This window comes from Aricia agestis, chromosome 3, assembly GCF_905147365.1.
Source record: "Aricia agestis chromosome 3, ilAriAges1.1, whole genome shotgun sequence".
NCBI classification, from domain to species: Eukaryota; Metazoa; Arthropoda; class Insecta; order Lepidoptera; family Lycaenidae; genus Aricia; species Aricia agestis.
This window is the reverse complement of record NC_056408.1, coordinates 21,834,931-21,953,769: the sequence shown is the minus strand read 5'-3', so window position 1 is coordinate 21,953,769 and position 118,839 is coordinate 21,834,931. Positions and strand designations below refer to the sequence as shown.

At 38.5% G+C, this 118,839-nt stretch overlaps 9 protein-coding genes across 12 annotated transcripts in view; 3 read left to right on the top strand and 6 right to left on the bottom strand.

Moving 5' to 3' along the window:
- The first annotated feature begins 4,211 nt into the window (after window positions 1-4,211).
- LOC121740504 (ADP,ATP carrier protein) lies at window positions 4,212-5,696 on the top strand. The gene is made up of 2 exons (XM_042133220.1): window positions 4,212-5,346; window positions 5,615-5,696. The coding sequence occupies exon 1, from the start codon at window positions 4,437-4,439 to the stop codon at window positions 5,337-5,339; it is 903 nt and encodes a 300-aa protein (XP_041989154.1). The 5' UTR covers window positions 4,212-4,436; the 3' UTR covers window positions 5,340-5,346; window positions 5,615-5,696.
- A 14,727-nt stretch (window positions 5,697-20,423) lies between these two features.
- LOC121740539 (V-type proton ATPase subunit e 2-like) lies at window positions 20,424-22,263 on the bottom strand. The gene is made up of 4 exons (XM_042133278.1): window positions 22,076-22,263; window positions 21,944-21,991; window positions 21,445-21,532; window positions 20,424-20,480 (listed from the first exon to the last, which is right to left on the bottom strand). Exons 1-4 carry the CDS (start codon window positions 22,171-22,173, stop codon window positions 20,460-20,462), a joined length of 255 nt encoding a protein of 84 aa, XP_041989212.1. The 5' UTR covers window positions 22,174-22,263; the 3' UTR covers window positions 20,424-20,459.
- A 2,746-nt stretch (window positions 22,264-25,009) lies between these two features.
- LOC121740362 lies at window positions 25,010-38,289 on the top strand. Of its 2 annotated transcripts, none has more exons than XM_042133033.1 (7): window positions 25,010-25,187; window positions 27,780-27,917; window positions 28,495-34,722; window positions 35,085-35,239; window positions 36,623-36,837; window positions 37,265-37,470; window positions 38,159-38,289. In XM_042133033.1, exons 1-7 carry the CDS (start codon window positions 25,060-25,062, stop codon window positions 38,214-38,216), a joined length of 7,128 nt encoding a protein of 2,375 aa, XP_041988967.1. In that variant the 5' UTR covers window positions 25,010-25,059; the 3' UTR covers window positions 38,217-38,289. The 2 variants fall into 2 exon arrangements, with proteins under 2 accessions (XP_041988967.1, XP_041988968.1); XM_042133034.1 differs by lacking the exon at window positions 25,010-25,187 and adding an exon at window positions 26,177-26,305.
- Window positions 38,285-44,318, bottom strand: LOC121740363 (ubiquitin-associated domain-containing protein 1). Its single transcript, XM_042133035.1, has 5 exons — window positions 43,166-44,318; window positions 42,527-42,661; window positions 41,780-41,886; window positions 38,588-38,739; window positions 38,285-38,488 (listed from the first exon to the last, which is right to left on the bottom strand). Exons 1-5 carry the CDS (start codon window positions 44,286-44,288, stop codon window positions 38,464-38,466), a joined length of 1,542 nt encoding a protein of 513 aa, XP_041988969.1. The 5' UTR covers window positions 44,289-44,318; the 3' UTR covers window positions 38,285-38,463.
- A 4,237-nt stretch (window positions 44,319-48,555) lies between these two features.
- On the bottom strand, window positions 48,556-75,234 carry LOC121725706 (kinesin-like protein KIF3A). The gene is made up of 14 exons (XM_042112766.1): window positions 75,060-75,234; window positions 74,557-74,769; window positions 57,813-58,018; window positions 57,008-57,138; window positions 56,606-56,805; window positions 56,056-56,253; window positions 55,603-55,733; window positions 55,298-55,350; window positions 53,325-53,458; window positions 52,752-52,828; window positions 52,105-52,285; window positions 51,154-51,390; window positions 50,558-50,677; window positions 48,556-49,331 (listed from the first exon to the last, which is right to left on the bottom strand). The coding sequence occupies exons 1-14, from the start codon at window positions 75,063-75,065 to the stop codon at window positions 49,197-49,199; spliced, it is 2,022 nt and encodes a 673-aa protein (XP_041968700.1). The 5' UTR covers window positions 75,066-75,234; the 3' UTR covers window positions 48,556-49,196.
- Window positions 75,235-75,414: 180 nt separating this feature from the next.
- On the top strand, window positions 75,415-91,447 carry LOC121725704 (coiled-coil domain-containing protein 186). Of its 2 annotated transcripts, XM_042112764.1 has the most exons (15): window positions 75,415-76,686; window positions 76,999-77,211; window positions 78,261-78,380; window positions 79,196-79,304; window positions 79,781-79,935; window positions 81,294-81,403; window positions 81,622-81,781; window positions 82,406-82,543; window positions 84,892-84,993; window positions 85,924-86,017; window positions 87,737-87,813; window positions 88,427-88,633; window positions 89,208-89,228; window positions 89,416-89,562; window positions 90,234-91,447. In XM_042112764.1, exons 1-15 carry the CDS (start codon window positions 75,547-75,549, stop codon window positions 90,303-90,305), a joined length of 2,865 nt encoding a protein of 954 aa, XP_041968698.1. In that variant the 5' UTR covers window positions 75,415-75,546; the 3' UTR covers window positions 90,306-91,447. The 2 variants fall into 2 exon arrangements, with proteins under 2 accessions (XP_041968698.1, XP_041968699.1); XM_042112765.1 differs by lacking the exon at window positions 89,208-89,228.
- Window positions 91,448-92,998: 1,551 nt separating this feature from the next.
- LOC121725491 (UDP-glucosyltransferase 2-like) lies at window positions 92,999-99,482 on the bottom strand. Its single transcript, XM_042112495.1, has 11 exons — window positions 99,436-99,482; window positions 98,856-99,009; window positions 98,330-98,417; window positions 97,866-98,031; window positions 97,320-97,511; window positions 96,770-96,989; window positions 96,279-96,498; window positions 95,358-95,577; window positions 94,971-95,074; window positions 93,587-93,760; window positions 92,999-93,012 (listed from the first exon to the last, which is right to left on the bottom strand). The coding sequence occupies exons 1-10, from the start codon at window positions 99,480-99,482 to the stop codon at window positions 93,591-93,593; spliced, it is 1,581 nt and encodes a 526-aa protein (XP_041968429.1). The 3' UTR covers window positions 92,999-93,012; window positions 93,587-93,590.
- Window positions 99,483-100,968: 1,486 nt separating this feature from the next.
- LOC121725708 (UDP-glucosyltransferase 2-like) lies at window positions 100,969-106,071 on the bottom strand. Its single transcript, XM_042112770.1, has 10 exons — window positions 105,989-106,071; window positions 105,434-105,737; window positions 104,845-104,932; window positions 104,266-104,431; window positions 103,883-104,077; window positions 103,432-103,651; window positions 103,053-103,272; window positions 102,674-102,893; window positions 101,731-101,834; window positions 100,969-101,191 (listed from the first exon to the last, which is right to left on the bottom strand). Exons 2-10 carry the CDS (start codon window positions 105,575-105,577, stop codon window positions 101,019-101,021), a joined length of 1,530 nt encoding a protein of 509 aa, XP_041968704.1. The 5' UTR covers window positions 105,578-105,737; window positions 105,989-106,071; the 3' UTR covers window positions 100,969-101,018.
- An 8,398-nt stretch (window positions 106,072-114,469) lies between these two features.
- Window positions 114,470-118,839, bottom strand: part of LOC121725707 (UDP-glucosyltransferase 2-like) — a 5,006-nt gene continuing 636 nt past the window's right edge. Inside the window, exons 2-9 of one of the 2 annotated variants that reach the window (XM_042112767.1) lie at window positions 118,168-118,255; window positions 117,755-117,920; window positions 117,354-117,548; window positions 116,903-117,122; window positions 116,468-116,687; window positions 116,061-116,280; window positions 115,583-115,686; window positions 114,470-114,684 (exon numbers count right to left, since the gene is read on the bottom strand). In XM_042112767.1, the coding sequence (XP_041968701.1) occupies window positions 114,512-114,684; window positions 115,583-115,686; window positions 116,061-116,280; window positions 116,468-116,687; window positions 116,903-117,122; window positions 117,354-117,548; window positions 117,755-117,920; window positions 118,168-118,255 (1,386 nt within the window). In that variant the 3' untranslated portion in view covers window positions 114,470-114,511. Of the gene's footprint in view, window positions 114,685-115,582; window positions 115,687-116,060; window positions 116,281-116,467; window positions 116,688-116,902; window positions 117,123-117,353; window positions 117,549-117,754; window positions 117,921-118,036; window positions 118,125-118,167; window positions 118,256-118,839 lie in introns of those variants that run through there. The other variant, XM_042112768.1, reaches the window with a different exon arrangement.

The window sequence follows — 118,839 nt, the reverse complement described above, 5'->3', positions numbered from 1 at the left end:
AATAAATAAATAAATTATTTATTGAAAAATTGTTAAACACGCCTCACGGTCCTCCAAACCACGGAGCTAATCAACAAAAATCTTTCAAGTATGAGTTTGACATCGAAATGGCACTGTTACACACAATGTTTTGGAGATCGTGACGTCACACTCTGTGATGGCTGTTTGAGATCACGTGACATTACGGATTAAAATATATTTACTTTTTATGATATTAAAATAAGTACAAATATTTCATTTTTGGTAATTCTACAATACAAACTAAAAAACACAATAATTTTGGATTGTATTTCGTTTACTGTCTACACCCCTATTATTGTATCACTGTATTATACGTGGGAGAGCCATGCTTTGGCATGAATGGGCCGGCTCGACCGTAGAAATACCACGTTCTCACAGAAAACCGGCGTGAAACAGCGCTTGCGCTGTGTTTCGCCGAGTGAGTGAGTTTACCGGAGGCCCAATCCCCTACCCTATTCCCTTCCCTACCCTCCCCTATTCCCTTCCCATACCTACCCTCCCCTATTACCCTATTCCCTCTTAAAGGCCGGCAACGCACCTGCAGCTCTTCTTATGCTGCGAGTGTCCATGGGCGACGGAAGTTGCTTTCCATCAGGTGACCCGTTTGCTCGTTTGCACCCTTATTTCATTAAAAAAAAAACTCAATTCAAGTTTTCACGTCACGTCACGACACGTCACGTCACGTCACGACATGACACGATACGACACAACGACGCTCACTGAGCCTTTATTGATACCCATAATATTATTGTAGAAGTGCTTCAAAAATAACTATTCCCCTATCTTGGATGAGCGTCCATTTTGTATGTAGAATGACATTACATTCGTTTCCGAGTTACTATCAATGAGCCCTTTCATTTGATACTCATATTGCAGAAGTGCATTAAAAATAACTATGTATTCCCGTGTCTTGGATGACCCGCCATATTGCATTTAGAATGACAGTACATTCGTTTTCATGATACTCTCAATGAGCTCTTTCATTTGATACCCATATTACAGTAGTGCATTAAAAAACCGGTGCTAGGCATCTGTGTAGCCCCGACGTTCAGAGAATATTTGAAAAAATTTATTCTGAATACAAAAATTTGAGTTTGAGTTTGAGTTTTAATAACTATTCCCCTATCTTGGATGCGTCGCCATTTTGGATGTAGAATGACATTAAATTCGTTTTCGAGTTACTCTCAAAAAACCTTTTCATTTAATATCCATATTGTAAGACTGCATAGAAAATAACTATTTCGCCATCATGGATGGTTGGCCATATTGGATTTAGAGTGATGTCACATACCACATCGTGCGTGGTCATCCAAACTAAACGTGTATGCAAAATTTCAGCTCAATCGGTTAAATATATCTGCTTCAAAATTGAGTTCCAAAATTGCACCGTAACATACATACTTACATATCTTTACTTTTACAGATTTACTGATTTTTACCAAATTTTATATGCATATTCAGTAGGTCTGAGAATCGGCTACTGGGTACTTTTTAGGGTTCCGTAGTCAACAAAGAACCCTTATAGTTTCGGTCTATCCCTCCGTCTGTCTGTCTGTCTGTCTGTCCGTCTGTCTGCTTGTCCGCGGTTTTGCTCAGAGACTATAGGACTTACAAAGCTGTCATTTGGCATGAATGCACGTCATATTAATGATGCCAACAAAATTATACAATATGAAATCTTAAAAAAATATATTTTTTTATATTACCTTCCTTACACATCAAACGGGGATGATTTTTTTTCGCATCTACCCCATCGTGTGGGGTGTCGTTGGATAGGTTTTTAAAAGCTTTTATTTAACTTGCTCTGTATGCATGTAAGTATGTATGTTACGGTGGAATTTTGGAACTCAATTTTAAGGTAGATATATTTAACAGATTGAGCTGAAATTTTGCATACGCGTTTAGTTTGGATGACCATGCACGTGGTATGTGACATCACTCTAAATTCAATATGGCCGACTATCCAAGATGGCAAAATAATTATTTTCTATGCAGTCCTACAATATGGATATTAAAATATGAAAGGACTTTTTGAGAGTAACTCGAAAACGAATGTAATTTCATTCTACATCCAGTATGACGGCTCACCCAAGATTATTTTTAATGCACTTCCGCAATATGGGTATTAAATGAAAGGACTTACTGAGAATAACTCGGAAACGAATGTAATGGCATTCTACATATATCCAAATTCCAATATGGCAACTTAGCCGAAATAGGGGAATAGTTATTTTAAAGCACTTTTGCTGTAGGGGTATCAAATAAAAGGGCTCATTGAGAGTAAAATATTGAAAAATAATATTCAAGTCGTGTCGTGTCGTGTCGTGCGTATCATATCGTGTCTTGTCATGACGTGACGTGATGTGACTTGACGTGTCGTGTCGTGACGTGACGTGACATGACGTGACGTGACTGACAGCCGGGTTTCATAAAATGCCCGGTAAAATCCGATCACTTTTGTTAAATGAAATTTAACATGCAGAAATCTAGCCAGAGATAACTAAAAAATAAATTATAAACAAAAAACTTTTTGAAAAAAGCTTTTATTTAAATAGTCTCAAAAAAATAATAATTCTCCTTCAAAATTTTAGCCATTGAGTTATAATCCTTAATATATTATACAATTTGTATGATAATAAAAGCTTGTCGCGAGACTTAATAATCTATCAGTACTTGATAAATGTATTAAAATAAAAATATAATATCAATTTACTCAGTTATATAGTTATAATATATAAATTGGTACTAGTTTATTTACAAATCGCGCGACAAGTTTTTATTATCATGCAAATTGTATAATAATATATTGAGGATTATAACTTAATAGTTAAAATTTTGAAGGAGAAATTTAATTTCTTCTTTTTAGACTATTTAAATAATTTAAGCTTTTTTTTCAAAAAAATTTTTGTCTATATTTAAAAATATTATGAGTATTCTTAGATCATTTTCCGATTTAGAGATCCATTTGTGAAATATTAAGTTTTAAAGTGGAAAAAATCGTTAGAGTCCAGTGTCCCCTCCTTCTACCAGCTAAACGGTTGCTTCTGGAAATATGAAAAAATGCACGGGAATAGGAAATATGCTGAATTTAAAAGGAAAACTACGGCTAAGAAGACTTTCATCATTTATTGAGTAAAGCAAAGTATAAAGGAACTTTTCGTTGAAATTCCTTTGAAAGTAACTGAGATGATGTTGTTAGTAAAACACGTTATAAATGAACATTTATTGACTATACAAAAATTAAAAAAAACTAGCGGTACTACGGAACCCTATATTGCGCGTGTCCACACGCACTTAGCCGGTTTTTTATATTGACAAGTGCATTTGTTGAATAAATCATAGTAAATTATTACAACTCGAGACTGACGGCGACCATTGTTAATGGTGCGACGGGATAGCGATGGACGTTGCTATGGTGCCATACTTATTTATTCACATCAAGAAAATAATATGGACGATATACTTTACATGACAAAACAACATTTGCAGGGACATCCAGGATTAGTATAGAACAGGGGTCACCAAATGGCGGACCGCGGTCCGTATCCGGACCGCCGCGCCGACCCATTGTGTCCAGGATTTAATGTCAATATCTATAGCTTGCACCAATATTTCACTCCAAAATTCAGAGAGATAATTAGCTACAAAAAATGGTTACTTTTCTCATTGGTATCTAAAAAATACTTTTGTAATTTCCGTAATTACCTGTTTATTATTTTTTTTATGTAAAATGTGTGGACTGCGAAGGTTATTTCATGTCTTAAAACGAACCCCGAGCAAAACTAATTGGTGACCCCTGGTAAAGAATATAGGTAATAAAGATGATAAGTTTGTTTGCTTACGTCGAATAGGTTCTGAAATTATTTGGTAAATTTTGACTTAGCACAGACATTAAATTAACCACGGGTTACGGGTTAAAATATAGACTACTTTCTACCGAATGAAAATGTACAGTTTTTGCGGGATATTCTTTGAAACGCGTAAAGTCACAAGACTAAGTACTTAATTAAAATGATAACAACAAATATTGTAATAAGTTAATACCCAATTTAAGTACATTTTTAAACTATAAATTTTATGATTCAGAAGAAACAAAAATGTTGCTAATTAAAAAAAACAATTATTGTAGATTTGGATTTTCAGTTGGCCACACTGACCTCGTGGTCATTATTGCTATGTTGGCAACATCTATCCCTTCCTTCCTTCTTTTGCGCTGCTCCGCCAGACAGAACTGTGAGCTAACGTGATCGATCGAATTTCAAAAAAGGCACACACCCACCCCTGTGCTCCCGAGATCACGATTATACTCTATATCTCCTGGTACAACAATCAGGAGTACGTGTGTCGTGATTTTCCATCCCGCGTGTGAACTCACAGTTTTCGTACTCTGCACCCCGAGGCCCACCTAACACAAAATGTCTAACCTCGCCGATCCAGTCGCGTTCGCGAAAGATTTCATCGCCGGTGGAGTGTCAGCCGCCGTATCAAAGACCGCGGTGGCTCCCATCGAGCGCGTCAAACTGCTCCTCCAGGTGCAGCACGTCAGCAAGCAAATCACCGAAGATCAGCGCTACAAAGGTATCATCGACGCCTTCGTCCGCATTCCCAGGGAACAGGGTTTCCTGTCGTTCTGGCGCGGTAACCTCGCCAACGTCATCAGGTACTTCCCCACCCAGGCCCTGAACTTCGCCTTCAAAGACAAGTACAAGCAGGTGTTCCTCGGCGGCGTCGACAAGAACACACAGTTCTGGCGTTACTTCGCCGGAAACCTCGCGTCCGGCGGTGCCGCCGGCGCCACATCGCTGTGCTTCGTGTACCCGCTCGACTTCGCCCGTACCCGTCTCGCCGCCGACGTCGGCAAAGGCGAAGGCCAACGTGAGTTCTCCGGCCTCGGAAACTGCATCAGCAAGATCTTCAAGTCCGATGGCCTGATCGGTCTGTACAGAGGATTCGGTGTGTCCGTGCAAGGTATCATCATCTACCGCGCGTCGTACTTCGGCTTCTACGACACGGCCCGCGGTATGCTGCCCGACCCCAAGAACACCCCCATCGTCATCAGCTGGGCCATCGCCCAGACCGTCACCACCGTGGCCGGTATCATGTCGTATCCCTTCGACACGGTCCGTAGGCGCATGATGATGCAGTCCGGCCGCGCCAAGAGCGACATGCTGTACAAGAACACCATCCACTGCTGGGCCACCATCGCCAAGACTGAGGGATCCTCCGCCTTCTTCAAGGGTGCATTCTCCAACGTGCTCAGAGGCACCGGTGGTGCTTTCGTGCTCGTCTTATATGATGAAATCAAGAAGCTCCTGTAAATTTAATGTAAGCATACTGTTACCATACTTTAATGATTCTAAATCATTTGCCACTCTTGAAATCATGTATTATTAGACGTGAAAACATCCTAGTAACTTATTTTAGTTAAATAAAATGTTAAAGTGATGATTCCAGCGATAACTTTGTTTTATTAACATTCATTCAGCGTAGTTACATAACTGACAAAACTCACTCCCATCATTGCATACTCGTATAATTTTTATTCATTAAAAACTGAGTGTTATAAACTAATATTGAAATTGTTCTTTTCCAGAATATTAGTGAGCTGACAGTTATGTAACAACCTACTTCCAATTAGGTCAAGGTTTTATAATAATAAACCAATTTAAAATCTTGCTACGATGTAATTATTACTTAGATAATTTACTTTAATCTTGTTGAATATTGTTAAAACTTAATTTATAAATGGGAGTGTGAAAATTATTCTAACCTAAAAATTATGTAACACAGTTTTAGTGAAAATCATGTGATAACAGCAGCTATTATGTAATTTGGATGCTTTGTGCTATTTCAGTGTGAGTGCTACAATAGTGAAAAACAGTGATACTATGTCCAAGCTAATGATGTAGGTAACACTCGGTGTATTTCAAGTGTTATTGGAGCCGAAGTAAAGTTTGGGACTGAATTTTCTCCTCGGTGTGAGTTTTTTGTGAAGAAAACTTCATGCAACACGAGTGATTAAAATATAGACTTGTTAAGAAACTTGTTCTTTTATTTCTGACTGTTACCTACACACTGACTTAGCCGAGTTCTTTCATCATCAGCTTGCAGTACCTTGGGTTTTAAAATCATCATCAAAATCACATAATGTTGCTGTTATCTGGTACACTAGTTTGCTAAACCAAGAAGACATCCTCCAAAATTGAAAAAAATATTATAATAAGTACTTAAAATAAAAATATTCACAACTCCCATGTTATTCTTAAAACTTGAGCTTGGTCATGTGACTATGAAAATGGTTAATAACTGATTGACGGCCGTTCCCAATATTTGATCTATTTCTGGTTTTGCCCTACTAGAGATAGGAAAAGCTCAAATTAGACATGATACATATTTTATGTCAACTCAATGCTAGCTGCGATCAGTCGTATGTCAGACCAGAGATAGATTGAATATTGGGAACGGTGGTTAGAGACTGGCTGATATATTATTCACTACTTAAATTCATCTTTTACTTTGCGATATGTAGCTGCGCGTGCAATGACCAGGAGAGGGACCCCGTGCTCTGCTTGTTGACCGGTCGTTGTAGCCTATGGCTGCCCCGTTCAAGCCAGACGCGAGTTGGACTTCATAAAATTTGTTCTTCACATGCAGCAGTTGGTGCCACAAGTAACCGGTTTACAATGACTCATGAACTTTGGTAAGGCGCATAACTTAGGTTATGCTACAATGTAGGTGTATGCTTTTGGTTATAAGTATTGTATTCTATTATTTCCTATTAGCTTTAATTGGTAAGTATATGATTATTACTGAACTATCTGATAAAAGCCTAGCTCTATCTCAGGTATAAGTATTTATAAAATTTGAGTGTAGGACTTTGTTAGAATAGGTAGGTACCGTACTTACTTGTAGGAACCAAATTTCGATATAACAAAATAGACAAAAGAAATTTCTTATTTCAATGTTTACTGCCTAAAGCAATGAATTATAACGTAGTATTTTTTCATTATTTAAAATACTACAATTCATCCAAAAATTTCAACAAAAATACATTTTTATTACATATTAATTGATAATGAGTTATTGTCATTTCTGTCAAAATCAATGTGGTTTGTATTCTAACTACCTACTTAAATACTTTTTTGTTAAAAAATATAAAAACCGGCCAAGTGCTAGTTGGCCTCGCCCATGAAGGGTTCCGCAGCAGCATTAAGGTTTATTTTTATGAAATTAAAAGGTTTTTGATCTTATTTTTATATTTCAGTTGAGAAAGTTAAATGTTTACCATTTATGACGTACGCGTAAGTATAAAAACTACTTGCTAGATCTCGTTCAAACCAATTTTCGTTGGTAGTTTTTATAGTAATGTACATCATATATTTTTTTAGACTTGTCATGCCCCTACTAGACATATTATCATGCCCCTACTTTAGAAGTTAGAGGGGGGACACAAATTTTACCACTTTGGATTTTGGAAGTCTTTTTTGCTATTTGGCTACGGAACCCTATGGATAAAACAAAAGGTTTTTCCATCTTTCATCCTAGGGTAGGGTAGCCTCAAGGAAGTCAAGGTAGCCTGTACCAAACCTAAAAAGTCTTGTGAGTTGAAGGTAGCATCAAAGAGCCCCTGGCCAATAAGCAAATAAATATTATTGAATGTGGCTATGAGCCAAGACCTAGAACTTTATTCAGTTGGACAGTGGACTAGTGATTGGTTTTGTCAATCAGATCTAAGGTCATCGAACTAGTCCAGTGTTTTTCAAACTTTTTCGTGACGTGACCCCTTTATAGTGTACAATCATAAAATATATTATATTTTAATTGTAATTTTTTTTATTCGTCAATTATTTTGAGCATACTTTCTTTATTATAATCAATTTGGGGAAAAAAAATATTAATGGGGAAAATTGTAGCAACATCTCAATGAGGTACTATAGCAAAAAACTATATATTTTTATTTAGATCAACTGATGGAATGAGGGCCGCTAGTGGAGATATAAGTGCGTTCCCAGAATTAAAGGTTGCCGTGGGTTGCCATCACCAACGAGCCTCGGGTGGCGGTAAACTGATCACAGATTTTTACTAGATAGGTATACATTGAGATATAAGTACTTATATCTCAATGGATAGGTAGGTATTATTCAATTCAGCTCGAATATTATTTCATATTCGTAAAGTTTATATAGGCATAGGCGAATGTACTTATCTATATTGTAGTACTCAGTCTAGCCTTGAAACTAGTACCCAATTACTAGTAAGTAAGTACTTAAAGCAAATATTTAAAATAATATTGTCAACTGATTATGATAAAGTAATCGTGTTGTCAGGCCACTGCGGTAGTGTTATATAAAAATCACGAACTTGCTAAATGTAGCAGTGCTGTGACATCACAGTGTAGGTACGTAACAATCGAGCCGTGGCGCTCGTGGCTACCGTGAATCGCTCGAGTCACTCACCCTGACGTCAGCAGGATGTTCATTTTATACGTAAGCCTACGGAAATTCCGTGTCATAAGCTTTCCTCTTCTGTAGCTCTTAGGGTTTTTTTTTTGGTTACGTGTATAATTGGTCCGTGGTACCACATATAGTAACGTTTTTTCTTCCTAGAAAATACGGACCACGGACCAATTATACAAGTTCAAACTTTATGGGCTATAGCCTTGCGAACAGCAGGGTTTGGTTACTGGTGTCGCTTCGTGCCATTAGGAGACCCGTCTGCGTTGCTGATGTTTTTAAAATTTAAATACATACCAATTGTATAAAAATTATAAGGTTGTATGTAATTTTTTAAACGCAATGCAGTACTCGTAGCGCTTGGAGATTAGAGAATATCCTTACTTCCTTATGCCGCGGCCGCATATGCGTAGTGTATCGCGCTAAAAACGATACTATTGGACGATCTGCGTGTATCGTCCAATAGTATTGTCTCATAGCACGAAGCTTCGGAGTTCATCTAGTTATTAAATATCTTCACAACCAATAAGTAAGTTGTAACTAAGTCGTGATTGGTAGCGAGAAAGTATTTCAGTCCGGACCAACGCCTACAACTCTACAAGGCGCAGGATCGGCCTCATATGGAATACTGTTCTCATCTCTTGGCAGGGGCGCCAATATATTATTAAGTACCTTTTTTTCTATAAAATAAGAAGGCAAACGCGTAAACGGGTCACCTGATGGAAAGCAACTACGGATGGTAACGGACGGGACGTACGTGGTAGTACTAAGGACGGTAGTTGCTTTCCATCAGGTGACCTGTTTGCGCGTTTGTCTTCTTATTTTATAGAAAAAAAGGTAATAAATACTTAATAATTTATTGAAAAATCATAATAAAAGTACGGATTACTGGTAAGCATTGGTGGAGACTGGAGTTGAGTTGTTCATGCTGAGGCGGATCATACTAGATTTGATTTGGGCGATGACAGGATCCTTGCTTGGTTTGCGTACTCTGAAGCTATATTATATATGTACTTGATTTCTGAAACATTTAATTATACTTTGTTCGACTATACTATAATAGTTATCTGAATATTTTTTTACTTATTAATTATTACTGCTATTAAATATTGTAGTAGATATATTAATTAAGTATGTCGTAGTACTATAGATGCTCGGGGTCGCGACCTGCTAGAAGTAACAATCGTAGCCAAGTGATGCCAGCCGGCGCCGCTATGTCTAAATATAACTTCCTTTTCAAATTTTTACATTTCTTTTTTCTTTTGATATCTAAAAATATAACTAAATATATGAAACTCCTCCTATAATCAATAATTAATGTCCTAACTCCTAAGGTCCTCTTAAAAATGGTGGTAGTAGTATATGTAGCCTGACAAATGTAAAGGAAGGTTCTAAAGACCAAAGTATCCTCTATTATTATTTATTACACAAAGCTTCAGCTATTTTAAGCATGTTGGTTTGTTTTAATTGCTTTTGTAGTAAGTAAGACATTGTCGTAGCAACCCAGTGTCAGCATCGATTGAGCGGCCCTGCCAAGACTCCATCCGCATTGTACTTACGTAACCCCTCGACAACTGATTTAATATTGTTTTGGTTTAAGACTACAATAGTACACCTATATCGAAGTGGTTCTCAATTACAATATGCAAAATCGAAACGACATTCACCGGTAGTAACTACTGGTTATATCAGCTTAATCCTTTGAACTAAAGACCTTCCAAAGCCGAGGAGAGGTCAGATATCAACCTAATCCAGTAGAGGTTTAAAGACATAGCATAGCTATTATTATCGTTTATTTAATTATTAGGTAAGTATCTACTTTTAGAATTGGCTATCCTGTAGTAAAGGTACAATGAACATTGTGTAAGTATCTACATTCTGAAATACATACGTAAATTACTCTCCCATGCATTTAATATTGAACCATTTCCGGTTTCCCAAATATTTTATATCCAACATTGTCATTCAAAAATATTGGCGCTCGGATCGGTCACGAGCTGCGGTTATATAACCTAACGCACGCGCAGTACGTACAGACTTACAAGGCCGATGACTAGCTCCAACCAACACGAGTATGAACTATGAAAGAAAAAAGATAATAAAAAGTAGGCGCCATCATCATTATCATCGGACTTTGCACTCTCTCCAGCCAAAGTATGGCCTTAGATTTCTCCTTTTTAGTCCAGACTCCAGAGTCCTTGCTCCTAAGTCCTAACACGTCAATGACGTTAAATGGTTAATAGTTGGTTATATAAGGCTTCTATACTTCTTTAAGCCTTTTGATAATTAATCACTAATCAGTATTTTTGGTGCATTAGAAATGCGCGTAAAAAATTAAATAAGTACTACTTAGGAAAAGGTAAACGTTTGCCTTGCAGTTTGCATCTGTTGCAATTTGTCGCGTTTACTTATAATTTTACTACGTGAGGTTATCTCGCAACCTAGACGCAGATAAAATCAATGACCTTTATAAATTATAATATGACGCATATTTGGACTATTTAGGTCCTTTAGCCAAAAATTACAAATAAGTATTGATAACGCCAATATTTTCCGTATTTCTGACAACAGTAAAGACCCAGGTTCACGACGGACATATTTTGGACTAGCTAGGCAAATTAACCCATTCAGGGTTAATTTGCCTAGCTAGTCCAAAATATCATAGTTTAGCTCAAATCTACTTTAGTAGTTGAGAAGATGATGATAATGCTATGACTGATGTGACACACATTTTTAACTGAATGAAGAGTCCAGACTGTGCGGCAGACGGAGCAAATAAACATAAATTTAATGTCCTTTACTTTGACGTTTCAGCTTATAGAACTCAGTTATTTTAATTTATATACCTAGTCATTTGATGCTTCCAAAATTCCATTATAAAATCCTGATATCAAGTTCATAGTAATCTGTGATAAGATATTATCACAATCTCGTCCGTAACACACGTAAGTCGTAAGTATCTCAACAGGTACGCGATATTGATTCAACCTTGACTCGTTATTACTTATTTATAACGTGAAGCAGTTAGTGACTTAAATTGGAACAATTTAGTTTAAATACCCACTTAATAATTACTTTGTTAAAAATTATATTTTACTTAAGTACTAATGATTTCCACTTACTAAGAATGAACACATACTTTTTGTATGTGATTGTTGCTTGTTTGCTTTATTGCGTCTAGTATTAACGAAAAATGTAATCGAATCATTTTAAATTAAATTTTAATTAGTAATTACACAACGACTTTATTTGAATACCACTTGGAGCTAACCTTGGCTGCCACAGTGCGTAGAATCCTGGCGTACGGCCAAATCATCCGTACGCGTGAAGGCAGAATTTGACTTTGTCCTTACATAACACGTGGTTGTACTTGACATGATGTTATTTTGGTATTAAGAACAATGTATTGTCTATTTAATGAAATATACACGCTTCTGCAACCTTGTAATCTAAAATAAAAATATTGGATAAAGATAAAGTATTTAAAATAGGAGAAATACTTCATTAATAGATATGCATTTATTTTTATTTCAATATTTAAAACGCTTGTTTCCCACAAAATGAGTATGAGTTCATTAATTACTTACTATACAATTTCCAAAGCATTTTTCCACGTTCTACACTGGGTACCCCCAAAAGGGGTCAAAAGCACCAATGATATATTCAAGTAACAGTTTCATATTCGCTGGCAGAAATGAGAAAATCTTTAGGGCCGAAGTTGTAGGCCCGACCCGAATGGCCAATGTCCTCCATTTTAATTGAATTTTCCGTGTGATTTTCCATGACCCGTCCTTGACCTTACTATAGGATACTATAAATAAATTCGGCATTGGAATGTGCACATATTTGCGACCGAATAGACATACTTACTAATATTATAAATGCGAAAGTGTGTCTGTCTGTCCGTTACCTCTTCAAGCTCAAACCACTCAACCGATTTTGCTGAAATTTGGCATGGAGATACTTTGAGTCCCGGGAAAGGACATAGGATACTTTTTATCCCGGAAAATGTACGGTTACCGCGCAATAAACGAGTTTTGGCGCAATGGAGTGTCAGTCATCATCTAATATAAAAGTTTTCCTCGTAATTGAGTGTTTGTATTATCTATAACCTTCGAGTATGGATCAATGTTTTACTTACCTCGAGTCTAAAAATACACTAAACTCTATCGGTGGTAGAAATTGATCGCTTGTACGTAAAGATGCGCACCTATTATTGATTTACCTGAAGTCTGAACTAAGTAGGTTAATACTTCTAGTCCTAGATAGTCATACTTGTGACATTGTCGGCAGAAGTGGTAGCCAGAAGCCCTTCAAATAATACCTAATCATACAAAAAGAGCTAAAAGTAGTGAAGCGTTAAACTTGACCAAGCGCAGGCGAATTGTGTTAGTTTTTACTTTTAATTCCTTCTTGATTTTCTCAGTAGTTGCCATTTGGCTATTGCTATGAAAATTTGAACTTTTACATCCAAAGCCACTATACCTACATTTAAATCAAAAGTATGCTTTAAAAATAATTTTGAGACCTGACCTTGTACTACACTATGTTTATTGCATGTTTATTGTGATACAATATTTTATAAAAATTAATGTAAACAAAAAATAAATATTGTAACAGGATTCAATTGGAATTTATAGTAACGGCATTTAAGTATAATATTTTGAACTCTATCGTATTATCATTCATCGTAGAACTTTTATCGATCTAAACATTAGAAAAATGTGTAGACTAAGGGCCCTTTTTCTGTCTGTCTGTCTGTCTGAAAGTGTGTCCGTCTGTCTGTTTATCTGTCTGTCTGTTACCTCTTTACGCCCAAACCTCTGAATAGATTTTGCTGAAATTTGGTATGGAGATACTTTTGAGTCCCGGGAAAAGACATAGGATACTTTTTATTCTGAAAAAATGTAGGGACGGTTCCCGCGCGATACACGAATTTGTCGCAACGGAATTACGGGCGTCATCTAGTAGGTACAGAAATAAACTTTATACTTACTTTTTTTACATAAACTTTTACTTTTAATTACAAACTTAAAAATGAAATTATATTATTATGTAAATTATAATAACTTAGGATATATAAGTATAGATTTAGTGAGATTTTTAGGGGTCACCACAAAAGTAGATCGTATTTTTATAACCGCGTATCTGTATTACTATTATTAAATTTGTAAACAAGGAAATTAATATTATATGATATTTATAAAATGCGTTTTTTTGCAATACTTACCGAATTAAATGGACCCGTGCCCGTCACTCGTAACTGGCTTAAGTACTAAGTACCTTAAGAGGAGTCCACACCGCCCTTTTTTCCATACAAATGCTGTCCCCTGTTTCCTCCCTGGATAATGCTAGTAGAGTTATAATTTTTTTCCTGAATATCTACGGCCACTAATACAATGTCCCTATGTTTTCTCTTTTTTCATAATTTAATTATTAAATAAGATATGAACGTTCAAAAACCCAAAAAAATGGCCAGATTTGCCGCTGTGTTCAAACATTCAGAAAACAGATTTGGCTAGGTTTTACAAAAAAAAAAAAAACAGGAACACAGCTCAAGCCTTTCCTTAATCTTTAATGAAAAAAGTACTTAAATCGGTTAAGTTTTGGAGAAGGAATCAGGGGACAACGAATCGTTGATTTTCTGTAGTCTGTCTCTATCGCGTTCTGCGGTACAGGCTTGAGGTAAGGGCTCGACAGCTATAGATATTACATGTACTTTTTTTTCATTTCTCTGGCCCCTGGTGTATCCTCTTAAGTAGTAAGTATTATTATAGTTTACTAGATGTCCCGCGCGGCTTCGCCCGCGTATATTAGGAATTTTACGGAAACCGTACATATTCCCTAAAAATAGCTTATGTCCCTACTCCCTTCACTTGGTCTACTATTTTCTGTGCCAAATATTGCCATAAAATTGCTCCAGCAGTTCGTAATTTCTAATATTTCCCCTGTTTTTCTCACATTTTCCTGAGTTTCTTCGGTCGTATTAGTTTTAGCGTGTTAATATACAGCCTATAGTCTTCCTACTAATATTATAAAGGCGAAAGTTTGTTTGGATGTATGGATGTATGGATGTGTGGATGTATCACGGAGATCATACAAAGATGTATGGATGTTTGTTACTCTTTCGCGCAAAAACTACTAAACGGATTTTAATGAAACTTTACAATAATATAGCTTATACATCAGAATAACACATAGGCTACAATTTTAACCGACTTTCAAAATGGGGGAGGTGTTATGTTCGTTTTTTTATGTTTACGATTACTCCGCCGTTTGTTAACCGATTTTCAAAATTTTTCTTTTGGCATATGGAGTATCATCCCAATTTGGTATGATATTCACAAAAGTGGTGATCTGATGAAGGATCCATAAGTAATCGAGGGAACTCCTCAAAATTTATAGGGAAACATGTGGTGACTTCGGTTTCGTGAGAAGTATTCTAAGCATATGCTACCAATAAGGAAGATTTTGCACCGAAATATACCTGGTATACCGTGGTTCGGAAGGTGCTGAGAGAACTCCAGATTCTTTATAGATACAAGTTTGGGAGTTTCGGCGTTGTTTTAAGAATGGAAAGCATATGCTACTATGCAAATTACATTTATCATCATCATCATCACTACCATATACCATGCATCGTCCCATGATTATGAGCCTATTATGGCCCTGTTATTGTTACATTTCATAGTCTTTTAGATCGAGACTTGAGTTTGTCAAGTGATAATTTAACTAACAAAAAAATCTACACTTAATATTATAAACCTGAAGAGTACCTATGTTTGCTTGAACGCGTTAATCTCAGGAACTAAAGGTCCGATTTTAAAACTTATTTCAGTGTTAGATAGCTCATTTATCGAGTAAGGCTATATATTAGCACGCTAAGACTATACGACCGAAGAAACTCAGGAAAATGTTGTAAAAACGGGGGAAATACACACACTGGCAAAATTAGCGAAACATAGGTAAAAAGGGCCAAAACTTGAACTCAAGTGGGTCGGGCTGTCTGAAAGCCTTTTTTATAGCTTCTAAGCTTCTAAGCTCATTCAAGAAATAAAATATTGAACAAAACTGGCAAGTTGACAGGTTTTTATAGCAATTATGCCCTAATAAGTGTTTTTCGATTATTGACGTTGTAAGTGTTCCTGATAAGAATGGCGTTTTAGCGGGGTGCAAGGTATGCTCAGCTCATTTGATTGTTTGGTTTTTGGAAGAATACATTGCTTAGATACAAAATTAGTGATTTCCCAGCATCTGCGACAGCTAGAGCTGTAACCACGATAGAGAAAGGTCACACCTACCGTTCGGTCAGTCAGGCCTTAGGTGTGTCGGCTTCCGTGGTTCATCGTAACTTTCAACGCTTCAGAGAGACTGGATCTTACGTTCGGAGACGAGAACAAGGCAGATATCGGGTAACAATGGTTCAGGATGACCATTTTGTAAAAAAACAAAACTTAAGAAATCGACCTCAAACTGCTATGCAGATACGAAACCTGTCTGAACAGGTCCAAGATGAACGTGTAAGTGATTGTACAGTAAGAAGAAGATTCAAAGAAGTTCAATTAAACTCAAAAGTGCCAGCAAGGGCACCAAAACTTGAGACAGGACACCGAAGAGCCAGGCTAAGATTTGCGCATGAACATCAAAATTAGGCAAGTGAGTGAAATCTTGTACTGTACAGTGATGGGAGCAAATTCTGTGTACATTGTATTGACAGGCGATAAAGAATGTGGATAAATCATAAGGAAAGCTACAGGCCATCAAACTTACCGGAAACAGTGGCCTATGATGCAGGCTTCGTAATGGTTTGGAGTTGCATATGATTAGGAGCCCGCATGGAGCTGATGATTATAGATGATGGTACTTTGACAGTACAGGGCTATAGCACCGACATCCTGGAACTGCATGGTGTGCCTTTTACACAGTTTTAGGTAGTAATTTCAATTTTATGTGCGTCCATAGAATTGAGATCCATAGAAGGCATTACACGCTTTTAACATGGCATTTATTTAATAAAAATGGAGAATTTATCTTAAAAACTTACTACTGAAATTTCAAAGATTTTCTTAATTTTTTGATTTTTGCTGATTTTTTCTATTTTTCACGTTTTTATGCCCTAAATTTATATAAAATTTATTTTTTAATAATCAATTAGTAAGTAAATAAATAAATACTTATATAAAAATCAGTGAACAATTTAAAAAAAATTGAAAATGTTGTTGTGTTCCTTTAATTTTGCCGGTGTGTTTATTAGACAGGGTTTATCTCACGAACTACTGGAGCAATTTTTATGGCAATATTTGGCACAGATATAGAGTAGACCACGTGAAGGAAGTAAAGCTATTTTTAATGGGAAAATGTACCGTTTCCGTTTAATTCGTAATTTACGCGGGCTAAGCCACGCGGGACTTCTAGTAGGTACTCGATAAATGAGCTATGTAACACTGAAATAAGTTTTTAAATCGGTGACCTGTAGTTCCTGAGATTAACGCGTTCAAGCAAACATACTCTTCAGGTTTATAATATTAGGTAGGTACTTATAGATTTTTTTAAATTATCGCTTTACAAACTCGAGTCTCGGTCTAAAAGACTGAAAAGTACCAATAACAGGGTCATTACAGGCTCATAAGTCATAACCATGGGACGATGCATGGTATAATATGGTAGTGATGATGATGATGAATGTAATTTGCATAGAAGCATATGCTTTCCGTTCTTAAAACAACGCCGAAACTCCCAAACTCGTATCTATAAAGAATCAGGAGTCCAAACCAGGGTATACCAGGTATACCTCGGTGCAAAATCTTACTTGTTGGTAGCATATGCTTAGAATACTTCTCACGAAATCGAAGTCACCTCATGTTTCCCTATAAATTTTGAGGAGTTCCCTCGATTACTTATGGATCCTTCATCAGATCACCACTTTTGTGAATATAATACCAAATTGGGATGAAATGAAATGAAATGAAAAATATTTATTTCTAAGTAGGTTAACAAAGTTAACACTAATTATAGAACGTCGTGTCTACATGAGGCCTATGTAGACACCGGTTCGGGAACTACCCCGCCCAGAAGAACCGGCGTAAGAAACTCCCAGGATGATACCTGTCCTGCCTAGGTATCGAACTGTAAGTACCCCTTTAAAGGGGCAGATCACAAGGGACTCACAGTCACAAGCGAGCGGTGACGCGCGCGCGCGCGCAAGATTTTTTCGTCGCATATATCTACGTACTGATTTAACCGCTGTGACAGAATCGTTATTAATCTAATAAATATGAACAATTGAAAAAAGTCAAAGAAATATTTCAATAAAGTAATTTAAGACTTTAAAATAACTACAAAAAAAGATAAAAAAAAAATACACAAACATAGCAAATAAACCAATTTGTTACAAACAAACCGCATACTACACATAAATAAACACAAGTTACTATGTTTAAGTAATAAAAAATTCCTGACACTATAATCGAATATAAAACTAATAAAAATATACGTTGGGTTACTCAAATTTGATTATTACTATAAAAAAGTTTACTATTAGTAGCTATTATTTTATTTTGTAAAAGGTGACAATCTTGATTTCGTCAGAAAGGGTACCTCTTACGCGATAGAAAGAGAGCGCACATGTAGGCAAATATAATTGTAGACACCTAGCACTGCGCGGTCGTAATTTGAACTTTATAGTATCGTAGCATTAAGTCGTTATTTTTTTAAACGGGTTTCACGAGTGGGAATTCTGTTGGTAGTTGGTACCTACTACTAATATATATTCTGTGGCGAGGGGGCTCCGTGAAAAAAGTTGGGAAGCTGAGCTGCATTGTACGAAAAATATTTTAATTAAATCAAGATTTTTTAATTTTTTTTTATTGTGAGCAGTATGTACAATAAGGGCCAACACACACGTACCACAACCACATCCACACCACGTAGTCGGGCGTATATTTCGTACTGTCATGGAGTAAATATATTTCGTTTATGGTATTGTTAATGAACTGGACCATTCACATGTAGGTACCACATTTTGCAGTCATTTACGACTACTTGTGTGATACCGACCACATCGCAACCACAACGTTGCGTCGATGCAACGACAGTGCGCGCACGCCGTCCGCGCTCTTCCCCGCCTCCGTTTCATGGACTTTCGTATGCTGTTCGTACGTAACCACATCGCAACCACTGGCGACAACGCAACCACGTCGGCATTTTGTCAGTACCACAACCCAACTACAAAAAGCTGCAGTGACACCATTCACACGTAACCACTGCTCGACGACATTTTGTCGTTGCAATGTCGTGTGGTTGTGGTACGTGTAGGTTGGGCCTAAATATATTTTCTTTTTTAGATTCACCACGCAGCGCCGGACACAAAAACATCGTATGAATTTCTACAACTGGCGCCATCTTTTGCCGAAAGGCAAAGTATATTAAGTATAGGTAATTTCAAGTATTCAGAAGAGTTTGTAAAATAAATAGACAGAGAAAGATATAGAATATGGGATCTTTATAAGGTAAAACATTATTATCAGGGTTCAATGGCCAGTGGGTACGGGCAGTAGTTGGGACTTCAGATAACACAAATTAAAGAATTTATTAGAAAAACATTTGTGTCAAATTATGCCAAGACGAGAGTACTGGCTAGCACTTCCATAAATTTATTAAATCATAAACTTAGCTAAGGTCTACACAACCTATCTTTACAGGGCCAAACTACACAAACTCTACTCATCTACAGTCTACACAAAAAAGGCCACGTAAAATCACAATTATATTTTATAGACTTGGTGGTTTTTGATACTTAGGTTTTACTTATGCTACTAGCTGTATAATTGGTCTATGCTGCCACGAATAATAAAAATATGACTGCATAAATCTTTACAAAGCTGTATTATTGCCGCCCTCAGAGACATTTAATGATGATTAAACTTCGAAGTCCGAAACGAAGAGTTTGACAAAAAATGTATGGGGCTTTTGTCAAAATCCTCATTAATTATATTAAGTAAGTACCTCGTCTCTTTGCGCGGCAGGTAAGGGTCAGCGCAGACAGAACGTAGCATACACAGAATACAAATTACGTAGCATAGCAGAGGATTTTATTTACACACTTGAAAATAAACTTTAAAATTATTAAGAGGGCAAATAAAGGTAAAAATCAAACATCGTCCTCTCTTCACCTTTACGCCCATCTTTCATAAGCCAGGTGAAAAAGAAGGACGCGGAAATTAGCGTCAAGTTAGTTTTTTCTTCATTATTACTTGATTAGTACTCGATAAATATACATTTTAAAAATCCGCTAGTATCCTCAATAATAGTTTTATAATATTGACTTAGTTGAATGCACCATTTTGAAAAGAAATGAAATAATCATGTAGACTAATCTTAGTGATTTTTTTCTGTCGACAAAATTGAAAATTTTAAGATATCGTGTTTTTGCTAGAACAGATCCTTGCAAATATATTATGTAGTACCTATGCTTAAAAAATGAAACATTTCTTATCTTTTTATCGAGTAAGTACAAAAATGAATTAAGTATAACAACATCTGTTTTGGTTTAGTTACCCCCTTAAACTAAAGTGCATAAATCCTTGAACCTTACAAGAAATGCCCGTCCACGATTCCCGCGTATCCAACATGGTAAACCCTTATTGCACTATACAACACTAATCTGAAATTGTCTAGTCCAAGCCATATTGTTGAGAAAAATAAAGATTGAGTATTGAAGTAATAGGATTTAATTAAATAAATATCTACAATTTAATACATGTTTTAAATACTTAAAAGCACTTGCACATTTGGAATGATAGTAAACTTTTGATACTTACAGAAAGGTCTTGCTTGTATTTTTAATTTTTATAGAAACATGTTATCGATAAGATAGTACTCACATTTGACATGCTGTTAACATTATTTAAACAATTTAACATTAAGTAACATTAAAACATAATTTTTATATTAACTATTTGAACATAGTTGAATTTTTTCAGATGTTCACTTGGTGTAGGAATTGCCCTGGAATAAAAAAAAACATGTTTAGTAAAAGTTAATCACAAAAAAGTGGCTACACAATATAATTGAGGTGATGCTCAGTTTTGACAGAGCCCACAGACATCATTTCAGATGTATGTTTTGTTTATCACAGAAACTTTGATAGTGATATGCAGGATTGTGGCGCTAGTTGTCCTGCTATAAGTTAATCCATAAAGCTCGACAAGGCTTTAAATGAACATGGGTGACATTGACAGGAGCGCTGCTGGTAAAGGAGAACTGTCAAACACATGTCAAAAATGACGTTTTTGTATGATAGAAGCATTTAGTTCTTTTTCTCGCCATATTCATATATTAAAGCCTTGTCGAATAATTATTGTACTTTAAAACCAATATTAAAATTACAACAGCTGTGATTCTGTGCTTTTGTGTTTGTGACCTAAGTCCCTTGGAACAACATAGGATAGTTTTTATCATAGTAAAATATATTGTTCACATTAGCACAATTATTGTCTATCATAATTTATATCTATAAGAACATTAATTAAAAATCCAATCTGGAATGAATGGGACAGGCCAACTAGAGATATTTGGGCCATACAAAAACCAGTTTGGTTTAAAAAAAAGCTTGCTTATTGTGTAACCTAAGCTTAATACTAATAATTGTATGTCTTACATGTGTACAGCAGCATTGCTTATATTGTGCAGATCTACTAGTCTTGGCATGTGCACTACCATGCACCCAGATTAGTATTATTTTAATACCTAATCCCAATGGATTTTTGTTACTTTTTTATGTTACTGTTTACTTTTTAACTCATGAAAAAAGCATACACATTACACAGACGTATTTACTATTTAGCATAGGTTCTATTTCCACACACTAAAAAGTGTGTCACGGATAGTCTGTTGTCTGCGCTGCGCCTTAGGATGCTTTCTTTGCGTTGCAGAGAACTTTTTATTCATAATTGTTAAAGAATGATCTTACCCAAGTGCGAGCGATCCAAATGAGAGTCTCGTTGTTAAGTCTGGGCCCAATGAGGGGGTTCATTTGTGCCATGTACGCGCACAACCAGCTGGAATAATATAAAAAAATGTTAGTTATTACAAATTGAAATATTAATGTCAATTAGCTAAAAAATATAAGTACACAGCTGACAGGACGCAGACAGTGTGGCTGCGCAGTTTGTCTAGAAGAACATTATTATCATGATTACTTGTAACTATTATAAAATAAACTATATAGTAAGAAGTAAAATATGAGTCACATAGAATTTCAAAGAGGAAAATTCCAAGCTGTTATATATAAAACAGGATAAATTTGCTTGTTAAATGACAATATATGTGAACATAATAAACTGTTTATGTACATATTTCTTTTACTTGATGTTATTTGCAAAGCTAGGTACGAATAATCAAAACTAGCATCATCCATCGAGTATTTATTACACATACAGGCAAATAAAAATTACAAAAATAATACTTACAAAAGCCAACAGGTGGCTGCTGTTAACATCAAAACCACTTGAATAATTCTGAAATTATAAATTTATCTCATTTACTATTGATAAACACCCCTAAAACAATATTTCAACCAAAATAAGGAAGACATGTCTTACCCTCTGTTAGGTCCTTTGGGAGCAAAGAATGGGCACACGATTCCTATAACACCCCAGAAAACCGTAAAAACGGCAATGGGAAGAAAAGAAGCACCCATTTTGAGGTGGTTTGGGGGATATTTTATAAAAATTCCCAATCAAACAAATATCAGCTGCCTCAAAATGGCAGATATTTTCTACGGTTGGCACCATTGAATGTCGTCAGTCATATGACATTTGCGTTCGAATAGCTATGCAAGTGAACAATAATTTAGCATTGATGCGCAAAATTTAAATAACGTAAGTTCAGTGGAAGTAAAAAAACATGACGTGTTTGTAAATAGAACCTAACATCATCTAAAGCTGGCCTCACACAGCCGGAATGTCATAATCGGAAATTCATATTCTTACAGATCGATCTATGAAATTCATAATCTGAAAAAATCAGAATGTGTGTGGAGCGCACTGATAAATTCCGGCTGTGTGAGGCCAGCCTTAGAGCTTAGTAGTCTGTGCCTACCATCACGGATGTAAAGAATTTATGTCCGTGCCTACCATAGAGTATACATTTAGCTTGCTAATGTATACTCTAAGGTGCCTACCATGTAAAATTTGTGTTTTATTTTACATAAGTTTCGAATTTTAGTCTTAGCGAATATTCATGCAAAGTAAATAATTAGAATAATGTATCAAAGAGGGCCTAGTTAAAATTAAGTACCTAGTGCTAAATGAATCCGTTTGGTTCAAAAATTACAAAGTCGATAAGTTCGGAGAGCTGTCAAAGCAATAATTGTAGAGATGAACAAATCAACTGTGATGAAGTTTCCATAGTTTCGAAGAATTCTGTTATTATTAATAGCAGTGTAAGTAAAATTTTGCATTCTCAGTCTTTCTGTGTGGAGTGAGCGGGCGGGAGGGCTTGTGCAAAGTAATGTAGGCTACATCTTATCAGAAGTTTATTTAATCAGAAGTTATGATTTTTTAACAGGTGAACATAACAATAGATAGTTCTGAACAGGGACTGTATTCTGAAACAGAACTATGGAGAGTTTTTCCGCGGGATTCTCGCGAGATCCACAAAGCTCGGCTACGAAGACCTGCCAATAAGATTACCGAGAAGTGCTGCAATAGGTGCAAAAAAAGAAAATTAATTGGAAAAATCAACTCCAAGACGCGTAGAAAAAGGAAAACCAGAAGCAGATCTAGATGTGTAAGAAGGTCTAAATCAAGATCTAGAAGAAACATGAAAAGAAAAAAATTGCATAAAGGAAGCACGTCTTCAAATAGCTATTAAAATCTATTGGTCGATATTGTAGATTAATACTCAATGGTCAATGCCTGTTTAAGTATATTTACTTAATTATTATTAGTCTATTTATTTTAATATAAATATTATGTAATAAACATTTTATTTCACAGTCTATATTTGTCGAAAGAATTTGCTCCCGCAGTCGACTTCGCAGGCCTATTGTCTATTCCCACACACGTTCCGGTCTACCTGCGCAGATATACCTTTCCGGCTATGCTTTCCGGTAATAAACCGTAGCGTGCAATGATATTCTATGTTACTAATTGGTAGCGTGTATGGCGTACATTACTCGCCCATCGATCACCCGCTTCAGAATACTATTATTTTTCTTTCTCTCTTTATGCACACATGCAGCATGACATGCGTTACGTGCTGTCATGCACGCAATATCGTTTACATATTTATATATTTTGATGCAATTTTGTCCTGCAATATTATGTACATGATATGCACGCATGATCGTTTCCCGATCGGCATGTCATGCAACAACTAATACTGTCAAATGTCAATATGGCATGCTGAATTACCGTTTAGGGCGGATTCGACTAAACTGGAGTAAAATTTTACTCGAGTATAACTGACTCCTAATCTAAGAGTAAGCTGGTTTTGCGTTTTTCCAACTTCTAATCCAAGAATGAGGTAATTACACGGGAGTAAATATTTACACGGGCTATTTTGGTGGAGTAAATATTAAACTGAGAATAGTTGCACAACAGGGTGTCAACTGTCACGGTCGGTGTCATTGTAAACTATAATTGACATTTTATTTCATACTCTTTGAGTAACTTGGTAAAATGCAAACGATAATACCCTAGAGTAAATTAAAGGAGTAAAATTATTATTCTCATGATAGTTATACTCGTGTAACTTCAAGTTTGGTCGAATCGGGCCTTAGGGAGCGTATTATTAGCAGAATAGACAGAACTAAAGTGCGACAAGGCTTTAAACGAACGTGGGTGGGAGCGCCGCTGGTACAGAAGAAGTTCCAAAAATAGCGTTTTTGTAATGAGATGTTGCGTCGACGCAGCGCTGCAGTTGCGTTGTTTTACATACAAATAACACGGTGCGCTGCGTCGCATTGCCGTATAAGCGTACCTTAAATTGCTCAGTTCCAGTCAATTCTCGTCAACTATGACGTCACGACTACATCAAGCAATTTGCGGCAACAACTAGAAATAATTTTCGCCACGTTCGTTTAACGCCTTGTCGAGCTCTAGTTCTGACTATTGTGTTAGCCAGCCCCTAGACGATCAATTGTATTGTACAATATCAAGCTTCAATTTTATTGAACAGTTTATTTGACAATTACATTGAAGGCGCGCGATGTTACAAAATAATATCCTAGACGGTATATTACATAGACATAATATATACTGTCGTATATTATGTCTATGGTATATTATAATGTTATGCCACACATATTGCTATACTGTGGTTATGCTATACGTGATTACTTGTCTTTGCATAGCAGGAAAACAATCGAGGCAACAATCAAGATGACATTATGCAATTTCAAAATATTATTTCATTTTTTGCATTTAAATCAATAAATTTTGTGTTTAAAGTGTTTAAAACATTATCAAAATTTTAGTTTTTTAACAAAATTACAAGCACATTACAAAAATGTAATTGGTAGTCGAAAAATACCGATTTTTAAGCAAGCAATCATTGAAAAATCTTACCGACATAATATTCAATGCTGTTTATAAAGGATTTTTACTTTAGTGAAAACGAGTGTAAGCTTGCAAATCACGTAAGCTTTTCTTTGTATACAGTTGGACTATTTCTCATCGCATTCGGTGGATTCTTCGCCCTCATAATATTGTAAGTTACAAAAATACTTATATATGGAAATTATAGCTTGCTTACATACTATGTAAGCAAGCTATAATTTAAATGTAATACATAGTGCATTGTATTATTTGTATGGATAAATACCACGGAGCTAATACAAAGCTTTGTATGCAATTATATGCATGCAACATTTTTGATTTTTCACTAATGCTTTGCTCCGGCAGGACTGCACGGCAGTCCTGCAGTGAATGGACCTCACTGATTGGTGTGAACCAGTGAATGGGCCTCACTGATTGGTGTGAACCAGTGAATGGGCCTCACTGATTGGTTCACACTCGGTGTTCCCGGCCGACAACACCGAGTGTAAACCAATCGGTGAGGCCCATTCAATGCAGGACTCCGTGCAGTCCTACCGACTGCACGGAGTCCTACATTGAAAAGTCAAAAAAGTCCTGCACACTCGGTGTTGAATGGGCCCTTTCAAGCTGTGTCAAGGGAGTGACAGACGTGCGAGTAAGTACGCGGACTTATGGCTCGACGATCTTAATCGCCTGTGTAGTGTGTATTAGCAAAGAGCCGCGAGCTGTGAGCCTGGGGGTATGCTGCATGGTAATCCAGTGTGAGCGATTCTTGTGTGTCACCGACGCGAGCCGAGTAAGTTCGCGAACTTAAAACCCGCGTACTTTAAGTTCGTACGTCTATCAGGCACTATAGGCAAATGGATTATCTAACAAAAAGCCTGTCCGTGAGATCAGTATCAGACTCAAGTATGACGACGATTCCTACAAGACAATTTTGAAACTTACCTTTGGCCGTATCGCCATAAAAAGTAGGTACTAGTCAGCTGTCTATGGATGTCAAGCAAATGTCAAGTTTTTAGACGATTTGATGGCTGTATGGGCAACGCTCCCTTTGCCTGTCGCGACCGGGGCGAATTAAAAAAAAATGACGATTTGTCAGTTGTCAATTCAAAAATTTGTCAAAAATAACCGTCGTGTTTTGAAATACAATTTTGTTTGTTTTTATTCAATTTATAGTATTTCAGCGAGTAAAAAACGTTTTTTGTAATTAATAAAAACGGAATCGGATAAAAAAATGGAATCGGAGGATACACAAGCTTCTTCGAAAGCTGATGCGGCAACTGTAAAGTATGTTTAATGAATGTGTTCCTAATTGTTTGTGATTGTTATTCTAAAATGATAAATCATTTCATAATTATTGAATTATGTAACATTCTGCGTCCCACAAAATAACTGGGACATAATAATAATAATATCTATGGACGCTTCACACCACGTCAGTCTGGCCCCGTGCTAAGTACCTAAAGGACTTGTGTTACGGGTACCCGACAACGGAAATATATTTAATACTTTTATACTATACATATATTTAAGATTTTTATTATATCATACACATATTTAACCTTTAAGTACACGCGTTGTTTTGGGTAACGTTCCGTCACGCGCAGGGTCTGGAAGTACCCCAATATAAATATACATATATATTCAGATTTGTTTACTAAATTTTAAAACCCGTTTTCTATTATAAGAAAATATATTATTTTATTTATGAAAAGCGCTTATAAATAATAAACTAACCATTATTTAGACAGTAAAGAACATTTTTGTGAACTAACCAATTTCGTGCAAGGTGTTTTTCGGGCACATGTTTAATGTACTAAAATTCAACAAAAATGTATACTTCTAACTAACTTATTATTTTTTCTAATAAAATAAGACTTTGAAATAAGTAATCAAAAGAAAAAAAACATACTCAACATTACAGACAAAAAAAAATTACAAACCTTGAAAAGTACTACCCTAAACTAAAATTATTTCATGAGTAGGCAAGGTAAATTATTTTACTGAATAAGGCTTGCAAATAGTTTTACAGCAAGGGTTAGGTACGGACAATAATAATTAGTTCTGGGGCAATAATAGCATCTTCGCTTCATTTTTGATGCACTAGGTCTAGCTACCTCTAACTCTTCCAAAATGTTTTCAAAAACTTTTAGAGTCATTAAAATTGTATATAATGATTTGTGCAATTTGATTTTCTTTTAGTCGGCAATGAATTTTTCCATTTATACAAAGTGAATTAAAAAAAACAAACAAATAAACACATAACCAATGTGAAAAAAGTATATACGTTAAATCACGGGTGGGGTCTGCAGGTATCCCCACATAAGTAAACATGTAACTTCTCTTAGCAGAGGAGCGGAGGACTTTTACTGAAAGACGTCGCGTTGCATTGAGATTAGCCGAAATCGTGCGATCGTAACTTGCCAATTTAAAAAAATACTGTCAAAAAACAGCGCATGGGGTCTACGTAGACCCTGCCCGTGACGTTAAAGGTTAATGCACATCCAGACCCGGGAACATTGAAATCTTTTTATTCCGTCGGCGGGATTCGAACCCGCGACCCCAGCTTGAGCTACCAATGTGCTCACCACTGAGCCACGGAGGTTGTCATACTTTGAGAACTCTTACCTAAATATAATATATATTATGTAAATCATAATTGCCAGCATATTTTATCTATTATACTTTAATAAAAAGTTTTAGGTTCTCAACATTTTAAAGTAACATTACATCTATATTGTTACTATTTTTTTAATCTTAGACGAAAAAGGAGATCATCGATACTGAAAAATCAACGAACATCGCGCACCCCTTTCTCTGAGGTAGAGTTTAATGTTGCCACACCGCCAGACACCACCAAGAGTCGTAGAGTCAGTTTCTCAAGGCGGACCGGAGTTGCGTAAGTAGCTTAATAAGTTGACAATGTGAATTTTGCAAATCATAATTTTTTCTCTTTTGAAGACCTGGCAATCTGTGTTAGGCTAAGGTTTACAAACCTACCCCAAATTTTTTTGGTGGTCACATGAGTTGAGGAAGGCTGTTTTCTTATCTATATCTATACTAATATTATAAAACGGAACAGTTTGTTTGTATGCGCTAATCTCAGGAACTACTGGTCCAATTTGAAAAATTATTTTAGTGTTAGATAGCCCATTTATTGAGGAAGGCTAAAGGCTATATTTTATCACGCTAAGACTAATAGGAGCAAATAAATAAGGGAAAATGTAAAAAAAAGGGGGGAAATTATTTGAAATTGCTTATTATCTTAAGAAAACTACTGGAGCAATTTTTATGTTATTTGGCACACATGAAGAATAAACCACGTGAAGGGACATAGGCTATTTTTTGTAGAAAAATGTATGGTTTCCGTGAAATTCCTAAATTACGCAGGCGAAGCTGCGCGGAACATCTAGTTCTCAATATGTTAAGAGTTGTGATATCTGTTTGATTTGATAAATGATTCTTTACTGTTTCAGTGAATTTGTTACCAATGAAGCAACTACAACATGGAGAAACTTTTATGAGGAACACAACAAGTCATTAGAATCGTCAGGAAATGAAAACAATTTAGTAGAGAATGCTCCGAGACAAACCATTGAACATATTGGAAAAAGAATATTTGATCAGCAGTTTGAAGAGGTAGAAGCGGTTGACTTCGGAGGGACTATACACGCTAACCCCCAACAGTTTCAGGCATCATTCAACAAAATAAACTTGACACAGGAATTAGCATCGCTTGAATGTATGACAGATGATTTAAAGTTTGTACCGTCCCAGTCCAAGTTTGAACAAAGCGCTTTAACTGAATTGAGCAAGCCCTTCGGTAATGATATCCAGTGTCCAGTACTGGAGGATATGACCAACCCCATCAGTATGAACTTCTCCATTATGCGACCCATGAGTTCCAGTAAATGTGATGATTTAGATGAGATCCAAAATGATTTAGAGAGATCTAAGCCCAGCTCCATGTGTCCTGGACCTATGAATCCAGGAAAGGACTTTTCTGGGTACATTGAAGTAGCGGATTTGGATGTAACGCATGGTGTAGTACACAATGATGGATCAGAAATGTCAATCACTGACACAATAGAAATCCCAGAAGTACAGGATGCTGTTAAAAATTCTACACAACAAAGTAAACACAAAGTAGATGATGACTGGACTAACGATAAGGAGAATATGGTATTTAATCCATATGTAGCACCAAAAGAATCATTAACATTTGCTGTTAACAAAGTCTCTGAAGAAGTATTAGTGTTTGATGGAAAGAGACTGACAACTCAATCAATTACTAGTAATATTTCTGAAAATAAAGAGAATTTCCAGCACACCTTACTACCGAATGCACCAAAAAGAAAAACTATAATACTGGATGTTAATGATGACTTGCCTAACTTTATTGACAACAACACTTCAAAGTCTAATTTTAATTTGTATGCATCTATGCATTCCACAGATAAAGTGGCCAATAATACTTTTGATATTTGTGATACAAGTCATATGCTATCTTTTACACAAGTTATTTCATCAAATATAAAGGCAGCAAAGGGAGAATCACTACATGCAAAACATTGCCACAGTATGATTCAAGATATATCTATAACTCAACCAGTACCTAATAACATAATACATAACGAGGGTAACAAGTTACAGGGTGACAACACTGATAAACGAAAAACTATAATATTTGCAGGTGAATCTTGCGATATATCTGTGACTCAAGCTCTGCAGTCTAATATAAATTTTAATAATGAAAAAATATTACCTAAAAATGGAAATACAATAATATTTGACAATGACGCTCTTGATATTTCAATGACACAGGCTTTGCCTACTAATATAAATGTAAATATAGTCATGAATGATCAAACTGACGTAAAAAACAAAATTGAAAAAGAGGGCACTATCCAAAAACGAAAAACAATTGTATTTGATGACGATTCTTGTAATATATCACTTACAAAAGCTGTTCCAGTTAATATTATTGGCATTGAAAATGAATGTTGTAATGGTCTGACGGGCGGTAAGAGTTCGGATATTGAAAAACGAAGAACTATTATATTTGACCAAGAATCCTGTGACATATCCATAACACAAGCTCTGCCGACAAATCTAAATCTTAACAAAGAAAATGTAGACATAAAGTATGTTAATGAATTTGATAATAAGCTTACGAGTAACAAAAAATCTGAAAAACGTAGCACTATTATATTTGATAAAGAATCGTGTGACGTATCTTTGACTCAAGCTTTGCCTTCAAACGTTAACTTTATAGAAAACATAGAAAATAATAATTTTAGTAATAATCAGATTGCAGATAATAAGAGCTCAGGAAAACGTAGAACAATAATATTTGATAACGATTCTTGTGACATATCTATGACTCAAGCGTTACCCACAAATATTAATATAATAGAAAACTTGGAAAGAGGCAATGAAAATGATAACGAAAATAAAGAAAAACGTAGAACAATACTATTTGATAAAGATTCTTGTGACATATCTATGACTCAAGTGTTACCCACAAATATACTAATAGAAAACTTGGAAAGAGACAGAGAAAATGATAAAAAGAGTGCTAGCAACGAAAATGAAGAAAAACGTAGAACAATAATATTTGATAAAGATTCTTGTGACATATCTATGACTCAAGCGTTACCCACAAATATTAATCTAGAAAATTTGGAAAGAGCCAATGAAAATGATGGAAAAAGTGCTAGCAATGAAAATAAAGAAAAACGTAAAACAATACTATTTGATAAAGATTCTTGTGACATATCTATGACTCAAGCGTTACCCACAAATATTAATCTAGAAAACTTGGAAAGAGCCAATGAAAATGATGGAAAAAGTGCTAGCAATGAAAATAAAGAAAAACGTAAAACAATACTATTTGATAAAGATTCTTGTGACATATCTATGACTCAAGCGTTACCCACAAACATTAATCTAGAAAACTTGGAAAAATGCATCGAAGAATGTAGTGTTGAGCCTATTCAAAATTTAGAAAAACGTAAGACGATAAAATTCGATAATGAATTTTGTGATATGTCTATAACTCAAGCTTTACCTACAAATGTAAACTTGATAGAAAACTTAGACGTAGTAAATGAAATTAATAAATTGGGTAGGACTAATGAAAATTCTGAAAAACGTAGGACAATAATTTATGATAAAGATTCTTGTGATATATCTGTCACTCAAGCTTTACCTACTAATATTGAAATCAAACAAAATATAGATAACCAAACCAAAGACTTGAATAAAATTTCCGAAAAATGTAAAACTGTAATTTTTGACAAAACTTCTTGTGATGTATCTATGACACAAGCTTTACCCACAGACATTTATTTTGATGAAGAAAATATAAAACCACAGTTTGTATTCCAAGACAACATTTCAAATGAGGTATCAACAAAACGAAATACGATTCTATTCGACGATAAAGCGTGTGATAAATCGGTGACACCAGCTTTGCCAACTAATATTAGTGTCTATAATGAAAGCTTGTGTAAAGACTATAGAGGCGATATAAAATTTGGATTAGAAAATAGTTCAATTATAACTTGTGATAAAACTTCAAATGAAATATCAAAAGCTGACGTTTCACGTAATACTGAAATAAAAGAAAATATTAATAAAAGTCAGCTTGCAAGTACTGAAAATCGGGAAACGACTTTGATGTTTGATGTCAATTACAAGTCTTCTGATCGTATTCAAATTAAAACCGATGAAACCCATAATGATGACATGGAAGTTACAGATTTCTTTTTACACAAATCATCAATCCAACTAAACACGTTTCCGCAAGAAGATACAGCATTAAAACCAAATAATACTTTATCAAATTCTGTATGTGATAAAAATCTAGATGCTAATAAAACAAGTTATTCACAAGTAAATGTATCGAAAACGGAAATTGAAGCCCATTTAAATGAAAAAAAAGTTAATAAGAATTTAGATAATATAGACATTAAAAAAGAATTACATGGACATTTAAACAAAGAAAACAACGATAGGAACTTTAATAAATACGATCAAAGTTCGAATTATTTAACTTGTGAATCTGAATTTAAAACAAACGTTTCTCTATATCAAGTGATCACGAACAAGCAAATAGATGAAACTAGCGGAGATAGCTGTAACGATGAATTAGTTGCAAGAATGGAAGTAGACAAACCCATTACCCGCGTTAATGACAAAACCAATAATGTACACAACATCCATAAACAACGACCAAAAAAATCTATGCTTGATGAACTTCTTAGTATGTCATCAGATTCTGTTGAATATGATTTATCCAAAGTTGATGAGAAGGAAGATATAAATAACAGAACTAAGACAGAAGATTTAGTTTTAATGTCAAATGAAGATAATTGCAAAGAAAGCATAGTTGAAAGTAAAACCATCCAGAATATTGAAAATAAACTTGAAGTTAAAATGAAAAATAACGATTCGGTTATATTTATGGAAAATCAAATTAATGAAAATCATATAATGAATGAATGCAGTTATAAAGAATCTCGGGAACAATTTAAAAGTAACGTAGAAGAGGTATTCGAATTTAAAGAAGACAAATCTAATTTTAACATGGATTTAGACGAAAGTATCAAGATAGTTTCTGAATCAAATTCTCCCAAAACTTTTAAGTCTGTTAAAGAAGCAGACAATACAAAAGATTTGTTGAAAATGCTTACCGACTTTACTGATGGGGATGATGAAAAATCTGCAATCAAAGAAATAGAATATAACACAAGAAGCGAAGGATCTGAAAAACCATCAATTGTTGAAAAAAACATAAAGGCAGCTAAAGGACCTATACAAGAACCAAAACGCTTAAGTTTGGCGCCACGGCGACAATCCATAGCGATAAGCCGAGAAGATTTATTGAACAACATTTCGATGGCTAAAGCTGCTTTACAGCAATCGCGTTTTGAAGTAGACGAAACTGACATCATGGATGACACGTCAGAACTAATTGAAACTCATGAAATAAACGACACACATCAATCTAACAGGATGAGCAGCGAAGTCGTTAAAAAGTTAGAATTCGAAGACGAATCAGTAAGCGATACGAGTATTAAATCGTACATAAAGATAAGTCCTCTGAGGAAACCAGCTGTTGATGAAACAACTTCAATCAACGACAAGAAAGAGAAAGTTATCCCTACCTTTTTGACAGATGTTTCAGTTTCGTTGAAAGAGTTAATGCATGACCTCGTGAAACCAAACTCAGATGCTCCATTAAAAATCAACTTTTTAAAAACAAATACTATTTCAACCCGTAATGCAAAAGTAGAAACAGACATAATTAAATCAAGCCAAATTGACGTGAGACAAGAAGAAGTTCAATGCCGTCTCAAAAATAGTGATGAATTTGTCTCAAAAGGTGACACTAAAAACGTAGGTCTAGAAGTTGATACTTTTGGTCTCGATAATTACGTTAAATCTTCAGTATCTGATTCCAAACCTATAAGCATAGTTCAACATTCATTAGAGGGCGACACTCAAAACCTCAAAGAGGATATAGTAAAATACAATGTTTTTGATATTATTCAGCCATCACCACAAAATCCTAAACATGAAAACATAGTTTTTAATAGCGACAATCCGTTAAAAAATGTTGTGTTGCCGCCTATCGATTTCTGTGATGCTCACAAATACAATCGTTTTCAAGAAGAGAAGGGCGATGACGATACTAAAAATAAAACGAGGCAATCATCATGTAAAATGATGGAATATGACATAATAGGTTTAAACAACCGATCATGTGTGAATGATGTCCCTATTGACCAGAAAATTGCCCAGCATATGAACATCGTGTGTGGTCAAACTGCCAGTAGTGGTACAACAAATATGGAAGCAGATGTCATTAAACCAAACCATGCAGATAAATCTGTCGAGCGCATAGTACCTAATCTAAAAGACATAGAGGTAAACACAGTGGTTGCTATGAAAGAAAACGAAGAACTCATTCATAGCTCCGCTTTGATTTTGGTTGATGAAAGATTAACCGATAGCGAGTTTAAAATGAACATTGAAATGTTAACGAAACCGTCAAGCAAGGAAGTTTCCAGCAAAATTTCACCCGTAAAAGTATTATTTAGAAATGAAAGGGACACTAAGTTTATCGAAAAAGATTCAGAGGCAACTTCAAGTGAGGAGATTCGCACCATAGACTTAGACGCCAAAACAAGGAAACGTAGTTTTAGTCCGACAAGACCGACCAGCTACGCCCTACCAAATGTTGAAGTTACACCAAAGCCTATAAGCAAAATGCAAAAAATGTCTAACAGTCCACTAAGTAAATCTACTAACAATAAAATTGACGACGAAATTATGCAGGTAGATCTCGAGGAAGAGGATGTTAAGACTTCCAAACATGACAAATCAAACGTAAAATCAGCATCAACTGAAATAGTACAAAACATAGAAATACAATATAATAGTTTCAATAAATCAAAAACGAAACCTAAGATACTGCATAATTCTGAATTAGATGAAGGAAAGACGTCAGAAAAGAAAGAAGTTTTAAGACAACTGAGTAAAAATACTATTCCCGATCCAAGTGTGACGATATCACAAGTGGTCTCTAGCATTACCAGCCAAACAGTCGCTCCATTGGAGAAAGACAGAGAGACTAATGATGTAGTGATGTCCAGTTCTGATGTCAAAGAAACTATTAAAATGTTGTCATTTATGGGGTAAGTTTTAATTATTATTTTTACTATTTATTCTTTCTTTGCACCATTTAAAACTGACAAACACGTTTCAAATATAATATCATACCTTGGTTTTATTTTGATTACACTACAAACAAATAAAAATGTGTTCTCATATAAATATAACACATACAAATAGATACCGGAATAAATTCTACCTAGGATAGATTTATTCTACAGTCTCGTCAGTTAATGTGCTTTGTATATCTTTATTGCATGCTTAATACATGGCATTCAATTTGATCTTTCATGATCTGTGTCATCCGCCATCATTAAACTTTATATAAGTAGATAAAAAGAACTTGTTATTAAAATATCAATTCTCTAAGTGTAAATATTTCCAGCACACCGGAGTGCGAGTGGGAGCGGTCGGCGGAGGCGTGGTCGTTCCGCCTGCTGTGCGGGCGCGTACGTATCTGCGTGCGCATGGGCGTGGCCAGCGCAGCCGTCAGATCACAAACGCCTGTCACTGCTGTTGATGTTGAAGTCGCTAAGGCTGGTGAGTTGTGTCTACATAGGTCTGACAGTATTTTGCCTTAACTTCTACACATAAGCTCTAAGCAAAGTCACGTTTCCATTATTTTAAATATTTTTATAGTTATTTACTACGCCTCAAATATTTAGTTACTTAATTTAACCTACATTATTACTTACATTTATAGTATAGACTATAGACTATAGTCTCAAGTCTTTTATTTTATAGTTTGTGCGTTTTAGGGGGATATTAGATTATCATATATATTGGATCTGAGATCATTGAGTCAATGATATTGGATAATGTAATATAGACATATGATTCATTTCTTCCTTGATCATAGATTTTTGACATTTGCTGAGAGATTGGATCCAAAACGGTCATAGAAATAGGTGTTGCCAGTTATTTAATATAAAAAAGAGTTTTTAATTTCTTGTTCGTTAATATGTTTCAAATAATGTAATGTAATTATTTTTCTAATTATATACTTGGATAATCTTGCTGAAATAACAAAAAAACAAGCCATATTAAAAATGACGATGTCTTTTGACAAATCGAATTCTATGAGATCTAGTAACCCTGACGTCAATACCTGTCAGCGTTAGCGCTCTCCATTGGCTATTGAAACCACATATGACGTAAAATAGGATCAATGAAATAGGATAATGTAATATGCAGATATGATCAAATGATCATATATATTGGATCCTATATATGATCATAGAAATGATCCAATATAAATGATAATATAATACCCCCCTTAAGATGATATGATCCGTAACAAGCAATATGAGCAGTTCTCATATTGCTTGCTACGGATTTTTTTTACAAGGAAACAAAAAGAATCTAAATGTAATAAATTATATTCCATCTACAAAAACAAATGTTTCCTATAATTGTAAATGAATAAAAGTGAAAAGTTGCTAAATGCTAACTTATTAATATAAAATTATATTATTAACTGTAAAATTGTTTAATAAAAGCTGATTGATAAGGACTACATTTATCACTTTCTGTCACTCTCATTCTGGCATACGTGGGAGAGCCATGCTTCGGCACGAATGGGCCGGCTCGACCGGATAAATACCACGTTCTCACAGAAAACCGACGTGAAACAGCGCTTGCGCTGTGTTTCGCCGAGTGAGTGAGTTTACCGGAGGCCCAATCCCCTAACCCCTACCCTATTCCCTTCCCTACCCTCAACTATTCCCTTCCCTTCCCTACCCTCCCCTATTACCCTATTCCCTCTTAAACGGCCGGCAACGCACTTGCAGCTCTTCTGATGCTGCGAGTGTCCATGGGCGACGGAAGTTGCTTTCCATCAGGTGACCCGTTTGCTCGTTTGCCCCCTTATTTCATAAAAAAAAAAAAACTCATAATATATCTTCAACTTCATATTTTTTATAGACGGAAACGACGCCATAGCGAGTATGTGCGTGAAGCTCGCCGCGGAGGCGATGCGGTACGAGGCGGGCGGGGTGACACGCGCGGACGGCGTCGCGGCGCTGCTGCGGCGGTGCGTGCGCGTCGCGCGGCTCGCCCGCCGCTGGGCGCGCGCGATGCGGGACGCGCACGCACATCTCGCGTACACCGTGCTGCCTGACGGAGATATCTCGCTCAAGGTACGGATGCCTAGATTTTGTTTTTCTTTTCTTTTTATAAAAAGGTCCACGAAACCACCTAAAAGCTTAAATTAATTCTCGATTACAATAATTGTGTATTTTAGTTGTTTTATGTTAATTTTCTATAGGAAATTAAGTTAGTTGCAGGTTGACTATATTGTCATATCTACTGACTTACTATTGTATCAGTGTAGCCTGTACGTGCAGGTATTCAAGTGTAGTGTTTAGCCCTGTTTAGTGCACAGCACTTACAAAAATATTAATCATAAACATTTTTGGCAGGCTCCTAGCCCAACGAAAGAACTACACTATGGGGCCTATGTTTTTCTGGGTCCTACATGATGCTCATCAACTTATTGACTATGATGACATCAAGCAGTAACTACTACGTGGAGTTGCAGATGTTCTGAGACTTAATTGTTAACAGGTGGCGGTACTTCCGCTGCGGCGAGTAGTAGAGGCGAAACTCCATGTCTCCCTAGCGGTGGGATGCGAGCACGGCGCCGCCTACCCGCGCGCGGACCGCCTCACCCTGGGGGCGGAGTCCGAGCGGGGGGCGGGGCCGGACCTCGCCCGTCTCGCCCGCCTCGCCGAGCAGCCGGCAGACTGGGGACACGTGCCGAGGACTATATGGTGAGAGGATTTGAATTTGGAATGTGCATAGAAAAAAAAAATTTGCAGTTCTGAAGATTGAAGTATGACTAGATTAAGGCGCAGAATCCGCCTTCAGGACGGCATTAGTAACAGGGTTGAGGGAATCCACCATGCCCCGTTGCGATTTTGTTTTCTTTTTGAGGAATGGAATCATAGCTTCTCAGTGTCGTCCTAAGATTGAGCCCGACATTGTAAACATTTTAGTAGATTTTTAAACAAAAGATGAAGATAATACTTGGATGGATTACGTCGTCGGACACGATGGTGGGACGAAACTGTGATTAGCTTTGTTCACACTGTGCCTTTTTATGTTCGTCAAGGGCATGCGTTATAGCGCAGTCAACAGCGAACGTGAGGCATGCCCGCGTCGTATGCCCTCTGACCGCACCCAAAACTTCAAAAATGACAATATTGGCGTTGCGTTCCTTGACGCATTCAATTATTGAATGCGCCAATATGAAAGTTGATGACGAAAATTGAAGATGAAAGTGCACAGTGTGGACATAGCTATGAGGTAGGAGGGTATTACCGTATTCTGTTGACGTGCCTCGCTGAAAAGCAGCGCTAAGCAAGCGGCATGACGCAACGCATCAAAACGAAACGAACCTTATCCCCAAGAAATCCTATTTGATTGATGTTTAAACAAATGTTGTATAAATTGTTACAGGAAAGTCTTCAAATACCTCAAGAACAGGACGAGGACTGAGGAACTACTCGGCTTCTGACTTCTACCGCGACTATCAAGTAATGTGTACGAACTATTCCTAAGACTGAATTTTAATAAAAATCTGCCTTTCACATACAATCTTTATTTTTTTAAAACAGATTCAATGTTAGGTTATTAAGTACAATTTCGAAATCTATATTATGTTTGTTGTTTGTGTTACGTTCAATAACCGCAGGTATAGGCCGCGCACAATTTTAAGATCGCTCGGCAAAAGTAGAGGGCCAAATAGGCGTCTCGTCTAATCTCTATTCACCATTAGCGTGTTGCGACCTACGAATAATAAAAACTAGTTGCGACTTATACATAATAGGCCGTATAATTTTTCTGTTTTTATTTTAACCTTATATAGTCAACTTATTTCTTTTTTACATTGTTCGCTTGTGAATTTTCGTGTTAGGAGTGCCATGGATCAAAACTCCGTCGGATTTTCGTCTGGTCGCTGCGATTTCGACCTGTGGGTGCGTGCTGAGCGCCGAACCTAGCGAACGCATTGCGTCGAAAATACAACTTGGTCGCACTACCTGTAACATAAGCATACAGTACTCCCAAATTAATAATGCGCATGGAAATCTTCGCTAATTGTCGTAATCACGGAAACACCCGAATCAAAGAAATTGTTCAAAGGAAATAGAAGTAAATATCATATATAGCTGGTGGCTGTCCGCTGACGCTGGACGCTGATCCGTCAATAAGTGCCGGGAAGCCATCGCGGCGTTACCATGGTAACGTCCAAGCAACGTCAGACGCCTCTACATCGCTGCAAAGCGCTGTTTTTCTTAAAGTTAAGTTTAAAACAGCGCTTGCAGCTACGTTTTCTGACGCTCGGGAATTATACGACCGTTGCCGAAAAATTTCGAAACTGCGGGGCTAAAATGGTCACATTTAGCAATTCCTCTCAATCAATTCAGCAAATGAATTGTCAAAACTGTCAAAATGACAAAATGTCAAATCAGTACAAAAATACAGAAATGAATTGCAAGCAGAGTTGCATTTTGCGATTTTAGAAAAATGAATCATGTTATGATTCATATCATGATTCTTCAAAGCGACCTTGATTGTTTGAGTGAAAACTCAAAGTGAGTGTGCTGAGTATTTATGTCACTTTAAATCGCGAAGAAGTTAACATTTTGTAGCTCATCAAGCTAGTAATAATTTACAGTCTGTCAAGAAAGTGAAGAAATTAAAAAGTATCGTAGTGTCATCCCTTTCCAATCAATCCCCTACAGCACAAGACTCTTAGGGGGGTATTACATTATCATTTATATTGGATCATATATAGGATCCAATATACATATATGATCATTTGATCATATCTGCATATTACATTATCATATTTCATTGATCCTATTTTACGTCATATGTGGTTTCAATAGCCAATGGAGAGCGGTAACGCTGACAGGTATTGACGTCAGGGTTACTAGATCTCAGAGAATTCGATTTCTCAAAAGACATCGTCATTTTTAATATGGCTTGTTTTTTGTTATTTCAGCAAGATTATCCAAGTATATAATTAGAAAAATAATTACATTACATTATTTGAAACATATTAACGAAAAAGAAATTAAAAACTCTTTTTTATATTAAATAACTGGCAGCACCTATTTCTATGACCGTATTGGATCGAATCTCTCAGCAAATGTCAAAAATCTATGATCAAGGATGAAACGAATCATATGTCTATATTGCATTATCCAATATCATTGACTCAATGATCTCGGATCCAATATATATGATAATCTAATATCCCCCTTAGTGTAGGGGTTGTGCACCTTATTATTGTAACACTCTGTATCTATCTTTTTTCTTGTATCATTTCCTTATTATGTATTTACTGAGACAATAAAAACTATTATTATTATTATTATTAATCTAATAAAAAAGTTAGTGTCCGACCGAAACTGGTTTTTCAGCCGAAACCGAAACCGAAACCGAACTTTCGGCCTTACTCTCAGTTTTTTTACTTTTTTTGCGATATTTCTTAAAATAAATATTATTATCTAATCTTGGATTCGAATACGTTTCCTAGATATTTTTTTGTAAGCTATATTCCATTTTTATACGATTCCAAGTACGAGCGATTTCACCAAAGAAATTGAACGCGTACACTAAACCGGTGTAGACAATGCAATAATTGTGTGTTACAAATTTATAAACACTTTTTTACACCCAATTGCATTTCACCAACATAACCTAAACTCGTTCACAGCAAATCCGATTTTTATCTTCTGAACGCCCAATATTCGAATTTTATTAAACACATTTAAGTCCTGTCAGTGTAGTGTCATGACAAACAAAAAAAATATAGACGAAAAACTTGTTAAGATGACAGTTTTCACAGATGCGTTTCGGTAACTTGTTTATCGTTTTCTTTCTATTTTGTTAAGCAATTTCACCTAAGTAATGAAACGCGCTTAGTGTACACTAAATCGGTTCTAAACGTATTTAAACGCGTTTATGGTACCGAATTGCATTTCACCAACAACGTTCACAGCAAATCCGAGTTCTATCTTCAAAATGTCCAATGTTGAACGGTTAAACTTCTTAAAAGCCGTTGAAGTGGCGAATCGAAAATCATAGACGAAAATAAAAAGTTTTGATAGATGCATTTGGGTAGCTTATGTATCATTTCTTGCTTTTTTGTCGATAACTTAACGTAACTAGACTCCAAAATGATAAAACCATGTAAAATAAACAAAAAACTGTGAGAGAAGATTATGAAATCCATTTGAAACAAAACGAGATTTACATCCCCGTAGGAACGCGTTTAATGAGAACTAAGTTTCATAAAACGAAGTTGTGTGATTGGTGAAATCCTCCCTTAGACATTAACGACGTACTACTGAAAACACAATCAATTGCAGTATATTATTTTTATGGGAAACATAGACACGACCGCGGTCGAAGTTCAAAACGAAATTACTAAGTAAACTGGCAGTTGGCGTCACATTTTTTTTTACTTCAGAAAGCGTTTTGCCACTAAACCTGCAAAATATTCTGAGGGCCGCGAGAGTAAAGCTTACTGGGAAGTTGGGTGGGAAGATTCTAGCAGGTATATTAAATAAACCTGCGTTTGTCGTAGAAATAAATTTCAATCATATAATTTCGATAATACTAAGTTTAGACAATTTAATAAAAATAAAACGAAGTACTTACTTATTATTATTATTACTAATTTTTGATTTGGGACTAATCTAGAAAACAATCTCAAATCACGATTAAATTGATGGTGGCGAACTGAGCCGGGGCCTCGCTGGCAAGCAAGCACGAGTTAACTGCGAAGTTTACCGAACGGCGCATGAGTTTCGGCGGGGCCGAAAGTTTTGGCTATATTTTGGCCGAAACCGAAACTAAGGTCGAAACTAGATTTTTTGGCCGAAACTGGCCGAAACCGAAACTGAAAGTTCGGTCGGTCACTAAAAAAAGTAATGACACTACGATGTTGCCACTTTTTAATTTCTTCACTTTCTTGACAGACTTTACATGCCCCTAATTCGATGCCAATGAGAAAGTTAACCGCCTATGGCATCGGACAAGAACCCGCAGTCTGTTCTATTAACGTACCCTGCCAAAGACGACATTCTTCAGATCGAGCTGCGGTAGAGGCTTGAAGGTGATGGTGAAGACCCCGCACACCTCGTCGTCCGCCGTCACACGCATGGACAACAGACCTGATAGTAGGTATATAGGTTCTTATTGACGAAGGGGTATGGTAATTGTAACTTCAGTAGGATGACTGTTATAGCAATCTGTTGTTCCAATAAAAATAATAATTAATTCCTTAAATCACTTAATATAATCACTTAGTTTTGTTACACCCTGTAAATTTATACAGGTTGTAACAAAACTAAGTGATAATACTTTAGGGTGTGTACGTATTCTTGTAGAGAGTTCACTGTGAGAGTAGCAGCGCCGAAAGCCCAATTTATTTTTCCACTTTGTATGGGGAAACTTGTGACACTGCGGCGCTTGCATTATCTAAGTGATAATGCAAGCGCCGCAGTGTCACAAGTTTTGTTACACCTTGTATACATGAACAGACGACAAGGTTTCAATAACAGCAGAATGGGCAGAATATTAGGACCATCTCCAGCAGCAAAGCTGTCATAAAAACTGTTGTTCGAATCAAAAAGGCCTTTCCAACCACATTGAATACTATATGGCTGTTGGAAATGCTCTCAGGGTCCATACATTTTTGTTCATTGTTTTTTTCTCGACTGTTGCGATTTTCGACTTTATTACACGCTAAATAAAGTCCGCACCCAATACTTAATTTGGAGTCAGAGATGATGGCTGTGATGATGATCAGACCTGGCATGGAGTGCGGCAGGTGGTAGTTCTCGGCGGGTATGGGCTTGCGGCGGCCGCGCTGCGCGTAGCACCCGAAGCCGTTGTCGTGTATCACGTCCCCGCCGCTCCAGTACAGGTGGGGGATCTTCCTGCAAGCTAGGGACTGTAGAACTGTTCCAGGGTAAAAGTTTTTTTTAAATGAAATAAGGGTCAATCGAGCAATCGGGTCACCAGATGGAAAGCAACTTCCGTCGCCCATGGACACTCGCAGCATCAGAAGAGCTGCATGTGCGTTGCCGGCCTTATAAGAGGGAATAGGGTAATAGGGGAGGGTAGGGAAGGGAATAGGGTAGGGGATTGGGCCTCCGGTAAACTCACTCACTTGGCGAAACACAGCGCAAGCGCTGTTTCACGCCGGTTTTCTGTGAGAACGTGGTATTTCTCCGGTCGAGTCGGCCCATTCGTGCCGAAGCATGGCTCTCCCACGTATGATTTACTTAATGTTCAAGAATCTTAGACGGTACGCAGCATTTTACTTTCATATAAAGATTGTTTTAAACATTGTGCATCTAAAATCAGAAGGGAGGTAAAATTATTATTATAATAATATAATTTATCTATTGAATAAAACATAAGCAGGTAGCTATTCTTGCTTCTAACTATTCTTGCTCGAAGTGGAGCCCGAATCTTGACCTTGGTAGAACTGGTTGACAGCGAGACAGTATTTCTCCGCGTGGTAGGTTCTCGATATTTGCGTTAACAACGGGCTGCCGTGCGGGGAGTTCAGCCACAGGGCGGCGCTGCCCTTCCTGCCGACCATCCCTATAAACGCGATCAGCATTCGCGTATTCAGCAGACCTCTCTGAATCTGAGGCTTCTCCAGAAGCTTCTGTAGGATCTCCCGGTCTGGTAGACCGTCCACGATCTCGAACACGCTGGAACCTCTCTCGCCCATGAGATACGCAGCCGCTGCAGGAACGTTGGAGCCCGTTACTCTTAGCGCTTCGCTAGTATCCGCCTCCGAATATCCTAGGTCTTTGAGAGGGCTCACATTCTCTGGCTTCGGCGGTTCGATGACCCTCGCTCTCCACGCTCTGAATTTGTCCAAAAACTTCTGCAAGCGGTCGGCGCGCCGGAACATCTCGTCGCCGCTTACGGATGGCTCGGGAGAAGCGGGAGAGGAATCGTTGCTAGGAGTGGCTATGTCCTCTGGAGTGATGACCTGGGTGTCCGTGACTGGTGCGGCGGGCGGTTCGTCCAGCGCCGCCGTCAGTTGCGCCAGGGTCAGCTCGTAGTTCCTCCCAGCAGCGGCCAGTCGGGCTCCGACTTCTATCAGCGATATTAGGATCTTCCTCAGCTCGAACGTCAGCTCGTTCGTGGATAATAAGGTCTGGAGGTCCGGTTGTATCGGCGCTTGTCGCGGCGTGGGGAGAGATGACGTGGCGGCTGCGATAGCGCTGTGTTGCGGTGCCCGTACGGAGCCGAGGTCCCATAGCGTCCCTGCTTCAGGAGTTCGCCGCTCTATCAGAAGCAACTCCTCGTTGGATTCCACCTGTTCTTGCGCGAGGGTGAGAAAGTCGTGAGCGGTGCTCATGTCTGAGACGCGGACGAGCTTGAACGTCGCAGCACCGGCCTCGCCGTTCGGATAGAAGAATTGAATAGCTTCGTTCTTGACATGCTCCAATTGAGTGTCGTCTGGGTAGCTCCCCGTGTAAGCCTGACCTTCGGGACTCACGACCTTGAGCGCTATGCTAGTTCCACCTAAGGTATCGGAGAGTAACATTTTTGATCGGCGTGTCGAGGACGGGCAATATCTTGGTGATCAGAAATATGAATAGGAACAAAATGATGGTCGTGAGAAACAGGAGCAGACACAAAATACATTTAAACATGCGCGGCCATTGTGGGCCTCCTTGACGTTGCATTTTTAATGTCAATCATTGTCATTATGACGACGTTACGAATATTGTTTTTTATTAAAACAAAAAGCCGAATGCCGCGCATTTTGAAGATCGCTCAGTAAGATTGGAAGTAAAAGGCGCATTTTCGAATTTTTGGTCTCTTGGGTGGGGCGATAGGAAGAGAAATTATTACAGTTAGCGCGTAGATGCTGAAAAGTGAAAACATTGGTAGATCAGTTACTAGACGGATCCTTATGGGTTAATCGACGCAACCAGAACGTGGTATAGTATTGCACACAAGCGCCTATTTAGGCTACCTACTTATTTTTTTTATTTTTTATTTTATGAAATAAGGGGGCAAACGAGCAAACGGGTCACCTGATGGAAATCAACTTCCGTCGCCCATGGACACACGCAGCATCAAAAGAGCTGCAGGTGCGTTGCCGGCCTTTTAAGAGGGAATAGGGTAATAGGGGAGGGTAGGGAAGGGAATTGGGCCTCCGGTAAACTCACTCACTCGGCGAAACACAGCGCAAGCGCTGTTTCACGCGGGTTTTCTGCGAGAACGTGGTATTTCTCCGGTCGAGCCGGCCCATTCGTGCCGAAGCATGGCTCTCCCACGTATAAACTTGTTGAAATAAGTAGGTAACTGACCTGAAGAACTGCGTCCCAACATACCCGTGGCCGCGGCCGTCGCCGTCCAGCAGGTCTGTGAACAAGCGGCAGGTTCGCGGGGCCACGTCCGTGAACAACTCCACTGTAAGTGACCCCAGCTCCGCGCCGCCGCGCAGTCTTAATGTCAGTGATACTCTGTCGGTGAGATATGTACAGTGCTCCCAAAGTTATAATGCGCATAGAAATTTTCGTAATTTTTCAACAACGGTCGTATTTCCCGAGCGTCAGAAGACATCGCTGCAAGCGCTGTAAACTTATCTTTAAGAAAACAGCGCTTTGCAGCGACGTAAATGCCTGCCTGACGTTACTTGGACGTCACCATGGTAACGCCGCGATGGCTTCCCGGTGAACTTTTGCCACCGGCTATATGATATTTACTTCTATTTCCTTTGAACAAGGTGCAAAATGCAAGTTTCATAGATTCGGGTGTTTTCGTGATTACGACAATTTGCGAAGATTTCCATGCGCATTATTAATTTGGGAGTACTGTATCTTGCGCTAGCAATTCTACAGTCGCGTTTGTGCAATATCTGCTGTACATCAGAATTTTTGACAGATAGCAGATGCTGTGCAATATTATATCTGCTCCTAACGCCATTTACACTTCTCTGTAGCATCGCTGGAAGAGCATTTTTTGTAATTTGTATGGCCAAGCGCCTCAGTGTCAGGAGTTTGCCCATACAAAAGTGAAAAAGTTACTCTTTCAGAGCTGCTATTTCTGCAGTGGACTCACTACAGTGTACAGGGGAGTCATACCTACCCTAAAGTATTATCACTTAGTTTTGTTACACATTGTATATTGTGTGATTGTTCTGTTGTATAATCCCAGTACCTAGGTCTTTTGACTCCGGGAGGCGCGAGGAATGAGCTGTCCTCCACATCTTCTTTGGGCGTGATCGGGAATAGGACGAATTTCGTCGAAGCGTTATCAACTATGCGTCGTTTGTTGTCTTTCCATTGGCGTTCCAGAATCTTTGTTGGGATAACTTTACATTGCTGTAAATTATGTAGGTTCATAAGTTGTATATAATATAATTGTATATTATTATGCTTATTATTTGACTATTATTATAGTATGGAGACTTACGGACTCCTTCAATAGTTTACAAATTAGCCTGTTGTCTCCATTAATTTTGCGGTAGAAGTTATTTCTGTTGTTTGTGTAAGTTTTATTGTGATATAGCGGATACCGCTTTCGGCAGTCAACTTTACCCTGAAAACATTAAGTAGTCTTTAAAAAATATATGTACGGGGATCGGGGATACTACGAGTATATTTAAAAATACATTGTGTGGCGCCATCTATTGATGACTAGAACGAACTAAAAGGAAAGTTAAGAAACCCTATTCTATTTAGCGATAGATGCCGTAGTACCGACTGATTTGAACTGATAAATTAGCTTAGAAATAAACACAAAGTAGGTACACACTCCTTCAAAGCTAGTCTTCCTGAGGTTGGCGACTAGTTGTAGGTTGTCCAAGTAGTTCCGTCGAGAGAGACGTTGCCACTTCGCGAGAGCGTTTGTGAGTGGTTTGGGAGACCAGCGCGGTGCTGAACAGTCCACACGCGCCTTTACGTGCGAGTATAAGAACTGGAGATAAACTTTACTTAAGAAATCGTATAGTAGAAGACGAAGAATTTACAAGTCGCTTAGCTTTTTTTTAGACAAAAACTATATTAATATATTGTAGGTACTTTTTTTACGTCCGTGATTGTAGGATTATAATAATAGGGATGACGATGACAACGTCAAAGATTTGCTAATTTTGTTAATAAAATAAAGAAATCACGGTAAAAAATAAGTGTTCCCAAAATTTCAGCTTGATAGCATTTGTATTTTTTTTATTATGCGCCTTTAAAGTTGGATATTCAAGACGAATTTTTTTTTCAATTAAATTTCATAATATTTGTATACAATTCGATAACTTATGCAATTAAAAGCAACTTTTGTTATGAAACCACTTTCATAAACGCAATATTTAATATACCTGTCGAACAAAGTTGTCTCCCGATGCGTACAAACTACGAAAGACTGACGTCAGTCTTTCGTAGTACTTTGTATGGAGCGTTTCGGGCAGGTATTTTTTATGAGATATATGAATTGTCATATCTTGGTGAATTTTTAAGCAATCAGAGTCGTTCTTTCAACGATGATTCTATTTTTTAAGTGTCCTTCAATTACCGATAAAAAAAAAAATAGTCATCATGCCTATTGTACTTTTCGGAATAGCTTACAGCAGCAGCACTACTGCAACCGACATAACTGTGATACCTATAACCACCTTTTCCCATAAAAAGTGCACAATATCAGAAACAGAATCAATCAAACTGAACATAGAAAATTTTCACATTACCTCACGTGTTTTGTGTTTCTTCACTATTTGATCGATCTCAGGTGGAGGGGAACAATTTTTTCCTACATTTGGTTGTGAAGCTAATGTTTTGTAAATAGAACTAAAAAGGGCCATTTTTTTTATATAATATCACGATAATTTTTACTCTTTTGGTATATTCAATCCATTAATCTAATTGGCTACGGCCTACGACGCATGTTCTTTTTAGGGAGATCGCAGACGGCACAATTTTTGTGTGATCGAGTCTGCGGCGCTGTATGCGCTACAGTCGGCATGGCCGCGCCGCAGACTCGATCACACAAAAAGTGTGCCGTCTGCGATCTCCCTTAAGTTTAACCTCTATTGTTTAACGTTATACTTAATCATAAAGACATCAATAGAAATGAAACACGAGATCAGTACAAAATTAATTTATGTATTAAAAAGCACAAAAATCACATTTTTATCACGATATAAATAAATTAAAAAGTTATCAAAATATGTCTTGATAATACTGAAATTCCTTTTGGAATGTGACTAGCATTTGAGAAATAAAATAATTTTAATAATAATAAAGTTTAAATAATTGCACGAAACAGCTGCAATTTTTGCTGTGCAATATAACAGTGAAAAAATTTGCAAATTTAAAACTTTACCACTCAAATAAATAATACTTTTACCTACATAGTGAGCAACAAATGTGCAAATTGTTTCGAACTTCCATGATTGTAAAATTATTATGAATACATTACTGCGTGCACTATTTGTTTTTTAAGTCAACAGAAAAGTATTTTTCATAATGGTTTTCAGAAAACTTATTGTGATATGAAGGCTTAAATGCTGCCAGTAAGTAATTTCATTTCGTCGTCTTACAAAAATATAGTTTGGCGTGACAAAACTCACATCAAACACTACAAAATTAATTGTGTACTTACCTACAAGCGTTACTATGGCGTATTATAAGGGAGATCGCAGACTACAGACTTATATTATAATATTATGTTGCGATAATTTATACGCGACTGGCCTACAATAGTTACAAGATCTTGCTATGCTTGTTATGCTGTATCCACACATGCCGCCGGCTTGTACCGGCGGCACGGTCGGCGGCCCCATAGTGATTATATTCTCTTTGGGCGGCCCTGCCGCCGGCTTCGTTGGCAAGGCAGTCTGAAAGCCGGCGACAAACCCGGCGGTATAAGCCGGCGGCATGTGTGGATGTGCCAATAAGCATTTAGGACGATGTGTCGAGTTAACTTCTGCCTGTTGTAATATATTAAATTAATGATACGATCACGTTGCCGAGTTGTGTGAAATTTGATTGTTTCATTGTGATTTACTAAATGAGGTTAAGAGTAAAAGTATACAGTAGCTCAACCATGAGTTAAAAGCTATAGTATTTTTCGATACTCGGTACCGACGACTACGTAAATTTTTAGTATGGCAAATTTTACAGCGCCTCTAGCGATTACTTGCGAAACTAAAGTCGCCATACTAAATATTTACGTAGTCGGTATGGAGTATCGAAAAATACTATAGCTTTAAACTCATGGTTGAGCTACAGAGCTACAAGAATTAACAAACGCCGCCGTATTGTAAGTGTCATTGACGCAGTTGTTTTGCATCCACGAAGCCAATGTTATTCAAGCGCCATAAAATGCTGGCGTTAGCAAAGGCGTTTTCTGAGCACTGTCAATATTATCCTAGACTCTAGTATAACATCAATCTATGACCTAGAGTCAGAAGATACTTGTAGCAGCTGAATATTGGAGCTGAGTGTGTCTACTGCCGCTGTCTGAGCGCCGTGTGCGGGCGTGGCACGGCGGACGCGTGCGGGCGAGCGAGCCGCGACGGCGCGCGCGCGCCCGTCACCGCGCCGTACGATAAGTAGCGGTCCGACAGATCTGGCGGCTCGAACTGTAATAGATAAACGAAAATCATTAAAAACATACCTACACAAAGAAAAAGTTTTTCTCTAAGTAATCTATACTAATATTATAAATGCGAAAGTATCTCTGTCTGTCTGTCTGTCTCGCTTTCACGCCAAAACTACTGAACCGATTGTAATGAAATTTTGTACACAGATAGTCTTTAGCCTGAGAAAGGACATAGGCTACTTTTTTACTGGAAAAAGGTGTTGAGACTTTATAGGGGGTGTTTATGCGTAAATTTAGATGCTTGCTCATACGTATTTCTATAAGAGGTGGTACCATGTTGAGTTACATTTTTCGATTCTTTCGATTGTTAATAACAATCGAAAGAATCGAAAAATGTAACAATTTGTTATACATGAACTCACCTACCAACATACCAGAAACAACAGCCTACCAATAATAATAAATACTAAATAGTTTATGGGTAAAGCTAAAGTTGCGTAATGCAGCTAAGTTGTGTAAAGCTAAATAAGCTTTAGAATTTGGTATAAAAAGTTTAATTAAAAAAAAATGTTATGTGCACACTACACGGTTGTTTTGGGTATTTTGATTTAAGGGGTACCTGAGTTTTAAAAAGCTTTTGACACCAATTTTGTTGACACTACGCGATATAAACTGAAGTCCACGCGGACGAAGTCGCGGGCAACAGCTAGTCTTATATATAAAAATGGATTTTCAAATGTGTTAGTCGCGCTAAAACTCGAAAACGGCTGAACGGATTGGGCTGATTTTAGTCTTAAAATATTTGTAGAAGTCCAGGGAAGGTTTTAAAGTGACACGAAGTTCACCGGGACAGCTAGTTACTTATATAAAAACTTTTTCTTATTAGGGTTTTGTATCGTATGTGTATAGTGTGACATTAACATATTCATCGTGTTTTTAAAATTCGTTATACAGTTCTGACAACCATCCGAGAAAGTTTTAGATATACGTAGATACAGACAGACTTACAACAGACTACAGACGGCTTGTTGATTGTTAGTAATGAGTCGTAGCAAAGTTGACCATAAAAAATATAAAAAAAACTTGAGAGGTATCAAGGGACACCCGGACGGAACGAAGTTATAAAAAAAAACGCCATCTAGTTGACGCCCAGGAATACTATCAACGCCCTCTGTACTTCGCAGGTACTAAAAAAGTGTCGACACTTTTGTATCGTGTCGTTACAACGCGCGATTAGGAACTTCGTTCCAAAAGTAATTTACTTACTTGCGGCGCGCGTGCCGGCTGTCGGGGCGGGGCGGCCATGTTGTTGCCGGTGTACGCGACGCACCGCACCTGCCACTCCCCCAGCTGCTCGTTCCAATGCACGTATTTTTCGATCAGCGCCTGCAATTTAATTTAAATGTATGTTAACACATGTACTTCTTTCGTGCGGGAAATTCGTAGCATAACAAGGTAGAATAAGGTAATGTGTAGAGGTATGATCAGAGTAAAATTCGCAAGAATAGGAATACTGACAGATATGCGACGAAATAATATATTTCTTTGTCAACATATCGCTGCTGCCCTCTCTGGTACTCACTCCGTTCAAATGTACCATTGAAAAAATTGATTCATCTAGACACGCGGCAGCGTGTCAAGCCAAGTTCCAGCATAACAGAAATGGCGAGCAGCACCGTGTGTAATATTACATAGGCAGATGACGGACCTATGTCATTTGGTCGGGTTACGTGTTGGTCTTGGTTGTGATCTATCGGCTGGATTTGACATACCGCGACCAAATTACATAGGTCTTCCGTCGACCTATGGATCAAATTCTCTGATAGTACTTGGTAATCTATCTGCTTGAAGTCAGAACGCACCTGGTACTCCTTAGGTATGTACGCGTCGAGCACGATCTCGGCCAGCTGCAGCTCTCTCCGCAGCGCGCGCACGCCGTCCAGGATGCCCTCCATCTCCCTCTGCTGCTCTCTCTGCTGGTCCGCCAGCTCTGCCTTGGCCGCGCTCAGCAGTTGTACCGCACGCTTCAGTTTCCGGGACTTCGCCGCGCTCTCTTCTTGCAGACTCGAGTAGCGCTCCTCGATGTCAAGACGTTCAGCCTGTAAATAATTTCATGTTTTATTTCAGATGTTCAAGCAGAATCTTAGTTACAAATTTTGAATTCATGTTAGCTTGTCTCTGATTCTAAAAGGGTTATTTTATTATTTATTATTGTATTACAGTACATGTTAAGCGGAGTCCACACCGCCGTTTTTCCATACAAACGCTGTCCCCTGTTTCCTCTCTGGATAATGCCGGTAGAGTTATGATTTTTTTCCTGAATATCTATGGCCACTATTAGCATGTCCCTATGTTTTATTTTTTTTCATAATTGTATTATTAAAAAAGATAAGAACACCCAAAAACCCAAAAAAATGGCCAGATTTTCCTCTGTGTTCAAACACCCAGAAAACAAAACTGGCTAGAATATACAAAAAAAATAAAACATAGGAACACAGCTCAAGCCTTGCTTTAATTCTTATTGAAAAAAGTACTTTAATCGGTTAAGTTTTGGAGAAGGAATCAGCGGACAACGAATCGAAGATTTTCTGTTCTTTTATTAGAACTTTTGTCTTGTTGTCTTTATCGCGCTCTGCGGTGGGAGACTTGAGATTGGTGAGACAGCAATACAGTTTCAATTTCTCTCGCCCCTGGAATATCCTCTTAAAGAGATCTTTAAAGAGCGTGACGCTTAACGTTGGTTACAAAAGTCTATATTTTGTCTCCCTTATTTTCTGCAGCGGCATTTTTCTCCAGCAGGTCGCAGCACTTACCTCCTTCTTCTGCAGGTGCTTCTGCAGCTGCAGCTCGACGAGGCGGCGCTGCTCCAGCTCGCGGGCCGCCTGCTCCAGCAGTCGGCGCTGCGCGTCCGCCTTCTCCAGCAGGTTTTCTCCACCAACGAGCACCTTGGACTCCAGCCGGCTCAGCTTGTCTCGGAGCTCCTCTTGTTGTTTCCTGTAAATAAACAAATCATGCACGTTAAGGCGCTCCCACACAGCAGTTATATAACGTTATAATACATTGTGTAACACATTTTATAACATCGTGTAACATACGCTACAACATGTCAAAAAATAAACGTGTCTTTTGTTATAATTTGCTAAAAAAAGTTAGACAAAAAGTTATCTAACGTTATGTAAGTATAACTAACTGCTGTCTGGGAACACCTTTACACACAGAATAGCACGGAAGCCTTATATTCCTTGATAAAAAGTAAAGTGTGTCCTTTCCAAAGTCTACTGCAAAATCTGTCATAAACTGCAGCAGTCAGTCCATTCGAAACAAAGAAACAATACAAATTAAATCCTTTATAATACTAGTACTTATCTATATTATGCATGAAACTTGTATTTGATGATAGTTTAATAAACATAATTTGTCTGTTGTCGAAATATAGTTTCTTTATTAAAATTTTACTCACTTGGTGCGCTGCAGCTCAGCCCGCTTCTCTTCCAGAACCTTCCGTGCCTGGTGTGCCTTCTCTCTGTTTAGTCTCTCCTGAAAATTATTTATATTTTCAGTCTCTCTCGGCCTTTTTAGTCGATTCGTCAAAGAAGGCATGCAAATGCATAGGGTACATGCCCAAAAATGTCAAAGTATTAGAGAGTAGAGAAAACTAGACAAATTTTAGACCTAATTTTTGCATGATAGTTTCGGTTGGTTGTGGTTGGAAATGTTATGGTTCCACAATCACCTGTTATTTCTAGACTACACAGCACGTAAGTATTATACTATGTAAATATTGACCCCCCGGCCTTTAAGTGTTGCTAGCCAGTGAAGCTGAGTCTTTAAAAGTTAAAACCCAACTATGTCAACATCACCACAATGCCAAACTATGCCAAAACCTTCAAGAGAGCGTATTCCCTCTTAAAAGGCCGGCAACGCAACTGCACCTCTTATATTGCGAGTGTTCATGGGCGACGGAAGTTTCTTTCCATCAGGTGACCGGTTTGCTCACTTATTTAAAAAAAATACTTTGTCCATGGGACTCTACCTTCTCCTCCCGGCGGAGGTGTCTCCTCATCTTCCTCTCGTCGGGGTCGAGGTCGTCGAGCTCGGGGTCGGTGAGCGTCGCGTCCGATACCTCGCCCTCCGATATACCGTCTAGTTCCTCCTCTTCTTCGATCTCTGTGTTAAAATTATTGATTATTGCAAAAAAATGTGGTTAGAAAACCTAAGTACTCTCTGGGCCGTAGACTATTCTCTAGAATCTTGACTGTAGCCTAAAAATCATAAATTATTCTTTTTTTGTGAGACACATACAATTGAAATTAAGGTACGCTTATACGGGCAACTAAAATTGTTCAATTCCAGTCAATTCTCGTCGACTACGAAGTCACGACTATATCAAGCAATTTGCCGCAAGAAACAGCGATAAGCAGCAATATTGCGTAATAAATTGCCTGGAATTTGCAAGCCCATCAGATATGCGTCAATTCATATCGCTCAATGTCACAGGGACATTGAGCGATATGAAATATCTGGAGCAATTAAAAGCAACATCGTCGAAATAATTGCCGCAATTTAGTGAAAATCGGTCCATTTGTGTCGCCGAGCAATTATTGCTCGTGTAAGCGCATCTTTAAAGAGATTTTCCGATCTTTGTCGAGACTAACCACGACCGACAAAAATTCAACAGAAATGCCACTTTATGACATAGGCTATAGGTTTCATTTTCTACCGACATTGATCTAGCGACCCATGCTGATGCATGCCCAGGTAGCACAAAATTGCTGAGTAGCGTCTGTGGGCACGTTTTTTACATCGCCATTTGCTATGAAAAATTGATATATAAGCTTCTACTCAAGCTCTACATGACCAAATTGGGCACACTTCATATAGCAAATTATTACTATATAGAAACGAAAGAAGTTTTTTCCATTTAGGTCGCTTTCACGTTACCAAAAAACATAGATAATAAAAATCTGAAATATCACACGACTATAAATATAATATGGCGACTACAGAATTAAATAATTTTTAAAACATTGACGTATTACATATATTTTATGAAAATTGTTACTCGCCATAATATGAGCCTAATTTTATATGCTAATTAAGTTTTACTGTTAATGTATCTATGAATTATAAGAAAATTTTTAATGCGCTTCTAATTTTCGATGGTTTCATAAATTGTATTAATAATTAAAACATATTTTTTATATATTTTATTTTTTATTTGTCACTAAAAGCTGAAACTAAGTTTCCTAGAAGTCTAAATACCTATTCGGTTAACAAAAACCACTGTTAACTGTTGCGTAACCGAAATTAAACGTTAAAATCGATAATTCATAAAATTAGCAAAAATTTTGACAGATTGCACTCCATCAAAACCAATTAAAGGTCTCTACACTAGCATATAATTCACCTTTCATGACTGTTTTTCTTATGAATGCTATATAATTCACCTTTTTTTCCACTTAGCACTCATAAGAAAAACAGTCATGAAAGGTGAATTATATGGCGGTCAGCAAATATTAATAGCTTCTAGGCTATATTAATAACTTCTTTTCATATGAAGAGAAGTTATATAATTCACCTTTCATGACTGTTTTTCTTATGAATGCTGAGTAATTTGCTTTGAAGCAAATTACTCAGCACCATGAAAGGTGAATTATATGGCGGTCAGCAAATATTAATAGCTACTAGGCTATATTAATAACTTCTAATTGGCGAAAAGCTGTATAGATGGAACTTACTTGGCTAGAAATTACTGTATTGGGAGCTTCCATATGACAGCTGTGTAAAAACGCTATATAGACGTCTACAGCGTAATTTTACACAGCTTTTAATGAAAAAATATAGTTGGCTATGTAATATGGCGCTATTTGGCTCTTTCTAATGTAAATCACCGCTATATCACTGCAATATGACCAAAAACGATATAAGCCAAATCTTACATAGCATTTGTGCTACCTGGGATGATTTGTATTGGCGTAGAGTAAAATAGCTGTATCAGTTACGTACCGTTAGCAGACTCCTCCAGCTGTTTCTTGAGCTGATCGATTTCTTGTTGGAATCTGTTATACACAAATAACACAATTAAAAACCAATTTTTATCCAAATCCTATAAAGACACCAATACCTAATGAAAACGCTTTCGTCATAACAGTTTTAGCATTTGCGTTGCGGTATACTCTGATTTGTAACCGACTCACAAAATAAGGTTATGTTTTCGACCCGTAGCTTTTGAATATAGATTTCTTTTTCAATGCGCGCAGTGTGAGTGTGGCGTATGTAACGTGCATGTGTGTGTGTGTGTGTGTGCGTACCTGGTGAGAAGCGCGTCGCCGGGCTCGCTGTTGACGTGCGTCTTGTTTTCGATGTTCTTGGCGCGGTTGGCGTACCGCAGGGTGCTGATCGTCTCCACGTAGTTGCACTCCGCCGGACCTACTGTTGCGATCTGTAAAACGTTTAAATAATATAGATCCCAGAGCACGTACAAATGTGTCTATTGACCTACAAATCTACAAATCAACAGCTACAAATCTCTTTTAGTGGAATAGGAATAAAGCACTATCGCGTTGCTATTGCGTAGCCGAATAAACACGATAGCAGTGTATTTGTGCGCAAGTGAAATATATGCAAAATATTGGTCTGCCAATATCAGATAAGAACAGGTCTCTAGCTGTCATTTCAAGAGATGAAATAGAATCAAACAGCCCTTCTAATGACGTCGAATATAAACATATCAAATATTAATCATAATAACAACACCAACTCACCATAACAGTCTTAGAGTTCCCGCCCAGCGAGTCCTGCAGCAGCCTGGTGAGCTTGGAGTTACGGTACGGTATATGAGTGGACTTGCCGTCCACCAGTGCCGAGATTACGTTACCCAGCACCGAGAGCGACTGGTTGATCTTAGTGGCCTCCTTGAGTCGGGTGCCTGTCGCCTGAGTCTTACTCTGCCGCTCAGAACCCTGGAATTAAAATAAAAAAACACATGATTTATTTGAAACGCGTACGTTCAGATTTATTTTAAATTATCATTGGCAGTTCCTAAACTACATAATATTAATGTTCTTATTAGTGTTCTTTTGCCCATTAAAACCAATAAAAAACATCTGTCAAACTGACAGCCGCTGTCATAGTGGCAGATGACACCTACCACCAGGTCGACGAGGTACAGCTTGCCGCAGCCGACGTGCGGCTTGCCGTCGGCGCCGCGGCGGCTGTTCTCCACGGCGATGAAGAAGATGGCGTGAATGCGGGAGCTCTCCACGTTCAACTGTCAAGCTGACAGCGGCAGTCACAGTGACAGATGACACCTACCGCCAAGTCGACGAGGTGCAGCTTGCCGCAGCCGACGTGCAGCTTGCCGTCGGCGCCGCGCCGGCTGTTCTCCACGGTGATGGAGAAGATGGCGTGGCTGCGCGAGCTCTCCACGTTCATGGCGGTGGCGCCGATGTGCCGGTTCCGGTTGCCCACCGCCATTATCTTCTCCAGCTCGTCAGCATTGTGGACAACGTAGCCTGAAAAATTACAATATTACACTATAGAACTAAAGTATAGTTGAACAGCTTGAAAAATACTAGCAAATTCGGACTCGTACACGAAGGATTTCATCAGGCGAAAAAAAAACCAGTGCTGCGAGTAATTTACGATAGCTTTCTCTAACACCTCAATCGCTGTATAACCCTTTTGTTCCTAAAGACACCAGGAATTAGTACTAACCGGTCAGGTCTTTCACGAAGACGCCAATGTCCGGGCGCTCCTTGACCTCCAGGCTCTGGTGCGGGTTGTTGCCGAGCAGGTCGCGGACCTCCTCGTTGTAGATCTCCAGGTACGTCACACACACCAGGAACCTGACAGATAGGACATAATATTGTATAAACATTGTCTTTCACACTAGATTTAAGGTTTGTTTCACCACTTACTGATCAGTGCCGAATAGTCTATCCACAGCTTAACTTGGCAGATAAATTATTAAGGGCCTGTTTCACCACCTTCTGATAAAGTGCCTAATAGGCTATTCACAACTTTTTTGACAGACAGAGCCTTATCAGGAAGTGGTGAAACAGGCCCTAAGAATCTGACAAATAAGTTGTGGATAGCCTATCCGGCACTTATCAGAAAGTGGTGAAACAACACTTTTTGATAAGTGCCGTCTGTCTGTTCTCTCTTCACACACAAACCGCTGAAGCGATTTTGCTGAAAGGCATGAGGATACTTTGAGGAAAGGACATATCCTATGTCCTTTCCTGGGACTTTTTGTCCCGGAAAAATGTACGGTTTCCGCGCGATAAACTAGTTTTGGCGCAAAGGAGTTGCGAGCGGCATCTAGTAATAATAATAATTCTTTGTTTGACAAGAAAGGTGATCCATACAAGCAGAGTTAACAATACAAGAATAAAAATAAAAATAAACTAGGAATCGAACCCTAGACTTACGAGCCTATCTTTAAAGCAGTGAACCACAGGGGCGTGGTAGCATATGAATTCTTAATATTATAGTATCAGATATGTTTTCAACAACTTACTTCTCATCATCATTAGCCTTGGCGATATGGCTGAAAATGTGCGCGAAGGAATTGGGTATGATGCCTCTCAGCTCTGGCGCTGAGTTGGATCCGGCCATGGTGTAAGTCTTGCCCGTGCCGGTCTGTCCGTAAGCGAAGATGGTACCATTGTACCCACGTAGCACCTGCTCCACGATAGGACTCGCGGTCTGGACATAGATGTCCATCTGGAAAGACAATACGGCTTCATTATGATTGCGCCTTTTGTCAAGTTGCAATCGCCGAGTACAAGAAATCTTTTAGGTAACTTTAAGCTCTTTGTATATTAATGGATATTATGTCGGCACTAAATATAGGCGAACGCGTTGGCCGGCGCGCTGGCCCAATGTGTAGAACGGGCGTCCGCGCGTTGGCGGTAGGTATTTCGCCCGTTCTACACATTGGGCCAGCGCGCCGGCCAACGCGTTCGCCTATATGTAGTGCCGACTTTATGTATACCTCTAGAACAGCTATACTTAACCTGCAGCCCGGCACCGGCACTCTGCCAGTGGCACATGAGATTGTAAACAATTTGAATTTCTTGCCCGCCGGCAAAATAGTGCAAATAAGCGCCAAGTTAGAAATAGAATAGATAACTAAAAGATCTATCTTCTTTTGTCCACTAATAAGTCGCAAATTTTGAACAACGTTATTTTTTAACCTCAAATAATTATTTTGGTTGCGGCCCGCGACACCTAGACCAAAAAGTGTGTGTGGGCTACACACACTTTTTGGTCTAGGTAAGTATAAAAAAAGGTTGAGTACAACTGCTCTAGATGCTTTGGAAAAACCGTTTACCGTGACATACATATCTATGTTGCTGGCTTTGTCGGGATGGAAAAGCAATTCGCCAGGGTTGTGACAGCCACTGGAGCCCCATTAATTCGTTAGCCCTGACTGCTGTCTTATTCTTCATTAATTAAGAAGGCGGGATATGTAAAGGTATGTTTTAGGTAACAGACTGGTCTTGCTTTTATGATCTAGGTATTAACAATAACCATATTATTTAACTAAAACAACACATAGCATTACATTACAAGTTTGTAGTTAGATGAACAAAGCTGTAATACGCTAGATGGATTTGCATAGTTGGAATATGACATTCTAACCTTTGAATTCACATCAATATTCAATACAGATTGGTATATTGTGTATGTAGATCTACCATAGAGGATGAATCATTATTGCATTTACGTGTGAGTCATGCAATTTCTGAGTTGAGTGAGTGTGAGTTGAGTGCTAAGTTTTTGAGATCGGCAAGATATAAACAGCGTGTAAACCACGCATTATAAAGTTCCGAACAGACGGTCTGGTCGCTGGGTAGACGGAATTTTAAAAATAATAACCTTCCTATTTTACTGTCGTGTTTTAAGACCAAAATAGCGATATTTTTGTATAAGAGTGAAAGAGAGGCACACAAATTAGCAGACCGTGTTAAACATTTCTCTCTTTCCATCGTCTGGACTTTAGGTAAATATATACCTAGACATACCTATATTAATGGTGTATGCACACATAATATTATGTGGGGAAGTGTGTACGTAGGTAAATAAAATGTACCTCTAGGTATATTAATGTCTTATGCACATAGTCAAATTACAAGGTGGTAACATGACGACAGCGATGAAACATAATTTAAACCAGTTGGCAAAACAAAATCAGTCGATTACTTATACCTTTTAAAAACAGTAATTACAGCACCATTAATGTCAGTGGACTTAGGTGACAAGCCGAACATTGGTGAGACCTAATTGCAGTCATTATGTCGTCATAATGTTTGGTTAGTGGTTTATAGGTCGCTCTGTTACTAAACTCTTTATCAGATAGTAACAGATATTCACATTTATTTTACCCCTGTAAAACCTTTATGCTCACAACCTTAGGGCCATTTTAAAGGACACATAGGACAATAACTCTGAATTAAACCATATTTAAGCTATTTTCTTCAGAAAACATCAAAGGCTTTTGCTTAAACTGAAAGTGGATAATTATTGCGTTTTCCCCTTTTTTCAAAGGTTGTCCCAAATCCCAATTATGGAGTCTAAAATGACTATTGCCATTAATTTAATTAGTAACATAATATTGCAATAAAGTTTTAATTCCAACGTTGTCAAATTGGACCAAGTAAGTCCATGGTATAAGCTCTCTGAGTTAGCAACAGCATTTGACCTGTAACTGGCCACTAAAAAAATAGGTCGTCCATTTTGTATCTGTGGGGAATGTAAGATGGCGCGGCAATCAATAGATGCAGCGCGCAGTGGTTCGCGCCGCGACCTACTAACACACATCGCGTCAAAATCGTTACATCCCTGCGCCCAGTACCGGGCACCGGCAGCTGTACCCTTTGTTCTGATGTATGTTTGGATCTTTGTTACTAAGTTGACCAAATGACCAATGCTAAAGAACATATTGGCAAATAGCAATGACACACCACTGAACAACAATAGTTCACACCTTTGTTTTAGCTCCGTGGTTCACGCCATGAAAAAGTGTCTGAAACATGTAAATGCAGCTGCCCCCCCCCCCCCCCCCTACAAGACCGATCGATCGTTAATGCTCACGAGTTTCATACCTAAACGTGGAGCGGAGAGAGTTGCGAGGTGAGATGGGAGGCATTCAATACCACTTCGCTCGCTCATATTTTGTTAAAAATCACGAATTCGAAGTCTATGATTTTCTTAATCTGCCCATGGGCCGGTTTTAGCACTACCAGCGCCCTTGGCGAGATTTCCTCGGCGCCCAGGGTGCTGATAGTGTAGAAAAAATTTGGTGCCAGTTTTGTTTGCCTTCAGCGCCTCTTTCGGCGTTAGGGGGGGCGGCGACGCCGGTCGGACTTAATAAAAATCTTAAATATATGTATAGTAAGTACTTATAAAAGTATTAAATATATTTATATTTATTACGGGGCCAGACTGACGTGGGGTGAAGCGTCCATAGATATTATTATTATTATTAATTTGTACTTTTCAGCGCGAGTTTCTGCATATACGAAGGTGCATATTCCAGTTCTTTTATAAAAGCAGCAGCATTTAATAAAAGATATTGGTCTACAGCTGGCGCTTAAGAGGACACACCAGGGGCTAGAGAAATGAAAAAAAAGTACGTGTAATATCTATAGCTGTCTCCTTTACCTCAAGCCTATACCGCAGAACGCGATAGAGACAACTGCAGAAAATCCAGAAAATCAACGATTCGTTGTCCCCTGATTCCTTCTCCAAAACTTAACCTAATTAAGTAGTTTTTTCATTAAAGATTAAAAAAAGGATTGAGCTGTGTTCCTATGTTTTGATTTTTTTGTATAATCTAGCCAAATCTGTTTTCTGGACGTTTGAACACAGCGGAAAATCTGGCCATTTTTTTGGGTTTTTGAACGTTCATATCTTATTTAATAATTAAATTATGAAAAAAAAAGAAAACATAGGGACATTGTATTAGTGGCCGTAGATATTCAGGAAAAAAATTATAACTCTACTAGCATTATCCAGGGAGGAAACAGGGGACAACGTTTGCATGGAAAAAATGGCGGTGTGGAATCCTCTTAAGGACGCAAGATGGATCAATCTATGCACAGCAGATGATTTTGTTTTTGAATAACTCCTATGACTGCGAATAACTCATATGACTGCTTATGTTAGAGAATTTACACAAAACTTCAGCAGACATCGGCCATCTGGCAGCCTCATAACTCATAAGTCATAACAAAGGAGGCGCTCCTTAAAATCATAATACCTTCTCAAAAGTTTATAGCTTACTTATCCGACTTGAGTTAATTCCCCTAATTCAATTATTCAGTAAATTCAGAAGGCGTAATGCCTTTAAGTCATTTATTTCTGAAGCTTTAACTGTTTTGATAACTCAGCTGCGTGCTACGGACCTTTAGAAGTTATGACGAATTTGGCTAATCTTAAAAGGATTTTGCTTGGGGAATACTAAAAGGTGTTACAAAGTTCGATTATGATTATGCGACCAGATAAGCCAGATACTAAATGTGTAACAAATAACAATACATTTTCCAAATTCCAGCGTATGTTATGACTTATGTCCTTCCCGAGTCCTGATCGTTTTCGGTTTTGTAGTTTTGGAACATATTCGATGCGAATAAACAAACATAAGAGCTAATCTTATCCTGTAAGCATAGGGCAGCTCGTAATGACTTATAATTTTATAAACTATACATACATAAGTATACATATTGGAACCCCAAAACCCTCCCCCTGGCTACGCCCGTGCACTGAAGCATAATTTCCTTATGCCTGTCTATTGTCTAATGCCTGGTTGTTTAGGATAGGAGTTGATTAGTTAATGTTTTGACGTAGCCCAATGAAAAGCGCTAGTAAACAGATAAGCCTGGATAGCAGTAAAAATTTATAAGTAAGAAGAAACAACTATTAGCAGTACGACCGCCTATTTGTACAGTTTCTTTTAATGTTAGTAATTAGTATCTATTAATTATAGTATAGAATTTAGATTCAGTTTGTACAAATTCTATCTTCTATCTATAAATTAGTTTTCTATCTATCTGCCTCACAGACCGGGCATTAGTTGTATTTTTTCTATGATAAATTTAAGCAGCGTGTGCGATGCGATTATTGATTCGGTGTCAAATGGGTCAGTGGGGCAGCGGGCAGGCCGCGTGATGTAGGAGGCCGCAGCCGCAGGGCGGAACCGTCCTACAAATTACCGATTACGACACCAGCGGCGCTGAGGGACTAGAAACAGTTTCGCGCAATACTACTGATTTACTAATGATGTGAAGATGGATAAGGATTTATAATCTTACTTAACTGATGTGTACCTAACGTCGGAATCTAGAACTCCTTTTTTAATTCTTTTAAATGTCCCGTATATATGCCTAGTAGTATAAGCAGGTGTCAGGTATGCCATTACAGTATAAAGTAAGCTGAATTTAACGCATTGGCGAAGACAAACGTAGCAAGTATAAATATATGTAATAGTACCTAATCTATGCGTACACCCCGTACAGGCCTTATAGCTTATATAAGCTAGACTTAGGTTATGGGTGTCTGAAATTTATTCAATCAACTTTATTGTAAACGGACTAGGCAAACTTAAATTCATCTTAAACGCCATTATTATCAATATAGTGGGGTCAAGCAGTCATCTAAGCGTTTGAACTTAGAAGTTAGAACTTAGATTAGAAGGGAAAACTACATCGCCTTCAAAGCGACAGATACCGCGCTCAAGGCGAACCGAGCGTGAGGACGCCGCCGGGTCAGGGCGAGGCTATCCGGTACACGAAAACCTATTAGTTCCAACTGGGACGTCCATGGCCTGGTTTCATAGCTGGAACTGGTGCTGTTCTGCTATTTTAATCCAACAAGTGGCAACAACAGCTAGCAGCTACCATTTAGTTTGGATCTCATTGAACAGCAAAAGAGTATTCTCATCATATACTTAAGTAATATTCGTTGCGCGTTGGTCTACATTTACCTATCGTTTGTACTTTTATTGTTCGAAACCAAATCTAAGCTGTGATGTCAGATTTTAATAACAATATCGGACTACTGATAAAATTCTTCAGAAGCAGCTTCAAAAACGGTATTTTGATTTTGGCATGAAGCTTAGGAGTGGCCTAGTATGTAGATAGTATACAACTTGGACCTAGTACGTCCGTGGCCCATTTTAAAACTGTACAAATTGGGTCTTGGGATCTCAATGACCTATTTAAAAGCTGCTCCAGATGGGAATTGGGACGTCCGTGGCCTATTTTCTCTATCGGTGCAGCGTAAGGCAATCAGTCCATGGCAGTATTAAAGTTATACATGCGGGCTAGGCATGACTACAAAAAATGGGGAAGAATATTATACTGACAGATTTTACAAACAGATCACAGATTTCCATGTCAATCTGTAAACTTTGTTTATTCTTTAGAAATAAACCTCTTCTCTGATAGCCATGGTAAACGTTGTAACTTGTAGGCACATAATATTAGCCTTTTTAAAACGTCTAAATAATATTAGCCTTTTTAAAACGTCCAAAATCAACTTTTCCATTGCCCAGCAAATAAACCCTACATTGATCATTCTAAGCGATGGCAATCCTAAAAACACTTAGCTAGAATTAAGTTATTCCATTGGCCAGTTAGAATTGCTCATGGCCAAAAGTTGGCAGGCTTCAAGGCTTCACTAATTGGACCATTAGGCGTCCGCGGCCCTTCAAATATGTAACAAGTTATCAGGAATTCTGTTGGCGAGTTCTATTAGGTCTCACAAAGGGGCGTTATAGTTGGTCGGTACACGAAACGTTCGTGACCCAATTTAACTATGGGCTAAGCCACGAGTCTGGTCACAAAATTTCTTTTTTACATTCAATGTGAAGTTGCACTTTGTTTGACTTATGAGTATAGCATAGTATGCCCTAAAGCGCTGTTAACTTTGGAGTCTAGCCCTAAAGCGCTGTTTGCTTTAGGGCAGGGGTTCCCAAACTTATTTTGTCTACCGCCCACTTTGAGAACAAATTATGTTTTAGCGCCCCCATTGTTTCAATAGGATACTTGACCTATATTCAATTTCATTGAACAAATGCATATTTCTAGTAGAACTTGGCCTAGGAAACCTTATTTCACCCTTATCATCAAATAAAAGCTTATGATTGATAAATAAAGTCGATTTGAAAATATGATTTTATGAAAATAGGATTTGTACTGACGAAAACGCTTTTGCGGTACTTCCGATTTGGATGTGACGTCATCAGACTCGTAATTTAATATCTTTTATTTATCGTTCTCGCGCGCTCGTTATATGGAAGTTTGTTTGAACATACATAAGAATAAGCCTAGAAAGATTTGTAAAATATATTTTCTTGAATAATTCAAATAAAACATCAGTATTATATATTATCTCCATTCATTGTAGACGGAAAATGAAATGGCCAAAACTTTTCTCCAGAAGTTTTCAACATTACAAATTATTTCTAATTTCTTATTTAATTCTTTTATAATTTTTGGCCACTTTTAGACTCGTACACACATAAATTTTTTTTCAATAAAGAGTCTAAAATACAAAACGTATGACGTCACACTATGGCGGACAGTGTTTTCGGCGCCATTTATAAGGCATATTTTTCAATCAACATCTTTTTATGGGTTTCTACTGTGTAAAATATTAAAATATTAGTTTTTTTTGTGAAAATGAAGGATTAAGAAGCGATTAGCATGAAGAAAAAAATTAGGTCAAGTAGCCTATTTAATGCTTCGATCATGGGAATCACAGTCACAATAGATACTAAATTATTATGCGGCCGCCGGGGGCCGCTTGGGGCTTGGTGGGATGGCATCCAGATGAAATAAATCGCCCCAAGCCTCTACACAATGCCCCCATTTTTTATGGGTCCTACACCGCCCTTTAGACCTTCAGCGCCCACAAGAGGGCGCGGTTATCGCCCACTTTGGAAAAGGCTGCTTTAGAACTATGCCCAGTTTGGACCCTAATGCGGCCTCTACTGCAGACTACTTCTGCATAAGCCATAATTCATGGCATATCAGCCAGCAAATTATGTATTTACTCTGACCTTCGGAATTTAGTTTCTACTTTCTACCCAAATGCATCAAAGAAGGGTTATGTTTTTTATGTATATTTCTTTAGCAATTGGCATGCTCTAATGCTTAAACAGCTGGATTTGATCCTAGAAGTAACTTGGTACATCTTTCAATTTTTTAACCTTCAAAAAAATGAGGTGGTTGTCGATTCGACTATAATATATTATATATTTTTTTTATGAAATAAGGGGGCAAACGAGCAAACGGGTCACCTGATGGAAAGCAACTTCCGTCGCCCATGGACACTCGCAGCATCAGAAGAGCTGCAGGTGCGTTGCCGGCCTTTGAAGAGGGCATAGGGTAATAGGGGAGGGTAGGGATGGGAAGGGAAGGGAATAGGGGAGAATAGGAAAGGGAAAAGGGTAGGGGATTGGGCCTCCGGTAAACTCACTCACTCGGCGAAACACAGCGCAAGCGCTGTTTCACGCCGGTTTTCTGTGAGAACGTGGTATTTCTCCGGTCGAGCCGGCCCATTCGTGCCGAAGCATGGCTCTCCCACGTATAAATAATGTAATATAATATGTTTTAATGGTTGTTTTTTTTTATACATGGTTTCATGACCCTAAGACTGGTGTATGACTTCATCATTGGTTTTAGATTAGCAATAAGACGTACTATGAAGATTAAAGTCAAGACTCCAAGCTCCAAGTTCCAAAGTAGAGCTAGATCTATGTCCAATGTCCATGTATGGCATACCGCATGCCTCATAAGATTTCATACAAAGAATATTTGGCCGTGCCGTGTCGCGTCGTTTCGCTGCGGTGTAGTGTCGTCTACTGCGGTCTCACTTTAAGCCTCCCTGCGGTCTCACTTTAGGCCCCAAGCCAGGGCTAGGGTTACACGCCCAGGCCACGTCAGTACAGTCATCAGTCTTAAGACTTCCGCTCGAATGATGGCTGAAGAATACATACTAAAGAAATTTTCAGTTAGGCGATTATTCTCACGTCATTCCTGACCAAACTGATGGACTGAATTCAGAAGTGTTGCCAGACCGACCGTGTAACCGTTGTCTAACCGCTGTATATCCGTCGCTGCCCGTGCCCTACTTGCGTTATCATACCGATAAACCTATTAGCTGTGGTGATACGTAATATAATGTGCCCCGTATTAAGTATTATCAATGGATCTTTCATACTGTGACCTCGTTGTATTAGGTATCTGTCTGATGTGCGCTGAAATCAAATTATTTAGTAACAATTTAGTATCGAAATTATCTTACCAACGATGAAGGATAGATCCACCTCTGCATAGTGAGCACCAAATTTTAAAATACTTACGCACCGAATCACAACAAAAAAATATTTGAATGGCACTTTTATGACTTCTTCAGAAAAGGTCACGTTGAAACGAAAATTAGGTTCCTGGCATAGACGGCTGTAATATTGTCGGAACCTTTGTCCAGTGATACCTTATTATGTTTGTACAAGTTAGTTAAGTTACGTATAGATGTAAGAAATTGTTAAACTGTAATTCTGTAGCCTTAAATATGACGACGATATGGTCGCCTTTGTTTGTGAACCAAGTCCTGAATAAGGAATAAAAAAGGCCGCAATCTTTGATCAAAAATCTGACATTCTATGATCTATCCCTAAGCCCTATAGCAACAGATTATTATTAAATAGATACTACGTAACCTATAGCCTTCCTGACAAAGATCATGCCGTCATAGTTTCTAATTTTCTATGATATAAGACATAATATCAACTCATTAAATTAAAATGTTAGGTACTAGAGAAGCGGCCCCCAAGTTCGTAAGTTCGTGCATGCGAAAGGGAAACCTGAGGGAACTACATTTTCTCGATTTCCCTCCCATTCGTCAACTCATCTGTTTAGGAATAATTCTATGCAAACAAACGCTTTTCTCTTTATTAGTAAGTATAGATCTATATTCGAATTTGAAAGACAAATAGAAAACCGTATCCTCTGTCGGGACTCTGACAGTACGCAAGCGCACTCGCTCGATCGATAGCAGCGGGAGGACCGACTTAATATTACAAACCTTTCACCAATCCTGAATTATCAAAAACCTTTGGAGATTTTGTAGATAATTCTTACCGATTGCCAAAGCAGAGGAAGATGAGTCCTATGGGTTGAGTAGAATGTTGTTTCTCAAAAAATACTGTGTTTGCTAATTTTTGCTCTATAATGGTACGGAACCCTTTGTGTACAAGTCCAACTCGTACTTGGCAGATTTTTTTAAATTGATTCACTAAACTAGACAATACACATTTACAACTTATTTCTAAATACAAGTTAGTAAGTATCATAACGTAGTGTACATCCTTCTTGAAGTGAATACTACATGCAAAATAAATCTAAGTTACAAAAATGGTGCTAAATTCTTGTTACCTAATCTTTGCTTACAATTTTATGTAACTTATCTTTGAATAATGAGATAGGAGTACCAAAAATATCGATTTCACCGCAGGTCTTATTGTATAAGGCACACATTCGGTATAATGGGGAGTTTTGTCCATAATTTGTGTGGTGTACAGGTATGTCAAAGGTTTTACTATTTCGAGTACGGCTGCCCGGTCGAGGAACTGATAAATTGATCTTATTTAGAAGTGGGGTGCTGTCTAAATTCCCGTTAATTAATTTATGTAAAAAAACAATATCGGAGATGCGACGTCTATGCTCCAGTGAAACTAAATTGAAGTGTACTAATTTAGCTTCATAAGAAATTAAATTTTGACAAAGGTTTTGAGTGTAACATAAATGATACAAGACGTGTTTTTGCAGTTTCTCGATTCTCGAAATGTGGGCATAATAAAATGGATTCCATATTTGAGAACAATATTCAACAATGGAACGAACATAACAGTTAAAAAGTATCACCGGTATTTCTGGATCTTTGAAAAACTTGGTCTGTCGTATTACAAAACCAGCCATTTTAGCAGCTTTAGATGCTATACTATTTATATGTTCTCGAAAATCTATAAGTTTGCTATCAACTATAACACCCAAATCATGCATGGAAGACACTTCAGTTATAGGATTGCTAGAGATATGGTACATGTGACGGAAAGGATTACGTTTACGTGAAAATTTTATATAATAGCATTTTACTACATTTAAATTCATACCGTTTGACGGGCACCAATGAGTCACCTGGTCAATATCTCTTTGTAGTAAAACTGTGTCAGCCATACTTCCTATAACTCGGTAGATTTTAAGATCATCGGCGAACATTTGATAATTGGATGTTAAGTTCAAACTAAAATCGTTAACATAAATTAAAAAGAATATTGGTCCCAAGTGAGAGCCCTGGGGCACACCAGACGGTACCCCTAATTTTAACTAGCTGAGACCGGTTTAGAAGATAGGATTCACACCATCTCAATAGGCAACCACATATGCCAGCATGAGCTAACTTAGCAATTAGGATTTGATGGTTAACTACATCAAAAGCCTTAGAAAAATCAGTATTTATGGCATGAACTTCTTTTTTGTTTTCTAATGCTTCATAAATATCCAAGACGTAACCTATCAGGTTTGATGTAGTCGATCTACCCGGAAGAAATCTGTGTTGATTTATATCAATTTTGCTTTTGTTGTGAAAATATAGCTAGCTTGTTTTTCACAAATTTTTCAAGCAATTTACCCATTATTGACAAAATTGATATAGGTCTATAATTTGCTATCTAATAGAATTATAATTATCTAATAGGTTTTAGGATTAGTTTTTATGTGACTTGAATTCAGTTTATAGAAAATATAGGCAATTTATCATTTGGGAAACGCTGTTTACAGTTTTCTATAACTGAAATGCAATTTCAAATTTTCAACTATTGACTAGGAACATCAAGACAGAACATAGGTACTATTGTGTTGTATATTGAGTAGGTACGTTTGAACCTAGCCTTAACCATGTACAAGAAATACTCTATTCTTAGCTACTTCTACTTAAAAAGGTAGAAGTTCTACTAATTATTACCTTTATAGGTAATTAGTAGAACTTAAAAAGGTAGAAGTTCTACTAATTATTACCTTTATAGGTAATTAGTAGAACTTCTATATAGGTTCTTTTCAAACATCAAAGGAACCTTCAAATTGGGTGTCATCTCACGCTTGGCCGCGCTATTTAGAAGTAGGTGCATATACTCAATATTTGAGTAGTTTTTGTGTTATATAAACGACATCGGAAAGTAGGCCGCGGCCTTCGCCACGCCGCAGCCGACGTAACGCGCCGTTGAAACGCTCCGTAAATGCTCGGTCACTCATAGCTACTATAGGTTAAACCAGCTATACTCAACCTGCGGCCCGCGGGCCACATGCGACCCGCCGGGTTCAGTGGCCCGCGTAAAGTTTAACCATTTTAAAAATCACGCCCACCGGCAAAATAGTGCAAAGCTGTGAACATTTTGCCACTTTAAATTCGTGAAGAACATCATTTTTTAACCATAAAAAAATTTAGGTTGCGGTCACACACACGACACCAAGACCAAAACGTGTTTGTGGCCCGTATAAAAAAAGTGTGAGTACCACTTGTTCGAAAGGAGAGGCGAGTCAGAGAACGTCATAGATATTTTATGACTGATACAAAGACTAATATGAAATCTATTCTCAAGGTTTTGACTACGTACGCGTACTTGAAACAAAAATGGTTTTCACACTATTTCTTGAGAATAAAATAAAATTTTATTATAGATTTTACTAAATTATTTATTTATTAATTACACTTCTTGCACAATGTACAATGGCGGACTTAAAGCCATATGGTATTTTCTACCAGTCAACCATTGGGTGGTAACAGAGAGAAATTAGACTGAAACAATCGAACTTGACTGACGATTTAAGAGGAGTCCACACCGCCGTTTTTCCATACAAACGTTGTCCCCTGTTTCCTCCCTGGATAATGCCGGTAGAGTTATGATTTTTTCCTGAATATCTATGGCCACTATTAGCATGTCCCTATGTTTTCTTTTTTTTTCATAATTTTATTATTAAAAAAGATAAGAACGTCCAAAAACCCAAAAAAATGGCCAGATTTTCCTCTATGTTCAAACACCCAGAAAACCAAAACTGGCTAAAGTATACAAAAAAAAAAAAAAACATAGAAACACAGCTGAAGCCTTGCTTTAATTCTTAATGAAAAAAGTACTTAAATCGGTTAAGTTTTGGAGAAGAAATCAGCGGACAACAAATCAAAGATTTTCTGTTCTTTTATTAGAACTTTTGTCGTGTTGTCTCTATCGCGCTCTGCGGTGGGAGACTTGAGATTGGTGAGACATCAATACATTTTCAAATACCTATTTTCAATTTCTCACGCCCTTGGTGTATCCTCTTAAGTCGATGGTGTAAGCTTCGACCAGACACTAGCGGTTATTGTTATACCAGTGCAGCCTTCAGTGCAGCGTTAAAATATGCTTTACTACATAACTTAAAACCAGGAACGAGAAAAATATGATATTTAACCACGGACTAATACATAATTTTAAACCAGACTAGCACAAATGGTAGGCCCACTTGTACACACACATTGACTGACTTTTCTGAGTTTTTTTAACCGGAGTTTATCTTTTAACTAGAGATTTGCCGACTAGTCGGTAAAGCCGACTATCCGGGTACTTTTGTAGTCGGCGAGTAGTCGGCAAAAAGCGCCGACTATCCGGCTTATTACTTTTTTATTTGCTATAATTATTGAAATAACATTAAGAAATACCTTGATTATTTATAATGTGTTCATATCACACTTTATTAGTCTACAGTCTACACATTTTAAAATTAAATGAAGTGTTTCCGAAATTAGTTGCTAGTAAAGAAATATTATGTTTTTAATATAGTTCTTAACAACAAATTAGATATGTATTATTAGATCAAGATTGCAGGTATAATGTATTATGAAATATTTCCTCAAAACCATTACTTAATTGTATCATAAAAAAAGTAACGTACGCGAAATAAATTGCTTTTGATTGGCTAGCATCAAAAAAGTAACCAATCAACAACGCTAGTGAAAACATAAACTCCTATCAAAACACCTCAGAAACCGGGCATAAAATGCCTAGTCTAGTGTAGGCCCTAGAGTCTAGACCAGGGATGGGGAAACTACGGCCCGCGGGCCATCTCCGGCCCGCGAAGGCTTGAAATCCGGCCCGCGACCATCAAACAAAAACCAAGAGAATATTTCGTATTGTTAGTTGTTAGTTAATAAAAGTTTAATTTAATTACAATTTCTAATTTCTTTTTTATTCCAACAGTTATTTTGTAATATTTGCACAATAAATTAGTGTTTCAGAAAATACATAATATTAATATTTGTATTTCAGTACTTAATTAACATAGTCAAAAATGCAACAACTTGGCCCGCCATATATTTTGTTAGGATTATATTGGCACGCGAAGGAAAAAGTTTCCCCATCAGGGGTCTAGACTATAAAATGTATTGCATTACAAATAATTCTCTTTGGCCATATCACAAAAGCCAATGCAAAACAAAAAGTATTGAGTCTACAAAAACACATTGCACAATTATTACTGTTTGAATTGTTACAAAACTGTTGACTGGTGGTTTTGACTTGAGCTAGTCTTTGATATTTGATACTGGCAAAACGCACTGTCGAGGTTACTAATTATTATAAAAATATATTGTAAAAGTATGTGTTTAGCACAGACATACATCAAGATAGATACCGCATGTCCCTTCATTTGTATGAAAACGAGCTTGCCGCTTTTTTCCTACCTACTGTGACGTACCAATGATAAGAAACATATCCATTATCAATGCCAACGTTTCTATTCGAATTTCTAGAGCTCTATACGATACAATTAGGCATTTAGGCATTTTTAATATTCCGATTGACTTCCGATTCCGATAGCAGACATAGAACAGACTTTTGAAAGATGAGCATTGCTCGTCGTTTGGGAACGCGATATGGCACGCGAAGTACATACACATACGGTATCTATCTTGATCTATGTCTGTGGTGCTTAGGGTGTTATTACACAAATATCTTTCGACTTTTTTTATAACTCCATGAAAATATCAATACAAGGAAAAATACGTTCAAAATATACTTCATAATATCTTTGATCAAACTATTATTCCTATCTTTCATTCTCAAAAATTAATCTATCAAACAAATCTTAAAGGTGGTACTTATTAGCTATGTCCACACCTCCACACTACGCACTTTCATCTGCAATTTTCGTCATCTTCTTTCATTCAACTTTCGTTTTGGCGCATTCAATAATAATTGTATGCGTCACCGAACGCAACGCCAACATTGTCATTTTTGTTTTTTGGATACGGTCAGAGGGCATGCGTCGCGGGCATGCCTCACGTTCGCTGTTGACTGCGCTATAACGCTATAACGCATGCCCTTGAACAGAAAAAGGCACAGTGTGGACAAAGCCTTTGTACAACTTTCATGATGGTTTAGTGATGATGGTGTGTAGACTAAGCTCTTTCTAATAACATAACATTAACTTACATTCAATTTCATGGTATTGATTTACATTCAATTTTATTCAATGACATTTTTACTTATTGACTAGGCATATTCTTCTTCTCAAGTGTTCTTCAAGTTTTCAACGACGTTAGACAACATAACATTCCCAATGCATTGAGCAGAGGCCAGCCCTGTCTTGCATCGCCCGCGGGCTTCGCCCCGGCACGCAAGATGCACTTAGAATGTTACATTTATATCAGCTTCTTTCTTCTGTCTTTGAAATTTGATTTAGTGTGACAGATGTATCATTGCAATGTATACTATTTTTTTTAATTCCATATTGAATTCCAATTTTAAACTACATTACAAAAGGGATTTAAAACATGGCAGGTTGAACATAAAATTAACATTTTTGTTTTAGAATGATGCGATTTTGAGAATCATTAAATTTTCTTGTTATTTTACACTAACAAGCAACACAAAGTCACATGGTACATCTGTCACACTGCATGGTTTTCTTTGTTTCTGCTTTTCTCATGTGGTTTGTTCATTCAACACACCCACCATTCGACAAGACTGAAGGTTACGAACATCGTCAGTCTAGAGGAATGGCAGATAAGTCAGAATGCAACTTGTTTTCTTCTTGGTTCTTCTAAATCTTCAGCAGACTGATGGCTAGACTACAAATCAAATATTGATGGCTAAGAAGTGTACATCGCAAGTCAAGTTAAACCAACACCAAAATGAACTAAAAATCAATTGGCAAATATAAAGTAGTATAACTTGAGAGTCGAAATTGGTTCTGAAGCATCAATATTACAGTTTATGTTAAAGTATTAATCAATTTCAAATTCAACTTGGCATTAAAATGTTGACCTACTTTTACTTATGTTGACATCAAAGGTGTCTTTGAGTAACACCTGTTTTGTAAAAACACATTGTGCCAGTATCAAAGTTACAAAATATCAAACTTTCTTTTTGTGAGAACAGAATTTCAAAATGTGTGTTTATGCCTCAAGCCCCAAGCGGTCACCGGCGACCGCAATAACAATCGATAAGCTATTGTGTCTGGTTTTTCCTCCATCAAGGTATTAACCATAATATTCTATTGTATTGTTCAACAATACATTCTATATTTAAATTTATAGAACAAAGAATACATTTATGTGAGAATTACATTTAATTACTTTTAAAACATCTGTAAATATTATCTGCAGTTATGTGATATGGCAAAGTAATAAAATTAAATTGTACCTAGTTAAAAATTTTAAACATTTGAGGATAGATAAGTAGGTCACTCTTATCTTTATTAAACATGTAGGTACTTCCTAATAAGATTAGCCCAGCTACAATGTTGTAATTTTCAAACAAAGGCTTAATAGAATGAGAAAATAACAGAAATATGTATAATGAAGTTAAATAATATGATTAGCAAAATATGTAGTTACGTTAACAGATTCTTTATCATTGATCAAAGTATCTAATAAAATTAATAATACAAGTATAATTGTATTCATCACTAAACATCACTGCCTACTTCTTTTGTAATACAAGGTTAAATGAATATTTAATTTAGCCTTTATTGTCACTTCCTAGTTACACTTCCTATTTGAAGTTCACATCAAAGTATATCAAACTTTAGACTAGTTGAACCTTGATAGTAATAGTCCCAAATTCCTGTAGTATCCTAGACTACTTCAAACCTCGAACGTTAAAACCGCAAGTCCCTATAATTGTAGAATGTCTACAATTCGCGCGGCAATAGCTTACTTACCTGGGAAGTATTGGAGTCGAAGACGGCATCGTAGGCGTAGATGCGCGGGGGCTCCGGAGGGTTGACGCTGCTCCTGTTGACTGCGATCGTGTTGTTCACGGAGTCCACCGATACGCAGTTGTAGGACCCCTCCAACTTCTCGCGCTGGTCCATCGGACGCACGCGTACCACGACCCGAACATTCTCGACCGTCGGCGCGCCCGACTCCGCGTCCTAAACGTACAAACGTATTACTGAAAACCTACACGTGCCGCGGACCGTGGCGACTATTGCGTAGTTACCGTACAAGCATGACCCTGAAACTATGACTCACTTCACTATGGCGTGTTAGAAAACGAAAGCGTTCTAAAATAACACAAACCTGTGTACTGTATAACCCCGGAGCCAAATGCGCCTTCTTATTGGAATGATTGTACCGAATTGAAATAAGAATTTGGCAGCGCCCATCGCACGCTTCCAGGAAATCACATGGTGAAGTAGCTGAGAGTTAGGAAACTACTTACAGGCATGGTGCACGTTGTCTTTCTGCAACTTCAGCCAACGTAGTGCAGGTTACCACATAGAACAGAGTTACGTCTTTGTTTGTCGAATATTAGTTAAAAATCAATACCAACGACCTACTTTTCTGCGAGCCCTCGATTTTCTTTTGAAGAAAATAAAATGACAGGAAATGAGAATGTTGCCAGCTTTTAAAATAATCAGTGTTGCAACTTGCAAGTACACGCCGCATATTTTTTTGTTTATGGTTTTATGGAAATTCCAATTTCCATGTTCTTTACATACAGCTTAGACACTAAAAAAAAAAATGTTTGTCAGCTGTCAATGTCAAATAAAAACGTAGTGTACTGTCATTGTCAATACAATTTCATTCAATTTCCATCAGATGTTAAATGTTTATTTTCACAATTAAAAACAAATTCTAATGGCTTTAGAGCTTTTCCGAAAGTATCGGTTGTTATATCCCATGAGCAAATACCTCGCTAAGTAATAATGTCTGTAGAAAGTGATCAAAACCTCATCGAAAGTGTTGACGTTGCTGAGGTGAAAGAGAACGGGACAAAGTCGGAGATATGTTCCGATTCTGGAGTTGAAACTCTCGATTCCCAGTCCACTAACTACCAGTCCTCGTCCGAATCGGAAATATCGCCAACTAAAATTACGAAAAGTGCCATAGAGCTCGAGGATGAGTCAAACAGTAGTGCCCTACATATCCTCAACAATACTGCTTTACCCGTCGATACAAAGCTTAGTTCATGCGAAAATGATATTCAAAGCTTACAAGACGATCCTAGCAGTTGTAGTGGTCAAAAGGAATTAGCCAATGATAACATAAACATACTAATAGAAACTGTGCCCACTGATAGTGTTATTGATAGTCAAAATGAAGAGAGTGATAAAAGTGTACCAGACAAAATACTAATCGAAGAAGTTGAATCAAAGCTTTTGTTAGAAACTAATCTCACAGCGTCCACAACTAGCCTAAATGACCAAGCTGATATTGATAATTTTAATTATAAATTAAACAGTAGAAGTGCTGAAAATATATCTAACATAGAAAATAATTTAAGCAGCACCAGCTCCACTACAGATCTAGAGAAAGACTACATTCTATCTCAATTCACCCAGCAAAAAATAAAAGCTAGTTCCACCCAAAAGATTCCTGAACCTCAAGTATATGATGCTCGATATAGTAGAATACCAAAGGAGATCCTATCCCAGGATTTGGGAAGTATAGTCAAAAATGTCCATGGCATTTTCTCCTCAGTTAGCGGCAGTCTGAAAAATGCTTACACCAACAGCCAAAGAGTCCCTAAACCGGTCGTAAAAAACATAAAAATGCCCAATGGCAAAGTTATGAATGACATTTTTGAGGACACAGCCGAAAAGGAGAAAGAATCTGTGGAACCTGTAAATTTGACTTCGGAACAAGCTCCAAATTTAAATGAGGTTCCGCCAGATACAGTTGAGAATAAGAATGACTTGTACAAACTGCAAATTGAGTCCTTGGAAAAGGTTTTGTCGGAGCAAAGGAAAGAGAATGCTTCGCTGAGGGAGAAGGTGAAACAGCAGGTGGATGAGCTGCAAGCCAAGGACCAGATGTTCAAGGAGCTGGAGGTGAAGGTGGACCTGGTAGGTATCCACCAATAAATCTATACCTCTTAGCTAACATGCTTTGAAATTATAGGATTGACATATTTTTAAGCATAGCTATGTTAAGCAACAATGCTTGTATCAATTCTATAAATATTTATTTTGTTATTTTGTCATTGTTATCTTTTAATATTGTACATTAATTCATCAAGCCGCATACGGTCACCGGTGACCGAGACACAATAGAAATTCTATTGTGTCTCGTTTTTCCACGATCAACGGGTTTACATTTTAGTCTTTTAAGTGTTGTCTTAATAATCATAATAAAACAGAAAAAATATATGCTTTTAGATGTGCAGAAAAGCTGAGCAAGCACAGAAAGAGAAGGATGCGGCAGTGATGAGATACGCCAGTGTGGAGTGTCAAGCTATTGAAGCTAAGAGGCAGGCAGAGGCTGCTACTAAGGCGGAGAAAGCAGCATATACTGAGCGAGACTTGATGACCACAAAGCTGAAAACAGCGAGAGAGGAGAAGCAGCGCATATGTCAGCTTTACGACGATAAGGTATTATTTTAGTTTAATTTGAGAGAGTTTGTTCTGTTTGAACCATAAAGTTAATATACCTAGCGGAATAGAGAAACAAAGGCTTGAGCAAGAGAGATGTTACTATCAGTAAAACTGCGTGGTAAAAAGAGACGTGTGATACATGACAGCAGCACTCTTTTTTTGACGTCCAGTCGGCACGTGCCACACGTTGACAATTTAATCTCATAGAATTCATGTTCAATCATGCTTGTGTAAGTGCATGACACAGATGAAAACGAATTTTGGTTTCGTTTGACAGCTCAAGATTGTTGCTTTATTCCGCTAGGTATATTAACTTTTTGGTTTGAACACTTTGTTCTGTTTGAGCTGACAGTCATAATCTGTATGTTGCCCACTGCAATTTTTAGGGTTCTGGGTTTGCCGACAAAATGGTATATAAAATCTTAAAAAAAAAAATTTTCAGGGACCTACCCTACACATCAAGCGGGGTTTTTTTTTTTCGCGCCCTCCCCACCGTGTTAGGTGTTGTTAGATAGGTTGTTTAAAAATATTACGAGTATTCATAGATTATTTTCCGGTTTGGTGATCCATTTGTGAAATATGAAGTTTTAAAGTGGAAAAAATCGTTAGTCCAGTGTTCAGTCCCCTTCTACCAGCTAAACGGTTGCAAAAAAAAAAGTTATTGAGTAATAGTTGATCAACTAAAAAAAATGCATTCATAGAAGTATAAAGGAACTTTTCGTTCAAATTCCTTTGAACGTAACTGAGATGATGTTGTTAGGAGTGTAAAGGTAAAACACGTTATAAATATCCTGTCATTGACCAATAAAAAATTAGCGGTACTACGGAACCCTATATTGAGCGTGGCCCGACAAGCACTTGGCCGGTTTTTTTAATTAGTTACCACGGTTTGATTCTACTTGGTTTCGAATTTACACAAGTACGTTGACTTCTACACAGGAGTGACAAAACCATGCACCCTGTAATATTAATAAAGCGTATGGGCCGCACGGCTTCATCTTGCTCATCAAAACACCTAAAAAAATATATCTTGAACATTGTTCCAGTGCCATGAGTTACAAACCAGCGAGCGCGAGGTGGGCAAGGTGCGGGAGGAGGTCCGCGAGCTGGAGGGCCGGCTCAAGTGGACGCAGAGCAAGCTGCGCATGGAGATGGACGCTTTCAAGGTTACTTCCATCATCATCATACATGTCTTACTTCTGTTTGTGTTAAGTTGTGGTGTGCCTCACTAGCTCTACGCGAGACCGCACTGTACCATGGTTACAAGCCCTGTTGCTACACCGAAACACATACCGTGCCGTGATTTAGCACTGCGTCACAACCATAAAGTTAATATACCTAGCGGAATAGAGAAACAAAGGCCTGAACAAGCGAGATGTCACTATCAGTAACACTGCGTGGTAAAAAGAGATGTGTGATACATGACAGCAGCACTCTTTTTTTGACGTCCAGTCGGCACGTGCCGCACGTTGACAATTTAATCTCATAGAATTCATGTTCAATCATGCTTGTGTAAGTGTATACGTACACATATTTTTCAAACAGATGAAAACCAATTTCGTTTTGACAGCTCGAGATTGTTGCTCTCATAGACTTAATATATACTGTAGCATTATAGGTTTATGGTTGCTCTATTCCGCTAGGTATATTAACTTTATGGTCGCGACACAGTTCCGTGCCGCTACACACTGTTTCGAGTCAACAGCGTTCAAAAATTATTGTATTTATCTTGTTTCTGTAATGCTCAACAAATAAAACATCTGTAATGCTTAGGCCCAATTTCACCAACATCTGTTAGTGTTTACAGCTTGTTAAAATATGTCTTCTCTTTGATTCATATGAAAAACGAAAGAGATAACGTGATACTAATTCAAGCATTAACTTTAACAGGCGTTGGTAAAATTGGGCCTTAAAAAATAAAACATAACATGAAATGAAATTTTCCAGTTTAGTTTTGTAATCAACACTTTGTATTGTGCAGGAATGTGCGGAGCGGGCGGAGAAGCTTTCACAGCAGGTGTCGGAGCTGGAGGCGGCAAGAGAGACGGCCGCCGTCAACGCCACAGACTCATTACGTGCCAAACAGTTAGGTATGCTATTTCATTTAATGGTGATCACACATTTATCAGCACGAACGCGCTGCAGATTTGAATTCGTTGTATGAAATGATGTGAAACGCGCGCGCGCATTACGCGCCGCAATTCGTGTATTATGTGGTGCGTTCGCCGCGTAAGGCGCGTATGGTGCTGACAAAATATGTGCACCCTCTTTAATGGCCAAAAACACAACAACAAACAGGCGCGACGTCTGTTGTCCCATCTTTGATGGTTCATTTACTACTTGCTAAAGAATTGCTTAAATTGTATACGTGATGGTGCCCGCTATTTTATGGGACCAAACATTTTTTCGCCAAAAAAATTTGCCATGTCCTTTTCCTGGACTGAAAGTATTCAAACCGAATCTTATTCTTTTAAAACAAGCATGAAGATGTAATAGACAGTATCATATGAGTTTAGATTAAATTAATAATAACTTCTTAACAAAAAATATTTTTGAATGTGAACAGAGAGTGATCTAAAGGAGAGCCAGGCAGCGCTGATTCTGTGTCGGCACGAACGAGACGACCTCGAGAGGAGGCTGACGGCCGCGCTGCAGCAGCTCGACGCCTGCAAGAGAGAGAGGGACGATGCTGTCCACTCACTCGCTCTAGCTAATACAGAGGTAAATATCGTTTTCGATTGTTTCTTACTTTTTTCTCATTTACTTCTTAAAACAACGCCGAAACTCCCAAACTTGTGTATCTATAAAGAATCAGGAGTTCTCTCAGCACCTTCCGAACCACGGTATACCAGGTACCTCGGTGCAAAATCTTACTTGTTTGTAGCATATGCTTAGAATACTTCTCACGAAACCGAAGTCACCACATGTTTCCCCATAAATTTTGAGGAGTTCCCTCGATTACTTATGGATCCTTCATCAGATCACCACTTTTGTGAATATAATACCAAATTGGGATGATACCCTACATACCAAAAGAAAATTTTTGAAAATCGGTTAAGAAACGGCGTAGTAGTCGTTAAACATAAGAAAACGAACATAACACCTCCTCCATTTTGAAAGTCGGTTAAAATTGTAGGTAAAAAAGTCGGCGTATGTGTTATTCTGATGTATAAGCTATATTATTGTTACGTGCTAGGGTTCGAGGATTTGGAGAGAAAGACCTGGTGACTCTCTTGAAGACTTTATTAACACTGCACTAAACACTAGGTCACAACACTTAGCACTAAGTCCAAACACTAATCACTAGGTCCAATCACTAAGCACTATCACTGTCCTAGGTCGTAGCCAAGTCGCAGGTTTCACTGGTTCACTCACTATTGATCACTCGTGTTCACTCCGAAATCGCCTTGATGATCGCTCGAACCGAACTGACTTGCCGGGCCTGCCTGCGGCTCTTTTTATATGGCGAGACGAATTCCAGAAATTTCCCGATTCACGTAAACAAGTAAACAACCGTGGGAAATTTCTAGGAGGCTCGGGCATGTGCCACAATAAAACTGCCGTCCTTGCGATAAGTGCAGTAAGTTGAATTTAATTTAGACCTTATGTACTCAGTCATAAGGTCTAAATTCAAACACGCTAACAAATAAAGGGTAAGCACGTAAACAAACATTGGACCTTTTTAGAAGGTTCGAGTATGTACTTGCGCACCACGTGTCCGTATACCATGTACCGTAACATTATTGTAAAGTTTTATTAAAATCCGTTCAGTAGTTTTTTGCGTGAAAAAGTAACAAACATCCATACATCCACACATCCACACATCCACACATCCACACATCCACACATCCACACATCCATACATCTATACATCCATACATCCAAACAAACTTTCGCCTTTATAATATTAGTAGGACTTTTGCTGTTTAAAGAAAAGCTAAGTCCTAGATTGACTTGTTCAAATATCATAATCTCTCACTCCTTCTTTGAACATAGGGAAGAGAAGGTTAAGGAAGGTATATTAGGTGTAGTCATTATAGTAAAGTAACAATATACGTCATAAAATGTTTTCTTTCTAGGTGGAAAAGCTAAAAGAAAGTAATCTGCGACTAGAGGAGGAGGCCGCAGAGCTAGCGGCGCTGCGGGCGCGCGCGGCGCTCGCCGACACGCTGTCTTCGCAACTAGACAGGTACAATTTAATAAAACTTTAAAAGATAAAAAAAAAAAACGGAAGTTTTGTTGACAGATGTTGAAAGCAGCATATTATAACGTACGACCCGCTCGGTCGCACGCTCTATGTTATCTTCGATGTCAAAAATCACCGACTGCGTTTAGGCATACATTTTTTAAGTTTTTTTTTTAAAACTGTTTGTGATATAACATTCACGTGACGTAATGACGTCATAGGGAGAGCGAACGCGCTGCGGCAGCGGAGGCGGCGGCCGCAGCCGCAAGCGCACGTGCGGAGACCTGTGCGCGGCGCGAGGCGGCAGCACTGGAGCACGCCGCGCAGCTCACCGCGCAGCACGTCGCCGCCGCCAACGCCGCGCGCGACTGCACACACACGGTACGTCACGTCGCAGGCGGCGCGTGACGTCATCACAAGTGTCATACCGGCAAGGGTCGCCTTTAGGCTCTTATCATACTAGCGGTTGGCGAACGGTTTCGAGGAGGAGCGGGCGCGCAGCGAATACGTCGCGGACGCCCAACAAGATAGCAGCGTTATGTGCTTTGTAAACTCGCTGTAAACACGCGTTGAAAACGTTGCGTATCCGCCACGATTCCGCAACGTCCTCGGTGCGCAACTGCGGCTTGTTCACAAGTCGCGACGTATTCGCTGCGTGCCCGCTCTGCTCCGAAACCGCTCGCCAACCGCTAGTATAAGAACGGCCTAACACAGTAACTCCTGATTTCGGTATCCACCAGAAAAATGTTGACTCAAAAATTTAAACGCTGGCTTAATAATGTTAAAGGGTAATGGGAGTGTTTCTGATTCAAATAGCCTGCAAACTAAAGTAGTTTATGAATGTGAAGCTTGACCTTGAAAAAAAATACGCAGAGGGCGCTAACTACGCAAAATAATCTAGGATGTCTTGTTATGATAAATCTTAACAATCACATTTTAATTTAGTCATGTTATTCTCCACCATATACCTATTTTTGTAGTTTAATAATAGTGTAACTTGCGTAGGCGCAAGCGCTGACTGCAGACAACGCGTCGCTTCGTGAGAAGGTCACTTCACTGGAGGGCGAGGTGTCGCGGTTAAAGACGACCCTCGACCAGCACACGGAGAAACGGCAGCAGGAGAACCGAGTGCTCGCCAGAAAGGTCAGCATATACTGGTTCATATTTATATAACTATAGTTTCTTAGCGTTAAAAGCGTAATAATCTAGAATAGGGAAGATGCGATATTTTTATTTTTGTGTTTATTTTAAAGAACTCCATGTAGAATATACCACAAGTATATTAAAAAATTAAAACACTGGAATTTACTGCAGAAAACGCGGTTTTAAAATTGTCAATTTAAATTTTGGCGCCATAACGGATCTAAAGTCTGTATGACGTCACTACTGTCCTGCTCCGCGTTCCATTTAGCGTTAAAACGATGAAAACGCTCAAAATAGGAGGCGTTTTGATCGTTTTTAACGCTAAATGGATAGCAGTTGTGACATATTTTTTTAAACATTTTAATAGCAAAATTTTCATAATTTGCATGTTCCTATTAGCTTATTTACGCGCGGATAGTCTATACTCTATGGTCTATTCACGCTAAGGCCTACTTGCGCTTAATCCGAGTTACAATAATTAACTCTATGTTAAAATGTAAAGCCTTTTCTTACATAAACACGAGGAAGGATAGTAGCACAATCTTTAACCCAGACTGTAATTCCGGGTTAGGGCTAAAATATATCTATGGACGCTTCACACCACGTCAGTCTGGCCCCGTGCTAAGTGTTACAGGTACCAGACAACGGAAATATTCAAATTCAAATTCTTTATTAAGCATACAATAATATACAATAGTATAAAAGCTAGGTAGCGTACATCACGTCGTCTAATCCCATGCTAAGTAAAAACTTGTGTTATGGCAATCAGATAACGCGCAATGGATGCACGCCGAACAATTTTATCCTAATATATATTATTTGCACATTCACAGTTCACACACACAATCACACTACACTTTATCACGTAAAGTCTCTTTCGGCGACGTGATGCGCGCTTCGTTCGGGAGCCTCCCCCGGAACCTCCGGTAAACTACACCGGCGGGCCAGAACTCCTCCACCTCGAAGATGGATAAAACTTGAGTCAGCACTCCCACCACAAAGGAACTGAAATTCACTTTGTGGCGAGAGTGCAGACGCTCCACCCTCAAGGCGTAGGTGGTCTTCTCGCGGATGTAGTTTACGACGTCTTCGACCGTCATGGACCAGTGCAGGCGCGACACGTAGAGCGGCGTCGCGGGCACCTCGCTCCGCAGGCGCAGCTCGGGCACATAAGGTGCGGTGCTGCGGTGGTTGCGGACGGTGGGCTTCCTCTTCTTCCTCCTCTCCACCAGAACGAAGCCCTCCGTCGTCGCACCTCCTGCTCTGGTCCCTGTCGAGTCGAAGATTTTCAGCCTTGCGGCCCTCCTTTGCACCCCTCGCCTTTGCCGGCGGGGGCGGTGCGGGGCAAGCAGCGACGCTTGCATAATTTTTTGCTTGAGTCGATGGCCTCAATTTCATGTCGACGTCGCGCGGTGACGCGGACGGCGAGCTGAAGGCGGCGGCTGTTGCTGACCCACTTGATTTCGCTGACGTGCTAAACGGCGAGTCACGCTGAGCTCCGCGACGCATATTTATCGAGTCGATCGGATGCTCGGGTGACCTACATAATGAATTATTACTTTTTAATTGTAATAATTCACTACGTAACTCACTGATGGTGGATTCCGAGGCATCCAATCTACCTCGCATCTCGTCCAGCTCTGCTCTCATGATGTTGAACTTCTGGAGCAGGCTGGAGACGTCGACGTGGTCCGTCGAAACCGCCGGCAGTTTGTGGAGCTGCTCGGCCACAAACACCGGCAATTCCGCAGGATTAGTCTGCTTGAGCAGGGAGATGATGTCCTGCAAGCTTCGTTCGCTTCCGTCTCTCCTCCGGGACGTCATCTGCGCTGTCTTCCCGAGCGCTTCGTACAGCACGAGCCTGCCCTTGCAGATCTCCTCGTTGGTGTAGGTGGACCTGCACAGCTGCACGATGTCATCTTCGTCCGTGGTGTTGACGACGTGTTGTACGAAAGCCAGCAGCTCGTTGGATACGAGCGCCATGGTGTCGGTGCAGCGGCTGTGAGCCGCGCGACTCGCGAAATATTAATTAATTTTATAAATAATTTGCTACGTGTGTTGCGGAGCGCTGCGCGACCGTTCGCTACCGCAATCAAAACAGCACTGATATGATGAAATATATTTAATACTTTTATACTATACATATATTTAAGATTTTTATTATATCATACACATATTTAATACACATCCAGACCCGGGAACATTGGAAACTTTTTGTTCCGTCGGCGGGATTCGAACCCGCGACCCCCGTCTTGAGCTACCAACGCGCTCACCACTGAGCCACAGAGGTCGTCTCTCAAAAAAGATGAATGTACGGTTCTAAACTAATCTGCATCATCAATATGTAGGTGGCAGAACTGACGGAGGAACTTCAGGAGTCCAACAAGAAGCTGGAGTGGGAGCAGGGAGAGAACAACGTACTCAAGAAGAAACACGCCAGCGCCATTAGGGTATTTAATTTCTTTTTTTTTATGAAATAACGGGTTTGTGCAAACGAACAAACGGGTCACCTGATGGAAAACAACTTCCGTCGCCCATGGACATTCGCAGCATCAGAAGAGCTGCAGGTGCGTTGCCGGCCTTTTAAGAAGGAATAGGGTAATAGGGGAGGCTAGGGATGGGAAGGGGAGGGAATATGGGAGGGTAGGAAAAAAAATAGGGTAGGGGATTGGGCCTCCGGTAAACTCACTCACTCGGCGAAACACAGCGCAAGCGCTGTTTCACGCCGGTTTTCTGTGAGATTTCGCCGGATTTCTACAACGATTTCACAGAATCTTGATACAAAAGAAAATTCTCTTTGCATTTTGGGCTTTCATTACTTTTGATAATGGGAAAGAGTTGCTTATAAGTGATTTGTATATTTAATTTTACTTATTTTTTGCATGTTGTAGAAATACTGAACCATTTTTCTTAATTTAACAACTTTTGTACTTCTGTCTGCAAATAAATTATTATTATTATAATTGGACAAAATAATACTCCCCCTTTGTATAGGTTCAGCATGATTTCAGCTCTCCAAAAATCATGTAGTGGTGTGTGATCCAAAATCATGCTTACAGCAATGTCATCAAAGTATCGGAACTTCCGGCCCGATATATAAGTATTGATCCTCGTTAAAAATAAAAATACATGTATTTTTTCTTTTGTAATCACTCAGTACTAAAATGTTGAGAAATAGCTTCCGAAAGTTTTCCTAATAACACCATAATTAATGGACACTAATTGTGGTGTTTTGTAAAAAATTAACACCCTATTTTTTTGGTTGAATGGGTTCTCCTGATGATACCTAAGCCCTAAAAAAAATTTGGCCAGAAGGTTTAATTGCACCCTGTCTACGTATATAAGTTATAATTTAGTTAATGAATGATTGTAATTGGAAGGAAATGAACCGCGAGCTGCAGCGCGCCCTGAAGCGCGTCGAGCAGCTGGAGGCTAAGCTGCCGCCGACCGCCGACGCCGACTCCAACAGAACAGGTGACTATAGATGTACTAGCTGACCCGGCAAATGAACCGCGAGCTGCAGCGCGCCCTGAAGCGCGTCGAGCAGCTGGAGGCCAAGCTGCCGCCGACCGCCGACGCCGACTCCAACAGAACAGGTGACTATAGATGTACTAGCTGACCTGGCAAATGAACCGCGAGCTGCAGCGCGCCCTGAAGCGCGTCGAGCAGCTGGAGGCCAAGCTGCCGCCGACCGCCGACGCCGACTCCAACAGAACAGGTGACTATAGATGTACTAGCTGACCTGGCAAATGAACCGCGAGCTGCAGCGCGCCCTGAAGCGCGTCGAGCAGCTGGAGGCCAAGCTGCCGCCGACCGCCGACGCCGACTCCAACAGAACAGGTGACTATAGATGTACTAGCTGACCTGGCAAATGAACCGCGAGCTGCAGCGCGCCCTGAAGCGCGTCGAGCAGCTGGAGGCCAAGCTGCCGCCGACCGCCGACTCCAACAGAACAGGTGACTATAGATGTACTAGCTGACCTGGCAAATGAACCGCGAGCTGCAGCGCGCCCTGAAGCGCGTCGAGCAGCTGGAGGCCAAGCTGCCGCCGACCGCCGACGCCGACTCCAACAGAACAGGTGACTATAGATGTACTAGCTGACCTGGCAAATGAACCGCGAGCTGCAGCGCGCCCTGAAGCGCGTCGAGCAGCTGGAGGCCAAGCTGCCGCCGACCGCCGACGCCGACTCCAACAGAACAGGTGACTATAGATGTACTAGCTGACCCGGCAAATGAACCGCGAGCTGCAGCGCGCCCTGAAGCGCGTCGAGACGCCGACTCCAACAGAACAGGTGACGCTTTCGTGTGGCAACTGTAGGTTCACGTAAAACGCAATCTATGACTCGTCCCCCATACTAATATTATAAACTAGATGACGCTCCGTTGCGCCAAAATTAATTTATCGCGTGGGTACCGTATACTTTTCAGAGATACAATGTATGCTATGTCCTTTCCCGGAACTCAAAGTGTTTCCATACCAAATTTGTCACCTTGTACCAAGTTTGGCCGTGAAGAGGTAACAGACAAACACACTGTCACATCCATACTTCTAATATTATATAAAATTCTCGTGTCATGACTCACGGGGTCACGCACCCCGAACTCCTCTGAAACGGCTCGACCGATTTTCGTGAATCGTAAAAAAGGACATCGGATACTTTCATCCCGGAAAAATGTACGGTTCCCGCGCGATAAGCGATTTTTGGCGCAACGCGCGGAGTTGCGGGCGTCATCTAGTAGAGATAAATGATTTCTTGTTATTGAGCGGTAATGTCGTGCTCGTGCGTACAATACGCTGCCACTTGCGATGCATTCCAGCGTATACGCACGCCTCTATGTGTGCGGATAGCTATGTCCACAGTGTGCACTGATGAAGATGAATCTTCAATAATTTTCGTCAACTTTCATATTGGCGCATTCAATAATTGAATGCGCCAAGGAACGCAACGCCAATATTGTAATTTTTGAAGTTTTGGATACGGTCAGAGGGCGTGCGTCACGGGCATGCCTCACGTTCGCTGTTGACTGCGCTATAACGCATGCCCTTGACGAACAGAAAAAGGCACAGTGTGGACAAAGCTATTTACTTACATATTTTGTTACAATGTTTTATTATTCAGTTTTCTCTAGTTATATTTATTATAATGTAATAACTAATAATTATTTATTAAATTATGTGGTATATATATTTCAGGTTCTGTAAGCTCTCTCAGTAGCGGCGAAGGTGCCTCCAACGGCGAGCGAACTTCCAGCGATGTACCGCAAGTCGAGGTTTGAATGAAATTTAAACCTTTACCTAGTTATTGCTGCCTTGACATTAATTCAGGACAAAAACTTGTTTTATCATTTGAACGGACGTCTATATTCTAACTTGATTGCTTGTTATAGCCTATAGGTCTACTAAATTTATCCAATGATCATGGATATTTTTTGAAAATCTGCCGTTAAAATTTGCCATCAGATTCTGGTAGACGTATACTTAGCATGAATTAAAGAGTTGATCAAAAATGTCGATTTCAGATAAAACGGCCAAGCTTGATTAAGATGCTAGTGTCACAGGTTTCATTAATATGTTATTATTTGTTTATTTTGTAAAAGTAATTTGGACACATATTTATTGCATAGAAGAATGTAGCAAATAAAAAGTAGGTAAGTATTATAGATTTATTATAACGACATGGACCTTGGTAGAAGTTGTTGGTAAATATTTGTATGTAAATGACGTATATAAGATTCGTTCACAAACATCATTTTGGGTAATAATTTTAGGTTAAGGTACTTAGATTTCTATTTAGAAATGTTTCTTGAAACCTTATTTTAAAGGTACGGCTGTTTTTACAAATTAAACTTTATATATTGAATCTTGATTTAAAAAAATGTGTAGGCGGTGGCACCGGACCGTCAGGCGCTGATCGAGCGCATCGTGTCGCTGCAGCGCGCGGCGGCGCGGCGGGCGGAGCGCTGCGAGTTCCTGGAGGAGCACGCGCGCGCGCTCACCGCCGAGCTGCGCGGCAAGGCGCGCCTGCTGCGCCGCCTGCTGCCCGCGCTGCCGCCCGCCGCGCTCGCGCCTACTGACGCCGATGCCGCCAAGGTATACGGTCAGCCCTGGATTTATAATTAGGCCGTATAGGCTACACCCAGGGGGCGTAACAGATAACGTTCATGGGGCAGCGGAAATAAAGTGGCTGACACTCAAAAAAATATATAAATCCGGCACCGTATTAGGTTTGAAACTCGAACAAAACTTGCGTATACCTAACCGGAACACTTGCCAGAACGACGACGATGAACTTGCTAGAACTGCACTAGCGCGACATAAGGACTCTGGCAGGTAAGTTTACGGATCAATGCGCGGTTATGAAAATGCGGGAGTCAACGCGTTAAGGCCTGTATTCACTTTGTTAGTGATTAGTGCAGATGATTAGTAATTAGGAAAAAGTACGTGTGGACAGCTACTGTTTAGTGCAAGTCCTTTAATTTCTCCTAACCACAAATTTCTTGTATTAATCACTACTCAAAGTGAATACAGGCCCTCATATAACCTGAGTTATACAGGATTTTATAGTATCTGCCCCTGCTATGCTCTTATAAAAGTTCGCCCCATAAATTATATTATATTAGAGAATTATAATAAAACTAAGTGTTATCTATTACGTTTCACGCAGCCACGACGGAGACTTACCAAGGTAAATATTTTCTGTGACTTTAACCTTCATTTTAGTTTGTTCTGTAATAACGTTCAAAAATCTGGTCTAAATATAGAAAGTTTTTTCACTGTGTCACCGAAAATAAGTTTCGTTTACCTATTTACTTCTTCAGAACTTTAAACTACATTGTTAGTGACTGCTTGGCTAAATAAATGTCCTATTGCAGCAAGAGCTGGCGCGGTTGGGCGGCGGCGCGATGGCGGCGGTGTGGGGCGGCGACCCGGCCGGCCTCACGCCGGAGCTGTCGCTCGAGATGAACCGCCGACTGCAGGCGCTGCTCGAGGACACGCTGCTCAAGAACATCACGCTCAAGGTACGTGCACGCACGCAAATAACGTACACGCACGCATATTGGTACATACACGCACGCCTATTATTGCGTACATGCACGTAATGCACGCACACTGCTCAACGTATGAGTGAGCACACGCTCAAAGTGCGTGCAGTCATGCAAAAATTAAGTATACGTACGAACGTCGCACACACTACCGACATTAGTTAACCTTCATAAGCTCGCACACATCCGCAAACATTTGCGGAATAACGAAATGCAACTATGTAAGCAAACGTGGGAGAGCCATGCTTCGGCACGAATGGGCCGGCTCGACCGGAGAAATACCACGTTCTCACAGACAACCGGCGTCAAACAGCGCTTGCGCTGTGTTTCGCCGAGTGAGTGAGTTTACCGGAGGCCCAATCCCCTACTCTATTCCCTTCTCTACCCTCCCCTATTCCCTTCCCTACCCTCTATTACCCTATTCCCTCTTAAAAGGCCGGCAACGCACCTGCAGCTCTTCTGATGCTGCGAGTGTCCATGGGCGACGGAAGTTCCATCAGGTGATCCGTTTGCTCGTTTGCCCCCTTATTTCATAAAAAAAAGCAGGTGTACGGCCAGTTGCAGCAATAGAAATGTTTGATTAGTTAATGCCCTTAAAAAGTAATGATGTATAACTTATTTAACATAACTTATTATATCGTTTTCAGGACAACATAGACACGCTAGGCGAAGAGATCGCGAGGTTAAAAGCGCAGAAGAACATCACCGACAGCAAATAGAAGTCAATATTTAGTCATACACGGAAACTTAAATAGTAAGTCAGTCATTGTATAAATATAATTTGAAATTAGTTTTCATTGCTCGACTGCGAAGAGTAACATAATGCTAATTAAATTGTTTATTTTAAACATTTTAAACATTTAAATCGTAAAAAATGTAAAAGCCAAAAGGGTATGTTCAGTATTAAATACTTGCTTTACAAAGATGGACCAAGTATTGGTGAGCTAAAGCCCGATTTCACCAATTGTTTACAAAAACATGCTGTCTTTTTTATTATTACGAAAAACGAGAGAGGTAGCATGATATAAAATTGAATTTAGCCTACATTGGTGAAATGGGCACTAGCCAAATGGAAAATTGCGCGTTAAACGTACGTACTTTAAAAAGTATAATAACGTTAATAGTCATCGATTTCATCGAACGTCAGTATCGAATACAGTTAAACTAACTTAAAATAACTACCCGATAAACACGAGTCACCAAACACATAGAAACTGCCTCAACTCTTTTACTCGCACGAATAAAGTGGTATCTCGTTTCCACAAGTCCGCGTAAAGAGCGAGATATAATATGCGAGAACGAAAGAGACAAGTAGCGTTAGGCCATTTTCTTTTCTACGCGACCCGTTCATAGGTCATAGGAAGTAAAAAAAATTGACTTTTGTTTTTAGACTGAGACATAATTTTTTAGTTCATTCCTAAACAATTTATCAGACATTGATAGTTTTTGACTGATTAGAACAAATTTTATTGTAAAAAATAAATTTACTTAGATAAAACAGCATTCCAAATTTTATATTTGAAAGTAAATATTATCTAAATTAATATATAACGTATTTACAAAATACGCATATCCAATGTATTTAGCTCTCTAATTAATTAAAATACCTTTCGTTGAATAACTAAAATATTGCTGGCTTTACAGTCTAGTGGTTTAGAGCTTGGCTCTTTGTGAGTCGTGGGTTCATTTCCAGTGTTGGAACAACAAAAATATTTAAGTCGGGTTAGAACTGTGCGATATATTAGTTATTTAATGTTAAAATTATATCGTCTATGAGAAGTATGTATGAAAACTTAAAGGAATGTTTGTTAATTTTAGTTTTTTTAGCTGCGATATGTTGCGATGATGTAAAATTATTGAGGTATGGACTTCCAATCTTCACACAATTTGTTTGACAGATTTTTTTTTAACATTTTTTTTATTTATTTTTCAAGAAGTGTCATAAAAATAAAAACATCCCAATAAAAAATGGATCTATAAAATATAAAAATATGTATATAAAAAGTGACGTAGAAATTGTAACGATAAACTTCCTTATGGACCATAGTCACTTGAATTTATGTCTAATATATTATAATGTTTATGTTAGTTCAATCATGTATAGTACCTGAGTGGTTCGCCGCACCAAAGTTTTAAGTAAGATGGACCGTACAGTTCGACAAGGCTTTAATTGAATGTGTCAATGTCAGTCAATGTGCGCTGCTGGTAAAGGAGAACTGTCAAAAATGACGTTATTGTATGATAGAAGCGTTAGTTCCTTTTCTCGCCACGTTCATAAATAGCCTTGTCGAACTCTAAAAAGATTTTTGGAGTTTACTTTTTTCCAACATAACAATGTCTTATGCTAAGTACTCACATACGGTTTTGCTCGATAGTTTTACTCAAATCGAGTAATAATTACTGTGTGGACCGCAAAACTTATTTAAAAAATTAAATATATCAATTTTAAAGTAAAACTATCGAGCAATGCTGAATGTGTGGACGAAAGCCGAAGCCGCGGGTTTTGCTCGACGTTATTGGCTCAATCGAGCAAAACCGTATGTGACTACTTAGCATTAATTGTTAAAATAAATTACTTGTTTGTTTTTCTCCGTACGGAACCAATTTCGCGCGTGCGTTTCAAATGTAAGCCGGCGCGTTCGTGCGTGAAAAAACAAACGTGTGCGATAGTCTCATCGACAGGCATTTATTTTTTTAGTTTTTGGCAAGAAAAAAGTAAAAAAGTGGAAAATATTCTTAAAATCTTTTTACAGCTGGAATGATTATTAAATCATAATTATTGTGAAATGAATGGAAATGAAAGTATATCATTGTCAGAATGTAGATTGATTTGAAAGGGATGACACTACGATGTTGCCACTTTTTAATTTCTTCACTTTCTTGACAGACTATAGTGTGTTAATGTACTTAATGTTATTATTTTACAATCAATCTGTATTAAAATGTGTATTTTAGATAATTGTTTTGAATATGCATACCTAATCCTTTCTTTAGGTGTCTTTATACCATAGTCCAAAGACAAAGTAACTGTTACAGGGTAGTTTTAATTCTCAAAATATGCAACATGTATAGTCTGTCAAGAAAGTGAAGAAATTAAAAAGTGGCAACATCGTAGTGTCATCCCTTTTTCTTAGATTGATTTGAAGGGGAAAACACTACGATGTTGCCACTTTTTAATTTCTTCACTTTCTTGACAGACTATACGAAAATACGTCTCAATAGCTTCTTAAAGTAAGACTTAAGAGGTTCTCAAATGTTGTCAATCAGTCAGTGACATCCTACCAACAGTTTCTTTGTCTATGGTCGGTATTATCCAGTATGCTTATCTGTATTGATCTAGTATTTTTGTATCAGTTGTACCTAGTGTGAATGTGTTACAGATGTAGGTATTATCATTGTGTTAAATTGTAAATAAAATTATTTATCCTCGGCAACATTTGTTTAATATAAGAAATCATTTAGGCCCAATTTCACAAACGACCTCTTTCGTTTTCCATATGAACGAAAGACATTTTAACAAACAGTTAACACTAACAGGCGTTGGTAAAATTGGGCCTTAATATTTGATTAGATAAGATTGCTTGGAGGATTGATTGAAAGAGACAAGTAGCGATAAGACATAAGTCAATAGCTTTGTCCACACTGTGCCTCTTTCTGTTCGTCAAGGGCATGCGTTGAAGATGAAATTGCATAGTGTAGACATAGCTAATTTACGAAATTCTGCGAGTTCTGCAATCAAACTAAACGGCCGCTTTAAAGTTAAGTAATAATTTAATGACTCTACGTGAAACGTGATGCCGGTAGCACACCGATGCAGCGTACTACCAAAACCGACTAACAAATCTTTTGTCTCATACGTCATAAGGTAATTCGTCATATTGCATCTTGCTCTATTCCATTTTCGTCACTTTTCGCGTTTCAAGACGTGAGTTAACGGCGTAATTTTATAAAGGAAGAACAAATGAAATACTTAAGAAACATATATTTTACTAACTACTACAATTTCAGTGAGTTTTAAGTTTTTTATTCGAGAATGTTCGTTTTAAGATAGTCGCCATTTTGCAGAGTATTCTGTAAATGACGTACAATATCACTAGCAGTACAGCAGCTTGATCCAGCATGTAAATTTCGTACCATTTGTACAGAGTCGACCTTGAGCGGAGGTGGTGAGCACCTGGGAAAATTTATTTACTTTATTCAATGAGAAACTTACAGCTATTAAACAATGGAACTATTCTAATTACTGTAAGCCACGTTTCCAATAGCTTTGTCCACACTGTGCCTCTTTCTGTTCGTCAAGGGCGTGCGTTATAGCGCAGTCAACAGCGAACGTGAGGCATGCCCGCGACACAAAACTTCAAAAATGACAATATTGGCGTTGCGTTCCTTGACGCATTCAATTATTGAATGCGATATATGAAAGTTGATGACGAAAATTGAAGATGAAAGTGCACAGTGTGGACATAGCTATTAACGTTTCACGTCAAAAGACAAAAAGTGATGCTGGTAAATCTCCGATATTTGGTCATAGATTAGGGTTATAGATAGGGTTCCCGCGTTGGAAACATGTCATTTCAAAGTTTGAAAGATGCAGGCTGATCACCTGATTGTCTGACAAGTAAGATGATCCATGCGTCGGATGGGCATGTAAAAAGTCGGTCCTGCGCCTGATCTCTCGCCATTTGTGTCAGTCTCGGACCCACTGGGTTATGAGAGTAAAGGAATAGTGCTCTTGTGTACTGCGCACACACTTGGGCACTATACATATAAGATTACTCCTGCGTAACTGGCCTGGTTTCAGTGAAAGCGGCCACTATCACCGAAACCGGTGTAGGGGTTATATATGTAAGTACTATAAGGTTGGGTTAACTGTAACTATAACTTTATCTATAACTACAATGCAAAATGTCAAATCTTTGGTTGAAGTTAAAAATGGACGCCATCAAGTCGCCATATTTAACCACAACCATAGAGCTCGACAAGGTTTTAAATGCACGTGGCGATAAAAGGAACTAACGCTGTCATCATACAAAAACGCCATTTTGCTCCTTTACCAGCAGCGTCCCCGCCCACGTTCATTTACAACCTTGTTGGACCAGCAGCTGTCATCTGCCAATTTCTTCAGTCAAAGTTAAGGTTAAAGTTAAAGTTAGCCTTAACTATAACCATAACTTTAACCTTAACTTTAACCACGCCTCTGCTGCAACCCAACCTTAATAACTCGAAAGAATAGCGCATAAGTATAAGCACGCTACATCATACATACGACTCAAAATATTAATGACAGTAGCACCAGTATAGATAAATTAAAATTGGCTTTTTCACCACAAAACATTAATGAGCGTTCAAAGAAGTTTTCACTTTAGAAACAAAATAATACCTACCTTTGCTCTCTATAGCGAGCTCCACGTAACTCGTAACAAGTTTCCGCGGCGGCAGCGGCCTCTTGTGGAACAGACTCGACAGGTACTGCGCTCGCTTGTAGTAGCTGGAAGAATAGAGTTTCAGCTTAGTTTAAATAGATCGAACGACCTCAAAACTGAAACGGCTGTTACTTATTTCGATGCCGCACTTTATATCAAATTTCAATAACATTAACCGTGCGAGGATCTTACGCCTGTTCTTCTCGCCGGGTTAGTTGAACTAAAATCCAAATCAAAATATTTATTTCTAAATAGGTTATAACACTTGAATGTCTACATGAGGCCTACCACCGGTTCGGGAACTAAGTTAGTTCCCGATTTAGATCACCAGTAATCGAGAATTGTCACCTGTCATTGCTAAGCATCTCGTTCAAGGCCACGCTGAGTTCTGGTACCATGTCCGGTGAGTACGGCACCATGAGCGCTCTTCCCGCGTGCACCGACTGCTCGGCGTTGCTGGGCTGATCCCCAAACACTGGTACAGCCAGGATCGGCTTACCGAAGTGGAGAGACTCGATGGTGCTGAGCGCGCCGCCGTGTGTTATGAACACCTTCACGTTTGGGTGAGCTGAAAATTATAGTATCTTTTACGCAGATCTCTAGTTCCAAATTGACCCTCAGCACGATCGTTGCACGAAAGTTGCAAAAGCTGTTGAGATCGATCTGATTCGATCCTCGATTGTGTCGAGAGTAAGGCAACTGGCTTATAGGTGCTAGTTTACATTTTTGCAGTGCAATATAGTATCTTTTGCTTTTATATGACCTAGGCTTTTAAATATGACACTGAAAGGTTTAGAGACAATACTAGCTTTTTTATGAAATAAGGGGGCAAACGAGCAAACGGGTCACCTGATGGAAAGCAACTTTCGTCGCCCATGGACAATCGCAGCATCAGAAGAGCTGCAGGTGCGTTGCTGGCCTTTTAAGAGGGAATAGGGTAATAGGGGAGGGTAGGGATGGGAAGGGAATAGGGGAGGGTAGGGGAGGGAATAGGGTAGGGGATTGGGCCTCCGGTAAACTCACTCACTCGGCGAAACACAGCGCAATCGCTGTTTCACGCCGGTTTTCTGTGAGAACGTGGTATTTCTCCGGTCGAGTCGGCCCATTTGTACCGAAGCATGGCTCTTCCACGTAGTAGTAACTAGCTAGTATAGTCTCTTAACTGTTCTGTTCTGCAGAGCTAAAGCCTAGCCTGCATAATTTGGGTGACAACTTCCAAAATATGTAAGAAACCCGCCACTGACACTCATTAAATAAAAGTAATCTTACACAGTATACTCGGCTGAGGCATCCAGGCCCTGACGTGCAGATTCTTTGGTGGATTTTCAATTTTGTCCTCTAATTTCCAAAGCACAGTGTAAGGCAGTGCAGAGAACATTTTCAACAGGTCTTTCTTTAACTTTTCCGCTAACAGCTTTGCTTTAATGACGGAGCCCATGCTGAAGTAGACTACTCCGTTTTTAGACGAGTCCAAAAGCTCCTGTAAATCCTACAACAGAAAATGTCACCAGTTCATGATCTACCCATTAGGGCGGCCACTTGATCTTGGCTCCGATCGCAAATGAACTGGGTGTGCGATATGATGTTTTTTATTATAATTGTTATTGTTTTGTAAGCCATAAGGATTTGATCACTCTGGATGTGTGATGAAGACTATAGTTCCTAAAGAAAACGTTTCTTTTACTATAATATAATGCCCTGAATATGGCATTGCGCGTCTCACATTATCCGATTAATATGCGAAGGTGTCTGATTCTTACCTGAGGTAGTGGTGGGACATAGTCGTCAATATGGTACCCTCCGATCTCCACGACATTGGGCGGCAGGCTGCGGGCCGCGGCGTATGATGGATGGGAGTTCAGGAACAGAACGGAGATGTCACGTATGGCTTCAGAATATGGCCTCAACTTATGCCCTCTAGCTTCGGCAAGCGGACCGAACTTCTGCTGGTATTCCAACTCACTCGCTGAATAGTCCTTTCTGTTGAAGAATAAGCTTGTTCAGAAGGTGCATACCCCACCAAAGGGTTTTTTCTACGGTAGAATAGTGTAAGTGACTGGTTTACGAAGGAAATCTGGCGTTATGTCTCTTGAATCTGTCAACATTTCTTTTCTCAGATATTTTCTATTGTTTTCGTCATGCTAAGCGCGCTGTGCGCTTGAACTAGGCTTGTAGACGGAATTAGAAAATAACATACTTTCTGTTTAGGTATGCTTACCTACATGTGTTGATTATAAGATTCTTAGTTTCTTAGTTACCGGCGCGGTAGTGCCAATTCAAAATTCAGGGTTTCATTTTAAGAATACTTACAAAAAGCCATAAGAGATCAGGAAGTACCATAGAGTATTCTTCAGCCGCTGTCCCAAGCTCATGGGTATGGGGACGGAGTTCATAATGACGGGCACGGTGGCGACGCCCCGAAGAGAGTCCATCAGCAGCTCGAGGTGTGGAGTCATCTCCCCGTGCAGCTGAATCCAGGGGACCTGCAGCGTTGCTGCGTACCTGAGTGGTGTTTGTAGGGTATAATGCATTCAAGGCCGTCGGTGCAAATTTTTGCAGTAGCTAGGATATGTATATGGATATCAAAATTCAAATGAGTTGAGATCAAATTCGCCCAACCAGAGACAACTTTTCTGTATTCCATTTTAAGGTAAAAGAGCATATTTACGCTGCAGCGGAAACTGAAGCAGAGCAACGCATCACTTATCTTCTATCGTCCACGAAACGTCCTGGTTGGTAGGTAGTAGGTACGTTTCGTGTCGCCTAGCGTCGCTGCCGCGTAGTGAAGCTTGGCTGCAGTGCAGTTATGCCTACTGCGCTATAGCCTTAGTTTTAGCAAAAGGTTCAAAATATTACCCAGCTTCAACGTCGCTGAAGAAGTATTCGCTGATGACCGCGTCGTAGTTCACCCCGGTCAGAGCTTGGCGGACTTCGGGGTGTTCGGTGATGGTGGCGGAGATGTTCGCGACCACCCGTCTCATCTCCCTCATTAGTTTGGCGTCGTTCTTCATTATGTCTACATCTGTTATGAAAAACGTGGTTTAAAACTTCAACGATTTTACTGAACATGTTGCCTGCAACTTCTGGTTTGGTATTACAGACAGACAAACTTTCTTATTGATACATAATACCTATTAATAATGGATATACATATTACTTGATTAAAAGTAACCACAACTTGAGGTATTAAAGTGACTGGACATATTGCCAGCAACTTGGTTGCACCGAAGGTGGGAATTTGAACAGTATGACATATTGACAGGCACATACTTTCGCACTGGTTACGTTAGTAGGATGTGTGTTTCTTCATAGAAACTTACGATCAACTGCATTTTGTAGGACACTCAAATCGATAACTCTTAAATTTTTGATCGGTTTCTTGTCGGGATAAATTGTAATCATCGTTACCTGAAAATACACAATAAATTAGTAGTAGGTACCTGTACTAATTTAAGGGTGATAATACATAATATTATTTTGATATTTTTATTTCAATTGACAATTGACATTCTCATCTCATCAAAGATCCCGTCTTTTTGCTAAACAGCCGTCCTTGGATTATCATTATCCTGTTACAGCCACAGGACCAACTTGTCCATGTTGCTATTACTAACTCTTGACTAATTCTTAGTTAGTAGATTTTAGAAGACCTTTAGACGAAAAACTCTGGAACGAACTGTCACCAGCAGTATTTCCGGACCAATACGGCCAGCATACCTTCAAGAAGAGAGCGTATTCCCTCTGTGGTCGGCAACGCACCTACAGCTTCTAGTTGCTTTCCATCAGGTGACCCGTTCGCGCGTTTGCCCCCTTCTTTTATATAAAAAAATATTTTGGTTTAAGTACCTCATGGCCAGCTTCCAGTAGGGGCTTTACAAGTCCCATCATCAGGTTGTAGTGGCTCTTGGATGGCGCGTGCTGCACGCTCAGTATGCGGTAGCTCAGACATGTTGATGATGTGAACAATAACAATAACATCCACTTCATTCTTAATGGGTGTCTAAAAGGAGAAAAACACAATACTTTATGTGTGAGTAGTTTAATATTTATTTAAGTAATTGTTTATAAACAACACTTATAAGAGTATACTATACTCACTTTCCGAAGAAAAAAAACTATTTCTTTTCACGAACTAAATTCTTTGTTATATTTTATTTATCTTTTGTTTATCTTTTAATATTGCCAATTGTGATTGTTTAAATAAGTACTACAATGTTAATTTGTAAATCGTTGTGCGTCTGATAATATCTAATCCTCACATATTGGTGTCACAATGAATTACCTACTTATTGTGAATTGTGATATTTTTATAAAGTGAATGTTTACTATAGGCGTTATGATAAGGCAGAAAGTAATCAAGTTTATTTAGCGAGCAATGAATGATAAGGGAATGTGTTGTATCCACTGCCTATATAAATGTTTGTACAAGATGACGCCCCGCGCCTGAAAATCCGTTGCCCCACCGGCCACCATTGTTTGTCGCGCAGGAACCGTACATTTTTCCAGCATTATCATCCTATGTCCTTTCCAAAGTATATCCAAAGTATATCCAAACCAAATTTCAGAAAAATCTGTTCAGTGATTTAGGCGTGAAGAGGTAACAGACAGACAGACACACTTTCGCATTTATAATCTTAAGTATCTATGGATCCCTTAATCTTTATCATCTATTAACAAATTTTATGAGTTTCTACCGTCGCGTCGTCTACCTAATATTTAGTGGGCATGGACTGCACATGGATGGAAGTATTTTATTTACAAAAATTGTTTATGGTTAGATATATTCGGTAATTATGATGTAAAATTTAAGAACCTTTACAGAGTTATAAAATCGTCATTGTTAAATAAAAAAGTACTCGACTCACAATAAAATTCCATTCACAAATGTACTTTAACCTAATAAGATAATCAGGTGAAAGATATTATGTTATCTAAAGCTTGTAAATATTCACGTCTGCTTCTTATGATTGCTCAGTAGCTCACTAGTTCATACAGACGTCTGTCTCGCTGGTAATAATAGCCTTGACTCTTGAGCGTAACCTAGTTTCACATCTCAACTTCTTATTAAACCAATGCCTGTTGTAGTTAGTTGTTGATTAAAAAATATTATTGTCTGATGTCATCGCTTTCGTTCTTCTTAATAAAATCTCCATTATCTTATATCTTTAAACGAGCAATTCTTGTATATATACGAGTATATATTTATAATTGGAATCTCGGAATCGGCCCCAACGATTTTCATGAAATTTAGTATATAGGGGGTTTAGGGGGCGAAAAATCGATCTAGCTAGAAATCATTTTTAGAAAATGTCATTTTATTGGTGTTTTATCGAATACCGAGCAATGCTCGGTCAAATAGCTAGTTAATTATTAAACTACATTACGCCCGTAACTCCGTTACACAAAAATTCGTTTATCTCGCGGGAACTGTACATTTTGCGGGATAAAAACTACAATATGTCCTTCCTCCGAATAGAACTCAAGGTATCTCCATACGAAATTTCGGAAAAATCGGTTCAGTTGTTTAGGCGTGAAGACAGACACACTTTCAGATAACTTTCTTTTGCCAAAACGGCTGGACCTAGTTATATTGTATTGATATTTTCTATGCTTTTTCAGTGGATCTATATATATATATATGCACGCAGCGTTCGGATTATAGTATGTAGACATTTTTAAAGGCATTTCTGGATGTTGAAGCCATGATAAAACAGCACAAATATAGTACAAAGATAATGTGTTCCTATAACAAAATGACGGAATAGCGACGGGGATGATGAAAAACAATATGCGGGAGTGATTTGTGCGGGGAAAGGGCGGTCGTTCGGATAATAGAGGTATTCGGATTAGCAGGGGTTCGGATTATCGAGGCCCTGCTGTAATTATTTCGCTAAGTCCTAAATGGCGCTTATAAGATAGGTAAGGGCTTGACGAAGAAATAATTAAATGCAACTAAATGGTATAAAATATTTTTTTATTTACAAGTTTCAACCCCTTACCAAAATATTATCATTGCTTCTTAACTTTTTTCGTTCTCGAGAACATTCCTTTTATCAGACACACTATCTTCTTGATGACTCTATAGAGGATGTACAGCACCGCCAGCAGTACGGCCGCCTGGTCCAGCATCCAGATCTCGTACCACTTGTACAGGAGCGTCTTGGAGCGCAGGTGGTGGGCACCTGGCAAAATAACATGATGATAAGTCAAGATCAATATATTCCTGAACTCTGTCACTCCAATGAACTATTTACAGTACCTTTAAGTACCAACAAAACATTGAAATTAACTGATGGGTTATTTATAACTAGTTAGATGACGCCCGCAACTACTCTGCGCCAGTTAATCGCGCGGGAACCGTACATTTTCAGAGATAAAAACGATCGTACCTGAATGTCCTTTCCCGGGACCCAAATATCTATGTACATACCAAATGTAAGCAAAATCCATTCAGCGGTTTAGGCGTGAAGATGGTAACAAACAGACAGAAGGACGGACAAACAGACAGACACACTTTCGCGTTTATAATAATATCGAAGGTAGAAAAGATGGAAGATAGAAATTCGCAGTGCTATTGAGTCTGTTTTAAACTACTTCGCGCTTGCCTGTTCTCTCATTTATATCTAGAGTCCGGAGATCCCTTGGCAATTGGCATATAGTTTCAACTTTTAAGTAAAAAAAAGTGTTGGAAAATGTGGAAAGTGTTGGAAAATCAGTTCACCTTTGCTCTCAATGGCGAGTTCCACATAGTTGGTGACGAGCTGCTTCGGCGGCACCGGCCGCTTGTGGAACAGACTCGACAGGTACTGTGCTCGCTGGTAGTAGCTGGTAAATTACACGTATTTAAGTACTTATGTGCCGCTCGTAGGTCAATAGTCAAAGCATAGACATTCTGAGAGCTTCTTTATTTAAAAAAAAAAAAACGTTGATGATAACTTCATAAATTGGAGGTTCCCAAACATTTTTCTCTCATGACCGCCTTTCAAAATTTTACTGGTTTCGAAGTCCCCCTTTTTTATCGTTGGGAAAATGCAATTACGCATCCCCGGCGGTCTGGGGATGGCTACCGGGGTATGTGGGATTCCCCAGGGCGGTGAAATGCCGCGCCCGGGCATACCCACTAAAAACCCAACGAGTGTTCCTACTTTCCGCTTTAGGCAGAGCCACGGGATACACAACCGCGACCCTGCCAGCGAATGCTCCTAAAGGCTAGAGTGCATGGCTGTTAGGCCCACACTGCACTGTACTATGATGCGATGCGCGGAACACTTAGCGCATGCGTCCCCTTTTGACGTACCTACACTTTTGCGATAATTTAAACTTTTATCAATATAAAACAGAATATAAGTGATCTAAACACGGGAGTACCGAGGATTTCGGCATAGCTGATTCGAGAAGATGGTCGGTCTGGTATATTATTGAAAAAAAATCATAAAATTGACTATTAATCTGACTGAAAATATATTTTGTTCCCAACACTTCATTTTGCGTACAGCACGCACAAAGTAGGTAACACGTTTTTAATTCCCACTGGCCAGGAAATTTGACGATTATTTTATCTTCTGGGGGGGGGGGGGGGGGGATAGCTGCCTCTCTGCCCCTACCTGGGTACGCCCATGGATCTAAAGCAAGCAAGGAATTAAGGTCTAAATCGTAAGAACTACCTGTCGTTGCTGAGCATTTCCTTCAAAGCAACTTTGAGGTCTCCAACCATGTTTATTGAGTACGGCACTTTCAGGGCTCTGCCGGCCTGCACGGCCTGCTCGGCGTTGGCGGGCTGGTCCCCGAACACCGGTACAGCCAGGATCGGTTTCCCGTAGTATAGAGATTCGATGGTGCTGAGGCCACCACTGTGAGTAATGAAGACCTTCACGTTTGGATGAGCTGCAAGTAGAGAAGAAATACAATATTTGCCATTCTGAGTTCCTATATAATATTATATTTCCATTTTCCTACATATGGCTGAGAAAAAAGGGCGGTTGACTGGTGTCTCGATATTAGGTATTAGGTTTTATTAATAGGCAAACAAGATATCTATCTCACTTAATATACTCGTTTGAGGCATCCAGGGTCGGACGTGGAGGTTCTTCGGCAGGTCCTTCAGTTCAATTTCGAATTTCCAGAGCACGGTGTAGGGCAGCTCCGCGAACATCTTTATCCATTCGTTTACTAATTTTTCAGGAAGATTCTTGGCTTTGATGACGGACCCCAGGCTGAAGTAGATCACTCCATTTTTAGAAGAGTCCAGTAATACTTGCAAATCCTGTAGACGTGTTAAAATATTTATACCTATATAGTTAGGTAAATAGGGAAGAACAAACAAATGAATCAACTAAGTAACACAAAATTCTCATTTTTCTCAAGCTCTACAAATCTTGTTAAACAAGAATGATCTTAATAGAGCACATGCTTACGATAATACCTTTGGCAATGGTGGCACATTTTCGTCAATATGATAACCCCCGATCTCGACAGCATTAGGCGGCAGACTGCGAGCCGCGGTAAAGGACGGATGTGAGTTGAGGAAGAGGACCGACACGTCGCGTATCGCGTCCCAGTAGGGCGGGAGCTGGTGTCCGCGAGCCTCGGCTATCGGACCGAACATCGCATGGTATTCGGCCTCATTCGATGGAAAGTCCTTACTGCGAAGACAAAGATAATATGATGATTTCCATTCTCTATCTGACTGTGTTAGTGCGTCAGGGCTCACCAGATTGGCATGACGTGATGTTGTGACTTTATACACGGTCTCTCGGTGGACTCTAGAGTCTGACGAGGATATCAACGATGGGCGCTGGATTCGAGGTTCACATTCATAGCACTATTATAGCTGACGTTATGACAGTTGGAAGGATTAAGAAAGTGTTACTCACTAAAAACAGAAGCTCATCAGCAAATGCCACGCCGTATTCATCAGTCTCTGCGGCAGGTTCATGGGGATGGGGGCCTCGTTGAGCACGAGGGGGATGGTGGAGACGTGGCGCACCGTGTCCACCAGGTTCTCCATGTGGGGAGACATCTCCATGCCGTGTAAGAGTATCCATGGGACTTGTAGTGCTGCTGCGTATCTGTAACAGGATTTTTTTTAGTCTAGACGCAGTGTTGACTGCGGTTTCGCTTACAAGAAATCGACCATGTTCAATCTTCCACCGGTAATTGTAGGCATGTCCTCGATGCTCTCATGGTAAAAATGTGTTAAATTCTCTAACTTCAGCGGATGGATGAATTTGATATTATCCACGCACTACGCACTTACCCAGCCTCTACGTCACGGAACAGCCACTCTGTGATGACGGCGTCGAAGGTCTCCTCCCTCATGACATGCTGCACCTCCGGATGCTTCACCACCAAGTGGGATATATTGGACATTAACTCCTTCAATCGGGAAAACGCTACCTTATCTTGGTCCAAGGCGTTTACGTCTAAAGAAAAAATAGTAAAATACTTTTAAGTTAAAATTAATACTCTTTTTTAGTTTTTAAAGAATGACAATGAAAAGTCGGATCGGATCGGCGGACCGAAAATCGCCTGTGGACGTAAGAGAATTCTTGAACTAGTTATATGAATGTTTCAAAACTCGCGTCGAGACGCTACGTCTGCAGTGTGAGTTGATCCTTAGTCAGATTTTAGTAATAACTAGAACTGATGTATTAAATATGCACATATTATTATAACACAACTATTATAATAAAAACCAGACAGGAGAAAAGTTAAAGAGTCTTGTTTTACTCAATTTATGGGTGACCCTTTACTAGAGTCTCTTATTTCTCAGAAGATTGAATCTCCTATTTTCCGGAAGTTTAGTGTAGAGTTCCACTACGGCAATGCAACTTACGTTCAAGGGCCTTCTGAACCTCACTTAAGTCGATAATTCGTAGATTTTTTACAGGTTTCTTGTCCGGAAATATTGCAGCAAACGTTATCTTAAAATTGAAAAACACCAAATATTATATAATTATTATATCTATACAATTACCTATTACGACTGTAGTATATTATAAAAACAGTGCTTTTTAACCTTTTCATCGATCAACGACCCCCCTCAATTCAAATTTTTATTAACTTTTAAGTAATCGTCTATTAACATACCTACTTAATCTTATATCTTTAAACGAGCAATTCTTGTATATAAATATATAATTGGAATCTCGGAATCGGCTCCAACGATTTTCATGAAATTGAGTATATAGGGGGTTTCAGGGGCGATAAATCGATCTAGCTAGGAATCATTTTTAGAAAATGTCATTTTATTCGTGTTTTATCGAATACCGAGCAAAGCTCGGTCAAATAGCTAGTTTATACTTAAGTAATAAAATATTTTTTTTTCGAAGACCGAAGTGATTATTAACTAACATACTATTCATGTCTTAGAGTAATGCAGTTATATAATTAAAATTAAAGTTAAATTGCAGAGTTAAAGTCACCTCATGTCCCGCTTCCAGTAATGGCTTCACCAGTCCCGCCAGGAGATTGTAGTGACTCTTGGAGGGAGTAGTCTGGACGGCCAGCAGTCGGTAGCCATAACCCATCGACACCGTACAGAGAAATAATAGTAGGAGCGTCCTCATCTTGAATTGGTCTTCTAAATTCAAAGATTAAATTCGTCGAGCATGAGTTCATTCGATGTTGCTCCTGCCTGCTATTATTTGGCGATTCACAGTTCACTCTAAGAGTAATATTTCACAATTATTTTTTTACGATTATTCTTTGGAACTGTTCTTGTTCATACTAACACCACAAACATATAATATTATTACGCCAGAGCTATTTTATAACTGACCACAATTGTCAATTTGATACGTTATCAAGTCAATGTTGATCTTAACAATTTTTATCATTGTTGTCGTCCGCAATCCCTGTGTTAGTTTCAACTTTATTGCTATCTAGATAAGGTTCAACATTTTTATAGCCCTCATGATTGCCTCTTATTATTTTATGGTAATCGGAATTATTTATTTTATAAATTGTTTCCAACTTACATTAATATCTACTACTCATGAATCATGATGCAGATATCAAACAACCGGCACACTTCCAACGTAAATTCTTTGTGATAATATTTCTAAAAACAGAATGAAAATCTAGTGTAGTTAGTCTACAACTTGAACATGATTATAATATATTAGCTGTTGCCCGCGACTTCGTCCGCGTGGACTTCAGTTTATAGCGCGCGATGTCAACAAAATTGGTGTCAAAAGCTTTTATAAAAAAATCCTGGTACCCCTTAAATCAATACAGCTGTGCAGTGTGCAAACAATAAGTACTTCATTTTTGTATGTTAAACTTTATATATTATGCCAAATTTTAAAGCTTATTTAGCCCCCCAATTACACAACTTTACCCATAAACTATTTATCATTGATAGGTTTAGCCCCAATTTCACCAACGTCTGTTAGTGTTAACAGCTTGTTAAAATATCCTGTCTTCTCTTTCATTCATATGAAAAACAAAACAGCTAACGTGATACTAATTCGAGCATTAACTTTAACAGTCGTTGGTGAAATTTGGTCTTAAGGTTACGTCACTGCCTGCACAGATAAAGTACTGAGTTATTTAATACCGTAGAATAGATATAACAATCGAAAAAAATCGAGACTTAAATGTAGGATGATACCACCTCTTATAGAAAGACTTTTGAGCAAGAGTCAGCGCGATGTAGAAGACGCACGGCGCCATCTATTATGAATTTTTTGAACAAATTTACGACCCTTACAACCCTTTTTTCCAGTAAAAAAGTAGCCTATGTCCTTTCTCAGGCTTTAGACTATCAGTATACAAAATTTCATTACAATCGGTTCGGTAGTTTTGGCGTTTGGCGTGAAAGCGAGACTGACAGACAGAGATACTTTCGCATTCATAATATTAGTACAGATTATGTGCACACTGCACAGCTGTTTTTGGGTATTTTGATTAATTAAGGGCCGCGCTACACTGGAATGGCAGCGGCGAGGCAAGCACTTTCAGCGCTGCCATTCCGGTGTAGCGCGGCCCTAAGAGGGGTACCACTTACCAGGGTTTTAAAAAGTTTTTAAATTTGACACAAATTTTGTTGACACCGCGCGCTATAAACTAAAGTCCACGCGGACGAAGTCGCGGGCAACAGCTAGTTATGAATAAAAACAATAATATATAATAAAGTAGGTACCGTATGATTAGTTCTGTTATAATAATGAAGTAAAAAATAAAGCGCCATCTGTTTTCATATATTAGAATTAAAATGTTGACTGCATTGATATATTTTCTGGATGGAATATAGGCCAACACAACACACTCGAACTCCTTAGAAATGCAGTAGGAGTTCTATAAGATAAGATAGATTGATTATTATTATAGCAAGTGATAATATTATTAAACATAATATTCTAACGTATTAAAAACTATAAACAAAAACATAATAACTAATAAGTATGATTAGTTTTATGTTTCAACGAAGTAAAAAAAAGCGCCATCTGTTGAATCGTGTTAGAACTAAAATGTTCATTACATCGCGTCGATATATTTCTGAATTTTTTATAATATTATACATAAAATATATTTAAGATTTTTGAAATATTATTTTAATACACATCCAAGACCCAGGAACATTGAAAACTTTTTGTTCCGCCTGCGGGACTCGAACCCAGGACCCCCGGGATGAGCGCTGGCCACGCGCAATGCGAATTCATTTTCATCGATATTTTCATGGAAATAAGATATTTTCATGGAAATAAAATATTTTCCCACATCAAAATGTAGCCTATGTCCTTTCTCAGACTCTAGAATAACTGTGTACAAAATTTCATTGCAATCGGTTCAGTAGTTTTGGCGTGAAAGCGAGACAGACAGACAGACAGACAGACAGAGATACTTTCGCGTTTATAATATTAGTTTTTGGCGTGAAAGTGAGACAGACAGACAGACAGAGATACTTTCGCATTTATAATATTAGTATGGATTAGTATAGAAGTATAGATACATAAAATATATTTAAGTAAAAAATAAAACGCCATCTGTTGAATCGTATTAGAACTAAAATAAAATAAAACGCCATCTGTTGAATCGTATTAGAACTAAATTGCATCGATATATTTCTGGATTTTTTATAATATTATACATAAAATATATTTAAGATTTTTGAAATATTATTTTAATACACATCCAAGACCCAGGAACATTGAAAACTTGTTCCGCCTGCGGGACTCGAACCCAGGACCCCCGGGATGAGCGCTGGCCTGCGCAATGCGAATAAATTTTCATCGATATTTTCATGGAAATAAGATATTTTCCCACATCAAAATGTAGCCTATGTCCTTTCTCAGACTCTAGAATAACTGTGTACAAAATTTCATTGCAATCGGTTCAGTAGTTTTGGCGTGAAAGCGAGACAGACAGACAGACAGACAGACAGACAGACAGACAGACAGAGATACTTTCGCATTTATAATATTAGATTGATCTCTGAATACAATCATTAGCAACATGGTTATACAGTGAACTGCTATGAAATAAGAAATAATCTTCACCTACTTACGTTTAATTATCATAGAATTAGAACGTATTATACGATACGATAAATAGAACGTAGTATTTTGATATCGTTGTTAATTATAAAAAAATCTTCAGCATGCAAGAATATATTCCTTTTAGTAAAAATACTATCACTTCAAACCAGAACAGAAATCAAACGGGCACGTCTGTTACTTTGTATTTTACTGACTATTGTCTATTAGGTACTACAGTCTAACTAGTCACAGTAATAACCTTGGACACCGAATAGATAATAGTACAAGTACCTTGGTGGCTAAACTCATCGAAGACAGACGCTCCTAAACTATTTTGCTAATGGAACACAAAACGTGCACAAAACCTTTGCCTTTTATTTTATGCATAGCAATGGAGAACTGTATTTTTATTGTATTCTGAATATTTGCTGACTCAGGGTGAATACCTTATTAATTGAGATCAATTCTTTTGATCCATCGCAATAGAATTATACTAGTATCAACTGGTTTCTTAAAACCGGTTTTTACCGACTTCCAAAAAGGAGGAGGTTATACGTTCGGCTGTATGTAGTGATGGGTAATTTTCCGAAAAATTTCAAAGTTCGGAAATTTTTCAATTTATTTTTCTGAAAAATTGAAAAATTGGAAAAATATTTATATTATACTGATTAATCGGCCAAGTGCGAGTTAGACTCGCGCACGAAGGGTTCCGTACCATTATAAAGCAAAAATAGTAAAAAATTGTGTTTTTTGTATGGGAGCCCCTCTTAATTAAGTATTTATTTTATTAAAATTTTATTATTAATTATTAAAGTATTACTACAGCTGAGTATTTTGTGCATATTTCAAGTGCCTACCTGTTGTCATCATTGATACCGAGCAAAAAATGTTTGAAAAATCACGTTTGTTGTATAGGAGCCCTCCTTAAATAATAATAATAATAATAATAATAATCATTTATTGCAGGCAATAAACCCATATAAAATATATAAAATTAAATTATTAAATTAAAAAAAGTTAAAATTAAATAGTACATAAACATTGTGAATTTTAAATAATAATACAAATTAAATAAAATGCTACAAAAATATCGTTTAAAAATAATTCTAAAAGTCATTTCTGGTTTCTGTCGCGATGTACCGATAACCAGTAGGCTGGAAACGAGTTCTCCGGACACCCGGCACCCACACCGAGAATTTCGTTCCTAGAACATCGCACGCGGGCCCAGAATTCCGCAACTCGTGCCCTAACAACGGCGAAGTAATCGGGAACTCTGGCGTCGGCAAACATGCCCGAAGCACTGCAGTATCTAGGCAGTCTCATAAGAATGCGGTATGCGTTATTAATTATTATACTGCAACCTGATGCTACTCCTTACAGATTTAGAGCTGTTGCTCCAAAGCTGACACGTATACAGGCATTGACAGTATGCCCTGAACAGTGTCAGCCTTGCCTCAGCGCTGCAACGTGCAAAACGGCGCGCGAGCATGTTACACCGAACGGCCATCGCCCGTCTCTCACGAACAATGTCTTCATTGTCAGACAGATTCTCGGTCAAAATGTGTCCCAGGTATCGGAAACGCTCAACTCGCTGCACTACTTCTCCATCTAAATAAATCGGCGGGACCCTCTCCGGACCCTTGTCAGCCCTAAACACCATCATCTGTGTCTTAGCAACATTGTATTTGAGGCCATGGCTTCTAGCATAGGTCTCACAAATGCCGAGAAGACGTCTTAAGCCTCTGATTGAGGGGCTCAGAAGCACCATATCGTCAGCATAGCTCAAATTATTAATGCATGTCGTACCTATGTGGCAACCCACACGGGTGCCTCTGAGCTCCTCAATCAGACCATTGACGTACAGGCTAAGCAGGTCCGGCGAGGTTAACCCTCCTTGGCGCACCCCACACTCTAATCTAAAATCATTAGAGGTTGCGTCGCCCCATTTTACGAAATTCGTTTGATTTTCGTACCAATACCTCAAGAGATTCACTGTTTGGTCGGGTATACTACATTGTAGGAGCTTTTGCCAAAGTAAATTGTAATTTACCAGGTCAAAAGCACGGCTAAGATCTAAAAAGCATGCGTATACGGATGTTTTTCTTTTTGTGTAATACTGAACCGTTGATTTGAGCGCAAATATAGCTGAATCTGTTGAGAGACCGGGACGAAAGCCAAACTGTGCATCATCAATCCTAATATTATTTCTTATGCTAGGGTAGATTAATGTTTCAAAAATTTTTCCTATAATGGTTCCTAAAGAGATCGGTCTATAGTTTTTGGGATTCGAGAGATCGCCAGTTCTATTTTTGGGTACGGGAACCACCATTGTTCTCATTAGGTTTTTCGGCAAGTAGCCTATGTTGGCGCAGATTGTAAAGAGATCTGCCAACATAGGCATCACAGATTCCTTCGCGTATGAAATATGCTCTAAACTAAGTCCATCGAAACCAGGCGCTTTGCCTTTCTTCATTTTAAGAATAACTTCTGATATCTCTTTAAGAGAGAAGCCACTACAAGCAAAGTTATTCCTATCGACACTAACTTTAGTGGTATCGGTATTATTAGACACGGGCAAGGGACTTACTTTGAAATGGTGTGCAAATAATTCGGCTATCTGACTTTGGTCCTGAACATCATTGACACAGACCGGAAGACCCTGCTCAAAGTTAAGACGTTTTGTCGCTTTCCAAAATTTGGAAAAGTTTCCGTCCGACCGGTGTGTGGCAATGATGTCCATCTTTATTTTCTCTTCATTTCGTTGACACCATTTTAGCTTATTCTTAAAATTTCTCCGACTACTCACCATATCATTGTACAAAGTACCAGATTTTGGCTTCCCATTCCACATCCAACATTTAAAATCAAATCTGGCCTTTTTGTGAAATTCACGGACATGGTGGTTCCACCCTACAACTTTTTTACTCCTAGCCGGTACATCGCGACTTGAAACACTTTGTATTGCAGCATCTTGTAAACTTTTAACTATATAATCATAAAATTTATCTATTTCTAAAACATGTTCCTTACAAATATAAAATTTTAAAATATCACATTCAGTGCAATTTACAATACAATGACTAGAATTCAAACTAATTTTACTTAAATTATCACAGCATAACTTCTTGTACAGACTAATTTCGTCAATGGATCTATTACCCCAATACACTCTAGAAAGAGGGTTATTTACTTTTGTATGACTGAGTTTCTTTTGTATGTTATGTAGCTTACACTTAATCAATAAGGGAAAATGGTCCGACCAGTATACTCCGTATACTGGTCGGACCATTTTAAATTAAATATTTAATTTATTTTGTTTTTAGTATTTTTTGTTATAGCGGCAACAAAAATACATCATGATCTGTAAAAATTTCAACTCTAGCTATTACTGTTCTTGAGTTACAGCCTGGAGACAGACGGACAGACATCGAAGTCTCAGTAATAGGGTCCCGTTTTTACCCTTTGGGTGGGCATTTCTCCGGATTTGCATTATTTAATTGATTCCCTGGTACATTTTTATTTGAACTGCATATTTTTTTAAATCAATAATCGCATATTATTCTTAAGTGAATTATAAAAATAATTATCTATTTGGGCCCTTATCTATTTGGGCCCTTTTCCACTGCACAATTTTAGAAGATATTTTGATTTAAATTTTTTTAACCTAGGGAATCAACAAATAGAAATAAGCTAATAGAAAAAAGCTTTTTAGCTAAATAAACATGTTCAATTTAAATATAAACATGCAACGATATCAAAATACTTAGATACAACGTATGCCGTCAAAACTGTAGCAATGTTTTTGCATGCAAAGTTTGCATCGAGAAAATATTGTCGTCCTTTTTTGTCTTACAGTAATATCATATACTACTTTCTCTTGCGCTCATTTTACGCTTCGCTTTGATTTTTCTCTTAAAATGGAAGATAATAATTTAAATATTAATAACATCTTAGTAATTACGTATGAAATATTACACCTTTGGCTTTATTTGTATTCCTCGTTTTGTCACTGCACTGTCGGAAGGCACATGACGGCATTCTGGAGCGAAATGTGGCGAAAAACAACGCGGTAATTAATTAATTAAACACGTCCGGCTGTTACCGCGTCCTAAGGCACACTGCTCTCAGATGAGTGAGCTCACTAATTTCGAGGGTGACACATTTTCGCCCTGACGATTGTATGGAATGCCTTTTCTAACGTTCTAATTCTATGTAAACATGTGTAAAATTGTCTACAAACTAAACTTGTTCGTTAAAAGTTTTAACGAACAAGTTTAGTTTGTAGACAATTCATTTTATTTGGTTTTAACTTAAAACCAAATAAAATGAATGGAAAATGAATTTATTTAAAATATTTTGACTTTAAGAAATATATTTTTTATATATTTTACTTATTGGTGTCATTTATTTGTATCAGTATATGAAGATAATGTAATAAAAATAAACAGATATGTACCAATTAGATAAACAAATGTAAAATATTTTGATTCCCTACTTAAAATACCCAGGGAATCATCAAAATGTGTGTAGGGGGAATCAATAAAAAGTTACTTTTTCCTGAGGTGTACAAAAACTGTGCATGTAGGTTAAACAATAAATAGTCTAACTAAAAACCATACACATTATCGTCGCTTACATCGTGTCTAAGCAAACTTAACTTTGGAAATGACATTGTAATTAGCGAATAGGGAATCAATTGTGTAAGGAACCAAGGTTGATGGAATCAGATATTTTCCTTTGTAACTCGGAAACGGAGCAACGAATTGTGTGACCTCCTTCCATGATGTTTAGAGGGTTACCGAACCTCCCGCCCTGCGCACCCGCAACCACGTGCTTCTTATAACTAGGGAGGTACGAGCCTCCAAGTAAAGCGTATGAGGAATCACTTTGTGAGCCAGGACAAATCTTAAAATGACTTTATCTATTTATATAACGAAATATACGTTTATATACAATTGTTTTATAAATATTTTCGTCATCAAAAAAGTTTCTAGGAAAAAACTAATGTTTTTAGGCGGTAAAAGTTTAAAGACCGATTCTAGTTGACATACAGATAGGGGGGGACGACGACGACACAGGCATGGATTGCTTAGGGCATCAAGTAGACTTAATCCGTCACTGCCGTATCTTATCGTAGATTTTGTGGTAATTCTAAAAACAAATACAAATATTTATTATCTAGACGTGGTATCATTTGATAAGTAAAAAAATGTTAGTGTTAGACTCTCAAAATGTTCCACGGAACATTTTGAGAGTCTCTGTCCTCTGATCAGAGTCTCTGTCCTCTGATCAGATTTGAGAGTCTCTGTCCTCTGATTTGCATTCTAATTATCATTTGTAGTCAATTGCATTCTAATTTTAGACGTGGGCATATAAGCATGGCTCAAACTTCGGCACGAATGGGCCAGCTCGACCGGAGAAATACCATGTTCTCACAGAAAACCGGCGTGACACAGCACTTGCGCTGTGTTTCGCCGAGTGAGTGAGTTTACCGGAGGCCCAATCCCCTCCCCTATTCCCATCCCCACCCTCCCCTATTACCCTATTCCCTCCTAAAAGGCCGGCAACGCACCTGCAGCTCTTCTGATGCTGCGAGTGTCCATGGGCGACGGAAGTTGCTTTCCATCAGGTGACCCGTTTACTCGTTTGCCCCCTTATTTCATAAAAAAAAATTACCGAACTTAGTGCTCGCAAAACAGAGACTTATATCTCCACATAACATGATAGATTTCCTGTTAGTGTTTGAAAATGCATTAAAGAGGACATTCGTGGTATCATATTTTGATAAGTAAAATGTTAGTCCCCCAGGGTTTTCTCGGTACCCACTTTGAGAGTCTCTGAATTCTACACTTGCATTCTAATTATCGACCTTACCATTCGCAAAATAGAGTCTACTTCTCCTCAAAATATACTCGTTTACCTCTAATTATCGTATACTATGTGAGGGAAGAGGTATTCATAAATCAGTAATATTAACAATTTCATATAAAATATTTATTTACAATCCCTTACCTAAGTTTGTCATTGTTTTTTAACTTTTTTCGTTCTCGAGAACATTCCTTTTATCAGACACACTATCTTCTTGATGACTCTATAGAGGATGTACAGCACCGCCAGCAGTACGGCCGCCTGGTCCAGCATCCAGATCTCGTACCACTTGTACAGGAGCGTCTTGGAGCGCAGGTGGTGAGCACCTGGGAAAATAACATGTTAAGTCAAGGCAAATTTATTCCAGGTCATTAAGCCAAACCTTTTTAGTTGTCGCTTTGTTATAGAATCGTCAACCTAAGAGCCTGTTTCACTAATCACCACTTCCTGATAAGTGCCAAATAGGCTATCCACCGACCACCACTCAACAGCTGATGAAGTATGGAGAATCTGTCAAAAAAGCTGTAAATAGCCTATTCAGCACTTTATCAGAAAGTGGTGAATCAGGTCCTAAATCTATAGAAGCGTTCGAATAATATGATGTTGACGTTCGACTCGTCTTATGTCAATTCCATATTTTTTTATTGCGATTCTTTTAAAAAGAAGCGATAAAGAACCCCCGAACTCTGTACGTTTTATACTCAAACTGAAATACTTTCAGTTTAAGTACAAAACATTGAAATTAACTGATGGGTTATAACTAGATAACGCCCGCAACTAAGTTGCGCCAAAATTTGTTTATAGCGCGGGAACCGTACATTTTCCGGGATAAAAACTATCGTCATGTGCATGTCCTTTCCCGGGACTCAAAGTATGTACATACTAAATTTCACTAAAATCGATTCAGCGGTTTGCGCGTCAAGATGGTAACAGACAGACAGAAGGACAGACAGAGAGACAGACGCACTTTCGCTTTTATAATATAAGTATGGAAGTATCGATTAAGTACTTAGATGAGATGGAAGATGGAAAATTCGCATTGCTTTTGAGTCTGTTTTAAACCACAAAATTATGAGAGAACATCAAAGATTTCTATTAACATAAGCGCGGCTTACGTTCTCTCATAATTTACCCAGAGTCCGGAGATCTCTTGACATAATATAGTTTAAACTTTTAAGTAAAAAAGTGTTGGAAAATGTGGAAAGTGTTGGAGAATCAGTTCACCTTTGCTCTCAATGGCGAGTTCCACATAGCTGGTGACGAGCTGCTTCGGCGGCACCGGCCGCTTGTGGAATAGACTCGACAGGAACTGTGCTCGCTGGTAGTAGCTGGTAAATTACATTTATTTACTAAAATAGTGACGTATTAAGTGCCGCTGGTAGGTCAATAGTCAAAGCATAGACTTTCTGAGAGCTTCGAATTTATTCAGAAAAAACACTGTTGTTAACTTCATTTGTTTAAACCTAAAATTAGTTTCTAATGATAAAATCATAGTTTTCCAAACATTTTTCTCTCATGACCCCCTTTCAAAATTTTACTGGTTTCGAAGTCCCCTGCGTCTTTGGCGTACACTTTTGCAATAATGTATACTTTTTTGCAATACAAAACAGAAATTAAGTGATCTAAATGTAGTGTATTATTATTTATTATTAAATCTGTTTGAAAACAAGCCAGGAATTAAAGTCTAAATCGTAAGAACTACCTGTCGTTGCTGAGCATTTCCTTCAAAGCCAGTTTGAGGTCTCCAACCATGTTTATTGAGTACGGCACTTTGAGGGCTCTGCCGGCCCGCACGGCCTGCTCGGCGTTGGCGGGCTGGTCTCCGAACACCGGTACAGCCAGGATCGGTTTCCCGTAGTAAAGAGATTCGATGGTGCTGAGGCCACCTCCGTGAGTAATAAAGACCTTCACGTTTGGATGAGCTGCAAGTAGAGAAGAAAAACGATATAAAATGCCATGCGTTATAGCTGGTATTAGGTAGACCTGTCAACTGAGTTCCTATAATATTTATATTTTCTAAATATGGTTAAGTGAGAGGACGTTTAAATAATTTCTCGATACTATTAGGTTTCATTAATAGGCAAACATTAAACAAGATATCCATCTCACTTAAAATACTCGGTTGAGGCATCCAGGGTCTGACGTGGAGGTTCTTCGGCAGGTCCTTCAGTTCAGTTTCGAATTTCCAGAGCACGGTGTAGGGCAGCTCCGCGAACATCTTTATCAATTCGTTTCTCAAATTTTCAGGAAGATTCTTGGCTTTGATGACGGACCCCATGCTGAAGTAGATCACTCCATTTTTGGAAGAGTCCAGTAATACTTGCAAATCCTGTAGACGTGTTAAAAACTTTATTAAATCTATCTTATATTACGCGGATACAATTACTAATTATTATTACGCGGATGACTTAGTAGCGGTTAGGTAAATAGAGAAGAAGAAACAAATTAATCAACTAAGTAACACAAAATTCTCATTTTTTCTCAAGCTCTACAAATCTTGACAATGAAGAATGATCTTAATAGAGCACATGCTTACGATAATACCTTTGGCAGTGGTGGAACATTTTCGTCAATATGATAACCCCCGATCTCGACAGCATTAGGCGGCAGACTGCGGGCCGCGGTAAAGGACGGATGTGAGTTGAGGAAGAGGACCGACACGTCGCGTATCGCGTCCCAGTAGGGCGGGAGCTGGTGCCCGCGAGCCTCGGCTATCGGACCGAACATCGCATGGTATTCGGCCTCGTTCGATGAAAAGTCCTTACTGCGAAGACAAAGATAATATGATGATGTCCATTCTCTATCTGACTGTGTTAGTGCGTCTGGGCTCACCAGATTGGCATGACGTCATGTTGTGACTTTATACACGGTCTCTCGGTGGACTCTAGAGTCTGACGAGGATATCAACGAAAGGCGCTGGATTCGAGGTTCACATTCATAGCACTATTATAGCTGACGTTATGACAGTTGGAAGGATTTAGAAAGTGTTACTCACTAAAAACCGAAGCTCATCAGCAAATGCCACGCCGTATTCATCAGTCTCTGCGGCAGGTTCATGGGGATGGGGGCGTCGTTGAGCACGAGGGGGATGGTGGGGACGTGGCGCACCGTGTCCACCAGGTTCTCCATGTGGGGAGACATCTCCATGCCGTGTAAGAGTATCCATGGGACTTGTAGCGCAGCTGCGTATCTGCAACAGGATTTTTTTTATTTAGTCGTTAGCATTATACTAGTTAAACTAGCTGTGGGCTGAAGCTTCGCCTACGAGCGAGCATATTCAATCGTCCACAAGTAATCGTAAGCATGTCCTCTGATCCTCTCATGGTAAAAATGTGTTAAATTCTCTAACTTCAGTGGATGGATGAATTTGATATTATCCACGCACTACGCACTTACCCAGCCTCTACGTCACGGAACAGCCACTCTGTGATGACGGCGTCGAAGGTCTCCTCCCTCATGACATGCTGCACCTCCGGATGATTCAGCACCAAGTGGGATATATTCGACATTAACTCATTCATTCGGGAAAACGATACCTTATCTTGGTCCAAGGCGTTTACGTCTAAAGAAAAAAATAGTCAAATACTTTCAAATGAAAATTTAAAAAAATAAAAATTCGGCGAAAGTATTCTTGAACTATACTAACGTTCACACAACTTTATATATAATTATACTTACGAAAGTCAGACAGGAGACAAGTTAAAAAGTCTTGTTTTACTCATTTTATGGGTGACCGACTGACCGTTTACTAGTCTCTTATTTCTCCGAAGGTAGCGTGTAGTGTAGAGTTCCACGGAAATGCAACTTACGTTCAATGGCCTTCTGAACCTCACTTAGGTCGATAACTCGTAGATTTTTTAAAGGTTTCTTGTCCGGAAATATTGCAGCAAACGTTATCTATAAATTTCATATAACAATATATTATAATAAGGGATTTTCCAAATTCAAATATTAGCAATTTATTTAATAAAATAAGGAAATATTGTGAACAATAAATATAGCCCCAGCTTGTTAACTTTTGTATTTTTTTGTTATGAGCCATGTTGGATAGGATAGTCGTTTTTTTTAATAATATTGATATACCATAACGATAAGTTACGCAATTGATAACAATTTTTGTTATGTTACCACTTCCATATGACTTCCATAAACACAATAATTAACTCTAACGAACAAAGTTCTCTCACGGTCACGAACCGCGATTCACAATAATATAAACTTGCGAGACGTGACGTCATCGTTAGGAAGGACATTTTATGTAATTTTGTTGTCATAATAATATATTGGAGAGTTTTTAAGCTATCAGAATCTCACCAATGTTTCTGTTTTTGAGAGCTTCTGTAATTACCAATAAGAAAATAAAATAGGAAACAGGCATACTTAATATTATTACAATTGTGTTATTAGTTATTAATTTATTACATTAAATTTACCTATATAACAACTGTAGTAAGTATATTTGTAGAGCAGTGTTTTTCAAC

Coding starts and splice junctions, on each gene's coding strand:
- LOC121740362 (XM_042133033.1), top strand. CDS start 25,060: ATGCTGTTTATAAAGGATTTTTACTTTAGTGAAAACGAGTGTAAGCTT. Junction 36,838..37,264: donor ACGGAGATATCTCGCTCAAG/GTACGGATGCCT, acceptor AATTGTTAACAG/GTGGCGGTACTTCCGCTGCG. Junction 37,471..38,158: donor CACGTGCCGAGGACTATATG/GTGAGAGGATTT, acceptor AAATTGTTACAG/GAAAGTCTTCAAATACCTCA.
- LOC121740539 (XM_042133278.1), bottom strand. CDS start 22,173: ATGGGTGCTTCTTTTCTTCCCATTGCCGTTTTTACGGTTTTCTGGGGT. Junction 21,992..22,075: donor CCCAAAGGACCTAACAGAGG/GTAAGACATGTC, acceptor TTATAATTTCAG/AATTATTCAAGTGGTTTTGA. Junction 21,533..21,943: donor GCAGCCACCTGTTGGCTTTT/GTAAGTATTATT, acceptor ATATTATTCCAG/CTGGTTGTGCGCGTACATGG.
- LOC121725708 (XM_042112770.1), bottom strand. CDS start 105,577: ATGAGGACGCTCCTACTATTATTTCTCTGTACGGTGTCGATGGGTTAT. Junction 104,078..104,265: donor TTCCGTGACGTAGAGGCTGG/GTAAGTGCGTAG, acceptor ATCCTGTTACAG/ATACGCAGCAGCACTACAAG. Junction 103,273..103,431: donor ATGTGCCACCATTGCCAAAG/GTATTATCGTAA, acceptor ACACGTCTACAG/GATTTGCAAGTATTACTGGA.
- LOC121740504 (XM_042133220.1), top strand. CDS start 4,437: ATGTCTAACCTCGCCGATCCAGTCGCGTTCGCGAAAGATTTCATCGCC.
- LOC121725491 (XM_042112495.1), bottom strand. CDS start 99,482: ATGGTGGCCGGTGGGGCAACGGATTTTCAGGCGCGGGGCGTCATCTT. Junction 98,032..98,329: donor CCTACAAAATGCAGTTGATC/GTAAGTTTCTAT, acceptor TTTTCATAACAG/ATGTAGACATAATGAAGAAC. Junction 93,761..94,970: donor GCTCGCTATAGAGAGCAAAG/GTAGGTATTATT, acceptor AAATTTTCCCAG/GTGCTCACCACCTCCGCTCA.
- LOC121725704 (XM_042112764.1), top strand. CDS start 75,547: ATGTCTGTAGAAAGTGATCAAAACCTCATCGAAAGTGTTGACGTTGCT. Junction 86,018..87,736: donor CGCCGACTCCAACAGAACAG/GTGACTATAGAT, acceptor TATATATTTCAG/GTTCTGTAAGCTCTCTCAGT. Junction 88,634..89,207: donor CTGACGCCGATGCCGCCAAG/GTATACGGTCAG, acceptor CGTTTCACGCAG/CCACGACGGAGACTTACCAA.
- LOC121740363 (XM_042133035.1), bottom strand. CDS start 44,288: ATGTTACTCTCCGATACCTTAGGTGGAACTAGCATAGCGCTCAAGGTC. Junction 42,662..43,165: donor CTCCACTTCGAGCAAGAATA/GTTAGAAGCAAG, acceptor TACAGTCCCTAG/CTTGCAGGAAGATCCCCCAC. Junction 41,887..42,526: donor CCTGCCGCACTCCATGCCAG/GTCTGATCATCA, acceptor ACCTACTATCAG/GTCTGTTGTCCATGCGTGTG.
- LOC121725706 (XM_042112766.1), bottom strand. Junction 56,254..56,605: donor TGCACCTCGTCGACTTGGCG/GTAGGTGTCATC, acceptor TTTTAATTCCAG/GGTTCTGAGCGGCAGAGTAA. Junction 53,459..55,297: donor GCTGGAGGAGTCTGCTAACG/GTACGTAACTGA, acceptor ATTTTAACACAG/AGATCGAAGAAGAGGAGGAA.